The sequence below is a fragment of the Pararge aegeria genome, chromosome 6 (genome assembly GCF_905163445.1).
Source record: "Pararge aegeria chromosome 6, ilParAegt1.1, whole genome shotgun sequence".
Taxonomy (NCBI): domain Eukaryota; kingdom Metazoa; phylum Arthropoda; class Insecta; order Lepidoptera; family Nymphalidae; genus Pararge; species Pararge aegeria.
Window position 1 is genome coordinate 5,150,064 of NC_053185.1, and position 120,622 is coordinate 5,270,685.

Here is a 120,622-nt window from a genome sequence, read left to right on the forward strand (position 1 = left end):
GAAAATATTAAAAATGAATGTAATAAAAGTGCAAATTCTGTAACTTCATTTTGGATTTTGATTTAGGTTTTACATATCACAGCCATTGAGATAATACGGAGCTCAAATTATTTTATATTATAAATAGATTGATATTCTTTATTAACAACCACTTTTGATGTCAAAAGTAATCCAACTACCCAATTATTTAAATAAATATAGTATTGGACATGCTAGATCATTCATTCCTTATTTTATAGTGAAACTTTAATGTTTTTAATTATGAACTATATAAACGCAATCATATTATGTAAGAATTAATGTGCATTTTGCAATACATGTGGTGTACGGTCGCATACACTTTTTTTTTATTGTTGTTGTATATTTAGATTAAACATGAAGTCGAACAATTGGATATAGTTTATTCTTCGTTTAGTTATACATAAGTGTATAGTGATGTAAGTTTCTTTGCCCTGCTTTATTATGGACATTAAATTATACTGATTGATAAAATATTTTGACCCCCTCACTGGCGCAGCGTTGAGCGCCGCGGTTTTGAGCGCGAGGTCCAGGATTCATTCTCGGCAATTAGGTAATTTATAATTTCTGAATTTTGTCTGGTCTGGTCTGTTGGACTAGTTATCAGCCTACCGACAAAGACGTGACGCTAAGAGGTTTAGCGTTCTGGTACGATGTCGCGTAGAATCGCAATATAAACGAAATGAGAATACACAAAACATAGCAAATACAATAAATGAGTTGAATAGTAAGTGCTGACCTGGAACAGTCTCCGACCACCATGATGTTGGAGGAAAAAAACGAAGGATCACACAAATATATATATATATATGTATCTAAATTAACACATTACTGCGAGTCTTTTGACGAAATTGTCGTTATACTATTGCTTGGAACGGTGATAGCCCAGCGAGTTCGAATCCCAGGACGCACTTACAACTTCGCAAAGTTATGTGTGTTTTTTTAAGCAATTAAAATATCACTTGAATTAAAATATCATTAAAATATCACTACAACGTCTATATTAAATGTTTTTCAATATAAATAAATAAATATACTACGGCATACACACATACATATCGGCAGTGTAAGCGTAGCTCGAGTTATGGGAACTACAATGACTGATGAATAATTTTTCTGAATAATATACATAAACACTTATAATATACAGATAAACACCCAGACAATAAAAAAACATTCATGTCCATCGCATAAACATTTTCAAGTTGTGAGAATCGAACACACGGCCATGGACTCAGAAAGCAGTGTCGCTGTACGCTGCGCCAATCAGCCCTCAAATCATCCGATCATCAATCCATTCAGAAGCTTTCAGTGCGACATACTCAGTGGAGTAACTATAGAAAAATTACGTCAAACTAAATTGAACGTATGTCATTTATATGCTTCAGTATCTGTGAAAATGTGCTTCAATATCTTTCTTGATCGCTCCATAATAGTCCATAATAAAGTAGTTTTGTAGTTATTACAATCGTATTGTAGATAGGAAAATAGACTATACTAAAAAAAAACGACAGCCCACTGACTGATATACATATTTATATTTTAGGTTTAACTTTCCCCGGGGTAATTACTCTGTGCTTACTTCGGTTTCATCGATGTTTATCATCCTTTTTTATCTGTATAAATTAGCTTTCAATTACACTCTATTAAGAAGCGCGCATACTACAACTTTTTCTTCGCAACAGTCTCGTAAGGTCTACGTTTGCGTGCACGTACGTCTTTTGGTGCCTTTGCGAAACTTGATGTGGGATACGATACTGTTTCGAAGACGTAAGTTGTTTATGTGCATTCAACATCACCAACTATGAGCATATGAGCCATCACCGCTGATGATGACCTTGAAAAGGGATGCATAGCCGTATCCGAACTATTATAATCGCTAAAATGTCCTTTTTGTATGACATTGCACTCGCAAGGGTATATAGTTTTCGAGTACTGATGATATCTGTGTAAAATGGACCTCATTTTCTTTGTTATAAAACTTGAATTCACCGAAATGCCTTAAGGGTTTATTTACTTTTATAGCTGTTATGTTTGGATTCTCGAAAACCTTCGCTGCTTACGAGTTGTGCGAACTTTTACTAAAAGTACTCAGCTTGCTTTGTACAGCTTTCACTTTGCTCTTTAATAAGGTACCTTTTATATACGAGGTGGCAGAGTTAGTTTCGAATTTAATTTATGTATTAGCTGTATTGTATTTACTAATACCTAATAAATAATATCGACAATTGCATATACATTTTTAGGCAGTATTTTATCCTTTTGATTTAGATTGTAATAGTTGAATTTGGGACCTGCCCTTGTCACAATGGATATAAAAAGTTTTGTATTCAATAGAGACTTTGCACACGATGTGTTTACGCGCGCGATAACCATACCTAGATTACGGAAACGTGTGTTACATTTTTAGCATCCTAAATATGCTTTCTTCTACAAAAAAATGTGTAAAAACTCAGAGCGGTGACAGAGCGGTAATTTTTTTTTATAAACTGTCACAAATTTTCAGCATTCGTGCGCGTAGTAAAAACATCGTCTGCTTAGGCTCTTTCTGTGCATCAGGACTCTGATTTCTTCTTTAAGATCATAATGATGTCGCCGGAAGCCGAATCTTTCGTTCATCTAATATTATAATTATGAGCCTAATTTTAGAAACCCACTGCTGGGATCAGGTCTCTTAGTAAATATGTGGGACACAAATAAATATGATTCGATTCGTCGATTGCAATGCCAAGTGTGATCTTTTTATCTAGCAAGCTAACGTGGCCCACTTGTTTGGTGATGACTTCTATTAGTTAAATGTGTAGAGAATTGAATTATTAAGATCAGTATTCTCTTGTAATACGTTTGAGTTTGCATTTATTGTATTAATGTCTCGAGTGTCACTTTTTGCGTAAACTTAAGCCGTTCACAAGGTTTAACGTTTTGTTACTCAGTTCATCAATCCATAGCATGGTTAGTTCACCATCATGATTTTAACTTAAGTTCATTTTGTGTCGTACATTTTGGTACAACATGACATTGTATATAAGACCGTTGCCTTTGTAGTACATTTATGTATGACGGACAATTTAGTCAGAGCACGCGGATGAAGCAGTTCGGTACCGATTTTTTATGGTTTGGTTAATTTGGGAATACTATATATTCTAGGGATGCTTTCGCGTGGTGAAATAATTATTGAAACCGGTTTAGCAGTTTCAGAGTTTATTGATTGCATGCAATAAACAAATCTTTACTCTCTACAATCTAATTTATACTTATAATAAAACTGATACGGGTCTAATTCTGTACATTGAAGATGTTTTAATTTTTTTTTTGAGCTTTGTTATCTATTCTGAAGCAAATCTGTATTTTTTTTATTTTCCATACCGACATTGAAGTCATAAGGACTGACAAAGTTTCCGTCACAATGTGTTACAAAGTGCGTTACGATATGACTGTGCGTTACAAATGTGGTCCCTGATCAATACTCTCTGCAAGCGGGAACTGTAGTGAACCATTTTGTTTTCTCAAAGATTGACACTGGATGCTCTGAGGATGATCAGCTAGCACTGAACCTTGTTATGCTGCCCCATTGGCTTAAACTTGTTCTTTATACCTTGTACTGGCTAAAATATACAGATTCATCAAGAGAACCGTAGATTCAGTTACCTTTTGATTTATTAGAAATAAAAATTGCTCTATTAATTCTCATATCGTCTTCTGGGCGCTAGAAGGCTTTTGCCGCTGCTAATTACCATAGGGTTAATAAGATTGCTGTCGCAATTTTGAAACATCGAAATTAAAAAAATGTAAATAATATTATAAAAGCAAACGAACATTGCACTGTCAATAACAAAATCTTCAGAATTTTATTACGAACTGTAAGTTACAATGAAAACCTAAAAATTGGCACGACTCAATTCTTTCAATCAGCTGATCTGACCGCATTATATATTTCGCGAAAAAAATTAAGCCTATGATAACAGTTGCAACAATTCAGTGCTAGGCTCTCTGCATGAGATGTTTCTATAAAAGTGAAATAATTATAGTAGTTCCTTTCAAATTTTTGGCATATACGTGTAATATTTTTATGTAAATTGTGCAAAATATTAAAATTAAAGGACAAAATGTATGTATGTGGTTCAATTGAATATTCCTAATGTATTATCTCCCAAGCGCTTCACAGACGATCAATCGTTCTGTAGTACCGACAAAGATCAGCTCGACGTCGTATCGGTACACCCCAAGAATATCGTCTGTATCGCGCTTAACTTGCCCTGCTGAGGCAATGTTTAGACTCAACTGTGTATATCTTTATGTAATATGTATTAATTTAAATGGAGTATCGAATAAATGTTTTAAAAACATAATTGTTTTCTTACATGAGCAAACAAGACCATTTCAGATTTTATCTTTTTCTTATTCCACCACAACTTAGCCCTTAACTGCAATCTCACCTGCTGGTAGTCTAAGATGGTAACGGGCTATCCTCTTAGGGGTATGCAGTTTCACCCCATACTCCTAATCGGTTTCTAAGCAAAATCGTGGCACGTACACGTTGTCGGCAGGGTGGTACCTAGCCACGGCCGAAGTCTCCTACCCGACAAAATCTAATTTTGCAAGGCTTGCTTTGACGGTGAACGAAAACATCGTGAGGAAACCTGTATAATTTTAATACCTTGGCTACGTTGTTCGCAATTATACAATTGAACTGCAGTACAAACAAATTATAATCTTGAACGGGAAGTTTGGAAGAAAAAAATACAAGAGCATTATTTTACCGTATATTTTCTATTTACACATTATATACAACACAATGTGACCATAATAATTCTTAAACGTGTATAGTAATTAATAATGTAACACGAACATTTCCAAATACAACTTCTTACAATACATAAGTGATCTAGCACCTAAAGCAAGCAACATGGATGGACCAAGCGTGATTTATTGTACTGTTTTAAATTACAATATTGTTAATGTATTTAAGAAATCTAAAATATTTGCTTAGGTAAAATTCTAAGAGCCCAATCAATTTATTGGTTGAAAGAGATTTTATAAACATTTTTTTATTTTAATTAACTTGTATTAATCGAATGTAAGTAATATATTTTATTTTTTTATTGGTACTTTTTTGTATGGCGTCTGGCATCCCAGAATTTTAACTTATTTAGATTATGTTTCATAAATAATGTTAATACGTTACTTAGCGATCAATTTTATAAATACGTCTTCTAATTCACTTTTTGGGATCCTATCATTTTAATAACGTAAAAAATACAGTTGTTGCGTGAAGGCGATGTCAAAATTTAGGTCACTGCATTACGTGAGCGGTTAACATGACTATGCTGTAGGAATAGCGACTAAGATATCATAACGTATAATAATATACTTGCGCATTCTCAACATAAATACAACATCAGTCTCATTCTTTTAATCGTCTGAAACATTTTTAATTCCAATCTTACAATTCTTGTTCAATCGTTTTTAATAGAACAGCAATTAAGTTAAAATATAACGGTGTAACATAAAATACACATGGCGGTTGTGACGGTGTTGTTATAATTTAATATGAATTAAAAGAGGCAACACACATAGGAATTCGATTATTTATCATCAATAAAACAAATTGTATCAATATTTTAAACACCATTTTGATGATATTTTCAGAGGCGGTCGTAATTTTCTTTGCGAGTCGAATACATACGAAAGTAATGTTATGTAATAAGTTGTTTTATCTTTTATATGTATTTGTAGGTTTTGACCCGTATGTATTCGATCCATTGCAAATGTATCTGCCGTCTCTTACACTATGATATACATGATTATTTAAATATGAAGACAAAATATGATTTTATTGGACATCTTTTATGACTAGACTATAATAACAAAGATGTTCATTAAGAAACAGTTAGATAATCAGTATTTTTTATTATTTACATGCTTTATCGTTTTATTATAGTTTTTCTTGTCGCAAACAATACGTTCTATCAACATATTAGTATGAACTTGATTTTACGTATTAATGGCACACAAAACTCGAAATTGTGATTTCATTTATTAATTCTATTTACATTTACAGTGTAGTATTTATTTATTAATTATAGTAGTAATATGCGATCAGTCATAAAAATAAGAAAACCGAATTAATGGTAGAAGCGATTGTTACAATAATACAAATCTATTAATAATTAAAGCGCACACTAAATAACTTTTCTTAATTTTATGACGTTTGAATCATAACTTTAAATTAATAAATTTAAAGATATACACAATGTGCATAAGTAGGTCGGTAAGTAGTATGAACAAATACATTTTCATTATTTAATAATCATACTGCACGCTATTAAGCATAAAAATACATAAGGTGTTGCGCACACGTAGTAACCTTGTAACCACCACTGCTGGGCAGGGGCGTGCATAGAGGGTATGCACAGGGTATGCAGATGGTATAAAATGAAGTAAATCTAAAGAACACGTTATAAATACTTAAGGTAGGCTTTTTAATATTCTTATAAAGTCTATCCTTAAATTTTTTACAACTCGTACTGATGATTTTCTTCATTTTGTATCATCTGCATACCCTGTACATACCCTCTATGCACGCCACTGTTGCTGGGCTGTATTTGGAGTTTAACTGCTAATGGTGTCCTCGAACAAGTGTCTACGTTTGAGCAGTGCCTTATGTTATTTATTGTCATTTATCTGCTATTGTCATGACGGAATATCGGTAAAACAAACATAATCAGTAATCACACATAGGAACAAAAATATCAAGTTAAAAGTGTACAAATAAACAATAAATGCCTTTCGGAATGAAGATTAAACATGCAAAAATGCGTAATTTCCCATAAAAGTAAAAGATAACAAGTTTATTGTTGAAAAAATTACAAGAACATTCTGTTATTATTAAAAATAATCGCAATTGAGATCAAATAATATTAAACAATAGTGCTAATTCTGACTGTACAAAACATCTGTAAACCAATCACTGACAGGTCTGGTAGGTACCCGATACTATCTCTTGCACAATTGGATGTAGTTAAACCAAAACAATCTAAAATAGTAGTAGTTTTGAGTCATTTCTTTGCAAATAGATTCGACATAACGTCGCACTAGGTAAGCATTGATACTTCAAGCTCGGACATTAATCAAACTTCAAAACAGGGGAAGTGCGACATAACGGAGAACGTTAGTCATATAGCTCGAGTGTGCCTTTTTGCCATTAAAGTATCCTCATTTCCTGTCTAAATAAGTGTCTTTAACGGTAAAAGTGTTTTGTTGAAATGTGCATTTCATTGTTAAACAGAAATTTAAGTGTTATTTTGTTTATGTTTATAAAAACAATTTGCAACAATACAATTCAAGAAATGAAATGAAATTAATTTATTTTTATGAATATGTGATAAAAGATATCCAACCAGACAACCCCAACATAAAAAATTTGGTCAGTTAAAGTAACGTAAGTTTGTTAACTAGTTCTGAGGCTGAACACACTTTCAAAGTATTCTTAAATTTTTCATACGGTAGCACAGTTATTTATTTTGGTATTGAATTAATTGTCTTTACACGCATGGTACTAAAGATTGTATATACATGGCTGTCCCAGGGCACTTTGAATATTAATAGATTCGGGAAATAAATCATACTTCAGGTGGGCACCTTTTTTAAGTAGGTATAACTGCTTCTTTACTTTCCGTAGTCATTGTAACACTGCATTACTATACCGGCATTATACCACATTTACTTGTAAAGTTTATGTCTCCTAAGTGTCTTAATGAGGCTGTTTATAATGAATATATAAATATGAATAATGAATCGTTTAACTACGTCCATTTTAGATCTGTCAGAGTTAGTTCAAGAGTGTTGTATACAACTGAATTAGATGCACTTTTGTTATACACAAAATCATCCGTATTTATAATAACAACTTTATTACGAGTTTAATTTAATTCCTTTACTTAAACTATCTCATTCAAACCTTATTTCACTACGTACCTTCGCATGCATGCGAAATTACCCATTCACTTTTACTTACTTTTTCCAACTATTCCGCAGACGCTTTTATACCCGACTGCGTCTTAATTATTTGTTTGTCAGTCCGTTTAGAGGATTCTACAAGCCTTGTTTTGTTATTTTGGGTATTGTCGTGTAGCAGACAAAAAGGTGCTTGAACTATCTAAAGATCACGGAAAATTTGGTGGTAGTCCTTAGTTTGAGAATTGTCAAACTGAACTGGTGATAACTTAATAACAAGAATAGTCCAACCCTGGGTGCCACGGATTAACAGTCCTGTCATAACATGTCCCCTATATGGGGCAAATATATTGTCTCGTCCCCATATCTTATTTAGTCTCCGTTTTTATGTGTTTGTCCTTATTTGTTTTTACATGGGCCTATTTGTTGCCTGAAATAATAAAATAATAAATAATTTATAGAGGGGATAAGTTACAGTGAATGGACTGTTTACGCGGTGAGAAAGACAGAGTGGGTATATCTCAGAACTGCCAAGAACATGTTCATAAATTGATAGAAACGTTTCGTGTCTGGTATATTAATATCCTATTTTAGACTTAATTCAGTGATGCTATCCTTATGAACCTGGTAGAGATGGGAGAGCAGATAAGGCAATACTGAAATCAGTCTGAAATCAGATTTAGACAAAGAAAAAAGTTCTAAAGAGCGTGACTAATTACAACACTTGAACTATACTTCCAATTCTTGAATGGCGCATAAAATTAGAAGTAAATTTGATTTATGCAGCTCTCCAGAAGTAGACTAATATTTGAAGCACTGCTTTTCTTTTTAATTACGAAGCAGTCTTCGTATCGATAGACGTTTCGTGAATGGGTAATAGTTATTCCATACAATATTTCCATATTCTATTTAAAAACCTACACACAGACAAGGAATTGGCTATTCCTTTACTAAACCATTAACGTCTATCTACTCGTAAGAATGTGTTATAATATAATACGTAAAATACAATACTTGTTGGTTACAATAATAGAATAACTTTTTTTTAATGAAAATTATTTGTCTTCACATGACAAGCGCTGAGTGTCAGGGACGGAAGATTTCTTAGCGTACGTACACATTGGCGAAGTCACTGCGAATTAAATAATTTACGAGTATATCTTAAATAGGCCTTGTATTAATTCGTTATAGCCTCGCTAGATGTAAGTGCATCAATAGTAATGTAAATGCGAAAGTGGGTTTGTTTGTTTGTCCTTACTTTACGCCCTGACTTAGGAACCGATCAACTTGATTTTTGGTATAGAGTCAATTGAATCAATCAATCACAGAAAAACAAACGGTTCGTGAAAACCGTTATAAACGCGGGCAACAGCAATTGTATTATTATTTAGAGACGTGGATGAACTAATGTAGAGTGTTCTTGTAGAGATCATTAAAACGGGCGCCATTTCTGTTGACCACAAATTACAAAACTTAATTGGCAGGTCAACAAATTTCCTTGTATTAGATATCTCGTTTTTCTACCCACTATTTCGTAAATTTGGCGAGTGCAAATGATCTGTTTCCATTATCAATTTTGCACATCATATCTACTGGTCGAAAATTCGACTAAAATACAAGCACTGTAATGTGAGCTCTATGATATGTTACATAAAGTGTATTATGGACAACGTGGGGTCTTATGTACTGGCGCAAAAATATTGAAAAATTCCCTTTATGTCACATAACATAACGCTCAAATTACGAATGCCACTATCGCGCATATTCGCCAATGTGCACGCATTTATCTAATGGCATGGATTGCGTTATTTTAACGGCAGATTTTTGATATTTACTATAGACATATTAATTATTATACATAATATTTGAAAATTTCTAATAAGAAGCCAGACTCCACTAAATTGTATTAATAGTAATACAATTTAGTGGATGCTGGCTTCTTAAAGCACGTTAAACCGTAGCATTCGGTCGATCATGTTTGCATCCCGCGGGCAACCAATCAAAAGGCGCGTCTGTTTGAACAGGAGTCGTGTGATTGGTCACACGCAGAACGCAAATTAACGCCCTAAGGATGTACGACGCGACGCGGCACGAAATTTTAGTTTTTCACTTACAGAACATTTTAAGAAACATTTACTAAGGAACGTCGCACTCCATCTACACAACAATTGTATTAGCTATGACAAATATAAGACTTTTTTTAAAACATAAATTCATTAGAGAATTCGTATAGATTTACGCGAGGTTTTTTATAAGATGTAACGATAAGTTGCTATATTAATAAAGTTAAATATAACAATTGTTTCAAGACAGTATTGAAGGGGTTATAATTATGTGATTCATGGTGGCATGAAGGGTAATGTATATAGAGAAAAGTTCTAGAAGAAACACTAGTTGTAAATAATTGAATGGAATTTTATATTGTATTTCTAAGATTATTTGTTGAGATTTGCTGACTTTATTATTAGACTATTTTGGCAAATGTTAGACTGAAAATAGGTGAAAATTGGCACAAATGACCTGGTGATTTCAGGTATATTATTACAATTCGTGGGAAAGTAAATAAAATATTTTGATAATAGGTTCACTCTTATTATATACATACGACAGGAATCTGTCTATCATGCCATATCAAGATCAGTGCTCTATCAAGGTTCCGTAAGATTGGCTTGCATAAACCTCTGTATAATATAGTTTACACTTCTCGTACCACTACTATGAGCTACTAGGACATATATATTAGTATATATGAAAACTTGTGGATTTTCTGAACACACCAATTTATACATTAAAATATTAAAAACACAATGATATTTTTATTGTGTATATAATAATACGGTATAAAGTGACGACGTCACTTCAGCTTAAGCGGCACAAGACTCTGGGGTATTTTTTTATTAATCCATTTCCCACACTAATACATTTTCATCTAAGTATTAACAAAGTACAAATACACAAAAGAATAAGAAGTTTTTGTTTAAAACCATTTTAATTTAGTAATTGTACTTTTGACATTTATCATTCCTCATATCCTAATCTTAAATATTAATAACCATTTTAATAACTATAATTTCATGACATTAGAAGCTCGAATTGTCGTTACTATAACTAATATTACAGCATCAAGAAACGCGCGTACCGCTTAAAGTGCATTGTGGAATAATAACAATATAATTATTGTTAATAATAATAACACCAAGGATTATGAGATATTATTGATCTTTCATATTAATCGATTATTCTCAATGCAAAATCAGCTTGTATTAATCTCACAATATGGTTTTGTATATGTTGCTTTTAACTACAAAACCAAAATCGCGGGGTCTTCGTGGTTTTTTACTGACGTAGAACTCCGCCTTCGTATTACAAATAGAAAGGTATTAATTTATCTATTAATAATACGAATTTAAGATGAACTTTAGTCTAAATTGATCGATAAATTTTTCGTTTATCTATTTCTCTCAAATGTTGAAAGAAATATTCTGTCTTTAAAACATATCATAACACTGAACAATATACCCTGATTCACAATTTGATTCAAATAAATTGACAATGGTACTGTCACAAATTTCTATACTAAACTAAATCGACAGGTCTAAAGTCTGTACCTATGTTCGCTATTTTTCTCGAATGATAGCATTATTTTTAGAGGTGTCATTTTTTTTCGGTTAGGACATTAGTGTCGAACAGAATTGTTAATAATTAATTATTATTAAGAATTGTTAATAATTAATTATTATTAACAATTATATAATTAATAATTAATTATTATTAACAATTATATAATTAATAATTAATTATTATTAACAATTCTGTCTGTAATAATTAATTATTGCTTTAATTGTTTTGAAGGACAACATTTAAGGTCACGTCACTGACATGCGACATGGTTATGAATTGCGACTGGCGACGCGCATCGGCTTACGAGGCAAATATGCACATTGTATGTAGTTTTCACTTTCCAATCCCAGTTACTGCCTATTTAACAGACAGTTTTTAAAGTTAAGTACAAAAATCGATATAGCTTGATTTTATTTTAGGATAAAAACTTATGGTTTTTAGCTGTTAGACCAGTGAATTAATATTATCGATTTATGAAACAGACTAAAATAGTCAATGTTAGTTAGTTTTTTGTTATAAACTCGCTTTACGGCTATGGGTTGTAGCCATTTTGATATCAGACGTTTCTAAGTGCATGCGGCGGGCTGCGCAGGCGCCGTCGCGGTGGGCGCTCGCGGGGAGTGAGCGGGCGGGGGGGCGGCGAGGGCTAAGGCGAGGCGTTCGAGGCGGCGACGAAGAGGCAAGAGGCGCGGCGCGTGGGACAGAGCTCCAAGCGCGGCCTCGACTGCCTCGCAGCGACGGCGACGCTCACCTTCATCACAGCACTCTATCTCCTGCAGTGAGTATTGGAAATGAGCAGTGGCAATAATTCTTAAGCATAAAAGTTATTTCATCATCATCATCATCATTAATGGCCCACTACAGGGCACGGGTCTCCGCTTAGAATAAGAAGGGTTTAGGATTGGTAGACTTCACACGTCCTTCAGAACATGGAGATCTTTACAGCATGCCGGTTTCCTCACGATGTTTTCTATCACCGTTTTGCTTAAATTAAATTTAAACAAGTTATTTGACTGATGCTAAATTTCTTTCCCAAAATTTACAACTTACTTTAAGTACACATAAAGTACAAAGATAAAAAATTTACACATTAAGTACAAAGATAAAAAATTTTGACATTCCCAAAATGCATAATAGATAACCAAATAGTGTAAACTTATTTATTATTTACTTTATTAAAAGAAAGAAAATAAGTTTGACTAGAAGTTTAAAAACCGTTCAGAAATACATTTAAAAAGAATTAAAAGAGTAATAAAATTTATTTCAATAAATGGAAAAGACAAACGTTACATTAAAGAGATAATAATTAAAAAAATTGCTACTAACTTGTTCAATTAAATCTATTTCGTCCTCTTCACCGCGTTGTGCCAGTTGACTTTTTAGAACCTGTCAAATACAAGACACTGTTATGACACGTAGTATAGGCTGTTTGTCCATTGCAACCGATAGCGACAACCGATATGTATATAAAAAAAAATGTAAAACATTTTTGAGTCGAATATTTTGTTAGAATTTGTTACATGCTTTCGATGCTCTCACTCTGACTGATGATCATGGCTAACTATGTTCAAATATAGTTTTCCCAACATGAGAACATTTGGTAATTTATTTTTACAATTTGTTACAAATATTAACTCTTAACATTTTATAACTGTAGCCTTAGTACAAGATTAGTTTTCAAGAGGAACAGTTTTCTGATTTTTGTTTTGCAAACGTTTTGTCAAATGCCCGAGCTTTAGTGCAGTGCAAAATCCATTTTACTCCAATCTTCAAGTATTTCCATACTAGAAAACGACTGGCTTTTACTTTGTACTAAGGCTACAGAACTTCAGCAGCACCATTAATCGCGTTTACGCATGCGAGCAAATCGGTCCGACAAAAACAGTCCCACGGAGTTTTTTCAATCGTCTCGATCTAGCAGTACCACGGATCGAATATATAGCCAAAACACGGTGACCAGTTTGTTGGCTTGGATAAACAATCATGCATTTGGATGGTCGGCAATGCAAATTCCTATAAACATGTGTCGGTTGTTGTATCGGTTGCATTACACAGACAGCCTTTAATTAAAAAATGTTAGGGCTATATATTAATGCCCAAAGCGCAAATTCTATGTTCGACTATTCCTTACTTATTGATATTGCATAATATAAAATATGCTGCACTGAGTCCAAAAAAAAACATTAAATAATGATTGCAGATTTTATTATATGATGTATTTATGATACATTCTGTAAAAGCTAAAATTATGTAACTATTGATTTATAACAACAGAACTATTTTACTTAAATTAATTTAACTAATTCTAATTTTCAATTGTCTAAACAGCAAGCATTGAATACATTTTGGCATAGTGATAGTTTTCAGCTTTTACATCTATCAAAAACAAAACTACCTACAACAAAGATGTAGTGTATATTGAATAATATATTTATAATTTTTGTATCATTATTAAATTAATACATTATTTTAATTTTTTTTGTTGCATTATATATCCAGCTTCAGCAGCCATCACGCAGCATTGGAGCGGTGAGGTGGGCTTTTGCTCTTTAACCTTCTCTCCCATGTGTAAGAAGGCCTATGCCCGCCTATGTCTAATGATGAATATTATCCAGCGCGAAGGACCACATTTTGAATGTATAACACAAATTGGATGGTAATTTTATCAATATCAATATTTATGTAGTGTAATTTTGGACTCAGATTCTACTTTTTTAAAACAACACGTGTTATTAACATAATATAACTTAATCACAACAGAGCTCAGCCAATTAATGCAATATTTACATCTTCCCAGTTATATACAATATACATAGTGCTGGAGGTCGCGAGTCAACGCGCCGGGATGAAGCTATGTATGTGGCAGTCACGTCTGTGTTCTCTCTCATAATATATTACAAACATTAAATAATTTTATACGTTTTAAAAAATACAGATACTCTGTACTAATCTGTATAATTTGAATAGGTTAATAATAATATATATACAAATTATTTAAAAAACGTTCCATGTGTGGGAGCCTTCTTAATTATAGTATTTATTCTGATTTTTAGTTTAGTTAGTATTATTTATAAATTTAAATTTTTATTTCCTAAAGTTTTTGGCCACACCCTCAGTCGTTTTTCTCGCACATTCCAGTCCGACTTTTGTAAACCGTTTGCGTGAGAGACGGAGTCTTAGTAATAGGCCTACTTGAAATAAAACATATTCGATAAATGCTGGTCCCGAATTCCATAAGCAAAAACACGGCGCAGATCAAGCAAAAACTTCGCAATCACTTCCAAATTCACAGCACAACGCATCATATAATGTTTGTTCCAGCCATCATGTTTTTTGCTCGCTTCTGAATTCCGCCTACTGCATATCTTCCACTATGTACTGCCCTCGGTTGTTCTTTGCTACACACACACACACACACATACACACACACACACACACACACACACACACAAACACACACTCACACACGCACACACGTACGCACGCACGCACACACGCGTGCACGCACACAATTATTACTATTATACTACAGGTATGTGTTTAGGTTTATCTTCCCCTCAATATTTATGTATACAATTTTTTTCCACGCATTTCGCCTTCTTAATTTATTTTTTTCTATTTATACAAGAGAGAGATAGCACAGAACGCAACGTAGATGTGCATATAAAAGCTGATATTGTATTAAGAGTGGGTATTAACCTTTGCATTTTATTCTTGACTCGAGATCGCCAAACAGGCCCTGAATGGTGTAAATACCTGTTTCACATCAAATCAGTTAACGGCACTAACGCTACTCACTACGTTGACAGTATTGGATGTAAACAAAATTATTTTTGGTATAAGTATTTTCATACATAAATTGAAAATATTTAACTATTCTTAAACATAAAGTTTACTATTTTTGTAAGAAAGTATAATAAAATCTGTCATGAATATTTAGTTCGTAGTTTAAATTTCAGTATGATTGGGCCCTACTTATAATATATATTGTCCATTGCAATATACCTAAAAAATATAAATATTGTGAAGTTTTATTACTTAATCTTATTAAAGCTGCCAGTAAACACATTGCAAATTAGGAGAATAATATAGAATGTATTAGTATATTCTTAATAATGGCCAAGTTTTTTTTTAAATATGTCTTTGAGGTTTTTATGTAGAAAATTTAATTGAGAATCTTCGTTACTGTCCGGTTCATTCAACTTAATAAATATTAACTGTCTTTTTAAAAACCAATAAAATGCAACTTACTTCTATAGAGTGCTGGTATTGCTCCATGAGGTTCTTGCACGCGTCTAATTCAGCAAGTTTTTTCACCACCACGTCCGCTACATTTTTCTCTGTCACTTCGATTTTATCCCTGGCGGAAAAATAAAACTTTTTTCAATTTAACTGTTAATTTATCGTGTTAATTATAATATAGTACGATGAGATATGTAGTACACAAGATTTTTCGAGTACTAAAACACTAACGCCATAGTATGATTAACTTTTTTCTTAAACTTTTTTTAAAAGCTCAAGATTTTACAATAATTTGCTGCTACGTTTGACGGAGGCAATGTTATTTCGTACTAACTGTGCCCGAGCACATTAATGCGGCTTTGCGGCAGAGAGATGAGCATAGCTGGAAGTACTCCTCATATGTACTTAAATAACACTCGAATAAAGAATCTTCTACTGGTTAACTGATGATAAGATTACACTTGAGACGACAATCGTAACTGATAGAACGGAATGACGGGTTCTAGGTTGGTCGCGCTTGAATATAACTTACACTCGTAAGCTTTATTGATGTACTAATACAGATATCCTTATCGCTAGCGATCTCCTCCAGACAACCTTTAGTTGAAGAAACATATTAGAGAAAGAAGAAAAGACTACAAAACAAAAAGTTACTACTAAGCTATTTTTGATGTAAAATTAATGAATAACATAAAAACGGTTCTTTCCGTACCTGAGTGCGTGCGCCAACGCAGCTGTGGGTGTGTCGGGGGCTCTTGAGCCGGGACTGTTGGCGGCTTGTGCTGCGGCTGCCAACGCACGTAGTAAATCCGCAAGTCGTAGGTCCAACGCCAACACACGTTCTAATAGTGCGCCGCGCGCCGCCTCCTCCGCCTCGGCCTCCCAACGTTGGCGCGCTGCGATGGCGGCGGAGAGGTTGCGGAGGGAGTCCCGCTCTGACATCGACTGCGACTCCGCTGAGCCTTCGCCTTCCGCTTCTATAAATTAACGCAGAACTATAGATATAACTTTGTACAGTAGATACGATCTATCTCAGTTGGCTAGACTGAAGTAAATCACGAACGACTGCGCTGATAGTTTTTAACCGACTTATGAATTCGGTTGTTTTTCTTTATGCATCGGGCATAACTCCGTCATTCATAGACCGTTTCGCTTAATTCTATTTTTCCGAAATGATCCCATTTATATTTTATATAGATCTGATGAAGAGTTCCGGAGACAGACAATAGAACTCTTCAGAAAATTACAGCATATTCACCACAACTACTTTCGCACAAATATGCATTTTTTACACAACATAACATCATCACGTCTGTACCCTCGAAAATATTACGTAATTAGTATGTCGGGATATACTCAGTACTACAGTTACAGTGGAGTTACTGTAGGACATATTATTAAATTTATTTTATTTAGTAGCTTGATTTATGATTTAGAAAATGTATCAACTTTTTAGTTAGTTAAATTATTATCGAAGTTTACCCCCGTTAAAAATTTATTTCTATCATTTATTTATTTATTTTTTTTTTTTTTAATTATTAACAATGCTTATTATTATTATTATTATTACCTCCGTTTATTATTACACATATATTATTTGGATATTATTTCCACCTGTGCTCTGAGAGTTGATAAAGCTGTGGGAGAAGATAATTTTTTATCCTTTACCCAGGAATATAGTTTTCTCCTGCCCATGCTAGTCGTGTACAACCGGTATACGGCATTGCAACAATGCTGCATTGCGGCAGAAATATACATGGTTGTAGTACTTCTCCGGACGAGCTCTGCCACAAAAAGCTCTTATTCAATGCAAAGAAAGAATAGCTTAATTAATATTTTGCCACACATAATTGACGGTGAGGTTACTTTTTAACATGTTATTTTTGCGAACGTCGCGGATACTTCTGCCCCGCCTAGGTTGTGCGGCGTGATGAACCAGACACTACATGATAAAAGTGGTCCTTCGAGCCAGATTTAAGTAGCAATGTAGTTAAGGAAATCTGACCTTTATCGCCTTCTCCGCAAGACTCCCTTTCCGGTGATAGCTCTTCACCGCTCCAGGCGCCTGCGCCTTCAGCACCTGACCACCATTCCTCCGCACATTCTAGCAAAAGTATTTTTTTAAATTACATGTGCTAATTTCTATTAGCGCGTTAAAGAGTAAAAAAGATTGTAAGATTCAAAAAAGTCGTTTTTACTTCAAGCACACGGGTATTTGGAGGGGAAATAGGAAGAAAGTTTGGCAAATTTTGAAAATATTCATATCCGAACTGAACATTTGTAACATAAAGCGAGGATCATTAAGTCTACTAAGTACTACGATGTTTCGCGTGTTTCGATCCTCGTTATGGCTAACTTAAAACGATGTTTCTCGTGTTTCGATCCTCGTTATGGCTAACTTAAAACGATGTTAATAGTGTTTCGATCCTCGTTGTGTCTTATTTACAACGATATTTGTGTTTCGATCCTCGTTAAGTCTAATTTACAACGATGTTTGTGTTTCGATCCTCGTTAAGTCTAATTTACAACGATGTTTATAGTGTTTCGATCCTCGTTGTGTCTTATTTACAACGATGTTTATAGTGTTTCGGACCTCGTTGTGTCTTATTTACAACGATATTTGTGTTTCGATCCTCGTTAAGTCTAATTTACAACGATGTTTATAGTGTTTCGATCCTCGTTGTGTCTTATTTACAACGATATTTGTGTTTCGATCCTCGTTAAGTCTAATTTACAACGATGTTTATAGTGTTTCGATCCTCGTTGTGTCTTATTTACAACGATATTTGTGTTTCGATCCTCGTTAAGTCTAATTTACAACGATGTTTATAGTGTTTCGATCCTCGTTGTGTCTTATTTACAACGATATTTATGTTTCGATCCTCGTTAAGTCTAATTTACAACGATGTTTATAGTGTTTCGATCCTCGTTGTGTCTTATTTACAACGATATTTGTGTTTCTATCCTCGTTAAGTCTAATTTACAACGATGTTTATATTGTTTCGATCGCCGTTGTGTATTATTTACAACGATATTTAAAGTGTTTCTAATCTCGTTAATTCTAATTTAAAAATGATGTTTAAAGTGTTTCATCCTCTTTGTGGTGATACCCGGTTGTGTAAAGATAACTTGCTAGCAATATTAGTTATTTGTACCTGGATCTGTAACTAGACACGGTTCCGTCTCCGAGTCGAGCAAGTCAGCTGAGTTGTCGTTGTCGTCGGACACACGGGAGCGCTCGTCGTCATGGGCGTAGTGTGTGTTATGGGCATTGTGGGTTAGAGGGGCGGCGGAGGCTGCGGATCGCAGGGCACGGGCCACTGCGCCGAGTAGTCCTCCGCGGGTGTCTTCCTCTGGGGACAGAGTCTCGCCGCTGTCGCTGCGACTGTGTCAAATACAAATAAGACAACATTAATTTCATGCATATCCTTTATTTAACACTCAGAATTACGTACTGAAAGAAAATCAGTAAAGAAAAATCTTATTACAATATTAAGGATTACATGTATGATAAAAAAGCTTGGGTATGAATTGCTCTTACTTCATAGCTCAAGAGATGGTGATATAAAAAAAAACCTGGCTAAGTTTGTTGTGGGCTCTTCTTAGACCAGGGCGCGTATGGAACCCTCCTAGCTTTAGTTTTAAGTTAACGAATGCAGTTATCACCATCACTAACATTCGTGTAACATGTTAAATGAATGCTTTATAAGTGCCTGTAATAAGGTCTACATGAATAAAGCATTTTTGAATTTGAATTTGAATTTGAATTTTGAATTTACTAACGCCAATGAGTGTTAACACACAAAAGAGGCCAAATTAAAACCCAACCCACGATAAATAACCATACTAGTACAACTTTAAACCGGGTCAAACTAAGGGCAGTTGTGGATCACAATTACAAAGAAGCACTAACACTGCAATGAGTGTGTGTGAGTGTGTGGGGGCGTGTGTGTGTTTGTGTGCATGTGTGGGCGTGCGTGCGTATGTGTGCGTGCGTATGCGTGCGTGCGGATGGATTTGCAACTCACCTGCAATATGCCTCATTGTGATAGACGGTGGGGTGCATGGCGTGGGGTGGCAGGGCGTATGCAGCGCGCACGGCCTCTGTCAGAGCCCGCAGGCGTCGTGAGAGCGTGTCTAGTGCCGCCGCCGCACCCGCGCCCCCTTTCGCCCTCGCGCCCGCAGCCAACGCCTCCTGGCGCCGCTGCTCGCACATGCGCACCAGCTGACGGCACTCGCTGCGTCTGCGCCAAACACGTTCCAGTTACGTCATCATCATCAAAAGTAATCAACATATACTTAGTTTATGCCTCCACAAAACTATTGTATGACTTTTTTCGTTCTTTTATTGTTTTAATTAGAAAGAAAGAAAGAAAGATAGAAAATCTTTTATTTGTGTATGCACGTGCTAAAATTAAAATACAACTTATCCTAAAAACACCAATAAAAATTATTTATTTATTTATTGTTTATACTCTTTATTTGTACACCACTCAGAAAAAAGAGACAAAAAAAAGAACCAATACATGAAGAATGAAGCAGGATACAAAAGGCCTTAGGCCTTACTTAGCCTTATCGCTAAGTAGCGATCTCTGCCAGGCAACTTAAGGATTTTTTTTTCCTTATAATTTTTTTTTATATTTTTCTTCAAGGTCCGTATAGCAATGAGACAAGTTTTTAAACGTGTCTCATTGTAATATGGACCTTTAAAAAAGTAAATCGATACTGCAATGTTTCCTACTAGATGGCGCCAATGTCGCTATAAGACTTTTGTAAAAGGCATATATACAGATTTCTGCATCGACGGTAGGAGACCCGTAGCTTGATTGGTAAAGCGCTCAGGCCGCGATTGCCAGAGAGTCGCAGATTTTATTTTAAATTGATAAAATACAACTCATACCTGCGCTCTAGCTCGATATTCAGACGTGCTATTTCGGCCTCTGCATCACGTAAGGAGTCACTTAACGCGCCGGTCTCCGCGGCGAGGAAGTCTTGCATTTCGGCTGCTTCACGTTCCGCCTCACTTAATCGCGCTTGTAGCACCCTCGAGGTCTCCCGAGCATTGCATGCCTCCTGTAACAACGTATACTTTGAGTATACCTCTCTACCGACCGAAATTAATATTCAATCTAATCCAAAATCGATCGATGATTATTTGTTTATGCAGATTTCATTAGTACGTACGTAAGTCGTACTAAGGGTACTGATATGCCTGGGCAAAAGAAGATGGAGTAATAGGACAAGGCGATGTGAACGCACCGCATGTAATTTGTCGCAGTGCTCCCGCAACGCGTCGATGTCGCCGCGTTGTCGCGTCGCCAGCTGGCCGGCCGAACGTAGTTGCTCCTCCAATACTCGCAAGCAGCCGTCTGCGTTGGCACCGGCGCCTAAAACCATTAAGTCATAAAGATTTTAAACTAAAATTTCTTGGTTAATCAATATTCCTAATAATATCTAGATATAAACTTAAAATTTAAAAAGAACTCCGATTCTCAACATAGTGCACATTATTTCGATATTGTCGGAGTTGTGAAATACTTATACGTAAACCGCCATTATGTGGCGGCGGCCATTTTGGACCGATTTTCATAAAACATAGCTAAGAACAGTCTCGAATATGTTACCCTTCAAACAAAAAAAAATAAAATCATAATTGGTTCATCCGGACGGGAAATACGTTGCCACAGACAGACACTCAAACACACAACAAATACACACAGATTCGTCAAACTTATAACATGGTGGTTAAATAGGTGTATACCGCAGTCACGTCTTGATGCAAGCATGAGGACATAAGAATGGCGGTAGGTACTAACCCCAGACGAGCTCTGTCACAAAACTCTACTACTAATAATTTATAAAATTCATACCAGCACCGGCGAGCTCCAAAAGTCGTTGCGAGTTTCTCTCTAGCTCCGATATTGCAGCCAATCTAGCAGCGCGTTCTGCAGCTAGTTGCGCTTCCACGTGCAACCTTCTCTCGCGCTCCTCTGTCGCCGCCGCCTCGGCCACTGCCGCCGCTGCGACAAGTCGCGCGATATCCGTGTCACGAGCACTAGCTTGCACTCCACGGTGACATCGCGTTACGTCGATGCGGCTGAAAATAGTACATTATTGCAGCGACTAGCATAAGATGCATCGATGGAAGAACTTGTTTTTTTTTTGTCAATTCTCAAGCCAGTTCGAAGTTTAAATAAATTTTTTGTTAAGTTCCTTGGTTGCCATGTTAGGGAGTAAACGATTGTTCCATTTTTAAGTGATTACGACAGGTATGAATTTATTTATCCGCTAAACCACGACCACAATCATTTTCATACAACTTTTGCCAGCCGCTGCTCGCATCTATTTGGATAGTACAGTCATTTAGATTTAGTTCGGAGCAGGTTGTGAAAATAATGCCCAAATTTCCAAGCATGTTCGAAAAATAATATTTAACCATATCAGAAGCCTGTTAAGAGTATGTTTTATCACCTACTGACAAGTGTCTTCGGTACTTTATTTCAAGTAACACAGACAAAATGTTATGTGAATAAGCTGTCCGACACACCGACACACTTCAGCACGACTAGCATGGGCAGAAGACATTTTTATCCGGGGCGAGGACAAAATATTATCTTCTCCATTAGCTTTATTAAATCAACGAGGACGTTATTTCCACAAATAATGTCCAAATAATGTTCAACTTCTCTCATTCCATATTGCCGTGTTTTAGAAGGTGGACAAAAGTTTTATCTCCTGCTTAGTCGTCTTGGAGGTGTAAAAGGCTCTAAAAATTTAACTAGCAATTAATAAATACCTTTCTATATTTGGCACGATTCCCGCTAGAGCGGATTCTATATCGGTCCCGACCATAACAGTCTGGGAAACTTTCTCAGCGTATATTCTTACGCGAGTTTTAGTTGCGGATCTTGATGAGGCAGATCGCGATACTGTGGGTCTCCTGGATGACGGTGGTGTAGTTTCATGTTTGGGGGAAGACTCTGGTTCAACATCTCGCCTCCTTCGTGGCAACGTTCCATATTTATCGGCAGCCACTCTTGTGGCAGACACGTCTGGAGCGGTCGACAATCGCTGCCCGTTGGTGGGCCACTTTTTCTCGTCGACTGGAGAGTTTGGCGTTCTACATCTAGCTGTAGAAGTTTTTGTAGGTTTGGCACGTAAAGCTGGACTTTCACGGACTAGATTAGGAAGATCGGTTGTTGGCCTTATTCGGGGTTTGGGTGTCAGGGGTCGGGGTTTTTCTGGGGGTGTAGGTTTTTCTCTACTTCTCGCGCGCTCACGTGTTGCTAGATTAGGTCCACGCGGTGCCGTGACTGGTCGTGGCGTTGATGAACCTACTGGGGAACTTCTTTTTGGCTCCGCTACGGTGACGTTAACTCGTCGTCGGGGTCGAGGCGGAGCACCTGCGAGCGAAGAGCTTTCTGACCCGCAACCCGAACCACAGGAAACCACACTTGAAGCGCAGGACCGAGATCCACCTCCACTACTGAGCGCTCGTCCACACCCTTCTACTCCACTGTCGCTGCCCGCAGCTCCGAGCACTAATTCATCACCAGCCGGTAAGCTATCTAGATCGCATATTGAGCGCACTTCATCGATCGCTTCACACAAACCGTTCTCTACGAATGACTCCTTAAAATCTACACTTTCACTTTTACAGTTTTGAAATGACTCTACGATTATATCACTTTCTTCTTTAATTGTTGCGATAGTATTATCACCATTTTCATTAACTTTATTACACACGGGTTTTTGTTCTTCATGATTATTCAGTTCAGCGACTTCAGAACTAGACGGTGCGGCACTAACTTCGACGGTATTGTTCGTATTTTCTTCTTCCATGACGTGTTTTCAAGTCACATGATCTGGAACGAAAATAAACGTTAAAATGAAAAATTGCAGTGTATTTTATATGGGTAGACGGGTGGTTTCAGTGCCAAGTAATCAGTTCGATGCAGTGGTATTGTGCGAGTAAAGCGTCCATTGTGCAGAAGCCCTCCGGCCACGGGTCGCAGTCTCTGGGGAGCTTAGATATTTCTATTGTTCTTATTCGCCTATTCTCAAACTGTTCGCCGTTTTATTGCAAGTATTTTGTAAAAGAAGTAACTTTAACCTCCGCAATTTGAATGACTATAGAAGCGGACGGTATACGTAACAATTCCATTAAAAATGTCTTTCTTCGGTTACGCCGGACAGTTTGAAAGGTTAAAGTGTACTGTATTAATTTCAGGGATGGATTTCGCGTCTGCCCTTCCTTAGGCTAATAATATAAATAAAAATAATCCCTTAATACCAGCCAGATCATGTGGTAGGTTATCAGCATTTTTATACTTGCATCAGTAATCAGCAATAAATACACATATATATTATTCATATATATGTATTATACCACCATTATCATTAACTACAAATACATATATATATGTATAATATATTTGTGTTATCCTAACTATTAAAATTAAATTGAAAAACCTAGATACAGTGACAAAGTGGCTTAGGTAAAGTAAACGGTACCTATTTTTGGTTACTAATGTATGGTACATTAAAAATCAAAAATATCTTAAAGTATATTGCAACAATGTCAAATTATAACAACTTAATCGCTATACAACTATTAAACCAAAGCAAATATATCGTTTAATGAGACGCATACCAGAGAACATTAATTCAATGCCGATAAAATAGTTGCATTATGGATGTCAGTTAATATAAACTGCACCCAGTTAAAACTGCGACTGTAGAGAGTACATGAACAAGCCTTAACTATTATAAATAGCTTTTATAGCTGCCGCGGGACTATGTGTGCAGTATGAAGGTAATAACAAAGCTCATTGTCGATACAGCCGTATGTATGACCCCTATACAAAACGGAGAGAGGAACAAAACGTTTCAACTAGCCGAAATACTCAGTCTCGCGAGTTGCGACATTCATTCAAATCAGTAGATCGGCTGAGATATATATTACAAGGAAAAATTAATTCCTTCATCAACGCATTACGGCTTACTTTACGGCTTTTAGGCAGTCCACTACGCTGCCCAAGTGCGATATTAGCAGTTTTCAGGCTCTTGAGAATTTGGCATTACAGTTATATTTAGCTCTTCGGTTTCGGAATATTGTACCGGAACGCTAAATCGCGTACCGGCACATATTTGTGGGTAGGGTGGTATCTAGCCATGGCCAAAGCCTACCATCGGACTAGGCCAGGAAAAAAATCAGAATAAAAATTCAAATTTCCCACACCGTGAATCGAACCCAGGAATTCCCATTCCTAAGACCACAACGCTCATCACTACGCCAGGGATGTCGTAAAAATTACTGTCGATACAGCATTATGACCCCTATTTAGGCATCATACAAAACAGCAAGGCACAGAACGTTCCCACGAGGCGTAGCACTCAGAGTTGCGACACTCATTCACATGCCGCCACTCAACATTTCTGCCACGTCGTTCGGCACATTAAGCGAGTGCTTTATTGCCATTTTGCTTGCGACAATTGCATGTTATAATTATTTCTGTGAATTGAGGAATTTCGCATAATATAAGCATCATGCAAACAATACGTATTTTTCGAATCTATATCCATAATAATATTATAATTGCGAAAGTGTGTTTGTTTGTTTGTCACCCTACATAAGCAATCAATCATTTTGTTTATTGGCATAGCTGAAAAGACTGAGAGTAACAGAGTAACGTAGGCTATTTTATATCCCAGTAAAACAAATGGTTCTCACGGGATTTGAAAAAAAAACAGTAATAAAAGCGGAAGAAGATCTAGAACAACAACTGGTAATTAAATAATTGAATATGTATCGCTCACGACCGATGGTCACGATAGACTAAAACTACTTTTTTAACATCACAGATGAACGTGACACTAATTAATTCACCAATAAAAGAACTATATAAATATATATATACTACTAATCTCTTTATGTATCGCGATGATTGTATAAAGTAGAATCATATTAATTTCACATTGTTGTATGTGTCCGAACGAAGGTCGCGTCACTCGTAAGACAAGCACTCACTCGTAATAAGGTATAATGCGAATTTTAAGGACTCCTTTGTGCAACTATGGCACCAAATCAATAGGATCTCTGTGTCTAGTCCATAAGGATTCCAGTTGTATACATTTTTCGATATGAATAAAATAAAAATTAAAAAATTAAAAAAATTGGAAAATGTTTTACCTACCTACTTATTATGGGATTTAAAATTTTCAATTCATCAATGTTTCTCTAGAAACAATATTATATATGAAGTCTATTATTTGTATAAGAATAATGGAAAAGCGATGCAAGTTTCCCTGGAAGTAGAAGTAGTGGAAGCCTCTAATGTAATGTCTGAAGTCTATAATGCAGTGTAACGTGATACTCAAGTTTGTCTACGACTTTGTGAAGCTCATGTCTTACATGTATAAACTTTATGTACATCGTAACTTTATCATGCTTGAACAAAATGAAATATTGGTGTTAACACACGGCTCCTAAAACCACATCTTAAATATCTTTAGACACCGTCTGGACCCTAGGTTTTATCGCAGGACTTTCCATTATACCCCTATGTGAATCAATGATGCATTACAAGTTTTTATCAACATCAATCAATTACTACTGATAATGTTAAAGCTTTCGATAATGAAATTAGAAAACCACTGCATTAAAGTGCTTTTAATAAGAAGGCATAATTTATTACTATGCCGCCATCACCTGTTTTTGTATCATAGAAAACAGAATTATAGAGAAAGGCGAATCATCTGCTATTCGTAGGAGAACCTATATCGCCGGCTCTAGCTTCGCGAGCAGCTCCTCTAGTATGCGATAATTTGACGTCGACCGTTTATCATTTCTTGTAACCTCTATGGTTTTTACTTTTGCTCTAACCTTAGATCAATAAATTATGGTCTATAGCACGGAAAAGCATGTTGTAAGCTATAACAAGCTTAAGCGTAAGGTAAATTATTCAGCTAAAAAAAAAAAAATTCCAGCATTCACAGTAAACTTTGAAATAATGTTAGTTTTATAGAACCGCAACGCCATTAATTTAAGATGAACTCACTCAAGGACAATCAGTAACGGTAAACTTCCAAAGTAGGCCTGCTGAGCATAAAATGTTCGCCTGGTTGGCGGCGGCATGCCCCTCTCATGCATCTCTGACATTCTCTACTCTTGAAGTTATTATGATTGAGTAACTACCATATTTTTTATTGGATTCTTATTAATATCCAAAGGTTGTTTTTTATAGTAAATTATTATTTACGAGAGTCTTCATAAAAGCTGACGTTTATGATTTATGTGCGCTTCGTGATGAAAATTAACTCTTCAGTGTTTTGTGAGATTTTCAAATTAATATGATCTCACCTGCGATCACAAGAAGGCGGTTTTCAATAGGGCCCTGTAATAATGCAGTGTTTAGTTTTTACGAGACGTGAAAAAGTCTTTGTATAGCTTCGTGATTCGTGACGAAGACACTACTTTTTTTTTTTTTTTTAGTAACAACCACACCCTATTTGCCTTACTTCGTCGAAATAATTTCATCTGGCCTTGTTTATACCTAATCGTAATCGTGACGACCGATTAGGGCAGCTATCAACATTATCGATAACGCACGATGATAATAATATATCTGCCCTAGACTTTAACAAAACTTAAATGTTTTAACCTCTGTGGTACAATTCTATTCAAAGGTCTTGCTAACACGTGCTTTTTAGGATGGCGAGGAACTTTACAAGATGTAATTCAGGATTGTACTGACGACTTATTGAAGACGACAATTTTCGAATAATTTTTGCCAATGATGGCTTTAAAACATGGTCGCTAACTATTGGCCCCATAAGAAAGCTCAGAGTCTAGAGATCTAGCGGGCAACGGAGAGATGCTTGAAATGAACAAATTATTGTGCCGTATTGTCATGGCAGATCCGAATATATTTGTCACCTTCTCCATTTGCCGCGGGTGTCGTACGAGACGACTAAGGGAATATAACTGAGTGGGCAGCAGTATTCTCTACTACTACCATCTACTGCGATCACCAAAACGTCTGCCCAACGTGGTGTTTATCGGCGTACTTTCATGTTGGGAGAGTCTTGATTGAAAATGAGGAAATCTGCAGAAGAGCCAGAGATACCGACACAGTTCAACGAATTCTAAAGGTAAAGTGCAATGCGCATGAAAGCAAAGTAGGCTTTCATGTAAGACTGTATCATCACGCAATAGAGTTAGTTAACTCAATAAGTCATTAATATTATCATTTCTTTTTAGTAAAAAAATTACTAAAAAAATTATTAAAAGAAAAAAGGGAAGGAAAGCTATCTTTATATAATTCATTTATTTAAACATACTATACACTATTAAGTAACGAAATGTTGTTAACATAATAAGATAAGTTAGAATAAATAGAGCATACTTAATATATCGTCCGTAGAGTCGATGTGTTATAGCTTTTACTGTATCATTAGTCGTGGTGTCATGATACCATGGCGGGGCGCGACACGCTGTCTGCGCACCCACTAGATGGGCGCATAAATCAGTGTTTATTTTTATCATAGGAGCGAGTACGAAGTGGCCAGCTAATTAAACTCGTTAGAGAGGCCACGGCGAAGGCCCTGTCGATGACTCTCGTCAAGTCGTCACTTGTTAAATTGAAGGTCACTTAAGCTAGCTACACACGTAACGATATCTCTTAGCGATTTTTTTGTGCAATCTGAAGATGACGGTATAAGAAAACCCAGATTACCCGTCACTTTATTCCCCAAAAAATAATTATATCAATCCAACCCTTAGATTTCAAATCACAGATTTAATTTAGTAGAGCCATTCATTCCAGCAGGGAAGACAATAATAATCAATTTAGCCAATGATCAGAAAATTTCGGAGGAGTTTAAATTTTATTTATTTTGGGTGTAAGGTTGAGGTTCGGCCCCAACTAAGCCTCTAAGTTGGGGCACCCAAGAGGTTGGCGTTGTTCCGACAGCAACGGAAAATACGAAACGGTAAGAAAGAGTTGGATAACACAATTATTTAAATGAATTTAATTACAAGTTGTACGTACATTGGGATTTAATGACTATCAAAATCGCAAATACGTCTTTTTTTAAAACGACGACTTGTGCAGATTGTGGCGTTGGTAGCCTTTCGTGGAGTCGGAGTACGGTCCCTGGCACGCACCACTTTTCGAAGTTGTGAGCGTTTTAAATTTAAATAATTTTAAACATCCCCCTCGCTTTCATTGTAAAGGAACACATTGTGAAGAAACTTGCATGTTCATCATAATTTTCTCAAATATCTGCATTAAAAAAACCACACCAAATCGCAAATTTAGTATTTTCTGTGAGCGAGCTATAACATGTTACTCTTTACGAATTGACAATGTAAGTAGATATCGAATGTTGACTGTGAATGTAGTATTATGCGAATGCGATTTTTGAATCGCTACGATATATCGTTCCGTGTGTAGCCTCCTTTACTGGCTGTGTCGGTTATGTCACAAGTAAGTCAACTTGAGATGCAAAAATACTTCCCCGTTGACAAAAAAGACCTAAACATATTTTACTAGCGACCCGCCGCGACTTCGCACGATTGCAATGTATATAATATGGTGAGGTTTCATGGGATTATAATTAGCCTATATTACTGGATACCTTTGTTATACAACATAAACAGCTTGTTTTTCATGGAAAAAAATCAGCATGTATCATCTTCGATAAATCATCATTTATCAAAATCACTTTATTTGGACCAAGATATAATAGTCTTGCAACTAATGTTATCAATGTCGGTATAAGCACTGTTGACCAATGTTTCATATTATTTATAAAAACACAAAGGTTTTTATTGTGTCGGTTTATCCCCATTTTTTTGTTTTTTTTTTTAAATAATTTTTATTAGTGTTTTACCTACACTTGAGGAAATATCAATTGTATAAATTCAAAAATGTATATAAAATTTTCGGAACCGACAGGATTTGAATTTGCGAGTCACAGGCAATTGCGGCCTGAGCGCTTTACCAACCAAGCTACGGCTTTCCTACCGTCGATGCCGAAAATAGTATATGCCTTTTACATCAGTCCTATAGCGACTGTAGCGCCATCTAGTAGGAAACATTGCATTTTGGTGTTTCAATTGAATAATTGAAACACCAAAATCTTGTTGACAATGAAATGATGAAAGTTGACAATGGAGATGAATATCTCCATTGTCAACTTTTAGCATGATATAGGCACGCGCCGCGCCCACAGACCTCTACCAACCGGGACGCATGTACAAAGGCCCCGCCAGCCAGCCATTTTAAAATCTTCGATATCCTCTAAGATATTTATTTTAATCATATAAAAAAATAATACCAAGCTGATTTCTGAACTAATCAACATACAAAGCACATAGTTTGACAGTGCAACGGTGGTTTGCACTCATCGTAAATTTTGTACGGACATCACAATTTCGAGCAATAATGTACCTATACTTAAGTTGTACATGTGTCGGTCAGTCGTCAAACCGTGTCCGTGAAAATTAAGAGTTCTAGACCAGGTAGATATTGTATGGCACTGTCTATCTAGTATCTAGTATCCGAGGCACTGGATAGTAGTTAGATTTAATCTTGTTGATTTATTTTCAATGTTTCATCATTCCACAATGCATTTTCTATTTCGCAAGCTTTCTAAATCGACAATACTACAAACAAGCTGTTTAATATTCTATAAAGAGTTAAGCCGTTTGCGTAAGAATCCACTCACGTAGCCGACGAATAAGGATACATGGTGTTCAGGGATTTGAGGAATTTATTCATATACCTTTATTATCTATGGACATGCTGTGAAAGTTCAGAGTCACTAATCGGCAATCACGAAAATATCTATTTTATCAAATCAGAAATCGTTAAAATCCGTAAAAGAAACAAAGTTAGCGAAATAATTGAAGGTTCAAAGTATTGGGCGAGGCATAGGTCTGAGGACGAATTGGGGTACCAAGGTGCTGGAATGGTGGGAAACCACATACGGGAACACGCAATGTGGTGAGAAACCATTGATTCTTTCCGTAGTATGTACAATAAATTCGATTTTGTTATTTTTACGTTCAGATCTTTTAAACTTCGGAACGGATGTTAATGCAGTTTTCAGCAATAGATATATACAGTGATTCAAGAGGAAGTTTTGTAAGTGAACATGCATATCATAGTAGAGAAAAGCAAATAACATATTATAGGTGATCACAACCAAAAAAAAAATCGGCATACAAAACGCGGACTTAATGCTAAAGCATGCTTTAATATGTCATTACATAAGTAAGTGTAAAATAAATTAATTGTATTATTATGCATTACTGGTGCTGCTTATATTAGAGGCAACGTCACCGTTTGCCTGCAGCCCGCCAAATCTGCTAACGGCTTCGCAGCTTGAGGCTTGAAACTAGGTTAATGTCTTATTGCATATTATTTAGCATTTATGATTCTAGACATCAAAACAGTCTAGTACAATTCGAGAAAATAACTTATAATGTAATCATCATCAAAACACATTACAGAGCTAGAGTCTCCTCCCTCAATGAGAAGGGCCGTAAGGTTAAGGCCGTAGTCCACCACGCTGGCCCGGTGCAGATCGGTGGACTCCACACACTTTTAGAGAACATTATGGAGAACTCTCAGACATGCAAGTTCCCCACGATGTTTTCCTTCACAGTTGGAGAAAATTATATTTTAATTGGTTAGAACGCACATAACTTAAAACAGTTAGAGGTGCGCGCTGGGATTCGAACTATTGTAATGTAATATAAATAATGAGTTGTTTTTTATATCAATACTGATATATAAATGCGAAAGTGTGTTAGTGTGTTTGTTTATCGTTCCTTCACGCCCTAGCCAGGCAACCACTCAACTTGATTTTTGGCATGAGGTTAGTTGAATGGATGTAAAGACGTAGGATCCCGCCGGATTTATTAAAAACCGTAATAAACGCGGAAAAAGAACGCGGACAACAACTAGTATAGTATAAAATGCCGCTGCAACGGAACTCTAGAAACACTGGGAAGCCATAATATGAACTACAAAGGTTTATTCATTAATTAATCACTTTAAATGCATTCACTGAAATAACTTGACTTATATCGTAACTACAGAATACATTGTTCTGTGTTCTAAAATAGTAACGTTAAAAACGATGCCTAACCTAAGTGGGTTGTACTTCGACTTCACTTTCGGGCGGCAGAGTTCGAATCCCAGCACGCACCTCTAACTTTTCTAAGTTATGTATGTTTTAACCAAATAAAATATCACTTGTTTCAACGATGAAGTGCAACATTGTGAGGAAACCTGAATGCCTGAGAGTTCTCCATAATGTTCTCAAATGTGTGTGGAGTTCACAAATCCGCCAGTCAGCGTGGTGGACTGCTGCCTTAACCCCTACTCATTGTGGAAGGAGACCCGTGCCCTATAGTAGGCCGGTAATGGTTGATATGAAGAAGAAGACGAAGAAGAAGAAAAATTCTTTATTGCATATACAAATATAAAGCCAGGTTAACAAAAAAAAAGAAACGACAATATACATATGCACAAAGGCGGCCTTATCGCTTGAAGCGATCTTCTCCACACAACCTTTGGTTGAAGAAACATATTACAGAAACGATGATGGTGATAATGCCCCGCGTGAGGCAGGAAAACAATTCAAACAACGAAAATGGGGTTTCTTAAAACCACATCATCAATATGATAGAACTCCACTGCTGATTTAAAGGCCACTCCCAACGAGAAGGTTTGCCGTAATCACCACGCTGCGCGGACGGGTTTTTGATTGCAGTAGATGGCAATAGTAGGACAGCGGATCTGCTGCTCTTTCTCTCTTAAATTCCTTTAGGCGCCTCGCACGGCACCCGGAAAAAGGAGGGGTGATGACAACTGTATTTATTCCGATCTGCCGTCACCATTTTATTAAGCTACTAAAAGTAGAAGATATTCTGCTAATGATAATGCAAACATGCTATTTGCATCCAACCTGCAACCAATCATCAGACTTTCGAACCGGCGCGGCATGTGTTGTGGTTGGTCATAAATTAGCACGCCAGCGAGGGGTTTGAAACCTTGGCCTTAACTTATTAAACTACTGTATAAAAACTTAATGGCGAGGGACTAACTGTAGTAACTAACTAACTATAGTGCGTTGAAATAATATGTTTGAAAACGCTATTGTAAAATGACTGATATTTTAACGATAAATTTCATTTCATTTCATTTCATTTCATAACAATAAAAATAATGCATAAAAATCGGTGAATCATACCTATTATGAATGCGTTGCGAGTCGAGAAACTTCTTCATTTTAGAAAGTCGGTTAAAGAGAAGATGTAGCCTGAAGCATTTTAGCAACTAAATACCGGTAGCTAAGTTTAACTTAATAGATTAATTGGAATTAGTGAATCTACAATGATTCATAATTTGTAGAATGCTCAATTATTGACTACTACAATATACATGTGAATATAATAAACAGAGCAAACTCGATGACGGCTGACTGGCGCAGTAGGCAGCGACCCTGCTTTCTGAGTCCATGGCCGTGGGTTTGATTCCCACAACTGGAACAGGTTTTTGTGATGAGCATGGATGTTTTTTCAGTGTCTGGGTGTTTATCTGTATATTATAAGTTTTTATGTATATTATTCATAAAAATATTCATCAGTCATCTTAGTACCCATAACACAAGCTACGCTAACTTTGGGGCTAGATGGCGATGTGTGCACTGTCGTAGTATATTTATTTATTATTTATTTATCAATAACAATAACCGAGATAAATTCCGACTACGAACACCACGAACATCAGCCTTATCTTCTTTTTTGATTTTTCCTGGTAATTTAGCATTAGCATTATTGAGCTGGCCTTTTACAGTCGCGTTGAAATTTCCGTATCACTAGATTTTTTAACTGATCACTAATACTATCACTAGTAGTGATCGGGACCGATCCGGAATTGAGCTCTGAAGCGGACCCACGCTCGCAAACGTAGACTCCCTTACAAGTTACACGCATCTCTATTTTTATACAAAAGGATTTTATTTAACAAAAATTCTGTCAAGCACTAGTTGTAGAATCGTGGAAAAATTTTAATTTATGTTATTTTAAACTTCTTACTAGTACACCACTAAGAAGTAAGGGAAATAAAAGAAGAAACGAAATACAAAGTGGAAGTAGAATACAAAAGGCGACCTTATCGCCTAGTAGCAATTTCTGCAAGGCATCCATTAGGATTAAGACAATATGAGCGAGAGCAAAAAGATGGTGTAAAATTATTACAAACCTACGAGTACATTTTAAATTTGAGCTTTAAAACAATGAGATTAAGTTTAATTTTACTCTGGCGTTCCATTGTTTCACTGCTCGGAAACGACTCAAGCGTACTATCTCGTACTAAAGGCACGAGTAATTAATATCCTGGGATCATTATAAATTAGGTTAAAAAATACCATGAACTATTTATTGCTCAAAGCGTTCAAATTTTTTGTATAGTCGGTTGACGTCATGATACATAATGTTAAGGTGAGCCGCAAATTGCCAGTTGCGTTGTTTATGGCTATCTTTATGGCACTATAACAAAAAAAGGCCGAAAAATCAAGATGTTTTAATATGAAACTTAAGTCTAATAACAAACATGATTCTTTTTACTATAAAGTATTTCGTTCGGAGTTTTAAGAGTTCATGTTTCCATATTAGATCTTTATGAAACTAGACAAAATTTAAATAAATACAAACTATTGTAAAAATGTTATGGCCAAAGCCGAATCCCTGCTAATCCCTATCCCTACTTAATATTATAAATGTCAATGTAAGATTGTTTGTTACGCTTTCACGCAAAAACTACTGAACCGATCATCATGAAACTTTGTACACATATTCTTGGAAGAGATAGAAGTAATATAGGATACTTTTTATCTCAACATTAAGCTCTGTTCCTTTGGGAGAGGGGATGAATGTGTTTGACATGTGGTTGAAATTATAACCGATTTAAATAATATTTTTTGTACTATAGAGGTTATAATATGTGTTTAATTTTACCCAAACTTTGTGTAGATCTGACGAATGTGGTTGGAGATAGAGGAAAGAACTCCTCAGCGGACAACAGCAAACCCCTGATCTAAGGCTGAGCGATACAGAATACTTTAATTTTTTTTGGAACTACAACTAAATCGAATGCCACATCAAAAAACAAAATCAAACGCAGACAAAGTCGCGGGTAACAGCTAGTATTATATATTATAGGTGTATACAGCGTTATCGTTATTATTAAATTACGTAAATACATTTCTATACATTTCAGATTTTCCAATAGTAACAGTAATAATAGACCTGTTATAGTTTCAGTCACAGTAGACCTTATTCTTGATCTTATATTCGACACATCGGATCCAGAATTTATGAATTATGAGCTTAATACCTTTTTCCTCCTGTTGTCGCAGTAAAATGAGATTTCTTAATAAAAATAGAGCAATTACAAACACACGGTTCCTTTTCACGAATAGAGTAACAACTCACAGACGGATGTTTAAGCTATTTTGATTAGTAAAAAACTAACGTTCGATTGCAAAAAAGCCTGCGTGTAATTTATTGCGGATGCCGTCATCACTCGATTTAGAATGTTGATAGATAGTACGTACATGTGAATGCAGTCGAAGCTTGGGCAAACACAAATATACGTTTGTGTCATTTTAAACTGTAAGTAGAGAAATTTGTGCCTGTAGGCAGAAAAAAATTATGTCGGTACTCGGTATAAATTTATTCTGTAATTGCTAGATTTTGAAAACAAGGATCTGGGATCATCCCAGTACGCACGTCTAAATTTTCTAAATAATGTGCGTTTTAAGTCATTAAAATATCATTTGCTTCAACGGTGAAGGAAAACATCGCGAGGAAATCTGCGTGCCTGAGAGTTCTACATAATGTTCTTAAAGGTGTGTGGAGTCCACCAATTCACACTGGGCCAGCGTTGTGGGACTACAGCCCCCTCCCTCTGCCCCTTCTCGTTGTGGGAAAACACTCGTGCCCTGTAGATACCCGTTCAAAGAAAGTCAGCCGTTGGCAAAATTCAAATATTATCGTCAGCTTGTATGTTGATTATGTCATAAATTAGCTTTATCAATCGATTATTTATTGGTTACTAGAAATAAAACATTTTGTCTAGTTTATGATGTTCAGATTCACAAGTATCAGTTACTAAAAGTTTTACAGTTGTTGGTCAGGAAATGATTAGTTTTGTTGTTGTTAATATTGGATAGATGTTCAAAATTGCATTCATTGTTTAGAATAGGTACTAAGCACATTAATAATTACAATATTGCAGTGGTCAGTAGTGTCAAATGCTTTACTAAATTCGTCGGGCTTCCATATATTGAATATGGAGTAGTTTAACCAATGTAACACACAAAACTAGAACGTTTCAAAAGCTTTTAAACATTTAATTGACTTTGTTGAATTAAGGCGGGTACTGCAAAGTGCAGCTACGACTAGAAACAATATCAAATATGCAACTTAATCTATTTCATCCTATTATTTATATTAAATCAAATTAAATTATAGGTAACATTTATTACTGAAATGGAGGACACTTCGTTTTATTTTATCGTTTTTGTAAATATATTTTAAATAATAGCATTTAAATTTGTTTACCCATTCATCGATAATAATATGAGTACACTATAAAAGGACATAATACATGAAAATGATGAACTACTTAAAACTGCTAGGCATTCGGTCCAAAAAGCAGACAGCGTCGACCCTTCGGATAGCATGATAATATTTTATTGATCAAGGTGCAATCCCGTTCTTTGATCCTTCGTTGATTCGAGAATCCCTAACTATCCTATTTTGAATTCAATTTGATTAGGAATGGAATATTCGAAAGAGACGTATAATGTAAAATTCCGTTTGTTTTGAATGATACATAACCAAATTATGTAAGTATTTGTTATTTATTTTATAACTAGTTATTAACCTGTTGCACTATCCCGTTTTCCCTTGCCTACTTCATTCTTCCATAAAGGGGTTGTCTGTAGGAGATCGCTTAAAGCGATAAGACCACCTTTGCGCATTTTATAATTATTTTTTTGTTGTTGTTATTTCGTGTTTTCTTTTTTAATTTGTGCAATAAAGACTTTATCTATCTATCTTATTATTAAAGCATTTGAAATCTTTCTCTTTGTATTCCTATTCTTATAGTTAATTATTTTTACATTTTTAGGTAGAGGAGTTATGTGCAACACCGAATCAGAAATATCAGACCGTTATCAATTATAAGAAGGGAGAGTAGTTCAGTTTTGACGAAAATTTATAGGGTTCATCATCTAAATGAACGTAAGAATGGCGAATCGATTAACTTTTCGCTGTGGTTGAAACTTTTGTAAAATTCAATATCTCCGTCAAATGCACACGTCCTTTTATGTGATGGTAAACATGGCAAGGTCGTTGCACCGCGCTGATTGGACCGGGTTCGATGCCTGCCGGATGTGTGCGCTGGCGAATATTTTGTACGCCCGCCCTTAATCTGTGGGTTTATCACATTTTTATTAGCAGTTATAAACGATTTATGGAACTACTATTTTCCGTTGAACTGAAATGGATATTTTTAGTTAACTCTGCGCATGGTGTTTCTTAACATAGTAGTAGTTTATACCCATTATTACAATACAGATTATGGTTAAGGTTTGACAACATTCCTGGCCGTGGCGTGCACTTCATACATGCACAAAGGCACTGCCTACCCTTAAATTGATATATAAATAAATAAAATAAAAAAATAAATATACTACGACAATACACACATCGCCATCTAGTCCCAAAGTAACCGTAGCTTGTGTTATGGGTACTAAGCTAAGTGATGAATAATTTTTATGAATAATATACATAAATACTTAAATAAATGTCTTTAAGCTGAAATACTTATAATATATAGATAAACACCCAGACACTGAAAAACATTCATGTTCATCACACAAATATTGTCCAGTTGTGGGAATCGAACCCATGTCCTTGAACTCAGAAAGCAGGGTCACTGCCCACTGCGCCAATCAGCCGTCAATATATAACTCGTACAGGATAAGAACTTTGCCATTTTATGCAATTTTCCTGCTGTATGCATACCCTGGTAAGAAACCCAGTGCACGCCACTGATTCCTGGCTTTAAGTGGGAAGTTCCGGGTACAACCCCCTTAACAGGCAACCCTCATAATTCAGAAATTGTGAATTTACAAATAATAAGGCTACTTGAGATGGGCAAAGGAAACTTGATATTTCGGTAAATCACCCGTGTAATGTTCCTGCAGGGTTTAAACAAAATAGCCTTTTATATGGCATCTTGAAGTTACATAGCCATACTCTGTATCACGAGAAAACAAAAGGTTCCGCGGGATTTCAAGGTCGCTGTCAACAGACAGGTGAATGATAAAGTAAATTTTTTTGGCTCTATAAAATAGCTGTAAATACAAAATATATGTATATTATATATTCTTGCCGAGGCTTTGGCCTACTGCATGAGTCTATACTGTGGATATTACTATCAGAAACAATGTATGTCCAACTTAACTTTTCAAAGTAGGCACCCACCCGCCTTCACTAACAATTACATTGTTCTTCATTAGTACACGTCATATTTTGAAATAAGTTTGAAGTTCATTGCCATCTCATAATCTTTCATCTCGTCTCGTAAAACGCTTCTGTCTGGAGCTGTCTCAATTCTCATATCATAAAACGAAACTTTATTGTGTTTGTTAGAAAGATTTAAGCTTTCTTGAGCTTTAGTCACTTCAAATGTTTTATATTGGATAAAATTCAAACTTAGCTTTCAAGAAAAGAGGATGAAATGAAAACATCTTTGATAGCTTCTACTTTAACGTTATGATTATTTTTGATGTGATCCAACAGGCAAACAAAACAATCCCTCAATAAATATTCTAAGTAACTCGAAAAACAATTTAATAAACTGTTACCAAAAGTTTTAATCAACTGGAAGATTTATAACCTAACTAATGTATTATATTTAAGCTATTCTTCATATTTAAAAAAATAATCTACAGGTTTAGCCCGTTGGTCAAGAAATGCAGTTCCAAAGTCAAAAGTCAAAGTCAAAGTATACTAAAATAACGTAGCGAGCAGAACACCGGTTACATCTCTAAATATGTCTCTCTATGTCGGAACAAACGGAAAACTAAAATTTAATTATAACTTGCCAAGTTAAATAAAATGATGCAGTTTCCAAAATGACTGTAGAAGTTAATGAGGAAAATGCTTTATCGCCGCTTCTAACGTGAGGCCTAAATGAATTGTATAAAATTACGAGGTCGGCGGTCGCACGTAACGGGGCTTGGTAGGGCAGTCCCTGAGGGCTCGGCCCGGCAGTCGGCACCATTGAATAACAGACGATGTCCGCTTCGCACTCCATCGGCACATTGGGCCAATAAACTCTTATTGCAGTAGCATTTATGATATGACACGTTTGAATTTATAATTTTATTATTCTAACATGTTTTATTATTTTTGATTGTGTCGTTCCTTATTTAAACTCAAAATACGATGACTAAACAGAATTACGCTTACTGACTCGTAAAAATCCTTTTTTACTGAGTTTCACTAAAGAAGTCTCGCGGTAATTATTGGAACTAAGTGGACGTTGTTTAACAGAAATGACTACATTTATTGACATTTGGGTCATGTTACTAAGTAAATTTTGGCTAATAAAAAAAAATACCTTTGTAGTTTGGCTCCTAGCCGTATAGGATAGAGAATATAATTTGGTTTGGATTTTATGCAATTATTCGTGAATCTTTTTGGTGAATAAGAGTCGTTGCATATTGAACTATTTTAGAACTTAACACAAATTTATAAATTTCTATTTTTGAATCTTTTATGTTAAAAAGAGTCCTTGAACTGACCAACTGATGTTCACTTTACATAATTGTAGGTATAAAATTTTACAATAAATTACCAGTTGATATATAAAATTTATTTTTCTATCTTGTGAGAGATGAAAGCGGAGCCGTATTCTTCAAAGCGACCTTTTCATTACATAATTCATCAATTGATCACCAACCCGTCTGCCCAGCGTGGTGATTATGGGCATAATTGCCTCCTGTTGGGAGAAGCCTTTAGTCCAGCCGTGGACTGTTATAGGCTATTGAATGAAATACAAGTGTATTGACGGCCGATTGGCGCAGTTTACAGCGACCCTGATTTCTGAATCCAAGGCCGTGGGTTCGATTCCCACAACTGGAAGATGTTTGTGTGATGAGCATGAATGTTTTTCAGTGTCTGGGTGTTCATTTGTATATTATAAGTATTTGTGTGTTATATTCATAAAAATTTTCAACAGCTATCTTAGTACCCATAACACAAGCTACGCTTACTTTGGGGCTAGATTGGTATGTGTATATTGTCGTAGTATATTTATTTATTTATTATTCGATCATATGCAATTCAGGGGTTACAGGACCACCGCGCCGGGCATGAAAAAATAAAGGAAATGTACATCCATGCCATTTAGTAAACGTGACTTCTGAGATTTTATTTTCTACGGACACACGGACAGCTGACAGCCTGTCTAGTATATTATTGATCGAAGCTGTACACCGTACAACCCTTTTTCGCTTGGCAATTAGGCAGACGGGGCGCGACCGGATGTCGAGGCGCATAACAACGGCCACCGCGACGAGCGTGCAAAAATAAACGACACGTATTTATTTCCATGCAATTTAGAAAACCAGACTACTCACTGGAATTATACATGTATATTATTTGTGTTTAATGTAATTGCTCTTATTCTACAAAAATCGCTAAGTGAGTCTGACTTGCGTTGGTACCCTCTGTAGGTACTTAATTTATGTGTACATAAATAAAAATTCCCGTATAGGAACGGAAAGACTTTTATGTTCGGTTGCGACATGAATAGGACTGGCACTTATATGATTATGAATTAGGCAAATGAAGGCTAAAAAATTAGCTTGTATCTGAAAAAAGGGCAGTATAATACATACATACATTACATTTGCCCCGACTTGAAAATACTAAAGAGTATATGTTTTCTTATACTCTTTAGTATTTACATCAATAGACATACAGAGAGCTTTTTGAGAGTTTTTTCAGTCAAGCTCGATTATAATTATAGAGGGTAAAAATAAATACTTAATTTAAAAGAACCTTTGTAAGTTCAGAAATAAAAATGGCATTGCAATTTTAATTATAACAAAAAGCATAACAGCGCAAAGAGCAAATATGAATGGAGAGAAAAAGTAGAATTGATTATTTTATAAAAAGCTCAGCATCAAATCAGCAATTACGGGTATAATTTGCCTCTACTTTTAAAGTACTTTTGAGCGAAACGATTTTCCAGTTTGCGTTTTTTTATTACAAAAGTACTACTTCGACTTCTTGCTGCTGCTGATATAAAATTTATTTTATGCAAAATATGATTATGAGAACTGTTATTTATTTCTTGATCTGGTATATTTTATTACATGCTCACTTTATAGGTATTATTGACATACATACTTTATAGATAATTTATGTTTTACGATAAATATGACACGTGTCCAATACAACATTTTACAGTATATATTTACAACAATACAACATTTTACTGTATTTTTACCTTTTAAAAAAATGTTGAACCTAAATCTTATTTTAAAGAAAATTGTGCTACATGTAAAACATGGAGGACATACATGCCTATAGCATGAAATTAATAATTTTTATATATATTTTTCTATTTTACTAATGTAATGTAGAAAAATATATATAAAAATTATTAATTTCATGCTATAGGCATGTATGTAATTAGATTTAATTAACAAAAAACATCCAAATTTTCCTGCGTTTAATTTTAGTTTGTGAACCAATCCCAAGCCATTCCCTAACTTAACAATCCCCCATGTAAGCCGACCCTCATGGTTAGGGGTAGGATGAAATTGCCTTACTAATTGAGAACGGTTCTTAGAATCTTAACGTACGCAATGTGTTGTTTAAAAACATTATTCTACGAATATTTGGTATTGTTCTGTATTGTGTAAGAATACAAATACTAATTAAGTAAAAGCTACTGTATTTTAGTACACGAAGGTTCAGCTCTTTCATAGGAGAAAGGCTCTCTCAAACTCTCAACAAATTCCAGTTAGTAAGTAAGAAAAATCGTATTAATCTTTACATAGTATAAAACAACGTCGTTCCTCCCATTTAGACGCTTGGATCTTTTAAAATACTGAACAGATTTTAATACAGTTTTCAGCAATAGATAGTGTGGTGGAAGGTTTAAGTGGCGTAATTAGTAGAGAAACGCCAAGAGAAATCAAAAGAAAAAAATGAAGTATCACGTAATATTATTAATTACTCCAAACTGCCCCACATTAGTATTGCACCCACGCGAAGCCGGGGCGGGTCGCTAGCATATTCTAAGCTTATACACAGTAGTCACCAATAAAGAACGTAATACATGACTCGAATCACTGATCAAAATAAAAAAAAAAAAATAACTAGACTTCTGTACCGCCAAAACCGATTTATTGTTAAGGCAAACGTTATTTAAATCATGTCATCAGACAACAATGTGCATTTACATAGAGGCCTTTACGAAATTGTAATCCCACAATTGGAATCATTAAACTTGATAAGTGATATTTTTATCAATCTATTCATTTTATAATAACGTTACAACAAGTTTATATATTATATTTTATAGGAGAGGGATTTCGGAAATAGGTTGTTGTGGTGGCTTGCGGTAGGAGTGAATTGATGTTAATCATCACGTAAGCAAAATGCGTTATGCCCCCTCCTTGCGAGTCTTTCGGTACTGTCCAATGCAATTCGAATATTATCTTCAAGAGCCACCATTTACGTTAACATCATATTTCAACAAGAATGGTGGAATATATTTTCGATGGCCAGAGTAGAGCACCTACAGAACTGTGTTTTGAGGAAGCCGCTCCCTTAACGCAAGCGTTTTTTAAAATATATTTGGGACAAAATAAAATATTTTTTTAAATTTCACAATCAGTGTGAAAACCACAGTCGGCTTTGGTACTACTTTCCAAATTGTAGCTACCTAAGCTCTCCATAAAAGTGAATTCATTAAATTATACTTAATTGAACAACTGTGTTTTTTTAATATTTTAATTCTAAACCCTCTATTATTATTATTTTTAGCATTTTTATTCCTTTAGAAACGTCGTCAATAAATCTATTAACAGTATCAATTTAACAATGGCGTTTACTGATTTCGATCTCCAAACCGTAATTTCTTCAATGTTGTCCCAGACAACAGTTTTATTATTCCTATAAACATTTTCTCCCCCTCAAATGCCACCCTCATGTACCGTCGACGAAAGACAAGAATGTTGGGTTCAATCCTATCGATTTTTGAATAAATGCACGTGCATTTACTCAAACTTTACCGGTTAATTAATATAGTTTCTTTAAAAATATTTGATATAAACATCTTTTATACCATACTGTTACTTGTACTACAAAACGAATTAATGTTTGTTTGTTAAGTTCGGGTCAACCAATGATCTGGTTGAATTTTGACGTCTATAACATAGTTTGCATCCTAAAAACGGAAACATAAGAATACTATCACGGGGAACTAAATGTTTCCGTGAGACAGAAGCAGTCTCAGGCCATCCCCAATATTTTAAAAACATCAATTTACTGAATCATCAACAGCTATTAATTTAATTTTGAAATTAAATGAATAGTGTAACTGAGAGACTAACGATATATTATGGAATGTTATTACGATTAAAGAACACCTTCTTTTAATTATTTGTTTTGACAAATAAACGAATAAATAGTTGACAGTCACATAGTTATAAAGTAGAGCAAAGAAGTTAGAAATCTTTCTTTTCATAAATATAACAATACAAAACATAACACCTGTAGCTATACAGAGTAGTTGTTAAGACAATCAATTATATCTGTAATCAAAATTTCATATCAATCACTCAGTCAATAACGAATCAAGACTTGTTTAATCTTATGTTTTAAATTAACATTGAGTTATTTTATAAGAAAATAGTACGATGTAACATTATAAATACTCAATTGATAAGTATAGTCAGATAACAATTTCACTTTGTCGTGTAAGTAAAATTATTACTTTTACGGAATGTTTTCAGAAAACAGAAAAATAACGCGAGGAATATATAGCGTGAATACTCTGCTCCGTTGCTACGTGAAAGGAGGACAAACAAACGAACACAATTCCGCGTTTTTTTTTTATTTTAACTATCGGAAATAGACGTTATTGCTTACCCAGAAAATTTAAGACACGATTAATACTCAGTATTAAAAAAATCCATTCAACACAATCTTGAATTAAAGTTCACTTTGCAAACCAAAGTAGTTATTACGGAGGACACGTTCACACCAGACACATGCACGGATATAACTAAATGAGACTTCACGTCCGAGACTTGAGGGGTGAGAGCCGTGATAACCCAACTGCATACATACACACGCCTTCAATGGCAATTACGTACAAGTACGTTACAACCTCACACGACAAGGTTATATGCCCCACGCTGATTAGTTTTGCAGCTGTGGGCCAATAGAAATAAAATGCGGTACGTATATATTTTATGACTTAAAGCAAAGCATGAAGTGAGTAAGGATAAGTAAATTGGTTTCAACGTAAGCATTGCAAGAGTTTTTTATAAGGCATCACTTGTGTGTCAAGTTTATTTTATGTCGGTTACTATTATTATAGTAAGTATTATTAAGTGGGTTAATAATAATTAAACTATAACATGATATGTGGCATTTATATTTTATTAAATTTATAAGAAGAAATATGCTAATAATTCTCAGTTAGTAAATGAATACTTTAAAGATATAAGTATAGGAACAAATAGTATCAAATTCGAACTGCGTGTTATTCTTTAGTTACTTATTTTTCAATCAATTGTTATAATTAATCAATAATGTAATTTTCTTATTTCTATTTATATGTCTGCAATTAGAAGTGGCGAATCGTGAGACGAGTAACTGCCACAGTGTCCCAAAGTGATGCCCACTACAACTCCTCTTATTTCTATTTATATGTCTGCAATTAGAAGTAGCGAATCGTGAGACGAGTAACTGCCACAGTGTCCCAAAGTGATGCCCACTACAACTCCAGCGAAAGTGTTACGACAAACAAGTATCTCATTACTCCAATAAACCAACGATAAGTTTGTAAATTATGAAGGAGTTATATGACCAGCCTTTGTCAAATAAAAGTAATTGCACTGTCAATCAACTGCCGCCTAAAGAGGTCTGAGAATTGAAAATTTCTAAAGGTCTCAGGACTGATTGATCTTAGATAGTAATATCGGAGGTAAAATCGATACGATGGCAATGTAAATTTGTTTTTAATGCCTACATAAATGCTGCATTGCTGGCAAAGACCGCGACCTATAATATTACAAACACGAATTGCACGGCATCTTTTATAAATTTCAAGATTTTTTAAAAAGAATCGTTCTACAGCCTTGGAATCGGAGGGACATTTTAAAAATCTCATGCTATTTTTTAGTTACCGTAAAGTTAAATTTTTGAGTGCTATGAATAATTTTATATTACGCTATAATACTGAAACTCCAATAACCCCGTCGTGTCTCCAATGCGGGTGGAAAAGCTGGTCGAAATATATACGCCATTAAGATTTGCAAAATTTCCGCTTTGTGGTTGTTTTGAAACTTCGCCCATATATCTGTAATATTAAATTATCAACACAATTTGTATTCTAGCAATACAGAGATATTTATTAATATTCTAAACACAACTCCCGAAAATATTTACAACAATTATAATATATGATAATAAAATTATGAAATTATTTTTAAGTTAAAAAAGGTAATTCAAATGAGCAGCTGCGACTGAAACCGGCAATCGGACGCGCTTGCGTGATAAACGAACGATAAAATCGGATTCGTGGAATCATACTGCACTTATCAACTGATTTGCCGCTAGATCTTATTTGCTTACAATGATATTATTATCTGCTTCGTCAGACCAATGTCAAGATTGCAACGAAGTTTAACGCAAACACGATCTACAATATTGTCAGACTTGTTTTTTTTTTTAACTAAATTAGCACTCCAGTAGTGCAGAAACTGCCTCGTTTGTCGAGGACCTGGTTTGAAAGGTGTTGTGTATTGTCTATTAAAGTGTTTCGGTAACAACTCGTATTTACAAAGTTGGCGGTCTCAGCCCTCGTGCCTCGGAGAGCACGTCAAGCCGTCGGTCCTTGTCATTATAAGTTAATTGTGGTAATAGTCGTTAAAGCCCACCAACCCACATTGGAGCTGCGTGGTAGGTCTTTGCTCTAAACCGTCTGTCGAGGAGAAAAAAGAGGCATGTGCCCCGCAGTTGGGTGTAAGTAGGTCGCGGATGATGATGATGATAAAAATATCTGGCACATATCAAGTTATAGTTATCAAAAGTTGAATTATTTAACCATATTACAAAATGACTGTAACAATTGTAAACTATTGATTAGGTCTAGGAAATTAAATACAATCTTCGAAAAATATTCCTCGGATCAAGTGTGCAAGCACATTTTTCGAACAATATACCTACATAAATAGCCAACTGCTTTTCTTCGTATCTTAGTGTACAAGCGCGCCGGGTGTTATACAATGAAAAACAACAAAAAAATTAAGAATCTATTGCTAACTGCGCCACAATTTTTCCATTAAACTTCTTTTAAAAGGATAGTTTTTATAAAAACCTGTTAATATTCAGTAAAGGCAGCATCGAGACAAAAAGTTAAGGAACGAATGTTGTTGAATGCGGGGAAAAACTCGCTATATCACATCGTGACAGTCCTTTTACTGTAACAATGTAGCAACGCGCTCGTAACAATGTTTTTATACCTATAATTTTAAGCACTATAAACGGAAATGCCATAATGTTATTCTGAAATCTTATTCATATCACCAACCCATTACCGGCCCAATGCAGAGCAAGGTTCTCCTCTCAGAATGAGAAGGGTTTAGGCCGTAGTACACCACGCTGGCCAAGTACGGATTGGTAGACTTCACACGCTGTTGAGTGAATGAATAAATGAATGAATGAATGAATGAATGAATAAATAAATGAATGAATGTATGAACGAATTACACTTTTATTGTACGTATCCATCTTCGAAAGCACGGCAACAGGGAATATGAGAAGTTTTCCCCCCTTTATTTTATATATTTATTTTATTTTATTTTACAGGAAAAATAATAACAGAAAATAAAAAATGAAACTAAAGTAATCAAGTATAGACAATTACAAGTTTTCACAGATAGAATTTACATAGTAAGAAAATGCACACATGGGAAGTATAGTATAGTATAGGCTAAACAAAAGAATAAGCACACTATCATCATTATCATAATATCAACCATTTCCGGCCCACTACAGTTCACAGGTCTCCCCCCACAAAGTGCAGGGATAAAGGCCGTAGTCCACCCACGCTGGCCCAGTACGGACTGGTGAACTCAACACACCTTTGAGAACATTATGGAGAACTCTCAGGCATGCAGGTTCCCTCACGATGTTTTCCTTCACCGTTGAAACAAGATATATTTTAATTGCTTAAGGCACATAACTTACTCGTAGAAAAGTTAGAGTTGCGTGCTGGGATTCGAACTCGGCCCCCGATAGTGAAATCTGTTTATTAAAACACGTATATTTTTGGACATTATTTTGACTTGTGCGTCTAGCCGTGCAGACACAAACAATCTGCACTAAGTAATAAATGGGATAAAACTCGATGCATTCGAACTACTTTTCTTGCTTAGCTACTAACTCTCTCACTCACTTTTTAGGGTATTAACAGGCTCTAGTTTAAGCAATCGTTGTTTCTATATTTCGAGAGATGGAAAGACCAATAGCCAACTTAAATGATTAAGTCATTATGTAGTTACCTATATGAAGTATTAGTAAGCAAGATGTACAAACTAGTCCGGCTGCAATTAAAACACCGGACATTTATATCATCTAATATGGTGTAGGTGTAATTATAAAGAGACGTAAGGAACGAGTTACTTAAAGTTCAAGACTCTATACTTATAATAAATCTGTAAATGGAAGATTTCTGTACATTTAATATATATTGAAAATTTTGACCGGGGGATGCTTTATAATCGATACTGAGTCCAAAATAGAGTTTTATTTAATTTTTGTCTATCTGTCTGTCCGGGCATCACGTGAAAAGTACTGAACAGATTCAAATAAAATTTGGTATAGTTGTAGCTGATATTCGGGGTCAACATATAGGATACTTTTTACCCCGATAAACAATAAGTTTCCTCCGGGAAACGGGATGAAAATTTTTATCGAATGCATGCGTACCATCCTGGAATAGCTCAGAGGCTTCTTTTTATCCCGGAAAAGCAAACAGCTCCTACAGGATAGCATCGCTATTTTTTCCACATTTGTCTTTCAAAATCCGCGCAACGGAGTTTTGAAAAACAAAACTTTCAGTTTGGAGTTTCGACGTGGTTTTTTTAGATAAGCATAGTTGAAATATTATCAAGCTTTTGAGTTTGTTTGGTTGAACGGGCTAATCTCAAAAAATGCTGTTTCGATTTTTTTTTTGGATTGGTAGTATCACGCTACGAATCCTTTTTGAGAGATTCCGATGCGTACGGTGCGTGAACGGTAAACGTTACGCCAAACAACGGAAATATGTAGTAAGTATATCGGTATTGTTTCTTTAAAGTTCTATGAGACAGTCCACGACATCATACGACTTATTAACACTTATAATATAATAAAACATATAGCACATTAATTAATCATATTTATTTAAGAATATTATATATTTATTTAATTATATTTTTAGAATCTATGGAACGGGACCTTTAATTGGAGACTCGATTAATTACATTTTTTCTTTGTGTATTTTTGTCATGTCGGCCGTTTTGGCCGTCACGTATTTATAGGCGTCACAACGACCACTCATTTATCAATCCTACATAAGTAGAAAAAAAAATGTAAGGGAAAAACTCAACGTCTCAGCTACCCTAGGGCTAACCATGGCAGTGCCCCACAACGAACCCCATGGACTCTATGAAAAAGTTATACACTAGTGAAATAAATTAATTTCGACTTTTAACTTTTTAACCCCTGACCATCAAACAGCGAACGGCTCGGCCAGAAATCACAAAAATTGGAAATAGTTTTGCACTCTTAAAGAAATTCACCATCATCAGCATATTAGTTATCAGTCCCACACAGACACAGGTGACACAGACAGGGGTGGGTAATGTGCCTGGAAAAGGCTTGCCGGTAATTCTATTACCTTTCAATCATAACTGCGTTACGGCAAGCCCTCTTTCGATTACACGGTCATTCTGATTGGATTATAATCGTGCCGCCGGCAAATACAGTAAAAGCGTTCCGATCGGTTGGTAATCTTGTGCGTCTGTTATTATTGTTTTATTGTTAGTTTGCTATTAGCGTTATCTTTTCTTTTTTAGAGGGCTTAGCTTATACCTGTTATAAACACTTCCGTATACACTCTGGGCACATGGTTTGAGAATTAAGTCAAGTAGCTTTGAAAATTCCATGAAAAGTTTTCACATACCTGCTAATATTCACCTAATTAAAAGTAAAAAGTCTGCAACTAATTGGTTAAGTTCGGAGGTTTTCGGCCTCACCGTCACTCGTTTTTCTCGCGCGTCCGAAGGGTGGCTGTTAGAAAATGCTTTAGCATTAAGTGCGCCTTTCATAAACCGTTTTTTTTTTGTTAAAAGGTGCATAAAATAATTAAATAGATGTTATTCCTACTCGGAAAGCGTTTTACCTAGAGATCTCTAATTCTTTTTTATAGTAATTACTAGCTGTTGCCCGCAACTTCGACTGCGTTTAATTTAGTTTTTTGATGTGGCATTAAATTTAGTTGTAGATAAAAAAAAAAAAAATTAAGTATAGCTAAGCCTTAAATGAGGGGTTTGCTGCTGTCAGCTGAGAAGTTCTGTCCTCTATTTCCAACCACAGTTTGGGCAAACTTAAACACATATAATAACCTATATAGTACAAAAATAATTATTTAAATCGGTTATAATATGTCGGAGTTATGGTGTAAAATCGTCAAACACTCATCACCTCTCACAAAGGAACCGAGCTTAATGTCGGGATAAAAAGTATCCTATATTACTTCTAACACTTCCAAGAATATGATTCCTAAGCCTGCCAAGGCGTGTAGCGATTACGCTTTTTATGAGAAGAGGCCTCAGGCATTATACTAATGCTAACACGTAATACGACAATACTAATTTAATTTCAAGATGTTAAGTTAGCGAATGCTTAGTAGAGTAAAGTTCTACTAAGCATTCGCAAGTTACAAACTCCTGCCAAGTATCTGCTTGCCTCTATGTTAATACGTCTTTAGAATTCAACTACAACGGACCTCCGACCTTCACACAACTTAAAGGATATAATCACTTTAAATAACTTAAGCGTCTTGGCCTAGTTCTCTTAGGTATTTAAAAAATATAAGTATCGATAAAGTAATGTTATCCGTTTTTTATACAGTTCGATACGGTTCTTATTTTATTGAAGTCTAACCAACGGAAAATCTGATTTCCAACGAGATAAGATATATTATTAGCTTGCCGTTTGAAATCAATCACTTTCCAATCGCTATCGTTCGTGCTTGTCAATAGAGCAGTGACTCTTGACTTGGCCTAAAAAATATTTAAAAAAAAAAAGATACTTCTAGATACTATGTTAGGTCATGGTCTACTTTACTAAGAAACCAATTCACACGAAACCCGAAAATATTAAAAAAAAATAATTATTATATGGATACTCGTAAATAAAGAGGCAATAGAAAAGATAAAAAAAACTCTATATAATCTTTACAGAGCGATATCTTTCAGCCGGCTAGAAAACATTGAAAATGAAGCACATTGAAAAATACTGTATTTATATACAGTATAACTCAGAACTGTATGTACTAATGGTTGCACAGAATAAAACTACTTTTGCCGTTATAACCGAATTAAGATAATGATGCATTTTGCATGAATGTATTTTAATAATGATGATAATGATACACGGATATGTTTAAGTACGTTAAACTATTATTTTTGCATAGGATATGCTTCGATCAGGCTTTATTATCTGGGCCACTTTTTCCGGTATTTCTTTATTATATTAGTCTTTTAAGTCTTACTCTTTTGGCGGTAGGAAGTCAGTCTATATGATATAGCGTGCATTAAAATAAGCCTATGTACGCAGCGCGACAGCATATAGCACAGAACCACAAATCGGCAGCCACAATGATAGCGGCCAGGGGTGTTGGTGCCAATTTCGGAATAAGTGGAACCCAGCGTTAGCAGCGTAAATAGTGTGCCAAAAGTGGTACATCTAGTTAAATTTGATTCAAAAATCACATAAATACCTAATTTCAAATCCTTTTCAACATATTTTTGCTGAAAAGGATGGCAGTGGAAGTGTTTGGCAATATATAAGTTCAGAGCCCGTCAATAAGTTCAATAGGAACGCCTTATTTGAATTGACTCGTTTATGCTTTATATGTATGTACCTACTGTAAAAAACTATCGAATGGTCAAGTTTACGCGTTAGTAATTAAATAACCGGTATAGAATGTAAAAAGCCGGCAAAAATCGCAATATTTACCGATCATCGCCCTTAAGAATTTTTCTATTCCGTGAGAACTGTCTTGTTATAACCTTGATTATACCATATCACATATTTCTCAGCATTGATAAAAATTCATTTGCTTCGCTTTGAACTTCTCACATATGAATTATGGAACGCTCAGCCTTGACCGGATGCCATATGGTGGCTGCACTTTTGTTTCGCTCACTAGCTTGCTAGTTTAAAACCGTACAAGGCATACCACAACGTTAAAGTTGATTGCATCTTACGAGACGAACCGCAAGACCAACGCAACCGCACGCGTTTTTCAACCCATTTTGATTTAATTAGGTCCACCTAAAAGTTAGTCCAACATTGGACTAAAAGCGGGCCTAAAAGCCTCTCCCGTCGGGCGGATTTCCCCATAATCACCTCGCTAGGTAGACGGCTTAATGATCGCAGTAGTCATTACTAGTAGCACAGAGGACGCTGAGGCCCGATCTCCGTTACATTACCTTAGTCACCTCGTACGACAAATGCGGGCAGAGGAGAGGTGGTCTGTATGGTAGGTCTGGTACACGGATTAATGAGGCACTTTTTTTTAAATTCTATAATAAGTGGGAGAACCCGGTTCGGTCCCCGGAAATGGCAATTTGGGCAATCATAATTTCTAAATTTTGTCTGGTCTGGTCAGATGGGAGCCTTCGGCCTGGCTAGCTAATACCTATAAAGAGGTACTTTCCAGCGACTGGGTTAAATATAACTACCATCTTGCAGGACTTACTCCAGCACACTTGACACAAGTTGAAATTCCAGTAAAGTTACAAAAAAAAACATTTACTGGTGACAGACTAACTCAAAAAAAGGTAAGAAACTCAACTCATACAAATATTGTATTATATATTGTATGATTTTCTTGTCAATATAGTAAGTTTTGCGGCTCGTCCCGAAATCTGCGATCAACTTCAATCCGTAAAGGCGTACGACAACATTATTAAAACTCCCGAGGTGTCAAACATGTAGTATTGAGGTCAGTTATGAGGTTATGAGTTATGACAACTTGCTAGCATACGAGAATAAAATCCGTGTCAAGTGTAACACTCGACCAGTCGACGATTCGTTGGGGACGACCTATGATTCATGACATAAAATAACACTTCAAGTGTTAATTATATTATTAGGTATTTTATAAATTTAGGATTTATTTTATATATTAAGACCGGAAGCAGCGAGATGTTTATTTTTATTCTACTACAAGTTAGTCCTTGACTGTAATATCGCCTGGTAAGTGATGATGCATTCGAAAATAGTAGCGCGATAACTTGATAGGGGTGTGTTTTTGGTTGTAACTTCATTTACTGTATTAGAGTATTTCTCTGTTATCATAGCCAGGGAAGCGGCGGATGTTTTTTGGTCGATATAACATTGGAGAGAGACTTGACGTTTAGTAATAGGACTTTTTGAGTTTAGACTTTTGTGTACAAATACATAATTGATAACATAATATCCTTTAAAACAAATAACTTCTCAACCATTCGTGACTTACTTTATTTCCGAAAAGATTTATCGCCCAAAATATAATATTCATAAAATTATAGTAGGCATCCGTATATTTAATAACAATAAACAGTTTGACCGCATTTATTTTAGGTTGCCTTTCCACGAGAGATGTATGCTTTGATGAATAGCAAAGCGTAGTGAAATTAATAATTGAATAATAAAAATAATAATATTTATGAGCAAGCATGAAAAAAACTTGCGTTAATCCCGTGGTTGCATATATCTATGAATCTTCACAAAGGTTTTACTGTATAATGCAAAAAGCGTCATTAAAATCCACCATTTATATTTGACTAGCTGTCCCGGCGAACTTCGTACCGCGGATCATTTTTTATTTTTTTAAGAATATTATATTTTAATACTTATTATCCTATTCCGGTCTAAGAGAAATCCAAAATAGCAAGTATCATAAAAACTGGTCCAGCCGTTCTTGAGTTATAAATGGTGTAACTAACACAGCTATCTTTTATATATATAAATTTGTGCACAGGTAAGAAACATTTCTAAGTAGGTACTTTTATGTATTAAGGATATAAGGCTCAAGGGAAGCTCGCTCAGCATTTTTGTATTGCTGAATGTTTTGCTTTTTAATCTCCTGATAGCGAGACACCATACTTCTTGGGGGAGAAATTAGGTTGTGTGGGATTTCTACCCTCTCGGTTCTACAACTCTAGGCATGTTGTGGGAAGATTCGGGATCTCCTAAGAACGCACCTCAGGCCCCACCTCCTTTCATGACACCTTTTTAGCACATCACGGCGAAAACGCTTTCGAACTCATTTTTCTCGCTGTGCCAGGGGGTAATATGAAAAATGGGAGAGTAAACTGTCAGAGCACCCACGGTGGTGGCTACCGACGGCAAAGCGCGCTCCAACCTTGACCTAAACTCTGCTTTCTATCAGGCACGATAGTCGTAAATCGCAAGCCTACATGTTATACAAAAAGACCAGAAAAGAAAACACTCTGGTGGGAAGGCAACGTTAATAAGAGACGTTTAAGATCTTGGTCACTGCATACGGGCCGAGGTAAGAGCGTGACGTAAGCGCGATGCGAATTGGAAATGTACATTACAAAACCTAATTAACATCAACACCTCTTACATAATAACGAACATCTATGTCAATGATATGTTTACAGTTTTTTTACAGTATCGAACTGAAATTACAATGTAGGTACGAAACATAGTTTGTTTGTGGTGACGGCAGATCAGAATACAGTTTTCACCGCCCCTCCCTTTCCCGCATTAAACTACATTAAAAATATAATCTATCTAATCTAGCTATGTTCCGTATGGGCTCCGAAACTTTCAGCCTGGCGAGTAATCCTGTAAAGTTTAGTGACGTGACGGAGTGCTCCGATCACTCCTATTTTTGAACTGTCAAATACAGCTTTTATTTACTATGATGATATTCTATTGTTGGGTGTACATGGGTGTAGATAATGATGTTCACCCGCTCGAGAAGAGAATAGAAGAGAATGAATACGGAGAGAAATAAATGATATAATATATTATGAGACTTAAATTAAAAATTTAATGTTGTAAGTTTATTGTTTAAATAAAGTAAAGCAAAATCTAGCCCGGCGAAGCGGGCTGAGTACGCTAGTTAAACGTAAATTCGAACTAAAGGAATATCCACCACCATCCACTACCATCTACTGCGATCAGACCCGTCTTCCCAGCGTGGTGATTATGGACAGACCCTAACGTTAGGGAGGCTTTATAGTCCAGCAGTGTTATGCTTTTTTGGGTTTAGTGATGTTTTAACGCCAGAAGTTATTATTTATATAATCCAAAGTCTTTCACATGGTACACTGAATTCTGTAGTGCTATCCTCGTCTACAGAAAAGAATAGGAACATGATAGCACTACAAAATTTATATTGCCATCTGAAGATTTTGGATTAGATTGATTATTTATCAATTACGGACTTTAAGTAACATCACTACTTTAATCAAAATTGTCTTTAAGCAGCGATGCATTAAAACCTCCAACATCATGGTAAACATCTATGTCAATGATGTTTACTTGAAAATGAAAAAACCTACTATGTATTTAAACTCCACATTTTACCTAACTATCCTTAGCTGGTTGTGCATTAAAACCTCTTTTATAATGTCACAAATCTATGTCAATGCTGTTAGGTTTCAGATTACAGTTTGAAAACTTTATTTAGGCTTAGAACCCAGAGCCGTAAAGAAAGTTTAAAAATACAGTTCGAAACTGAAACGGCAATATAGGTACAATAAAGAACATTAAAGTGGAAACCATGCTGAGTTTTTTGGTATTGAAGTAACTGAGGGGTTCGCGTCACTAATAACCTCGACATGCTCGTGGCCTATTGCGTCAGTCTTGCGACGCGTAGTAACGCGGCGTGTGTATATATATGTATACGCATAAATACGTCAAAAATTGTATATACTCTTCTGAAGCATATTCATGTATGATTTTGTTAATAAAATTCTGTTTTAGCAGAAGTAACTAAGTTAAATTATGCAGACCACTAGAAAATTTAATTTTGTGTTAAACTAAAACCCTTAACTTTTTTTAGATTTAGTGCGCGGCCGCCATATTTGGAAATAAAATACTAATGGCAAACATTGGGTAAGCCAGACTTATACTGAAATATTAAAACTTCTTTCCTCAAAATTAGTCAAAATAAAAAGCCCACGAATCCCAGCCGTGTTCGCGAACACCGCATAAAATACCTCTTTATTATATAGGCTCTATTTGTTTTCGCCTGAGCTTCTGCATAAACGAGCTAAATGGCCGGTTTGTTCTCAATTCCGCAATTTTCAAGTCTATTCATTCAAGCTTTACGTAATTCAAGCGTATATACTCTATAGCCGTTTTGGAATAATAATGATAGGTACTTTCAGTATGCAAGACTTTTCTGTATAATTTAACTAAAGTAGTTAGTAAGCTGCGTTTAAGTTTTCTATCCAAAACGTTTTGATAATGAACACGACACTTAATTTGCTCAAATACACCACGACCAAAAAAATCTTCAATATCTAATTGTTTTATTATTTACTAGCTGTTGCCCGCGACTTCGTCTGCGTTTGATTTTGTTTTTTTAATGTGGCATTCAATTTAGATGTAGTTTAAAAAAAAATAAGTATTCAGTATAGCTAAGCTTTAAATGAGGGGTTTGCTGCTGTCCGCTGAGGAGTTCTGTCCTCTATATCCAACCACATTCATCAGATTTACGCAAAGTTTGGGCAAAGTTAAATACGTATTATAACCTCTATGGTACAAAAATGATTTGTCGGAGTTATGGTGTAAAATCGTCAAACACTTTCCTCTCCAAGAATATGTGTACAAAGTTACATGAGGTTCGGTTGAGTAGTTTTTGCGTGAAAGCGTAACAAACAAACTTACATTGACATTTATATTAGTAGGGAAGTAGGGATAGGGATAAGCAACAGCACATCTACCATAATATAATTGATAGATCTTTTGAGATTTTAATTTTTTGTTTTAAATTGTTTCTGAGATTTATTTTTAGTTTTCTAATTGTAGTACCTAGTTATATTTCCTTGTCGCCTCGTAGGACCCGCGGGAAAAGGAGTGGTGGTGAGCTATATTCTGATCTATTTGAAATATATCTGAAGCGATAAGTCCGATTGTTTTGTTATACTTTTCTTTTTTTTTGCATTTTTTGTGGTCTTCCATAAAATTATATTCATTCACTTTCATTCATCACTTCAACCAATCCACTGCTGCACATAGCTCTTTTGTAGGTTTTTAATCCATAATTTACGGTCCTCGGCCACTGTATTATACACATAGCCTGATCTCATTAACTACTGGTCCGAATTGAAAAATTCTTTCAGTATTGGATAGCCCATTTATCGAGAAAGGCTATAGGTTATATCGCGCTAAAACCAATAGGAGCCTAGCACCAATGTAGATTTTTTTCAAAATCGGGTTTATTTCTTTTGACAGCGATGCGTAAACGTTTAAAGTTTTGATAAAATCCTTTATCAAATCATGTATGACAGTTGGAACAAAGTTGAAACAACTTTGTCCATTAATAATTTTTAAAAGTTCTAAAAAAGAGTCCACGACAGCGTTTGTCTATCTTTTAAGGTTGACTTATACGCGGACGAAGTCGCAAGAGAGATAGTTTCTGATACAAAACTATCGGTCCCACGCGACTGCAGTAAGGATTTTCTATATAAAACAGCATGCTACGACCGATGCTCGCAATAAATTATACTGAGGATAACTGATGGATGATAATAAAAAATATTCAACATTTCCGAAGTATTCTGGTGTGGCTCGAGACAGGAATGCTAGGCACGCGTCGGGGACAGCCGAAGATCTAAAATTAGACCATACTCGTTCTTGTTCGCCCTGTCCTCCCAGTTATTCGCCATAACAAAAACCATGCAATGTATTTCATTGATTTGGCAAAAAAAAAATCTCTCACCAAGACATACAATAATGTATTTATGTCGTACTATAATAACGAAGGATACGGCTTATATTTTTTGTAAATAATACAGTTAGTTTGTAATTATTATTATTATGTATATTCTAATTTGAATTATATTTATACTACTACTTAAGTTAGGAAGGATCGAATATTTGTGAAACCTAAAGTGGCGATCGGCGATTGGCTATCGATACGAAGCGGATTGGAAGGTAACTCTTGCAATGGCAGATTGATCCCATTGAGTGCTATCCTTTTCCTACTCTTATTTACAGATAAGGATGGCACTACTAAGTCCAATTTATTTTCTGTAGATTTTATTTACTACGGTAAGATTGTTTTCCGCAATACGAAATCATCTGAGCTTGATTACACGAGGTTCTTATACTAATTCAGTCGTGGTACTGATCGGTAATATCCTTTCTCAGCCTTTTTAAATCCCACTGCTGGGCATTGGCTTTCCTTCTGGTAGAAAACATCTGTTTTTGGGGCGGCTTTACTTTAAAAATTACGTCTTACTGTATATATTATCCTATAAAAATATCGTAGGCAGATATGTTTAACTTTTTTCATGCAAGGTTAATCTTGAAGTTTTTAAACGGCTTTTTGAACCTTTAAAATGTGACCTATTTTAAAGTCGGTTGAATCCCGTAAAGGGCCTTTCGCGTGTAACACTTTCTGCCGATACTTGCGTATAATCGTGATTTATATCATCGTGTTTTCTTTAAGCGTGACGCATGTTCACGACTTTATGGAAGTCGTTGATCGAATATTATGATTGCATCGATCGCAACAAAAAAATATACACGAAGATTGCCTGCAATACCCGTAATTTTACTTATTTCATAAATTGCTACTTCTATGCAAAGTGGACTATTTCCATACGAACTAGAGTCTGCATTTTTGCGTAAAACCTTGTTGTCGAGACAAGCACACTTGACGTACACAAAAGGGTTTGTTAGGTAACTAGATTACTTTGTGTCTTCCAGAACTGTTCACTAAAGCAAGTGTGACTTGAAATGAATGAATGAATGAAATACAATTTATTGTACACCAAATTAAAAAAAAAAAGGAGAAAAGGTACAATAGGCGGCCTTTTCGCTTAAAAACGATCTCTACCAGAATCTACGAAATAAAATTGAGTACATGAAGTTAAGAAGAAGGGTTAGGGTGTACACAAAGTAATACTTAATAATAAACATAAATTACAAAAATATACATACTTCATAAAAAAAAAATATATAATAGAATATTTATATACAATAAATATAATATAATACATACAATATATACCTATACGTCATAAAGAAGCCAGAAACTTGCTTATATGTAACCAAGAATTAGAAAGACTCATAGTACTTATAAATTATACTTATTTGAAAATCAAAATTCATTTATTTCATTCAACATTGTGACGTTCCTAGTTTCTGAGCACTTTTAAAACTAAACTTTTGAAGAAACTAGTCTAATCCAAAATTACTTGTAGTGGCTCTACCACCGGTTCGGAAGGCAGATTCTATTATTAGATTTTATAATATTGCGAATAATAAATATGATAAAGCAGTGATAGCCCAATGGGTAGGACTTTGTCTAAACTTTCAGAGGGCCAAGTTCGAATCCCAAACCTCTAACTTTTCTAAGTTATGTGCATTTTAAGCAATTAAAATATCGTTTGTTGAATTCAACGGTGAAGAAAAACATCATGAGGAAACCTGCATGCCTGAGTGTTCTCGATAATTATCTCAAAGGTGTGTGGAGTCCACCAATCCGCACTGGGCCAGTGGTGGACTACGGCACTGGTATTTGGGATTTTGGTTAAAATAACAAATAAGTAAATCTTTCACAGTTTTTAAAAAATAACCTCCAAACTGGTCAAATGGGATATGGAAGGATGTATCTCCAACCAATTCTGCAATAATAAGAAAAAAACTGTCAAAAATTGATTAAAACAGCAGAGAAATCAGTGTGCATGTATTTACATAACAAAACCACAATTTTTTTATGTACGTCGATTACGATTGTATGTGAGATGTCTCCCACTCAGAAGCGGCTAATTTATTTATGAGTATACCCACGTGTCAAATGCATTTAACAAAGTGTTTATTGAACTCGACCCGACTTGTGATTGCATCATTAGAACCTCATTATTGGCCCACTACAGAGGGTCTCCTCCTGGAATGAGAAGGGTTTATAGGCCGTAGACCACCACTCTGGCCAAATGCGGATTGGTGGACCACAAACGCCTTTGACATCATTATTAAGAACTCTGGGGAATGCCGGTTTTCTCACAATGTTTCCCTTCAGCACTAAAGTATGTGTATGTGTATTTTATTGCTTAAAATGCACATAACTTGGAAAGTTAGAGGTGATCAAACACGTTCCTCCGAAAAGTGAACTCCTAATCACGAGGCTATAACCACTATCTGTTATTTATATTACGCATATTAATCTATGTTTATTTCAAGACTCGCTCTAGATAGACTTGTTATGACATCGAGAGTATAGTTTTACTTCACACCGTAGCACCCGTATGCAATCACACTTGATACTCGTGGATCAACGGCCATGGTTCCACACTGTGCACTGCTGTATCCAATTGCAGCAAATAGACCGTTCTATAACAGAGTAAGGACAGTCGTACAGAGGTCTGAGGAAGGCGTCTGGACAGAGTCATCTTACTGTAAGTACAGTGCGATAAAAATACCCTTACGGGCTCCAGTAGTAAGGGATCTTATATTTATATCCAATTGCATCAAATATACCTTTCTATAACAGAGTAAGGACGTACAACTGTCAAACCACCTGTCTCAGCGTCTGGGCAGAGCAAAAGCTCGGTAAATGCACGGCGAGGAAAGGTCCCTTACTGGCCTCAGTAGTAAGGGGCCTATAGCCTCTATATCTGAATCTTTGCAGTACATAAACCGTTGTATCACAAAGTTACGATAGTCATACAGAGGTCCGACGAAGCCGGCTGGGAATAGCAGTTATGCGGTAAATACGGGGCGAGGAAAGGACTCTTACTGACCTCAGTGGTTAGGTACCTATATAACCATTTTACACTGTCCCGACGCTGTTTAGATAACCTCGGCATTTACTACGAGATCAGAAGTGTCGAACAACTGTATCTATTCTTTATACTGTGGTTCTATATAGGTATTATTGATATTAGAATATGGATCTGAATTCGTTTTTTTTTATAACCTTATAACGTAATACGAATCGCAAGATCAATGTCACTACTCCGAAGTTGGATCATTTCTGCTTTTATTTCATTAGTTTTATAACTTTTTTTAACAAAGTTCAAGCTATTTATTTTTATATGCGTATTTGTATATACTTTTTATTACAATCAATTAATAACAGACTCAGTCTAAAGCCTGTACTAATTGTTGCCCGAGACTTTGTCCGTGCAACACGCGTCTACTTAATAGCCTCCTTTTTGAGAACTCTACTGAAAAATAGGAGGTTTTATGTTTTGCAATAGGCTATAAATCGTGTTTATGTACTTATGCATGTAAGTATATGGGAAACCTTACAAATCCATGCTAAATCAAGAGATTAAGTTTTCACAGTTTTACGTTAACAAGGTGCATTATTTTATTCGATGGTGCTATGTTCCTACTGGTCTTAGCGTTATGACATAGTCTATAGTATTTCTCGGTAAAATGATTGTAAATGTTGATGTTGGAAAAGAGCAACTACTGAGTTTCTTGCCGGCTCTTCTCGGTAGAATCTGCTTTCCGAACCGGTGGTAGAGTCACTCCAAACCAATACTTGACGTTTCAAAAGTGCTTATAAAGTAGGCTTACTTGAAATAAATGAATTTGAATTTTTTTTGAATTTTGATAAATGAGCTATCCAACACTGAAAAAATTTTCGAATCGGACCAGTAGCGCCTGAAATCATCGCGTTCGAGTAAACAAACAAAAAAACAAACTCTTCAGCTTTATATATTAGTATAAGATCAGACATAAAAAAAAATCATATGCCAGCAATTGTATGACGCGTGGACGACGAGTCAACCCGTATGTCACACACTTTAAAGAACACTGTTTGTGTCATAAACATTTTAGTCCAACAGAACAATCGAATCCAAAGAAATTGGGAACATAATTAATGCATTTCTCATGTTCATTAACGCTGATTATATGAATTAATTATGTCACAAAAACTTGTATGCTTATGACACCACCGAACATAAATTAAACCTGTTTACTCTAGCTTTTATATTTGGTAACAAGATCATTTTGCTCGCAATATATTTTGTAATATGTTATCAGTGTGCTACTATAGATTTACTTTTAGTCGTAAGTTTAATTAAATTAAGGAAACTAATAAACGGCATGATCGGATTGAATGTAAGAGCTTTGCAAACTTTTACGCAAGCAATTTTTCAAAATGTGGGACAATTCGTGCACAAAATCTACCAAAAATTTTTATTTTGGGAATCCCTGGTATTTTATGTTGTTTGTAGTTGATTTTGGACTCCTTGGATTATATATAGTTACAGTGTATGTGCCATTCTTAAAACAATCCTAAAGATCTTAAAAAAAAGTTTCACTTATACCACAGACATCCATAACTTTAAGTACCAGAGAACGCAGACGAAAAAGGTAAAATATAAGACTTAGTAGGTATGGGAAGTACCTTACTCATATATATTTTTCTCTTCTATGGGAGGGGAGGCTGACGTTTTATTTTTAATAACAATAAATGACGGTCCAAGCAGATGGCCTTCCAGCTAATCGCAAGGCATGCAAGGAGCACGTCCTGCGACATGCCGCCCTGTGTCCATCAATTTGAGGCGTAGGTGTTGAGCCTAATGTGCCCTTATGAAAATTAAGCTTAATTTGCTATAATCCGCGAACATTAGGAAGGAAGAGGTAAGGGGGGTAGGGGTACGAAAGATATAAAATCCGACACATTTGGCAAATTTTTCACTTAACAATTATTCATTGTAAAGTCAACGTCTCCTGAGGATGTTCCGGTTTCGGAGCGAAACGTGCGTAGAGCGAAACGTACATTGCCGAGGATCTGTTTGGTGTGGAGCATACGGATTGAACTAATTATAAATTACACCATCTAGATTCTCCTGCTGTTCGCGGAGTATAGCAAATTAAGCTTAATTTTCATAATATATTATGGATTTCCGCAAAGTAACGCCTGCTTCTATCCAATATCCTCCCGTTATAACACCGGCAACCGCACCCATTGCAACAATGCATAACGGCAGAAATAAGCATGTCTATAACACTTCCCCTGACGAAAAGCTCTACTACTACTCATCATCATCATCATCATCTCAACCAATTGACGTCCACTGCTGGACTTTTGCAGGGAGTTCCACAATGCACGGTCCTCGGCCGCTTGCCTCCATCGGCTCCCTGACTACTACTCAACAATGATGCAATATAGTCACTTCGGGAGTAGGTATCGTATCGCACTAGACTGGCGATTTAATAATGCTCCACTTCCAATTTGATGTGCTGATTGCCTCAAACGAGCTGTAAACTTTAAACAAGCGTCATTGCTAGACCGTGTAAAACGCAAGGAGAGATTGCTATCAATTAGTTTAATCATACTTAGATAGCAGACATCTGTTTTGCAAAAGTCAGTCAGTTTTATGAGGATACTAGCCTTTTTCTGCGTTTATTACGGTTTTACTGCGTCCCAGGAAAAGGAATAATCCCAGGAAAAGGAAAGGTTAGAACCTTTCCTTCTCAAAAGGAAAAAATCAAATCAAAAGTAGCCTTTGATACTCTCCGTCCTTTTGAACTCTATGTTAATTATCAAGTTGATCGGTGACTTAGGGCGTGAAGGAAGGACAAACAAACAAGCACAATTTCGCATTATTTTTTTTAGCAAGTTAGCCCATGACTGCAATCCCACCTCTCTCACCCAGGTGGTAAGTGATGATGCATTCTAAGATGGTAGCGGGCTAACCTGCCAGGGAGTATGGTAGTCACACCCCCAATCGATTTCTACGCGACATTGCGCCGGAACACTAAATCGCTTAGCTGCACGTCTTTGTCGGCTGGGTGGTAACTAGCCAGGCCGAAAACCTCCCACCAGACAAGACCAGAGAGAAATTCAGAAATCATAAATTCCCAAATTGTTACTGCCGGGAATCGAACCCTCCTGTTTACATTTCACAGCGCTCACCGTTGCGCCAGGGAGGTCGTCTATTAATTTATATATTCGAGTAGGATTCCCCACTTTGCCCGTCAACCCGCATTGGAGTAACTTTATGCTCTATAGCCATAATATAATATTATACTGCATACAGATTTTGGTGAAAACATTCGAAGAAATTAGTACCTATAGGAGTTTTACTGCAGTTTTACAACAATATTTTACGGTTCACCTTGCGTGTTCGTCTCAAGCCACCTCTGTGTTTATGAAGCCCTAGTCACAAGAGGCAGCGGACTTATACGGACGGCAGGTTAATCTTAATAAACAACGAATAAAGCAGGCAACAGTGATTTCTAATATATTAGTATTAATCCGGTGAGCAGTGGAACGTATATAGGCAAATAACATACGTGTAATAATAAACGGGGATAAGTTGTTTCAGTCAAAGAACTTCTCGCGAAAAGCCTCGACCAACACTTTAAGAAGCTTTCGCTTGGTTGTTGGATTATGGGTCGTATACGGAAGGCGAAACCCGGTAAGGTATTGTGACGTTCCTAACTCTGGAGCCCTGACCGCTAGTTGCATGACGGAAGATGAGGATGAGGAGAGGAGTGGCCTCAAGCGGAAGAGTGGATATTTTTGTGTTTTTGTTGTGATGTTTTTTTAAAATATAATTTAACATGGTTGACATTTATTTTTAATAATGTAGGTATATGAAAAAATTATAGAATAAACGGGGGTAAATTTCTACTATTCCCTGTTGCCGTGCTTTGCCAGATGGACACGTTAACTGTATTCCCTTTTTTTTTTACAGAGAAAATGTCTGACCATTGGAGAAAATGGAGTAGTTATGTGGGACTTGCACCCTCTAAAACGCTGTGTGTCCATCGATAGAGATGTAAGTGAGAGCACGGGGTTCACTAACGTATTCAGCGCACACTCGCCAAGGTTTTGACCTCCTAATGCATGGCGGGTCCCATTGTCAATGGCCTGATCGCTGCCTAATCCTCCAGGGAGGCGTACGCTACACGGCACGCTGCTTTCTCAGGCCTGGCATTAGTTGGGTGACCAAACTTCCCTTTCAATTCGCCACCCGCTAATTGTATCCTCCTGGCAGAGGACTTAATTTTTGTCTCTGCTCTATGCTAGCCGTGCTGGCAGGAATATGCACGGTAATGTTATGATATATAAGTGTCTGTGTCGTACAATGTGTCTAACCATCGACACGGCACTAACAGGATAATGATCGCCAACCGCGCTAGGTGAAGGCCACAACCCGAACATAATAGCCGTTTAATTCATTGTAATACACGTCAAAGCTATTCTTAGCGAATCCTTTAACTGCAATAACTATTTGAGACGAATTGTTTTGTTTCACAAATCATCAGGAAGTCTTTAGATATTGGTGCCAATTCTGTTGTACACAAATCTCTGAACTAAACTAAATTATTTGTCATGTTCCGAATTGTGAAAAGTATAGCGTTATTTACGTCCGGTAATATATTCAATCTATCTGTAATCTGTTGATAAAAATGGTATGTATATTTTTGACAATAACAACGTTGCTAATTGATAAATCTATAGATTAAGGACAGATCGAATTTAGAAAATTGACATAAGTTGAGTTTTAATTTGTTTTAAATACCTTTAGCTTAGTTAGGAAACCCGTATGCCTAAGAGTTCTCTATAATGTTCTTAAAGGTTTGCATACCTTTGAGAACGTTATGGGCAACTCCGAGAGTGAGACCACCACTCCGCACTTGGCCAGCGTTGTGGACTACGGCCTAAACCCTTATCAATCTGAGAGGAGACCCGTGCACTCTAGTAGGCCGGTAATGTTTTCATAAGAATGTTACGCTACAAAGAAAATAAATTATGCCTGAAGTTGGGCGAACACATGACCTAATACATGAACTACCAATAAGGTATTTTTGTGGTGGAAGTAATCCATGCATGTATCTGGATTACCCATAAAGTGGGTCGGTTATCATCTCATCAAGCAGCGTTCGTTTCACTTTTTGTTAATCAGATCCCAAACATAGGTTGCTTAATACTTCTCATCAATAGAGAAACTCACGTATCAACCGATGTTATAAGACCACTGGCGATGTTGGAAACTTACAAAATCATATATTGAAAGCGATAAGCCACCGTTTATATAAAATGTAATAATAGCGACAGCGTTCAGCAATAATAACAGGAAAGCCGCGATATGAAATATGCTATTTATGTATTTTTTTAAGCTTCGATAAGGATATCAGAATTTGGCGATGTAGCGAGTAGCGATGTTATAAGTAGGTAAACATAAGGTCAATTACCTAAATAAGGTATTTTAATTGTAAAATTTCATTTATTTTTGAACGGGCAAAGAAAACTTAGTTATTACCTTTTTTGTGTTGCGTTTGTGAACCGAATATCTTTATATTTAAAACTTAAGAAACACTTTTTTTCTCTAAATTCCGACTTATGGAACGGGAATAATAAGTTGTTGTAACGCAGATTACGTACTTTATTTTTCTAAGTGAAAAGTTTCTAATTTACAACTAAAGTGATGAAGTCTTCTGCTTTTTATATTGCCCAAATTAGAATTATGAAAAAATATAAAATCTCACACTTACTACTCTTGCACGTACCTACTTGATTTTTTTTACAGAAATTAAAATGATTATATTGAAATCTTAGAGAAATTGAATCAGGATATGGATTCTTCCTACAGTCAAGGGTAACAAAAATGCAAACAATTTTATTAAGTGCACAATGCGAGAAGATATTGACTTATTTTTACGTGTACAGAATAAATTCAGCGAGAAGGAAGCACCGAAGAACAAATTAACGGTTAAACTTTAAAACGGGCACGCGGCGCGTCAGCTGCGCACATGTTTTTATTCTGTAGCCTTAGTACAAGATTTGCTCGCTCGCAACCGAGAAGTCATTTTCGAGTATAGAAATACTTGAACATTGGAGTAAAATGGATCGTATTTAACTGAGTTAAAGCTCAAATTTGCCTAAAATTGTGTACATCAGGTTTATGACAGAACGTTTGTAAAACCAAAATCAGAAGTACAGGGTTTGTGACTATAAAACAATCAATATTAGACCTATTTTACTTTGACGATACAGTGTTTGATATGCGAAAGCGATTCCTCGATTGCGCGTAAGCAATTCTTGTACTAAGGCTATACTGCACACGTGTGTATCTTGATATAGCGCAAGATATGCCAACAAACAGAGGTGCTGAATTAAAAAAAAAACCGTTTTCATCAGACATCTGCTGAGATGTATGTATTTGTCAAGCAGCTAATTTAAATTGCTCAGGTTTTAATACATGCTTTATCGTTTGGTTAACGACGGCGATGAGTGAAAATATTTTATTTGCGTTTGATCATCTCCGTTATAATTCAATGTTTTAAATTATATAAAGTTTTACTAGTGAAGTTATTGAGTTAGCTCAATAAGTTTATATTGTTTCTTTTAAATCACCGGTGACTTTTAGATTTTCATTGACGGGAATATTAAGCAAATAATCATTTTCCCTATAAAGGTATAAATTACCTTATAATCGCACCACTGTAGGCTTGAGCTACAAAAATAATATTGTTAAAAAAAATTAGCATTATATGAAATATCTTTAAAATGAGAATTGTATTTACGAAGTCAATAATATTACATTATATTATTAATACACCTTTGTGCCCGAAATTAATAAATAATCAATCTAATTCAAAATTTCAGATCACAGAAAAGAGTTAATAGAGCCTTAGAGATTCTTATGAACAGGGAAGATTAAGAAAGGAAAGATTTGTGATTAACTTTGATTTTTAATTAACTTGCAAGGGATCATTGTTTCAAGGAAATAACATAAAGTAGTAAATATACAAATCATTCGCAGTAAAGAAGAGTATAACAGATAAAAATCTATATAAAATCCATGGGCCATGTAGATGATATCGCAACGAAATTTTAATGAAACAATCGGTGCACCTCGCTATTTCGTCGAGTAAAAACTGCCGCAGTGAATTAATTTAAATGCCCGATGAATTTCGGTTTAATTATAGGTAAAATTCACTCGAAAATTGCATTTACCGCATTTATGGAAATACAGTTTTGCTTTAATGTTAATTACGAGGGATTTTAATTTGTAATTTTGTTTAAACCCTATTTGATAAGATCGAGTCATTCCAGTTTACATAAACCAGTTCAAAAAGGTTCGTTTCCGAAGCAGCTGCTAAGTCTCCAATTTTCTCTAAACTTCCTAAACACTCAAAAAATAAGAAAACTCGATGTTGCTAGTTTTATCCTTAAATGTAAAACAATAAGATCACAAGACCGAAGAATAATAAATGTAATATAAAAGCTATGGTATAAGTATAATATACCATAAACCCTATTATATTTAAAGGCCATCAACGAGATATTATCTGATAGTTCTTTTTGATGACTAATTGAATGAAGATATGCAATACGACACTGCCAAGTAACACAATGGATAGAAGTGTTACAGTAGCAGTAATGTTATCGATGTATAGTAATCGTATAGATTAAGAAACACGTATTACCAAATACCCTTTTGATCGTATAATACAGCGATGGCAAAACCATTACTTCCAAATGTAGCGTGTTCACGCTACGTTTTCGTACCACGATCTGTGTCCTTTGTCTAATACCTTTCAAAATTGATTTCGTTCGCTGTTTTTTTATTGGTGCATCGTTGGTTGGTTGGTAGTGATTCTATCACTATGAGATTGCGATGATTCCTTAAATAGAAACCCTTGTGAATCATTAGACTGTTCGACATAGTTGAATCAATTATTATGGAGGGAGTTCCCGAGTTCGTTGCACCTCGATTGTTTTGCACAGACGCCGTCTGAATACCTTATTCTTTTTTTTGTACTCTATTCTTACTCTTTCTCCGATTTAATGGCGTTGAGAAATTTAAATGCGTGATATTGTTATTCCCATTGGTTTTTACAGTTACTGCATTTCTTGCCGGTCAACCTTAGTAAGCTATTTTTCCTATACCATAATGATTTTTCAATACCGACCGTACAAAATACTTCTGATGCCTACATTCAACAAAAATATCTGTCTGAATCATATATGAAGGCATAGATTTCAGATTGGTTCATAATTCTGTGTATGAAAAAATAAAACATGCAATCGCATCTCATCATCTAAAAAACTCGATTTATAACTTTACGAATTGGAATGCAATGTTCGTGATGATACATTGCCATGTCGAACAAAAATCATTGACCCAAATTGTATCAAACACAATACGTTGAAAATAGGCGTAGAGTTATTGCTCTGGTCATTCGTAAATCAGACTATTCACAATATTCACAAAGAACGGTGGCTTGACAAATGACTGTAACTTATCAAGGAGCGTCCGAAATGAATCCAGACAGAATAGCGTAAAGGTCGCGTAACAATAACCCAAATCGGACGACTTTTCGCAACACCATTGACGCGACCAACCGGCGCCATACGATAACTAAAAGGTTATGGATGATTACAGGCACATTTTTTAACAATATGCAGAATCAGGTACCAACCTCCTTCAATAAAATTGACTTGTGTATGACCTATGCATTTTCTGGTTGTGCAAAAATAATTGAAAATGTCGTAATTAAAAAATTCATCAAAAGTTTAGACCACGGCTACTTCTTAAAGATCAATATAATTTTTTTGAACTGCTGACCGTTCCAATCTCTGATCTATGATTTTGGATTTTATAGTACCTATTTAAGAAACTTCCGTTACACTTTTAAGTTCTTTTTATCAACATTTTGAAATCTTATTCCGTCTTTTCGCATTCTCGAACGCATTCTAATCAAGCCCTTTCATTCATCTTATTGTCTTAAACACTTGATAGTTTGTGCTATCCGATTATGCGGTTCGCATTGTGACAACGGCGCCGAACCGTCGCGCCTTTGGTGTTGCTTAAACTAGTCCTGCGAGATTTGGATTATTTCTACTCGAATATTTATAAGCAAATTGCTGCAAGTCTGCATAGGAAGTATTTATTTATTCTATTCTTTTTCTTAAGCGTAAATTATATTTTGGTAAGGCTTTTAACTTTCAGACAGTGACGACCACGGTATACACAAAGATTCATGCAAAGCAGTCAGAAAAAAATAAACATCACTAAACGAACCTGAAAGCCGTAAAGAAATAGAACTTAATATTAAAAAGCACGCATTAATATTATTAGATTCCTTTATATTAATTATGCTACAGCAAAATTAAGACGCAATGTAAAAAAATATCGAAATGAAACTAAACGTAACAACGTAGGCAAGAAGCAGTCGTGATCGGTTTACGAGTTACCCCTATCTATTGCTAGACGATAAACATGTCTTGTATGTAAAACAAGATGCAAGCTCGAAATACCCAAACACAAATAAACAGTAACCGAAAACAGCCTCGATGTAAACAGTTACTTTAAACTTTAACAAAATCACTGACTACTCGTATCTTCAAAAGAAATACTATTTAGGCAGTGAGAACTGCAAAATGTTAGCGATATTCCCACTGTAAGTGGAAGCTCTGTTTTTATTAAGTTATAGAGGAAATATATAAGTTATAACTGAAGAACATGATATTAAATAAATAAATAATTATTTAGATTTGTTAACTAAAAATTTAGAACTAACAAAGATTTATTTTCAAAATTAGTAAAAACTACATGAACCTAAATATAGAGAGAATTAGGACTTATGAACATTATCACATACAGACGGATGAATATATCATGTCTTATCGCTTTTTGGCACGGAACTGTAAGAAGCAAAGTGAAAATATTTTTCGTACCAATTCCAATATGGTAAAACTTTCATAAACTTAAAATGTCGATTCGACTCCATCATCCACTATATTGGCGCTTGTGTCAACATACCCAACCCAATCAAATTAAAATTTAAAATCTTTTTCAATAAAACAAATGACAGCAAGAGTTTGTTTAATACGAGTACGATTATTTATTACTTTAATTTCTGAAATAGTAAATGTATTTGTCTAAATTTAATAGATTGGCTTAAGTCCAGTAAATCAAGAATCTGCAACGCTACTTATTAATCTCAAATGATAATCCAAGTTTTATCAACATTGCCTTGATCCATATAGTATAGGTATATATACTACATGCAGACCACTGAGACAAATACTGAAGTAAATAGCTACACATAAAGTTTTTAGTCCTGTCAGTGTTGTGTTCAACATTTTGTAAATAAATTTCTTAATCGCTTAGATTGATCTTTTTTTATTTTAGCAATGTAACCAGAATTTGAGTTTTAGAATTATTTTTTTCTTCTTTTTTCTTTTTTTCTTGTGACAGAATCATTGTTTGAATTTGAATTGTAAAGTAATACTATTGTAGACGGCCGACTGGCGCAGTGAGCAGCGACCCTGCTTTGCGAGTCAAAGGCCGTGGGTTCGATTCACACAACTGGAGAATGTTGGTGAGATGAACATGAATTTTTTTTTCAGTTTCTGGGTGTTTATCTGTATATTATAAGTATTTATGTATCTATTATTCATAAAAATATTCATCAGGCGTCTTAGTACCCATAAGACAAGCTATGCTTACTTTGGGGCTAGATGGCGATGTTTGTATTGTCGTATTATATTTATTTATTGTGACTATGAAACAAAATTTACTCTTAGCGCAGTCCTAAGAGTGTGTCACTAAGTACAAATAGTAACACATCTCAGACTCCACGGCGACGTCCGTGATCGCGTCGCATGAAAGTAAAATAGGTCAGCGACCGACAAAACAATCCCTACAGGAAATTGACTGGAAGTGAAGATGAACACGCCTGTAAGGTCGGATAAAAAATAACACATAATGGACGATGTTTTTTCATCATAATCATCATATCAACCCATTACCGGCCCACTACAGGGCACGTGTGTCCTCCCACATTGAGAAGGGTTTAGGCCGTAGTCCACTACGATGGCCCGGTGCGGATTGGTGGACTCCACATAACTTTAAGAACATTATGGCTCAGGCATATGCCTGAGAGAGGCGTGCAGGTTTACTCACCATGTTTTTCTTTACCGTTGACGCAACTGATATTTTAATTAAAAACTTAAAACGCACATACTGACTTAGAAAAGTTAGAGGTGCGCTGAAAGGGAAGTCAAAATCCTAACCACTTGACTGTCTCTTAGTATTTAATAGATTACATATTACAAGTTAAACAACATTTATATAGTCTATAACGATTAGGTTGTTTTTCTAATTCATGTTTAGAAGTTTCAAGAAAAACCTCGCAGAATAAATCGAATGTCAACCACAAGGCTCCCAGCTCTAAATACAAATCGCGTGATTACATTGTCTACATAAATAAAAGAAGGATGCTACAAGCTGAAAAACGAAGGATTTATGAAGAACTCTGTGGGTTGGTAAAGCTGATAATGTAAACAATTTTGAGATAGGTTTTCATTAAAAATGCATTTAATAAAACCTAGAAACTTTCTAGTGAATGTAAATTATATTTAACAGCTCAGAAAACAATACAAACGTTGTAATTTTTCTTAGATTTTAAATTTTTTTCACTCGCATTTTAAAAAGGCAATGTTAAGATTGTTTATCTTTAGTAAATGACGTAAACTGAGTGAGTATATAATAGATCAATTATTGAAATGTTGAATAGCTCTTAATTGATAAAGACATTTAAGTACTATGCATCAGACAAATTTTTAATAAAATCATTCTCGAAAGAAATAAGATTAAATGAAGACTTCCTTCATTTTTATTAGAGTACAGATACTATCGTCATTTATTTCAAACCCATACTAAATCGCTTACACACCACAACACACACGTTTGTCTGTAGGGTGGTAATTTGCCACGGCGGAAGGCGGACCACCAGCCCAGAGCAAATTCTAATAATTTCCAAATTCATCATTCATTCACTGCCGCGTGCGGCAACAGCGACTGGTTCTGTTTTTTTTTTATTTTTTTATATTTTTTTTAGATTAGATTTCCAAATTAACCCTGCCGGGTTCGATACCCGGGACATTCAACTTAAAACCACAGCGCTCACCGCTGCGCCAGGGAGGTCTTCGAAGTATAAGTACCATGAGCAGTTAGTTGAAAGGAATTCTAAAAGCTGTTCAATTTGTGCATTATGCGCTTAATTGTCTGGTTTATTATTGGTTATTACACAACTTCTGTTAATTACCTAACAAATCCAAATGGGATTGCACGCATCACTAGCGATTTGACCTGAATATTAACAAGCGTTCTAAATCATCTCAATGACAAGTAAGTACAGTGTACAGTGTAAAACACGTTGTTTAAGCGTCGATAGCCCAGTGGGTGGGACTTCAACTTCACTTTCGGTGGGCCGAGTTCGAAACCCAGCACGCACCTCTAACTTTTCTGAGTTATTTTATTTATTTATTTATTAAAGGAACACCAACAGCTAGTTCGCAATACATAGTAAAGGAAAACTACAAATATTTTGTTTCTAATCAGTGTGACTAGCCGCCTAAAGGTGTGCACAGCATTTACTACAAAATGACCGATATTATATTAAAAACACAAAAACTTAAACAAAAGTAATATTACAATAAGTTATGTGCGTTTCAGCAATTAAAAAATCACTCGCTTCACCGATGAAAGAAAACATCGTGCGGAAACCTGCATGCCTGAGAGTGCTGCATAATGTTCTCAACACTCAACAGCTTGTAAAGTCCACCAATACGCACTGCGCTAGCGTGGTGGACTACGGCCTCCAACCTCTTCTCATTGTTGGAGGAGACCGTGTGCTGTACTGGGCCGGTACTGGGCTGATATGACGATGATGATGATAATGATGATTTGTAGACGATAATATGTGTAAAATATCAAATACACTTATTATTAGTATGTATGTAAATAGAAAAAAAACCAACTATACTATCGAGTTCCATCATGTCAGAAGAAAAAAGGCAGGAACACAATAAAAAATAAGTACCTACAGTCAGTGGCGTGCACTTCATACATGCGCGAAAGCAAGGATTTTTGCCATTTTATGCAATTTTCCTGCCTTATGCATACCCTGGTAAGAAACCCAGTACACGCCACTGCCTACAGTGCATTTTGTATAAAAAAATAATAATAATTTACTTATTAATTTATGTGTGTTGTATATATGTGTGTTTTCAGCGTGATACAAAAAATACAAAACTAAAGTCGTCTATTAATCGACTATAACTGGTCGTTCTTCAGTGTATACAGTGACATTCTTTGATATAAGTGTAAAAGGTCGAACCCAAACGATATTAAGATCAAAAACGTAATATCAAATTTCACCTTTCTATGCCCCCGAAAAATGACAGTGGCAGATGAACAACGCTGCCGTTGTGTAACAAAAGCAAATTATGGCCTTTTATTTTTTATTGAAGCCATTACGCTCGAAATAGCGGTGATTCTAAACTGCGATAAGGTGACATCATCGATCAATTTCCTACAGAGAAGACAATTCCAAATAAAATGTTATTGCTTCCTTGTTGCTAGAGAATGATGGACATGTTACGTATGTTAGAAACTCAGAAGATCTGCATCGGATAATTTAAAATAAAGCCAAAATATTGGCCGATTGGCGCAGTGGGCAGTGATTCTGCTTCCTGAGGCTAAGGCCGCAAATTCGATAACTAGAACTGGAAGACGTTTGCGTGATGAACACGAAAGATTTTTAGTGTCGGGGTGTTAATCTGCATATTATAAGTAAATCTTTATCAGTTATCTTAGTAACCATAATCCTAAGGTTGCCTGTCAGAGATCGCTTTTAAGCGATAAGGCCGCCTTTTGTATTCTACTCCAGTTTTCGTGTTTCTCTCTATTCGTCCTTTATTTTCCTAACTTTGTAGTGGTGTAGAAATAAAGAGTTTAAATAAATAAAATAACTAAACCATAACACAAGCTACGCTTACCTTGCGGCTAGATGGCGATGTGTTATAAATTTATTTATTAGTTATAGAGCACAGGCTCTTCGCTCAGTAATAGCAGTACAGAATAAGCTCGAAAATTTGACTTCACAGAGAAATTTACCAATACATGAAGTGCCGCGCGCTTCATACATGCATAAAGGCAGTGCATACCCCACCCCAAGAGCCTCAAGTAGGCATAGGCCTAAGCCATTGAGGTTTAAAATAAATAAAAAAATACATTAAAGACAGTGTTTAAAGGCACTGTCTGTCTACGCTAAAGACCCGAAATATAAAAAAAAAATACTTTGTGCATTATCTGCCTGCCATAATCAAAAACCTTGTGCACGCCACTGAAAACATGCTCATCCCATGGGTGTACTTGAAAATAGGTTCATGAGAATTTAGTATAACAAAGTAATGCTTCGCCAACATGCCCTTAGTACAATTTCTTACAAAATAATATAGTTTGAGTAACTTAGTTTATTTATTCACAATTAAAACATCATTACGTCATGCACATTGCGCTATGTGTATTGAAATTTGTTTAGATATCACAATAATTAATTATGGTTAAGAAAAATACATGCATTTTAATTTATATTTTTTATATAGTATGAATAGCTATATAAAAAATATAAATTAAAAATTTAAGAAACGCTTAGACTTTTAATAGTTTGGACATTGTTCTACTTGTCTTTTATTTGATGCCAATATTGAGAGTTATAAAAAGTCTGTCTGTCTGTCAAAGACTAAAAACACACGCACACGCACACACACACAGACGCACGCACGCACGCATACACAGATACGTCAAAAATAATAACACACCGTAATTTTGCGTCGGGGGTTAAAAGCTAGCATAAGTAAGTAATCAAACAGTGTTTTGTAAGTAGCTAACTAAGCCCTAGTAGAAAACTACAGATTTATAATTGATAAGGTCGATGCTCTAAAACAACGTAGCGGGTTCACTGACCGGCAGTTAATACGTTAACCATCAGGTGTTTATTTACCGACAATACATTACTATGAAAATAAATAACGCGCGGGAGATCTGGCAGATCTTAAAGCTAATTTGGAGTAAGTTAGGCTATCGTTTAAATTCTGACAGTTATTATCTGCGTTGTTTATGTCAGTTTAGAATATACGAACGACAGTTATACACAACGTGTAAATGAAAACCGAAAAATTACTTCACATGCTTAAGAGTTACATTATTTACTTTCTCTGAGACTTATCTGTGAAACCGAAACGCGAATAGTTTTTAAGTAAACCATTGCCATAGTTTTGACACAGCTCTAACATCACAGTAAAATCAAGTGACTACTGTCACTTTAGCGTAGGTACTATGCACGTGTCGGTCTTTTATCTTCAATAGGGTTGTCATAAGTAAGCAATCAGAATGTTTTGAATTAGTTTGTATGGAAAAATAAATGAGCATCTTTTGATTTAATATTTTTGCAGGATAATTCCTTATGAAATATACTCATGCACCCTTTAACAACGTTTCGTAATTCCGTTACACGATGTAGATATAGAGATAAAGTACCTAATGACAGAAAGACAGATCGATCAATATAAATGAAAGGAGAGTTTTGAATAAATAAGGGGAAGGGCGAACATGATACAATTCTAAATAGCACCTGCTCTATTTATTTTGTTGACAATCTTACACAAATGTCTGACAAATCTACAGCTGGGTTTTCAATAGAATTAATCAAGTTAAAGCAAACCCGCTTATATTGGTATTTTTTTTGTTTTTAAACGTAATTTTACGTTATATAAGAATCTAGAGCCTTTATTTTTATCAGGGTCATAGTCAAGGTCTGTGTATGAGCTTAATATAGACCTGTTTATAGTGGGAAAGTTAGTTATGCCTATGGGTACATCAATTGTTGCAATATTTACGATTTTTATTAATTCCTTTCTTCCTAAGTTTTTAATAACCTGTATAAACTATGGTTGGAGAGCAAACAAAATGACTAATATTAATAATACACAACGTGTCCATGTATCAAGCATCTGCATCTCTGGACAGCTGTTACTATCTCTCAATTAGTTAATTGGTAACTGCACGAAGTACATTAAAGTTCCAACAAGAAAGCTTCTATTTAGTGGCCCATTCGACTGCATATAATTCGTATGTATACATTTCGGACGGTATTTCAGCTGCTTTTAATGAGAATAATTGACTGTATAATAGTTTAGCTACAAAAGCCAGGTGTAAACAAAAGTATATAAAGTAAAATACTGGTGTGGGCGCGTGCTTAAAATAACCGAATGCGAACAAGTATAACCCATGTCGTTTAACTAAATACCAGATATCCTTTTGGTCAAGCCGAAAGCGGAAAGTCATAAATCTGAGAATATACTATGTTTGTACCCTAACTAACTCGTATATTAACAATTACATTTATTAGACAGGGATGAAAAATGTTGATGTAATGAAGTTGGTCTTTTTTTCAGTACTATTTATATTTAACTGACAATGCCATTCCTTTTTCGACAATGGTTGTAGAAGTAAAGAGGGTTTGTGAACAAGTGGGAGCAGATTCGGTTTAGTACGTAATTGATTCGGTTAGACCAAAATTTATGAAGAATCGAAGAATAAAAGGAAAATCGGATTATATAGAGATTCTTTATTATAGGTACATTAAGTTCATGTGTGTAAGTAAGTGGGTGTATAACAATAAAAAGGTTTTTTTTTGGTTTTTGATTAATTTACAATATTGGATATATTGTGTTGACTACCAAGAAGTGCTCTGGGTCAATTCGTACGTATAATGAAATTCCCACCAAAATAATAAAGTAGACCAAAGATATAATAACGTTTGTGAAATATGAATCAAAACTAGAACACAGAGTTTTGTTGAATACTTTTTTTAAAGAATCTCCTTAAAACTTCTGCAACCTTTCAAAACTAACTAACTAAGCTAAACTAAGTTTAAAGGTCACTTAATAATTTAATCTATAATATGAACATCTGACAGATCTATAAAAGAAAGTTGTCAAAAACTTCAAGCTCTACTATTTGTGAATTAACTTAATACTACACTATACAGAATCCGGTTCCGTTAACAAAACGTCACTTTCCAACCGGTCTACAGATACGCGGATATGACTAGAACCTAGTTTTATTACAGATGCATTGAACACAATGATTGCAATAAAATCTATCAGGGAAATTGCACTCAAAAGCAACTAACTATAATAATAAAGTTATACTAAATACTTACACATAAAAATAAAACCGGCGGCGAACAGGATATAGCGAATCAGTCCGTTAGAAATGTAACAAAAGTTCACTTAAAACGACACAGCGTAACAAAATTAAAAGAACCAATGATAAGTGCACATATAAATATAAAGCAGAACGTTAGTCTGTGACAGGGCGCGCGCGGTGCGTCCAACACAGCGAGAGTGAGCGTAACTACTGAATTGACGAGAATTCTGACTGCATAGCAATTTGTTAAGCCGGCTCTGCTGGGTGAAGCGAAAACACAATTTTGGTTCTATATAGTCTGTTTATTGTTTTTAGTATATTTATGTACATGTTTTATGGGTTTACAAAATTATATTCGGTAACGTGTACAGTTTTGTTCATGGAGACGGCAACTGGAAGCTGCGTTTTGGTACACATAGAGATTGGTGTTGCGGTTTGATGTGCGATCAGTGTAAAAGATGATTTTGTTTTGTAATTTTTTGTTATTTCACTTACGTACTTTTGAATGTTTAGTGAGATGAAAGATTTTCTTAATGTCACACTGAGAATATACTTATAAAATTGTAATCCAAAATAATAATTCGATTTGATGATGTTGATTCTAAATTGATTTATAACAAGGTTGTAGACAAGTTTTCATGGTTAAAGGTTTTAATGTGATTTAAATTAACTAACAAGGTATCTTACTACTTCCGATTGAAAAAAAAACTTATTTAATAACAGAATATATGTATAAGCATATATACATATTTAATTCAAATAAAATATTAATCTCGTTTTGTTTTGAAGCTTATAAACGCAAATACATGAGAATAAATCAGTTTGACCTAAAAGCGTGTCATGTTTATTGTTCTTAGATTTATCGCGTACAGTCAGGCAGATGTGCTGTAATCTGTAATTCGAATTAACATTACTATAGACTCGGACACAACAACAACAATTTAGATTTTCTTCTCCTTTGAAGCAAATCTTTATCTGCTTCAAATGCATCATTGTACAAAGCGGGGCTACAAAGTCAACATGAAGATGATCGTTTATTCATAAACGACTAGCCTCTCATGAGGAATGAAGTTTCAGTAATCAACTGCTATTTCACATTGTCATTCATCTTCAAATATCACAGATGCATATTTAGTAATATTCTAACATATAAAAATGATTTATTGATAAAATCTTCAAAGTTTGTCATCTTTATGGAAATGATATATCATCGCATTAAGACGCGACAAATCGTCCCGAATATATTGTTGGGGGAAGAGAGAAACGTTGCTGGAATCGAAATGAATTTAGAGCGAGCTATGCTAATTATAACAAGACATTTGACGACATCTATAAAGCTAAGGTACCTATGACAGTTACTGCAGATACAAAAATATTTTATATACAACAGGCTTTTAAGAAGCAAAGTTTCTTTGTTTGTATATGAATGTTCATTGTAGAATAGAAAATTCTCCGAAGAAGAAGCAGGTAAGACATAGACCGTCGCTCTTTTATAAAGATCATTTTTTTACATTTTAACAAGATCCATTAAAGATGTTTTTTTTTTATTTTATTAACGGTAGACCAGCGCTTGACGACAATCATGCTCGTTAGAAAGCAATGATGAGGTCGAGGTTGGAGCTCGCTTTTCCTTGAAGGTACTCAAATTATACGTGGCAGAAAACACAGTTGCCGGGAGGGCGTTCCACATCCTAGCGGTACGTATAAAAAAATTGGTTGTCTGTAAAGTCGGCTTACTGACGATAGTTGAACGTGACAACGTCGTAAGAAAATACTGATTGAATGGTTGCATTTTTCAAAAGAAAATTTTAATTTAATTGTTTGATAGATATTATCGTTGCTATAAACAATTGACACGTTCACTTTTTACTGCACTTCATCCTTGCCGAAAACATGTAAATGTATTATTGTATAGAAGCTGTCCACGCGGACGCATCGCTCACTCAAGTAGGAGAGAGACAGATGTCGAACGCGGAGGCCGACTGTGCCTCTTTGTCGCTCGTTCCGCGCTCTCGCTTGCACTTCAAGCCTTGAATGGAACGCCTCAGAGCGAGGTAACGCCGCATACGTCATGTTTTTTCGTGAGTGCAGCCGGCTCCATCGAATTATAAGACGTTGTCACGTCAAAAACGTTTCGTGCGTGTTGATGGAATATCACTGTGTCTCGCTGTCTATGGTAGAACGATGTAATAAATGTGGTTTCATGCTATTTAAACTTATGCAATGACATGTCTCAAATTGATTTTCGAGTCATGTTATAAAACTTATCGTAGGATTTCTGTACTTTAGCAGGCGACAGATACACATAGATAAACGTCAGATATATGTAGTTAAAAAGAAATAGTCAAAAGCTGGAAACGAAAAGCTCTCTGAAATATGTAGATCCCTATCCCTATCCCTACTAATCCCTTCTAATACTTATTATAATGTTTGTTACGCTTTCACGCAAAAACTACGTAACCAATCCTCATGACACTTTAAACACATATTCTTGGAAGTGTTAGAAGTAATAAAGGATACTTTTTATCCCGACATTAAGCTCGGTTCCTTTGGGAGAGGGGATGAAAGTGTTTGACGATTTTACTCCATAACTCCAACAAATTATAACCGATTTAAAAAAATATTTTTGTACTATAGAGGTTATAATATATGTTTAATTTTGCCTAAATAAGTGGTAAGAGATAGAGGACAGAACTCCTTAGCGGACAGCAGCAAAACCCCTCAGTTAAGGCTATACTGAATACTTTATTTTTTTTTAGATCTACAACTAAATTTAATGCCACATCAAAAAACAAAATCAAACGCAGACGAAGTCGCGGGCAACAGCTAGTATATTAAAAAATAACGGAGGTGGAATAGTACTATTGCTTTATAGAAAAACCAGTATGGAAGAAAGTTCTTGAATAAGTACCGTGGCCGTAGGATTTATTACCTTTATCTAGTAGTTATAGCGTATAAAATATTAATAAATATTTTTACAGTTCAGACTACTATTTCTTAACATTACCGCGTTTATCTTTAATTACTATATGAATTATAATAACTAAACGAATTTTTCAGCATTAATATTTTAAAAAGTAAAGAATCAATATAATTTTTATCCCATAAGATGCGGGGTCGGTAAACATCGAACCACCTAGAGAAAGCTGTACCTATTATGGCAATTGAAATACATATATATATTGATATTTAGTCTTTTCCTATGGGGGTTTTCCGATATTTTTTTTTCTTGCTACCTCACCTCGTATTTAGGCAAACAAAAAAAACGAAACGGTTCAATCATTTTCCATTGTTAGCGGGACTAACGAACAGCAATTCATTCATTCAGTATTTATTAATTAAGGCTCTTATTAATAAACCGACCGCTATATATACTTTATAATTAGTGCAAGTTCGGTGCTACGCATGGATTAGCCGATACTTGAGAGCACGACTTAAGAACCTATACTTAAAACTTTGCAAAACTTATATTTAACACCGCCAGCACTTGCAAAGACCTAACAATTTAATATACACAATTAACTCCCCCTTGAGCTCGCGTTGAAGTGGCTCTCGAAACAGGGTATCAAGCGTCTCTTATACGATTTGATTATTCCGTTGATGCCAAAAAGGTAATAAAAATAATAAAAATAAAGAAACACTTCGTATTGTAAATCTTCGTCTCGTATATAGCGGCAACAAAATTTAAATTATATTTTTAATTGATAAGGCCACATGATAAAATGATACCTATCATTTTAAATAAGAAATGAAAAAAAAATTTCGACATTAGAAAAGACACTGTTTATTTACAGACATCGTTTAGTAAAGGTAGTATTACGAATGCTCATTAAAAAGCTGTTACTCGTAAGTTTAAGTAACAAATGCAAGGACCTGTAGCGGTGATTAATGGTTGCATCAGACTGTGGAATTAGGGTCGATTACTGGCCATCTTACGCCGGTATTACGTAAAAGAAAACGACGTCCAAACATTTGTGTCTACTGACCAAGTAGTCGTAGGTACAATTTAAGTAATTGAGGTTCAAAGTTGATTGCTTGATTGGAACTGCGCCGATCTTTATTTTAAAAGACTATTTACTGTAAACCATGTTAATAAAGTAATCTATTAGCTTTGATGGATATCGTTTAAAAGCGAGTAGCATGGGAGAATGCACAAATAGAAGTACACTTTTGCATTTATCAAATAAGTACGGATATGGATCTTATCTTCTAAACATTTTATCTTTTGAAGTTAATATTCAATCAAATCCTAAATCTTTAGATGGCAAATTAAATTTAACAATGCTAGATGGAATAAAAGGAATAACACTATTTCATTCAATCTGCCATTTGAAAAAAAAAATATTAAGATTATTTATTAATCCCGTGCGTTTAAACGTCTTTGATCTGTCCAGGCATTCATTGAAGAGTATTTCTTTAAAAATTTTAACTAGATATCCATGGTATGGTTGTTTTATCATTAGCGTCTAAAAATCTCCTCAAACTTCCAGAGATTTTCAATTCGTTCTAAATTTTATATTTTTTATAAGTAATAATGATCACATGTCATGAGAATTTGAGCAAAACGAAAATAATGAAATGAGTAACAGAATGAACGTCGCGTCGTTTGCTGCACGACAGGAAATTGCAAACACGTTAGTGACTATTGAACTAGTCAGCACACTGCATATAGGGGGGACCTGAATCAGTCTTATAATAGTAAAATTGACGTTAGGTTATTCATCTAATTTATATAACGTAGGTCATAGTACAGTTAAGTGGGACGTCAACAGTGGCGTGCCAAAGGTTTTTGATAAGCACAGCTAACAAATGATACAAAACGAATAGTCAGGTCTACTGGAAAATCCGACCGAAGCGTATTATCAAAGTCTTACTCGTTTTGAAAATGCTTTAGTATTAAATCCGCCCGTAAACCTTTTTTTTTGGTTGTGCAATAAAGAATTTAAAAAAAAAGTTTACGTTTATAGAAAGGAATTTAACTTCAGACTTGTCATTCCTTTCCAACTCTACAATTTGACACCAGTACGTACATATTATTATCTCAAAGATTTCTTTACTGGCTCGCTCGATTTTGATACGAGTATCAGTTTTAGATCCTAAATAGAAATAAGTCGTTTAAAAAAACCCTTCCCTAGTAGGTACTGAAGTAGATAATACGTTTATGGATGTATGAAATTTACGCTATAGGTCGTCCATGCATACCTACGTTTGAAGCTAGAAAATCTGTGGAAATAGCAATATTCGCTCGTCTTTTAAGCATTAATCGACGAAGACGAAGTATTTTAAAGGACGAGTTAAACTATTTAAATTGTTTATTGACGTAGCAAAGCGAGTAAACTTCGTCTGCTGGTATTGCCTCAAGCAAGTTGGAACTTAAAGTTTACAAGTTGTACCTAAATTCAAATAAGGAATTATAAAAGAAATAATTGAAAACATTGGTTTGGACAACATCTTTGCTAAGCACTTTTAACAAGGCACAAAAAAATTGTACTTAATAATATGATATGAAAGTACTTACTTTGACATAATTGTAGAATTAGTGAGCTATCAAAGTAGCTAGAGGATTAATATTTGTATATTAGCGGCGTTATCTCAAAAGGCTTTCAAGTAGGTATATTTTGAAAACAGCAATCTTAAATGATTATAAATGAAAAGCGATCCCTCGCAACTTCGTCCACTTATAAGTCAACCTTAAAAGATAGACATATTATATTTTCGCGGACTTTTTTTAGAACTTTTATTAGCACAACAATAACTTCGTCATTCATAATTTATCGAAAGTTTAACCGTTTAAGCAGCACACGCGGCAGAAGATTCTTCATTTGGCTATCCAACACTGAAATAATTTTTCAAATCGGACCAGAAGTTCCTGTGATCATCGCGTTCAAGTAATAAACAAACAAACTCTTCAGCTTCATATATTAATATAAGATAAGGTATTTAATTTAATTTATAATAAACTACGTACCATCTTAAATAGATTTGATTGAAAATAATCTGCATGTGGTAATTCCTATAGAAAAAAAACAATTTAGATTTTTCTGATTTAATGTTGCTTAGAGTTCTTTTTATAGATACTTAGAGAATTGTGTGTTAGGATACGACAGGGTGTGATATGGCACGCATTTCATACAAAAGAAAGATAATTAAATGAAAAAAAAACAACAGTGTTAACACTACACGGTCGACAGAAATCAGAAGCAGGGGGTATTCGGTTTATAATTAACTCTATCACCTCTTTCTGAAAATTACCAAAAAATATCTAATAACTAAAGGTATTTAGATTATTATTTAATTTAATCACCTACTCTAAAAGTGACAGTGAAAGAATTCATATTTACGTATAATTTGTTGTGTATTTAATTATGCATAATTCAAAATTCAAATCATTTTAACATCCTTTAACTAAACTAAATGTAACTCGCTCAATTAAATGTGATCTATTGGAGCAAGCAGCTATTCGCAACCCAAATTCAAGATGGCTAGAATCCGCACAACAACTAACATTAATTATGTAAGGCTGATGTTTTTTTGATTGGGCGTAATTATCATCGCGCCAGTCATCAAATTTACACCCTGAATTCTAGAGGTTATTCATTGACAGGTTGCTGAGTCTCTAAGGGAAAGTCCTTAGAGACTCAGCAACTTTGTTTCGATTTCCGGATGGACCCTTGCCGATAACCATCTGACGGGTGGCTACGGCGTCGCCGGAGGAGTGGGGCGCGCGCGAGATCTCGCAATGAGATGAGCCCCAGGGCTCGACGACATCAGGGGAATTGGGGGAATTGGGGGACGTCGACCCTAGGGTGCCTCCTCCGAGGATTCGGACTTCGGCTTCGGCGGACTTTTGGACAAATATTTGTTTAGTTCGAACGCTCCCGTTTGTCCGTGGTAAATTTAAATCGCATCGATTTATATAAAAATACCCACAGATATCAAATGTATGCCATTTGACACTCGCGGTAGGTCAAATAAAAATATACTTATTTGTCCAAACCATTTAATGAAACAAATAACGAACCATTACCAAATTTGGCAAAAATGCAAATTAATTTTACAAAGATGCCAATAATTGATAGGTACTAAATAAAAGAATCAAGAAACTAAATCCATTTATAGAATCTCTTTTCATGTTGACGAAGAATAAGCTAACTAACAACAATGCTATTACAGCTTATACAAAAAACTACGTGCAAAACTTTTTTATGGTAGCTATTCGTTGAGGTTTTTGTCAGTGAACTATAGAATTTCATAAAAGGTCGCACAACCTTTCACGGTTCAGCTAACGAAGTCTCTCATGCGCTCACAAATATCTCATAATGGAAATATGAAAAGTTGAAAACTATAGAAACCGCGGAAGCCACGGGCCGCCTCAGCTTTGAAAAGGAGACTGAAATATGAATTCCCTAGTTACTATTGAAAGCCTCGGTTAGAAGGTCAAGGTCTTTTGGAACGAAACCAATTAAATTACGGTGTTCATATTTTAATATTTATAAGGTAAACGTTTACCCGCAAAATGGAATACCAATGAAGCTGACAACGTGATCCAATTCCGTCGCAATCAATTATCATCAATGACTAGAACCTTTGACATGTCTATTCGTATTGTGATATATTGTTCACGTATTGAAATATTCAACAAACAAACTACTACTACTAAATGCTGTTAAGCTCTTTATCTCGCTCAATATAGACGACTATTATTATTTATTTATCTATTCTAAATCATACTTAAGTATTTATAGTATGTTAAAATGTGTATTAGTATATTTAATTTTTAATATTTATCAATAGTATTGTGGTATTTGTGTAGTCTGGTTTGGTCTAAATTGTGTACCCCACCCATATGTTTTTCTTTTTAGTATTCCTAATCCTGAGGTTGCTTGGCAGGGATCGCTACCTAGCGATAAGGCCGCCTTTTGTATACTGCTTCATTCTTCAAGTGTTTGTTCCTTTTTTTTCCGTTTTTCTGAGTGGTGTACAAATAAAGAGTATAAATAAAAATGATGCTATTATAATATATTATGTTTATTGATAGTAATCCCAGGAAGTTATCAATAGATCAACCAGTGGCATGCACCGGATTTTCCACCAGAGAAGGCACAAAGCAGGAAGATTTGGCTATCCTAAAGTCTCTACCTATCTTATGATTTTGGCAGTTCTAGTCGCTAAGGAAGTAGTAACAAAATGATTAATAAGGTTCTCATAAAGTGAAATAGGAACACGGAAGCAATATGTTTTTTCGCAAAACGACGACATAATCTTTCTGCAATAACCATGTTGAATCACGCAACAATAATCGTTTCTTTACCATGTTTAATAGCAATATGCGACATAAATCATTGGATAAATTCCCACGCAGTTCTATTATTTTTTAGCTTTACATAAGCGGTTTCCACTATAAATAGGAACTATAGACAGTGAGCTTTTTACAATGTTTATAAGCTTTTTTTTTACTTTTTAGTCCAAATAAAAAGTTACCCTTACCTCCACTCGCTGTCTATCAATCAGACCTTTTTTATCAGAGACTGCTTTAGTAAGCTGAAACCTATACCAAATCTTATTTGTGTAAAAATTTTAGGGTACTAGTTTAACGCAAAAAGATATAAAGATAGGCTTTCAAGGCGTGTTTTCTATGATTATCAAAATCTACAGGAAACTTCTTAATGACCTACAAGTAAGCAATTTGGCACGAAGAAGAAGAAACACTTTATTGCACGTATAACATACAGGAAAAGATACAGTAAGGAGTATGCAGTACACAATGTAGACTTGCAAAGGCGGCCTTATGGCTGCAAGAAATCTCTTACAGGCAACCTTTGTAGATAGGACTAACAGCAAGAGAACGGGATAGTGGGAAGAGACGGAATAGTGCGAAGCACAAATAGTGAGACTCTTTTATGTAACTAGATATTTTTCATTGTTAGTAGTAGTAGTAGAGGTTCTGTAACAGACGGAGGGAATACCGCCATGCTTTTTTGTTACGCCTCATGTGCTGGTAATTAAACCGGCAACCACGGCCTTCAGACCGGTACACAGCATTGCAACAAAGATGCTGAGCGGCAGAAATAAATGTGGTAGTAGTACTTCCCCGGACGAGCTCTGTCACAAAAAGCTCTACTTTCACTTATCCTTTGATAAAGAAGAACGGCTATTATTATCTTTTTACCGAAAAAAATTACCCCTCTGTGCCAAGAGATTTTTGGGTCTACGATATAAATACGAGAAGGGCAGAAAATAAGACTGCCGAAGGTTAGTCTTATGAAGATTGTTATTATTGGAATTTACACTTGTCGAGATATTCTTTTGTAGACTAATAATACATAATTGCCCTGCTAAAATCTTGCTCATTTTAAGAAACTCTTACCCTGATTAGGTGGTGACATCAATACATAATTTGTTAAAACATCAAATTCTTAAACAGGATATTAACTAAGGAAGGCAAACGGAAGGCGAGAAAGACTTTTGGTTATTATTGGAATTTACACTTGTCGAGATATTCTTTTGTAGACTAATAATACATAATTGCCCTGCTAAAATCCAGCTCAATCTAAGAAACTCTTACCCTGATTAGCTGGTGACATCAATACATAATTTGTTAAAACATCAAATTCTTAAACAGGATATTAACTAAGGAAGGCAAACGAGAAAGACTTTTGGTAAAGGTAATATATGTTTATTAAGCTTAGGAAATATTTATAACGCTACTTTAACTTAATAATACAAAATAACTGAGCTTTTTTTATAACGAAAACTGTAGAAAGTAAAAATAGGCCAGGTTGAGGCCTCATTCAACTTTCTCTACTTATAGTGATAGATAGGTAGGGAAAGTTAAATGCATGAGATCTGATATGGGTCTTACTTAAAACCTATATATTATATTATATTATGATTTATATTCTGTATGCTTTATTTTGAGTTTATATATTGTGCGGCCGAATTTCCTAGTGTATCCCGATCCATAGCATCAATCAATAACAATATGTGGAAATATATAGTTAATTTTTTGCTCCTTTAAAAGATCTATGTCTATGATGATAATTAAATTATTGGCGAACCTTATTCATCTAATAAGTCAAGTATCATTCTCCAGCTCTGCATCAGCGAAGAGCTTTGCTAAAATTACTTTTAATTCAGTTTGTTTTCTTAAAGGGAAGCTTTTGAAAGTTTTTGCATAACTCATGAACAAATGGTCGGTTGCATCATAATTTATTCTTTTTTTACTTTTGAGATAGTCAAGTACTGTGTTGATCCTCTCTTCCGCGCAATCATTATTTTTGCCTCTCTTTCTTTTGTTAACAGAAGAGCTAGATAAAGATATTGAAGATTCTGTTGTCACTGGAGGCGGTGACTCTGTCCACGAACCCCTTCCGGTTTGTAAAGGTGACTGTGGAGATGCTACCAACTGTATTGCTTGCTTATATACTTGCTCTTGCGATTCTTGCTTCTTATCTATTGACTGTTGCGAATCTTCAATGCATGAGTTAGCTCTACTTCGCGGCGTATTAGTTTGTTTGAATTCTAACGAATCATCTAAAAATGCCAAATGTGTGCTCCACATATAATTATTATATTTTCTGCTTGAACCAGTATCCCCGTTTAATTGTTTCTTGTGTCGTATGTATCCGTCTCTCAAGCTTCGCCAGATTTCTTTTGCTCTGCTACCTTAAATTATATTAAAATGTTTATTGACTAAAGAGTGCTTCTTTTTAAGAAGATTTAACGGCCTATATTATTAAACAAAAATGAACTAATGAATAAGAAAAAACGGAAAATCAGAATGGAAATTACGGAATTTTAATAATTGTGTTGTTCCAGTATATATGGGAAGCACATGAGAAAAGAGTGTCCTTCTATGGGATATCACTATTTTCTGTTGCTATCGAAGACCCATTTTGCAAATTCATAAAGATTTATAATGCAAGTTAAGACAGACATAACGACAGCAACATTTTCGAAAATATCGGTGTTCTGCCATCAATATCTTGATGATGATTTATTTAAGTAATGAAATATTTATTTTATGGGCATATGTATATATGCACCACCTAAGTATTTTCTGTATATTTTATCTTCGCCATTGGTTGCCTGGAAGAAATCGTTATAAGGGATAAGGCCGCCAAATTTTATACGTTGGTTTGTTATACTTTTCTTTTTTTATGTACTTTTTGTGGTGTGCAATAAAAGTATATTCATTCATTCATTCATTCATGCACCCTAAGCTACTTCTGGGGTCTTAAGGTGGTTAAAATCTCCACACGTCTACGCTATTTTTGGTGGAGAACGGTCCACCAAATCGGAAATATATGGAGATGTACGAAGCGGAAACGAGAAAAGCGATGTTTCCGCTAGGCCCTAGGATTCATGCACCGAAGCTGTTCAGAGATGCGTATTGGCTAAACTGGAGCGGATACATGTGCTTGCTGGCTAGACTACAGCGGAACTGAGCTCCGTTAAGCATTGCATGTAAAGGTAGTTTCACCCCATCTTAGATTGCATCATCACTTAAAAGTCGGAGAGACTGCTGTCAAGGGCTAACATGTAGTGAAATAAAAAAAGATAGGCGATATACACCATACAAATATGATTTCTGATGTATCCATTTAAGCTGAGCGGAGCCGAAATGTGGGAATAAGGAAAATCTACCGTTTGTTTTAAACACATCTTCGCTCTTCTCGTCTCGTCTCCGCATTGGAGACCGTACTTCGATAAAGGACCCAGTGACGTCAGCGGCGAGATTTACAGGTAAGTCGCACGGGTTATAGCTATAGACTTACCTTCTATATCTAGTAATGACCCGATCCTTTCCCACAGTAACGCCTTATAATGTATATTTCTATATTCATTGTTACTCTGATCAAATATACAATCATATTTTCTCACTATTTCTATTAACTTTTCCTTTAGTTCGACACTCATTTAAAAAAAATATAAATAAACACAAACTTGCTTGCGTACACACGCACAGGACACGCGCAGCGCAGCACTGTTGCGTGCATATCGGTCTGACGCCCTAAATGGAAAGCCGTAGAATAGTGTTGTTGCCCTAGTATCGAATGGGCCGTGATAACATCGCGGCCTCAAAAATCCATTATAACATCATCTGCATATAGGTATCGATGTTATACTATTTGCACGTAACAATACTCATAGATTAGGTTCGATTTATTATCGATAGATTAAGTGTTTATTTAAATTTTTAGAAATGCGGTGTTTCTCGGAAACTCGCAATTATATTCAGTATGACAGCGCAGAAGTCGAGCACCATTGTCTGCGAACATACCCGTCGCACTACAACACCTAGACATTTTTAATGAAATGCGCAGAGCATCTCTGGGTGTTATTGAATCTTTTTGTGTAGCGCGTTAATCGATAATTAATGCGAGATGTAAAAACATATGCGCAAAGCTTTAAACAGTTTTATTTTAAAATCTTCAGATTACCGAGGGAATCTACAAGCGAGCTTTAAAATCGATAATATTTTCATACGCAAATAATATCCATGGGACTATCCTATTGTACTGTATATTGTATAATCAAATTTGAATGTAAGCAATCGATAGGGCAACTATCGACAGTTCTGCAACACTGCAATAAAATAAAACATTATCGTAGCTCGCGCGCATGCGAGGTTGTCGCTCCGCTTTGCACGTGTAAGCAGGGTGCTAGAACGAGAGGTTTGCGTTGCGTTCCGCGTACTACTCCTGCCACGCGCTCTGCACGGACCGCCTGATGTCTTTGGAGCAATTATAAGGATGACTCACGCTAGACCGTGTCAGGTGCGTGTCAAGCGTCGCGTCGCGTCGCGTAGCATGCCCAATGTCTGCCCGCACACACGATAATATTATTGACAATATTCTGTATATTGTCAATAATATTGCCTGCATGCGGGGCGTATTGAAGAATTGAAATATTTATAAAAAATGTGTGCGAGCATCCATTCGGTATAGCGTGATTATTCCAAACAAAATACATGAAATATTAGTTGGCTGTGCTACGACTGACGCTCGGCTGGGACTCGACACGGTCTACCGTGAGTAATCCTTTAATTATACTATTCTATCGGGCAAATTTCGCCCAGAAAAAGAACAAAGTTCTGGAATCTGATCGCAGTGCTACCTAACAGATACAATTATTCTAAAAGTTCTGAAACCGAATCATCGATAATTTTTGACACAAAAAATATTCGTATTTCGTCGATACTCTATTTATCATCATCATCATCACTTCAACCGATTGATGTCCACTGCTGGACATATGTCTTTCGTAGAGAGTTCTAAAATCCACGGTCCTGGGCCGCTTGTTTCCAGCGGCTCCCAGCGACTCGTTTGATGTCGTCTGTCCACCTCGTTGGGGCCGACCAACACTGCGTTTACCTGCACGGGGTCGCCATTCCAACACCTTGGAACCCCAACGTCCATCGGCTATGTGCCCTCTATTAATATTCTTAGATATTTATACTTATAAGGAATTTAACTATAGATATATTAATAGTTATATAACCAAGATTTGATTCATAATATCATAATATGAATGTCGTAAAATTTCGATTGAGCAAACTATTATTATTTAGTAGTAGTAGAGCTTTTTGTGACAGAGCTCGTCCGGGGAAGTACTACCACCATGCCCATATCTGCCGCTAACTGCTATCTGCTTGGTCCAACAATTATTAAAGATAAAAAAAAATCGCGACTCACGCCAGTAAACCCGGACGGCATGATTTTATCGCGTTCAGAAGTACAGACATACGCGGCGAGGGACTTTGTTTTGAAATAATATGAGGTTAAAACTGGTGCTGCCACCCACACACATTTTATGTGCATGTTATAGTAGGCTTCAAAACCCAGAGCCTAGACATCTAGACCCAGGATCTAGTTATCCGCAGTCAAACAGGATAACCACTAGACAAGAAAGGTAATATTAAAGTGTAGAACCATTGCTAGGGTAGATTCGTTGGATAACAGTGCATTTATTGGTATAAGCATCAATTAAAAATATAATATAAATAATTGGTGAACCACGGCCTTAAGCCCTTCTCTTTGTGGGAGGAGACCCGTGCCCTGTAGTGGGCCGGTAATGGGTTGATATGATGTTGATGATGACATGATGATGATATCTCTACAGACAATCAGACAAACTTGACGAGCTTATGCAGGGCCTACTTGAAATAAAAGGATATTGAAGTTTACTCAAACAATAATGATGTTCTACGAGCAAAGTTCGTTTGTCGCACTTACCTATAGAAAATACTGCTCTAGTTTTAAACATTTTTCCTTTTTAAAAACACATAGGTACCACATAACATGTGTAAAGAGATGACACAGTTGATTAGTCTCACATACGTAATGGCGGTTTAAAAAAAATTAAGTGGGCACATTGTTAGTTCGACAGGTGAAAGTTCGCCTGAGAACAAAATGCGTTCTTTTTGTAACGAATCGGTTCACAATCGAGCAGGTACCAATAATATAACGTGAACGCAACTGGTGTTTTGTTAGACACGTAACATTTTTAGATAGATGGGTGTGCAAAATAACTTTGATACTATCGAAATCGAATGGAATAATTTTCTGTGGTAAAAGCAATGGCTAAAGGCCATACTGCCTGACTTTCTAGTTAAATCTGGCAATTTTTGGCAAGAATAAACAGTTGATTAAGCGGGACCGAATTACCCTGGCACACAACTCTAACTTTTCGGAGTTATGTGCGTTTTTAATTTAAGAAATTCAAATATCACAAGCTGTCACGGTGAAGGAAAAAATCGTGAGGAAGCCTGAGAGATCTTCACATCGTTCTCAGAGGCGTGTGTAGTCTACCATCCGCACTTGGCCAGCGTGGGTGCACTCAGGCATTAACCTTTCTCATTCTGAAGGGAGAGCCCGGTTATTAAGTAATTAGAAAATATTAAGTTAATCAGGTAACTGATTAATTAATTATGTGTGTCTAGAAGTCGATTGCCAGATAACAGCAACAATATTAAAGGTGAGGTGAAGCAGATCTTGGATGCCAATTTCTGCCCTAAACAGCATTTTTGCAATGCTATGTTCCGGTCTTAAGGGCGCGGTTGCCGGTGTAATTACAAGCGCATTTATTTAACCCGTTCATATATTATAGCGGTAATTCAAACATGAACATTAAAAAATACAATTATTTTGATAATTAAATTTGTTCTTCGGCGTCTTCAGTCTTGACCAAGCAATGTATAAAAATAAGGTCAGTCACAAATTGTACGACTGGCTAACATTTTAAAAGCTCAAAGCTGTTTAAACATAAACGTTGTGAGTTTTTCTTTAAAGTAAAAAAAACCACAATTTCAAATCATTCGCAAACAGATTTTTGATATTAATAAAGATTACTTTAAAAACGATCTATTAAGTATTGTTTGATTCGTTTGCTTTAATGCCTATTAACTTGAATTATTGCCATCTGCAACAAACAATACTTAATAGATTTGAGAAAGTAAATATTTTTTTATTTACTTCTTCAAATCCAATTTTTCTTCAGAAACTGAGTAGATATCGAGAATCTTCTCGTTCCCTCTTAAGGATTTGTTTAATAATATGTATATCTTAAACAGTAAATACCTAAGCAGTTAACAATTAGCCGATATAATTTAACAGTACGCTGTGCGCGCGCATTCTCTCCTACCACAGGAAATGCGTTTTTGACGTTATGCAGTAGTGATGAACGTCGCGATAATGCTTATAAAATATTGCTTTGTTACTTTATGGTTATGAGAGTAAAAACTTCTGGTGTTTTGCTTTAATGAGATTTCCTTATATTCGGACTGCAGTCAAATTTAATGTTACGGACAGGTGAGGTTGGGTGGTTATGCGGTTGATGGATAATGGCACCAATTCAGTGGTATACAATTGCAATAACTTATGCAAGTATGATAAAGACATGAATCCTACCCCAACTGACACAAAAAAAAACTGCCATCCTTGTCCCACTGGACACTAGACTAGAACTTTTTATATGCTAGTAAGCTTTCAATAAGTTACAATCCTGTCAGATCAGATTAGCATTTAAGCATGTGCCAATTATGTTCACAGAATAATTGTAAAGTTGTTCTTATTTTACGTGTTTCCACTATATATCATTATTAATATATTGTGTGCAAAAGAAAGCGGAGCCAATTCGACACTAGACTAGAACTTTTTATATGCTAGTAAGCTTTCAATAAGTTACAATCCTGTCAGATCAGATTAGCATTTAAGCATGTGCCAATTATGTTCACAGAATAATTGTAAAGTTGTTCTTATTTAACGTGTTTCCACTATATATCATTATTAATATATTGTGTGCAAAAGAAAGCGGAGCCAATTCCTTCCGTGCATCTTTGTCATTGGCAAAATATAAATGTGGCTTAAGAATGTTCACAACTTATGCAACTTCCGATCAAGAATTGCCATTGGAATCATGATATACGAACATCAACCCAAACTTACAGACTTTAACTAAACTTATCACCAATACGTTAAATGCCAAACCAGCCTGGTATTAGGATATAGGCATGGATGGAAAAGAACTTTGTTCAGCATTGGATGGATATGGAGTGGTCAGGTGGTTTCAAGCACTCCTCCAAGCTTGTTGAAAAAGCTGCGGTGAATGTCTGTACGTAGTGATTGTGCCGTCAACGCAATTACCACGACTAGAAATGTTACAGGAAGGATGGTACGGAAATTTTCTCGGACACCACAATATTACAGCGCTCACAGATGCCTCAACATTGCAGTCTCTTGAACTAAAAGCAGCCTTTCAAAGAGGCGCTCAAAGACATCGTTAGAGCCGATTTCAGATCTGAAAGAGTCAAAAAAATGTAATACTCAAGCAAAGTGAAATAAAAAATGCCGGAAAGTTGATCACTTTATGGAATGAAACTAATGGTGCGGCTACAAAACGTGAGTAAACATAATTTAGTTAACATTTTGTTACAAATATTAACAGCGCGAAAATTGAAAACACAACAAATCCTAGCACAATGTTTCATAAAATTTTGTAAAACGCGATGTAGCATTTAAGGCATCTCTGAATGCATGAATTTGACTGTCATATTGCGTATACGGGCACAGTTGGATGCAATCGCTCGAATCTGTGATGAAGTTGAAATGGTCTTGATTGAACCTACTCATAATAAAATAGCTCAGATTTATGATAGCCAATTTGGTGTGATTGTCGTGTGAACTGGCGATCACAAAGCATCGTAAGATCCAGTTGATTCGATAAACGCATCCCAATCGTCCCACCGCTTAGTAGAATTAAGGTAGGTAACAAACTAACAATGTCACATAAACGATGGACATAAAATTCTGCGCAGTTGTGAAGGAAATGTAATTCTAACGTACAATACTTTGTAAAATAGGTATCGTTATTTTAGACTTTTTGTTGTTATTTTGTAAGAGTTTGCATGGGTGATAGGTCTATGCTTTGCTTTATGTCACATAAGCGCTGTGCCCAACAGTGGGGCGTTAAGATGACAAGGGTCTGTTACACTAACTTTTAATAAGTGTGATCCACGAACTTTGTCTTTGTCACTTGACATAAAGTAAGAAATGACAAAACTTACGTTAACGCTATTCGTTAAATGTCAGAGAAACAGGTTCAAAGTATTCTTAAATTATGTTCAAACAACATATAGGTACTATTATTAAAACTATAAAGTTTTTTGCATCACGATTAATGTGGCGTGTTCAAAATAAACTTAGGTTATTTTAAAACTCTTAGTTTAGTAAGTCATTTGAAAAACACAGTTACCCAACTGTGTACGTTAAATGACCGACACAGATGACCTTGATGAGATTAAGGTGTTCACTTCGTATATGCACTGGCTATCATCATCATAACAAGCCATTAGCGGCCCACTACTGGGCACGGGTGTCCTGCCACAAAAAGAAGGGGTTAAGGCCGTAGTCTAGAACGCTGGCACAGTGCGGATTAGCGGACTTCATTCACCTTTGAGAACATTATGCATACCTGCATATCTGTGAGTGTTCCTCACGATGTTTTCCTTCACTGTTAAAGCATGAGATATTAAGCTAGCGATGCGTGTTGGGGTTCGAACTGTCCTACCCACTGGGCTATCGCTGATCTTATAAATTGCAATCACTTAAGTTTGTCGGCAAGCCGTATTGGAGAAGCCTGGATGGTCTAAGCTTTATCCCTCAATACTATTAGATAGATCTGTGCCCAGCAGTGCGCCATTAAGACGCTGAGTAATCTTAAATGATGATCAAACATGTACTATTATTAAATATATGAAGCTCTCTGCAGTCCACTATAAGTAAAATTTCTGGAAGCAAAAGTTTTGAGGGTAAAACAAAAAAAAATAATATAACTTATAGTAAAATATGTCCGTTATATACTTTTTGGGGTAAAAAAAAAAAAAATTGTATGTAGATCACCGGTTGTTTGTGTAAATTAGCAAAAAAATTTGGAAATTTAGTTTGCAACATTCTAGCATCAAATCCGCTCATGTCTCTTAATAAATCGCGCTGTGGATGATGAATGATTTGAGTATCAAAAGTATAACATATCGTAGATATGCAACTAATTTAAAATAAATAAATATTTAGTTTTTTCCCGTGTTCTTTTGCAGGTTTTAGTACACGTAAAGGTAAGTAGGTGCCTGACTAAGCTGACTAGACATACTTGCCACTTGTGTCGTGACATATAGAACGTCGGGAATGTTCTACAAGTATGGACGCTTGAGACACGACGGCGTGCTGAATGATGCGACTTGTCAGACGTTCCGGGAATTATCCACATTGGTGCATAGGAGAGTATGCCTAATTATAGAGACTCCACGTTCCATACAAACTAGAGTTTAACTAAGCTTAATCAATATTTTCGCATTCGAAACCCCATGCATAAAAGAATGGACGTATATCTCTGAACTGTAAAATTAAAATGCATATAAACTTTGAATCCTTTTCCTTTAAGTTACGGCTCTCCCACCGCCGATGCCGAAATTGATATTTGCCTTTTATATCAGCCTTACAGCGATCATGTAGTAGAAAACATAGCAGTTTCGATCTACTTTTGCAAGTTCAATAATATGTACAGTGAGAAACTTTTGATACAATAGATGACGCATTGCTTTTTCATAATCTTATAAAGTTTATGAGTGTTTGAGGAAATATAAATTGTTAGTATTTAAAATGCTTACTAAAAATTTCTTAACCGACAGGTTTTCAACCCGCGTTTCTCTGTCAATCGTAGCCTGAGCGCTTTTCCACAAAGCTAATAACTACTTCATGATAATTGAGAGAGTCCCCCTCAATTATTATCTTTATTATGATTATTCAATAATCGCTTTACAAAAATACCAGTTTCCATAGTGTTATAAGTTAATGTAGAAAAGAACATGACTATATACCTTCATACCTCAGGACAGGAGAAAAAAAACATATCCATGAGCGCTTGGACAGCTCTGTGTAGCAAATGTGAAATGACACCAAATCGTAATTAGTGAAAGTAAGATTTTCGTGGTTAATCAACATTTCTTAAATATAGTTCAACGGGTAAATACGACCTAGTTGCATGGATCGTGGTCACGACGGGACTGCGTCGGTACGAGATGTCAAGTTGGATGTCACGGGCAGAATTTGAATAGTAACATGAAAGCGGGTACTCCAAAAATATTATCGTGGTACGTACCCGTTGAACTATATTTAAGAAATAGTGAAAACCGGTCCAGGAAAATCGTAGACCATAATATATTGCATGGGACAGTTTTCTTAATTGCACCGTATTCCTCTTATTCTATTTTCTGCTTTGCAGAATTTTGCATTCGAAACATCGCCCAATTTGCTCGACTGGAGAATTTCGGCGATATTGGCAATTTTCTGTGTGCCTTGTGGCGTACAAAGTACAATCTGAGGTAAGAGATGAAAGCATGTTGTGCGGCGTTAAATTAAATTCCAATTTTATTATCTCCCTCCTTCAAATATTCAGCGTACGTCGATGTAATAAGCGAAAAGTTGTCATAAATCGACAGGAATATGGAGCTGTTCATTCGTCTTTAAATGTGGTTGACAAAATGTAAATGAATGCAATATGAAATGTTAATTTAAGGCTATATGAAAAAATATAATTATCAAACTGAGATTGCGAAAAAGTATATTGTTATTAAGTAATTTATTTTTGCAGTTTACATGACTGTAATTGGTATTTATAGTCGGATTACTTTAAGGATTCGAAGGACAAAAAAAAGTGAAATTGTTATAAAACATCACATGAATCGATATGCGTATTAAACTTAGATCTGAAAATGCCAATCTTCTCTCATGTCTTAATAAAAGCAATTTAGTTTTTATCAACGAGAAATAAAGTAACTACTTGATTGTCTCCTTTATCCCTAATCCTTAACTGATTCCGGCTACGTGTAAATTCTGATTACCTTCATTTCAACCTGACAACTGCATGCGCTTTCCCGAGACGTGTTAATTATTATTTAATGCTTATTCGGTCCTTGACGTGTTACTGATATACGTTAAGACATCTAAATAGTCTTAAATCAATTGAATCGCCTGGTAGCTAACCAGGCGATCGTTTTGTACCTACAGATGTGCCATCTGCTTGGTAAGTAAAAGTTACAAATAATATTAGCATATAAACCTGAATAAAAGTATGTATTAAGACATCCATTAATAACTCGTATCGACTAACCGAAGTAACTTGAGGATTTAGGTAATAGGGTACTCAAAAGCTACGACCAACAATGGCTAATGGGTTCTGCCAAGAAGCATATAGTGTCCTATACCCTTAATGTAACAACTTACATTAAGGGTATAGGACAAGATGTAGAGCAGATTCTACAAGGATTAGTTAAGTTTTTTTCTATAAACTAGCAAAATTCATATTAACTAGTTCCACAACAATATTTTAATACTAGCTGTTGCCCGCGACTTCGTCTGCGTTTGATTTTGTTTTTGATGTGGCAATAAATTTAGTTGTAGTTCTAAAAAAATTTAAAGTATTCAGTATGGCTAAACCTTAAATGAGTGGTTTGCTGCTGTCCGCTGAGGAGTTCTGTCCTCTATCTCCAACCACAGTTTGGGCAAAATTAAACACATATTATAACCTCTATAGTAAAAAAATATTATTTAAATAGGTTATAATTTGTCGGAGTTATGGCGTAAAATCATCAAAACTTTAAGCCCCTCTTCCAAAGAAACCGAGCTTGATGTCGGGATAAAAGTATCCTATATTACTTCTAACACTTCCAAGAATATGTGTACAAAGTTTCATGAGAATCGCTTAAGTAGTTTTTGCGTGAAAGCGTAACAAACAAACTTACATTGACATTTATAATATTAGTAGGGATAGGGAAGTAGGGATAGGGATAGGGATTTTCAAACATAATCATCATTAAGTCAACTTACGACGCCCACTACTGTACATTGGTGTTTTGTAGGGAGTTTAAAGGTCGCTTGGGTCGAGTGAACTCAGTCCATCTCTTCGGGGTGCTACCAACGCTACGTTTACATTTGCGAGGTCGCCATTCCAGCACCTTGGAACCCAACGTACATCGATTGTCCGAACTATGTGCACCGTCCATTGCCACTTCAGCTTTGCGACTCGTTTAGCTTTGTTGGTATCTCTGGTTCTTTTACTGAGTTCTTCATTATTCATTTGATCACGAGAGATAGCTCTCTTCATCGCCAGCTGAGTGACGCTGAGCCTTCTTATGGCACGTACAGTTAGCGGCCACGTTTTAGAGTCATAATGAATAACTGGAAACTACTATTAAGGTAACCATACTATCGTATACTGTTTTCTAAAAAAAATAAACCAAAGTAATTGGTTAAATTGTCTAAAGATAGTGCCTACATCATTGACTCAACACAACAATAAAGTTTAAGGAAATTCTTTTGCACACAGTCCGCTTACAACTTCTGATGTGCAAATGTATCCCTTACAAACTTGTTTATTCCATATTCGAAGCAGAGATCAAGCGTGTTGCATCGCCCAGTCTATTATTTCGTTTGCTCGGTTTCTAAAATTCGTAGTTTTTATGCTAAATATAATAATGTCCTTCCTTTAGATATACAATATCAATTAAAAATTTCAAATGAGAAATAGACTTAGAATTAGTGTTTTCAAGCAAACAAATAACACTGTAGCTTTATTATTAGACACTATTAGAGATATTAAGAGTTTATTTTCGACCTACATGCAAAGAGAACGTTAAAGAGAATAATAGCTATATATATGTAAAGCAATACTTTGTTTCGGTATTTTAGAAAGTAAGTACTTATGTTTTTAACATGACATCGTTCGCCTTAACAGGAGTCGGTAGAGAGTTGCAAATTTAAATGCCCCCACGCAATCTTGGACAATCAAAGCCACAAATATTCGTTTGGCAGGGTACTGCATAAGTTTAAACAATGCGTTAAATGTTAATAGTTATTTAAGCAAATGTTTTATAACAATATTGAAACACTAATTTGGGTTTATATTGGTGGTGGTTCGAATTCCATAGAAAAAAAATTAGCGAAGTGGTAAATATAAATATTCCACCGTGAACATCAGGACCTTTCAACAAAAAATAAATTAAAATATATAAATATAATACGACAATACACACATCGGCATCTAGCCCCAAAGTAAGCGTAGCTTGTGTTATGGGTACTAAGATGACTGATGAATATTTTTTTATGAATAATACACATAAATATTTATAATATATAGATTAAACACCCAGACACTGAAAAACATTCGTGTTCATCACACAAACATTTTCCAGTTGTGGGAATCGTACCCACGGCTTGGACACAGAAAGCAGGGTCGCTGCCCACTGCGCCAACCGGCTGTCAAATAATAACAGAACATATTCAAGTGAATTTAAATAGTTGCACTAATGTTAGTTACTACTCCAATAAATAATTGTTTCATTTTAATACTTAGTTTCTTTGTATATACTCAATAATAGATGATATAAGTTAGGACTGGCTGTTTTAATGTTAGCAGTAAGCTGTTTCAGAATTTTTTAAAGCGGATTCATATCATGGGAGTTGATAAAATCTTGTATGCAACTGGTAATGAGTTGTTAAACACTCGTGTGATACTATTATCCTACATTCGTGTTTTAATACACTTTATACAACAGTTGCATAAATAACTATTATCTCATAGTCTGTCTGTCACCTTACTTGCGTTCCGGTTCGATGTCGCTTAAAAACCGATTAGAAATATGGCGCTAACACATAACCTCTATTTGCTTAGCCTGTGATTATCTTAGACTGCCTCCTCAACGCTAAAGATTACAATCAAGGGCATGTGTAGAGCAATAAAAAACGGTTACTGTACGATTGATGAATTTCGTTGCTAGGATGCTTCCCTGTTGCTTGAATCTCGCACAAGTTAGAAAAATGATTATATTTTGTCTGTATTTGTAACCAGGGATGTTACAAACAAAAAGTCTAGACATTATATAAGTGTTTTAAAATAGGCCCGTGGTACTGGTAATAAAACACGAATTTTTACAAAAAAAGAAACAAAGGAAAAGAACACGTTAGCTAGAAAAACATGATCTAAGTTAATTTTAAATATTTCATTTGATACCAGATACCTAAGCCGGTTTTCCAAGTTATCGTTTATATGTCAGTTATATGTCACTTCATAAAGTAGATTCTTGGCTTATGTGATCCCTACTGTGCATAATACCTATCTACCTATAAAAAAGAATAATGAAGATTCTTATTTTAACTTTAAAGTTCACAATTACCTATATTTATCTAGTAGTTTTGGAAATTCTTCTGGGTCCGGATTTAAGGTGCCGTTTTCTAGAGACTGTCTGACTGGATATTATTCAGAGAAGTTAAGAAAATTTACGCGAGATCTATTTAACTGAAATTTCATTATCATCCCCTGGTCCTTTTTTTTTAAATTATTTGAATGTTTACATCCATTACCTTCAAAATTGGGTGGGGGAAAGGAAAGTTCATGTTACGAGTTTAATATCCTACGCATTATAAGCATCTCGTCATCTCAACAGTCATCGTATCGTGCCTAATACAGCGTGGAATCACCTTCACGGTTCACTAAACTTTTATGAGATCTTAAAAATATGATCGCCTTTTGCGAACGGCATAGTAATATTTTTAAATCGTCGTGTCTTGATCCAATACCGATTACCGCGTAACTAACATTGTTTCATATCTCATAAGTCCATTTAGCAAATTTCCCGGGGCAGCCATAGAACTAATTTTCAGAAAAAAAAAATCTATTTATAATATAACTGGGATCATCCATGTGACAGTGGCAATTTGAAAAATTTTTTTTGCAGGTAATTTTTCTAGATAGCATAGAAAAGTTTATGTGTATATATATCCGTATAGCAAAAAAAAAACTATCAGTACAAATTTTTGTCTATGTCTGCTGTTCGTTCTGGCTCATCTCCGAAACGACTGGACCTATTTAGAAGGGAGTTTCCAAGTCTATCAATTACACGTTCTATTTATGTAAGATAGGACGACAAAATGGGTAGACATATGTATTTAAATCGAGGCGTATATCTTTACCCTTCTGGTTGGTGCAATAGCCTGAGAAGAAAAGAAAGTAAGAACTAGCCCGTTTTGATCACTCGTTAGATTAGGTTAGGATAATGTTTTTTAAATTGACTTGACACTATGACTTTGCAAGTTTACTGGATAGGAAATATCTATATTGTTTGAGGTTTATCTGTAAAATTAAATGAATTACAGTTATTTTTGTTAGAAGCGGTGATAGCCTAGGGGGTAAGGCATCAGCTTTCTTTCATAGATACCGTGTTCGAGTCCCGGTATGCAACACTAACTTTTCGGAGTTATGTGCTTTTATTATTTAAACAATTTAAATATCACTTGCTTTAAACGGGGAAACCTGAAAGCCTGAGAGTTCTCAATAATGTTCTCAACGGCGCTGGCGGCGTGTGATGTCTATTAATCGGAACGTGGTAGACTACGACCTACGGCAATGGGTTGATGATGGTGACCTTTTTTTTTTTAATGTATGTCTAATATAGATTTTAGAACTGGTTAAGAATCGTTCTAAAAATCCGTTTTAAAATTTACGATGGACAAAATATAACATATCTTTACTGCCTTAATACTCACTTAAATGATTATTACCCAGTTATAACATACTTTTCCAATAAAAAAACATTATATTTGGGTATTTCGCGGTTGTAACGATGGAATGATAAAATTTTATTGACCAATACAAATTCGTAAGACGCCGACATAAATCGAACCTAACAGCTTAGCGTCATTTCAGCGCGTTTCAGTAAGAGCCGGGTGTTATGAGCAACTTGCGCTCGTGCCACCGAAAATACGTGTGTTACATCATCACGACAACACGGCTGCTCCAAAACACGCACGTTACACAATTATAATAATATGTAAAACATTTCTAAACTTAACGACTTGCACAAACCCATTCCCTGTGGACCTCACTGGTGGAGTGGTAAACTGTGGTAAACTGTGGAGTGGCAGGGAAGTCCCGGATTTGATCGCTACCACGTGCAATTTGGGTTTAATTCCCAAATTGCACGTGGTATTCCCAAATTTCTTAATTTTTTCCAATAATTCAGTAAAACAGTCTTCTTAATTTGTGGCCACTAACAACCAGTAAAACACCTACATGTAAAACAGTAGATAAAGCTTTATTTTTATTTGATTATAAGTAAGCTATTGAGCTATGATGCAATCTAATATCAAAGATGGTAGTGGGCTAATCTGATAGGGATTATGGCAGTTATTGTTTGAACTGAACCAACAATTTTTTGCGTTGTTTTTTCATGTTTATTAATCTGCAGTCAGTTATGAAATTAATCAGAATCAATAGTCTATTATATACAAATATTTGTATATACCTACTTTATTATATACATGTACACAGGTAGTTTTCTACACATTGTTAGTCTGGTGCAATAAGAACATGTCAAGGTCATAAGTTTAATTTTGGCCAGCCTTTACGATTCATGTTTGTTCAGTGTTGTAGGTCTACATTTTGACCATCACAAAACTGCAACATTGAGTAAAATTAAACTTTCAACATGGTTTGAATCTCAAGCTCTCATATTAACAGCATCACAGTCAAAACTCTTTGTGAAATGTTGATAAACAGAAGAGTAGTAAAGGGTTCGCAATGCATTTGGTTTGTAATAATGAGGTTTATTTTACTTAAGACATAAAAGTGTCCAATACTAGAACCCCACAATTACAAGCATACAGCCAACAGCCCAGCCGGTATGCGCCCGGGTACATAGATATTCTAAATGCTATGAATCTCCACTGGAGGGGGTAAAGGGGAAATCATTTTCTATATATATATATAGTGATATCATATCTTTACACATTAGAAATCAGCTTCTGTGTGTATATGAATGTTTTTAAGCGTCTGGGTGTTTATGTATATTATTCATAAAAAAAATATTCAACAGTCATCTTAGTACCCATAACACAAGCTATGCTTACATATTATTAATTTATTATAATTAATTTACTATAAGGGCTAGGTGGCAATGTGTGAATTGTCTTAGTATATTTATTTATTATTATTTATTTATATCTAAAAATCTCAAAGTTAATCGATTAACTTGAACATTTAACACAAAATTGTTTATGTGTTTTATGTACTATTGAATTACCCCTAAGTTCAAAAGGGAATAAAAACAGAGTCATGCATGTTACTTGGGTATAGCTGGCCAATAATTTATACCAATATGCTGTAGGTAGGATCCACACAACATATTTGGATTGATGCACTGGCCACTCAATGTTTATTAAACTACATTGTAAACTACAATATTAACATATACCAACATAAAAGTAGTTTAAACCAGACAGATAAAAAATTACAAACAATTTTTATGAACTCATAAAAATTATTTGTAATAACGGATACCTATCTCCTAAACTTTATTTTCTGATCTTATCGCCAAAAGCATCAGATAAAACTGGAATGTGGAATTGTTTATGAGTCCCTCATATGTGTAGACACTAACAACGAAACAATCGAGAGCTCCTTTGGGTTATTTAGATTCACTGACTTGGAAAACCACCTTGTAAACTCTCACAGCATTTATTTATTCTCCCACGACGCGCGGAGCCTCGATTCATTCGACACATATCTCCGAGTAAGATTTGAATGACCGCACTTAACGTGTGAAGCCTGAGATTTCAAATTTTTATCCAATAAAAACAAAATTAATAACATACCATAGCGATGTTTTCTGGTGATGCACCAATTAAATTATTACACTTTAACACGGTTACAGTCCTCCGATAAGTTAGTAAACAAGTAGATGTTATTATTATTTAACACAACACAACGTATTAATTAGAGTTTCATTCAGAAAAAAATAATCTAAATCGGTTTTTGATGAAACTAATTGTACCTCCAACACAAACCAGAAAATAAGCACCACAGATAATATACCAACTTGCTACACAGAACAAAATACTGCAAGACAAGCATTTTCATATACCTATTTAAATTCACGAGGTCAAATCACGGCAACATGGAAAAGGACAAGTTTTTCCGTTGTTTATTATTACACGTATGCACCAATGCTCGGAGAGTTGACAAAGCTGTGCGATCAAATAAAATTATAGTCCTTTACCAGAGGAGAAAAAAAATCTACCCATGCTAGCCGTGCTAGTGGTCGGTTATAACTTGTAAGTGATGATGCGATGTAAGATCAATGATGGTAGGGGTGAGTCAATTATATGAAACCCATACGTTCGGTTTCATCATACTGGTACAATAGGCGACGTCTTTCCCGGCGAGATGGCAACTAATTAACTATAAACCAAGGACAGGACCTTCCTTCAGATCAGAGTGCCGAGTGCGAGATTTTTTGCGAACGACGCGACGTTTACTTTTCGATCGCATGAAAGTTAACTACGGTTTATAGGGTATCCAATTAATTTTCACTCATTTCCTGAGTCCAGATAGAGGTCTGTCGTGCCACGTTCCACTTCTAGGATTTAAAAAATCACTAGTTGAACAAATTACTTATAAAAAAAATATTTTAATCAAATCATTTTCCATCAAAGATCTGAAATTTTTCTGATCTGATCGTTGTTAGTTAAGGACTCGCCAAGATAAAATAAGTCGCACTCAGATAGTTTTAAATAGTTGTTGTGTTAAAGCTGTTGTGTTTGTTGCACATTGGGCTCAATTTTGTTTGTATTGATTTGCAGTATTTCTTCTTGTTTTGTACATTCTAATTATTTCTATCATTTACTATTTTTCTTTTTTTTTAAATTATGCTTAAGAATAAATTAAAAAACACTATTAAAAATTTATAAAAAAAAAACTTCCACTCTCCGCTTGCGGGGCTTTTGAATGCCCAAGCAACCGGTGGTCAGGGCTCCAGAGTGAGAAACCTCCTCACAATACGCGCCGTTTCAAGGACTACTGCCTTCTGTATCCGACCCTTGATCCAACAACCAAGCAAAAGCTTCTTGAGATGTTGGTCGAAGCTTTTCGCGAGAAGACCATTGACTGAACCGACTATCGGAACAACAACGGTCGACTCAACATTCCACATGGCGGTAATCTCGTGAGCAAGGTCCAAGTAGTATATTAGATACTTTTTCCTTTTCAGCTTTCACCAGATTATCGTCATGTGGAATAGTTATGTCAACAATTATTGCACGGCGCACTGATCGATCGACTAGCACTATATCAGGTCTATTAGCTGAAATATACCTGTCAGTGATAATCGTTCGATCCCAGTAGAGCAATGCACTGCTATTTTCAAGAACTGACGCTGGGTCGTACCTATAGTAAGGCATTTCAAAATCGATAAGGCCAAACCGAAAAGCAAGTTGTTGATGAACTATCCTGGCTACTTGATTATGTCTGTGCAAGTATTCGCCGTTAGCAAGATGAGAACACCCGGAAACTATATGCCTGAGGGACTCCCCAGGACGATGACACGCTCGACATATGTCTAGAGTGCCATCTTTCATAATGTGTTTCCGGTAGTTTCTCGTCTTGATGACTTCGTCCATAATTGCACAGACAAAACCCTCGGTTTCCCCAAATAGGTCACCGAACTGTAACCAGGATACAGATGCGATTTGATCTACATCTGGTCCCGACAGGGCCTTGTAGAATCTGCCATGCAACTCCTTACTCTTCCATACCGCCACACGATCTGAGTTGCTAAGTACTTTTGGCTTGCGCCAGTTCTCTTTGCCAAGGAATAGTGGAGTAAGACCCTTATCTACTGCAACGACATCCTAATAATTGTACATTCTAATAATTGTTATTTTCAATATTTTCTATGGTTGAGATTTGTTCACATCCACTGACCTCTGCATTTGTGCTATGGAGGGTAAAGGTAAGGAGAGTCATCTGTGTATATGAAAAAGTGTCGTCAAAATGTATTAAATTAGGATGGCGCCACATTTGCATCAGGGTAACTCTTAAAAGAAGCGCCAAATATAAATATTGTTAGAGTAGGCTTGAAAAATAAACAAGGAGGTATGGAGATACAAGGAAGTAAGGTAATATTTACCACAATATTTTGTACAACGTAAGTTGTTGAAATTCTCAATAATTAACTACTTTAGTCGGTAATGACATTAAATTTTTTAACTCGGCATACTTCAATTCATCTACGATTGCTACATTCATACCATACACTGTGCATCCACCAGCGCCATTGTGGAGGATTTTTGAACTGTTATTTAGCGCAACAACTGGACACTTTTTCAACTTTTCTCCCATATAAGATGACTCTCCTTACCTCTACCCTTCATAATTTGTGCCTCTACTCTCTAGTGCAGTGATCACATTCACAAACATTGACATTTAACGTGACATTGCATAGTTTAGGACATAGGTATATAACTATAACTAACTAATTTTTACTGAATATCGAAATTAAATATTGTGTAGTAATCTTTACTGCAAAGAATGAGCTTGGTTCTCAAAATGGGTTCTAAATAATGAGTCTGGGTTGATGTATCTGACCAAACGGCACATGACTGAAGCGTCCCCGCGCGCACTGCGCAGTTTTTCGTTCCTCATCTTGTAAAGTTGACTGTGCGCTCGTTTAAGTTTGATATATATTGTTTACTATTACGTTAACTATGGCTCTTCTATTTTGGACATTAATTTAAACATAGTGATTTGACTCGATTTTTGTGTTTGTTGTTATATAGTACTAACTCTGTTTCAAAATGTTGAAAAGTGGACGTATAATCAACAGCCAGTCACGCGTATTGGTTGTGAAGTTAAAGGAATACTTTGAACGAACGAACACTTTACAATACATAATAATATCAATCAAGTACTGATAAAAACTTGAATTGATTTATCGTGAGTATCGAGTCCCGAGTCTTATGGTCCATAACTAGTTACGTCGCGATGACAAATGTCAAAACGGGCCTATTACATTTTTACGACTATAATGACATTTTGTCTAACCACAAGTTTGACATTTCACAATTTACATTTTCGTGTTTTGAATAGAATTCAGTTTTGAATTTAAAATATTTTGCATGGACATTGAAAAGTTGGATGTTGTTGGGAGTTTCGTATAGTTAATTCCATGCCGTTTGAGTTTCGGCTGCCTAGAATAATGTTTATAACCTACACTGGCCACAGGGGAAACTGAGCAGTATTATCGATGATACTTTTTAGTCATTGCCAAAAACATGGAAGCGGATTCCACTACCTACGAAAGTAATCCAAAATCTCAGAACAATGAAATTTATTTACCATTCAGCACGAGTCCAGGGTAAATATTGTTAATAAATTCACATTATTTTGTTGTTGTATTGTTTTTTTTAACTAAATTAACTGATATTGCAGCAACCTAAATCTGTTAAAAGAGTTTATATCTAATGAAGGCGGTCGAAATTTGGAAAGTCAATTAGTTGGAAGACTACAGTCATTTGGATTATTGCCTACAAATATTACATGTCCTACGAATGGATCAGACTGTAAGGTCATATGTAAATCAGCTCGAGTTATAGATAGGTAAGTCTATTCTGTTAAGCCAACAAACTTGCATGTGAGCATTGAAATGGTTAAGATTATAAATGAATTGCTGGCTATGAATGATATTTCTGCAGGCTGCGAAGTTGTTCTTGGTAGAAATGTCTACTATAAGCTTTAATCAATAATATGCTACTGCTGCTGTATTCTGCAACTGTGAAAATAGGTCTGGAATAATAAGATTTCACTCACCAAATTTGGAGTCTATTTTTGTTAGTTGCTACTAAAAATAGCCAATGTGTTTAGCCAATGTGATTAATATTTAAAAAAGCAATAAAATAGGTATGTTACTTTAAGTAACATACCTATTCACACAGATATGTTGAAAAAATATTAAATATAAAAGTTAAGTTAATCAATATATTTTAAACACTGTACAAGTTTTTTTTGTCAAACTACATAACAATAATTGATTATGGTTAAAAAGCAGTGATAGCCCAGTAGTTAAGACTTCGACTTATCTTTATATAAGACGAAGAGAAGAGAAGAGAAGTTTGCAGCAACCCTGCTATCGGAATCAAAGGCAGTGGGTTCGATTCCCACAACTGGAAAATGTTTGTGTGATGAACATGAATGTTTTTCAGTGTCTGGGTGTTTATCTGTATATTATAAGTATTTTATGTTTATTATTCATAAAAATATTCATCAGTCATCGTAGTACCCATACCACAAGCTACGCTTACTTTGGGGCTTGATGGCGATGTGTGTATTGTCGTAGTATATTTATTTATTTATTACCTTTCAAGGGGCTCGCTTGTGCGTTTTTAGCAATTAAAATATCTTGTGTTTTAACAGTGACAGAAAACATTGTGATGAAACCTGCATACATTACCGGTAATGGGTTCATGTGAAGTAAATGTTTAAATATGCTTGTGAATGTAAAGGGGACTTGCTATTATTATAACACATAAATTTTTCAGTTTACAAATTATATATATCTTTGACATGTATTTCAGGGTCCAATGGGTATGCGAAGGGTGCAGTAAAAGGCTACCAATCAGAACAGGATCATTCTTCTTCAAGTTACAATGTTCAATACTTCAAACTCTGCAGTTGATACTGGCATGGTGTGAAGATACTGATACTATGGCTGCTGCTCAGTATTTTGGTAATTTGTACAAAATAAATACTTATTAAAACTTTGCTGTTACCTGCAACTAAGTCTGCGATTTTCTTGATATAACTGGCCTGACTTGCATTGCCACAGCACCATCTTAGATTATCACTTAAAACCTTAGAAAAGAGAAATAATAAAAATCAAGAAAAAGATCCGGGCCTGCCCCGCAATATTCTTCACTAACAGCATATTTGCTCTGTCTAGAAGGTGTTGTCCATACCTATATATGACTGCTCACAATGGATCCAAGTTTGGTTTTGGTTTGGTTTGAAATAATCACCAACAAACTGCTTCTTCTTTCTTTTTCTGTCAAATAAAAACTCACAGTTTTAATTGACAGAAAAAGAGGGGCTTTTATCAATGTTGAACAAATATCATCATTACAGTTAAAGCAAGTTATATTTGTTTCAATTGAAAACGCACATAGCTCTAAACATTAGAAGTGCTTGAAAGGGAACAAAGTAATTTGTCGCGAAAGAGAGACTTAAGTTAACAACAAGGCTATAAACACTATCACTTATTTGTTTTAATAGTATTCTTGTTTAACAAATTGCACTAAGAATCTTCTTTTTTTTTTTGTTTCTTGAGTTGTATATGAGACTAATGTTAAAACTAATTCTGTTCCATGCTATCCATTATTAATAGTCTGGTAAGTAGACCTTTTTCAGGCATTTGAATTTTTAGTCTAATAGTCTATATCACACAGATATCACTTTTAGTGTATTCACAGAGATTACTTCTCGTGACAATGAACATCTCAGAAAAATAATCATGGTTTGGAGAAAAAAAATAAAAAATTAGTTTGTCTTGGTGTATAGGAGTTATAATAATTATGATTCAACTTCCAGATGTGAAGCCCAGAGTTGCCATTTCAATATATGACAAGCTGGATTCACTAGCTATAAATGAACTGAAGAAAAGTAAGCTTGGTGGCGAGAATGCTGTTGTCCTCAGTGAGATATACCCTGACTGCTTGAACAGGCTTTCACCAGATACCACAGATCAGCCACATGTTCATAGGATATTGATGATTGCTGACACTAAGGTAAGTTGTATGAGTTGTGGTCTTCACACAACATTAAATAAAAATGAAATAAAAAATAATTATTGTATAACAATACACACATCGCCATCTAGCCCCAAAGTAAGCGTAGTCAGGTTATGGGTACTAAGATAGCTGATGAATATTTTTTGTGAATATAATACACATAATTGTCTGACCGGTCACATGATTTGTGACGAAGAAAACAAATGGAGTACAACCCAAATGGAGTACAACCGTCTCGAACTGGTACCCTAAAGATGGTAAACTTAGTAGGATGTCAACAAGTGAGATGGGACGATCTGAAACTTGGTGGAGAAGTGTAATGCAATACAGAACTCAATGAAGAATTCTGGAGGAGGCCTATGCTGGGTGTTGTATCTTTACCTGTACTATAAGTATTGATGTATATTATTCATAAAAATATTTACCGGTCACCTTAGTACCCATAACACAAGCTACGCTTACTTTGGGACTAGATGGAGATGTCTGTATTGCCGTATTATATCAATTTATTATTTATTTATGCTATGAGTCACACTGAATTACGAGACATTCTTTAAAAATTCTGAACATTGTTATATTTACCATCATCTCAACCCATTACAGGACACGGTTCTCGCCGACAATGAGATAAATTTAGGCTGTAGTACACCAAGCTGGCCTAGTGTAGAATTTTGGACTCTACATGCCCTTGAAAATATTATGGAGAACTCTCAGGCATGCAGATTTCTTTACCATGTTTTCCTGCACCGTCGAAGCAAGTGATATTTTTAATTTAAAACGCACATAACTTAGAAAAGTTAGAGGCGTGTGTTGGGATTCGAACTCAGCCTCTGGAATGTGAAGCTGAAGTCCGAACCACTAGGCTATCATTGCTTCTTCGATTCAATTATTATATTATGCTCTTGTAATTCAGAATTGTGAAGGGCTTGTCATTATTATTAACTATTAAATATATTTCTGATTAGACACATATATTGTTATTATAATGTATTATTTTGCAGCACATCCCTACACATTACAGACTTCATGTAATTCAAGATGATCTTAAGAAGCCTCAAAGCAACTATGATCAGGTTAGAATTTCATGATTTTTTTATCTATGTAATAAACCCTGGAGAACGATGCAGTAGCATATAAATACTTTCAAAACTACTAATATTATTAATGCAAAAGTGTCTTTTTTCTTTTCTTACACTCTAACTTAGCAATACTAACAACAGTTTCCCACAGATATTGTAGAAAATCTTAAAAAACGCGGACGAACGTCAACAACAGCTGGTATAACATAGTTTGATTTGAGTGGCCAAAAAATACTAGCATGCTTGCATGTCTATTATACATGTCTATAGACTATCGTACCTCTTCCTATTTGGAAGTTAGTTACTGTTCAGTAGTGGGTCAAAGAAGTAATGTTATCGTAAGATCATTTGGAAAACAGTGTATATGAAATGAAAAGAAAATTTATTTGTTCACATATAACAATAGCAGATAAGGCGGAGAACTTCTGTTAAGCTTAAAACCTGTGCCAGAAGATCTCGCTCTTCCATTACAAAACACATTTTTGTTTCAATTTCATATTATAATACATTTATTTATTTATTTTTGACATGCAATGTGTGTGCGAGTATGTTATTTGAACGTGCGTATGTAAGTTGTTGGTGTAAATAAATAAATTAATTAATTAAAGTGTAGTGACACCACATTTTTTGTAATGTTTTGCGAGCACAAAATAAGTTATCTTAAGTATTTAAACATATATATCTATGTTCATTTACAGTCTCTCAGCAAGGAAATAGAGCAAGTTTTAAGTACTGAGACAGAAGCCCAGTCGATGTTGGTAATGGGCAACAATGTGCCCATAGACGGAACAGTTCCACTTCAGCAGCTGACGCAACACTGTGACACTGATATGCAGCATTTCTGTGAGTTTTAACATTGTTTCAATTACACTATAGGGTAGCATGTGTGAATGCAGATCGTGATGTCCTGGGTTCTATCCCCAGGTCGGGCCATTGGAGATTGGGTTTTTATATCCAGAAATACTAATTACCACCTTAATGTTTGTTATTCCACTACAAGTTAGCCCTTGAATGAAATCTCAACTGGAAGTAAGTGATGATGCAGTCTAAGATGGTGGCGGCTAACCTGTTAGGAAGTATGGTCGTCATACCCCTAATTGGTTTCTACCCGAAATCCCACCGGCACACTAAATCGCTTAGCGGCACCTTTGTCGGTAGGCTGGCTAGCACAGACAGGAGACAAAAATTATATCCCCCGATTATATCCCCCTCACAGGGGATATAATTAACGTGTCCACCTGCTAAAGCATGAGAACATGGAATAGGAGAAGTTTACTCCCGTTTATTATTACACATATATTATTTGGATATTATTTCCACTTGTGCGCCAATGCTCTGAGAGTTGATAAAGCTGTTGGAAAATATAAATTTTCCTTATCCTTTCCCCGGGGAGATAATTATCCCATGCCCATAGTAGTCGTGCAGATCAGAAAAAATCAGGGAGTTCGTCAAAAAACTCATACATATGTTTTATGATTTTAATGAAAATCTAAGAAAAGTGCAAATTCTATATTCAGCCTGTAGGCTTGATAATCCTAAACTCTGTCTACCAAAATATAATAATTTGTACGGGACAAGAAGGTTAAACTACATTGTACCTTACCTATTTAATCAGCTACTTATGTCTATCTATAAATATTGAGGGAATTTTTAGTAATATGGAATATCTGCATTGATGTAGTGAGTAAACAGACTGACTCGACGTTTCAAAAGTGCTTATAAATTAGGCCGACTTGAAATAAATGAATTTTGAAATTTATTGTCGACGGCACAGTGTACGGTATAATTCGTAAGAATTTATAATTATACAATAATAGTATTAAGGGTCGCAGCAGGGTGCAGAATAAAAAGATGTTAAGGCTAATAACTAAACTTATTAACTTTGCTCGGCTGATTTTTGGCACGAGCTCCCTAGCCGAGGTCAAAAAGGTATCGTAAAAAAATCTCCCGTAAGATTTATAAATACTTTAGTGTAGGCGTTTTATAACTCTTACAATGCCTATCCTTAAGATTTTTGTAAATCGTACTGGAGATTTCCTTAATTTTATATCATCTGCATACCCTGTTTTTAACCTCTATGCAAGCAACTGCGCATCACGATTCAAAGCTGGATAGCTTCGGGAATTTGATGCGCCGACGTAACTTGAACATGATGCGATACGGTCGCTTCTTCGTTAGCAGGCTTACTATGGCTTTCCCATGGGTATGCCTACGTAACAAACTTGTATATATTGGTTCACAAAACTCATCATCATCATCATAAACAGCCCACAAGCGTCCACTGCTGAACATACCCCTTTCCAAGAGCGCGCCACCACACGCGGTCCTCCGCCTTTCTCATCCAACCGCTTCCAGCTACCTTTATAAGGTCATCTGTCCAGCGGGCTGGAGGTCGTCCCACACTGCAATTACCGAATCGCGGTCTCCACTCCAGAACATGTCTGTCACAAAATTAATAAAATAAAAATAAAATTTACAGTGACGTCACGAATTTGGAGCCAAGCTCTGACCCTATGCTCGGCGTCGCGCGACTTCTGCGCAGGAACACCGACGCACGTGTGTGCGAACACTGTGCAGAAATACCTCGACACCTCGCTGTACAGGCTGCGGTATGGAGACGGATTCTACGACCATATACTCAGGATCATCTCTAATGAATTCACACAGAATGGGTTGACATCGTAATGGCCGACCTCCCTGACTAGGGTCGCCAGGTCGCCAAACCTAATAGCAGGACAGGCCAGCCGGTTTAGCCGGACATATCATATTTTAAATAAGATTTAAACTAAAAAGTAACAGAAAAAAAGTGTGTGCGTGTAACCTTTACGCGCGATTGAAGTAAAAATTTTATTATTATTCATTGATGAAAGGGTAAAATGTTCCTGGGACTCTACCATTTCATTTAATATTCACTATTTCATTTTACATTCTATATAAATTCATTAATATAACTTTCACATTTTATAAATATTTTCATTTGATAAATAGAATAATCGAGAGTGGAATTGAATCAGCACAATATAACCTTGTCATTGAATATTATAGAATTACGCAATCGTCAGAAAATTTATTAGTAATTTATTTATTTACAAGTATATTCAGAGATTTCCAAAAAACTTTGCAATTGTTTTTTTTTTATTTAACTTGAATTTTTATTCACTTTGCTATTCACAATTGATCCGTTTGAAAATATTGGAAATAAGCAATCCTAATTGATTATGATTGACATTCGCCACTAGCTAGCGTATAAGTCAAGAAGCGTGGAGTATACATTTACTTACGACCAATCCAAATTATTATTTTTAAATAGCGGAAACTACACAGACATCTGATGTAAGCGTTACTTCCGTCAAAAAAATTTAAGTTACTCCCTAGTCTAAAGAAGTTTTACCTCAAAATGTTTACATTTTAAAACACGAAGAAAAAGGCTTAAGCTAAGAACTCTTTGATTGGTTTCAAGATCCAAATGTTATGAAAAAGAGGTTGTTCAATTAATTGGATATTTCATGTCAATTACTTCTAAGTTGTGAAAATAAGATAGTCTTAAGTTTAGTATATAAACCAATTATTATTATTACAACCAAGTATTATTATAATGTTAATATAAAAAGTGCCTTTATTGTTAAGTCTTCCAAAGTGGCCTTAATTATTCCTTTACGATTGGAAAAATTGATATTAGTTTTTTGATATTATTTTAAATTGTCTCCTACCAAAAAATGTTTTTGTTATTTGCTTGAGATTGTACAACTGTTACTTAGAATAATACATTTGATAATTATTGTGATGACGTTAATAATCTGGTGAAAGCTGAAAAGGAAGGAAGCAGCGCCATCTACTTACAATACTGGGAAACTCTACTGTCACTAGATGGCACTGTCAATACCATATAAATCGTAAATCGTAGTTAACTTTTACGCGAACCAATAAGTAAACGTAGGTAGAAAATCTCACAAATGGCGTGACGTCACGTTTTCGAGTATCGAAACGCTATGACGTCAAATCAAAGCTTTAGTAGTAGTGAACTCTTCCGAGGAAGTAAAGTTAAATTTATACTAAGGCTACAACCGGTCGATGTATACGCATTTTGAACACACACATATGATGTACTATCTGTTGCCTGGGTTCTTCGCCCGCGTTTATTACGGTTTTTGACAATCAGTTATGGTACGTTACGGTACAAACAAAATAAACAAAATCGACTAGGACAATTTTGCGATTCGACCCAATAATTACTTAGTTAAAGATTTAAGAGTATTTTCAAAACATTAAATATTCTCATTATTTTTGTGAAGAGTTAATTAAAATTTGTTTATATACAACATGTAAACGGATTACGAAATACTGTTGAAGTGTGCATAAGTATATTTCATAAGGAATCACCCTGTAAAACATTAAATCAAGCATATTTATTTTATCACACAAACTAATTCTAAACATTCTAAGTGTTTAGTTATGACACCCCTATTGATGATAAAAAACCGACACGCGCATAGTACCTTCGCGACGCGTACCTAATAAAGTTACAGGAGACACTTTATTTTAATTTTGCATGTGATTTCGGGCTTTATCTGATTTCTTTCAGTAAAAGCTATGGCAGTGGTTAACTCAAAAACTATTAGCGTTTAGGTTTCACAGATAAGTCTCAGAGACAGTAAATAATGTAACTCTTAAGCATGTAAAGTAATATTTCGGTTTTCATTTACACGTTGTATAATAAGTAAGTTTTGTATCTGTCTTTATACGTTTATATATAAGTGCCTTAAAATTAGTACGTTTTTATCTATGTTTTTATACCTATGTAATTTTTAATACTTACGCACTGGTTGGTTTAAGGGTCTCACTCACTCTCCTCTAATATGCACTGCAGGGAGCGTAGAAATAAAGTGATTACATTTATTGTGATTGATGATAAACGCACATACTGTCTTCCTACTAAAAACATCTTATTGTTATTTTTGTTTTTTTGTGGCTTTATATACATTTTTGTAATGTACCTACGCTAAGCGATCATATCCGATTATTATTAAAATTTTCGTTTGTTTTTTTCTTAAATAATACATTGTGAAAATATTTACGGTATTAAACGAAAATTATAAAAATTCCACGATACAGTTTGGTGGTGTCAAATTGGTTAAGATTAATAACGTTATTTAATTTAGTTGACGCCCTGAAATATTGTCATACTTTATGTTAACAATATTTGTAGTTGTAAGTGCCTTAATAAATATGACTTTTTGCAAAAAACTTTTTTTTATTTAGCCAGATAAATTTTATATCTATTTTTAGAGTCACAGGGTCTGTCACCTTAGAGTTAGGAAAAAAAGTGCCGTGGGGTCGATTCCCACAACTGGAAAATGTTTGTGTGACGAACATGAATGTCTGTCTGAATGTTTATCTGGATATTATTATTTTATATTTATTGATTAATAATGAGTAACTCTTTATTTGAAAAGAAGAATTGAAAAAAAAAGTCAAAAGCCGAATACAGAAGGTGGCCTTATCGCTGGCAGTGATTTTTGCCAGGCAACCTCTTATAATAATGATGATTAGGCAGGCAGTTTTTTTACTTTGACACATAGGCCCTACTCTTCTATTGTAGGAACCTAGGTTCCTACAATCATAGGCATGATGACAGTAACAAAAAATCGCTAAAATATTATTTTTGTCTAATGATATATGATTTATGTCAGTATAATACATGTATGCATACACAAACAAATATTTTTATTTATATTCGAAGTGAGATTTTGTATGTATTTTCTTTAAATAAAGCTGTTAAATCTGGAAATCCGCGAATGACAGGTGAAACGCCAAATTCAAATTTATGACGTCATCTCTATATAAACAATTTTGTACCGCTTGAATTAAAAAAAATCTCTGCGTATATGAAATATTTAATGACTCTTTGCTATCAATACCAAAATCAATAATCTTTAGCTATGGAAAAAGGACTTAATAAAGCTCTTAATTTGCCTATGACGTCACGAGTGCGGCCATGGCACCCGGCGAGCGTTTTCGCGGTAAATATATTTTTTAAGTAAGTATAAATTTGCAATTTATATCAACAAAACCTTTTATTTCTGCAAAAATAATATATGTATTGGATATAGTAGATACTTCCGAACATAATAGGGCAGTTTTCAAAATCATGGCTATTGCGGTAAGTTTTAATAAAAGCGGACGGGCCACAGGCAATTAATAGCTAGTCGATAAGAGCTTTCATTTTAAAGTAGGTCTGGCGGTCCCGTTTCGCACCTACATGAAAGTTCTTACATATAATTGATCGCTTTACTTTGTGATTAAAAGAAGGTTAATTTCTCGTTGACCGAAAAAAAACCTGCTATGCAAATACGAACGACCGATTAACATTTCACTTGGTGTATTAACAATGCTCAAAATATTCCACAGTAGATTATTATCTACGTACATTAGAAACTTAATAATTTATTAGCATCCTCATCGGAACTAGACTCACCATGAGGCTCCAATGTACGTTTGTGGGCTCTATAATTATCCTACTAGCTTTCGCCCGTGACTTTATCCGTATTCACGCTGCGCTGTCTTCAGTAGCACTCAAGGCTACTCACGCATAAGTATAAGGTGAAGGTAAAAGGCACTAACAAAAAAAAATAGCATATCCATATCACGACAATCTTGAGCTGGCACTTATGCAGAGCAAAAGTCGCATAAAGAAGGTCTCTAACACCATGTCAGAGGATAACTGAAAATTTGTCCCGTTCTGAAGGGCCTGGTTGCCGCTAAGATGATAATAATATAATATTATTACTGTTAGTTAATTATTTCAATAATAAAATAAATAATAATAAATAAATAAATATACTACGACAATACACACATCGCCATCTAGTCCCAAAGTAAGCGTAGCTTGTGTTATGGGTACTAAGAAAATCTTGTTTTGAATCACTTGTTTTCGTCTATTTTTAAATCGAACCTACGAAACTAATAACGAAATAATGTTAACATAATATTAAATATAATTATTATTTATTTTTAATAATTAATAATACTTTACAGCCACATAAGATTTATATCACCTCAAGTTGATGGATACAGGGCGGCTTGTGGCAGGACGACTGCCGCAGTGGGCAGCGACTCTGCTTTCTGAGAGCTGTGGGTTCGATTCCCACAACTGGAAAATGTTTGTGTGATGAACGTTAATGTTATTCGGTGTTTATCTGTATATTATAAGTATTTTTTTATGTATATTTATTATTCAGTACCAATAACATGAGCAAAGGTTACTTTGGGTCTAGATGGCGATGTGTGTAATGTCTTAGTCTGGTTTTTTCGGGGTTTCTAAGGTATATGCAATGTATATGCGTGTACCCAGTGGCATGTGCTTCATAAATGCACAAAAGCACTGCATACCCTCAAAAATTTGTATTACTCATAAAGGCGAAGGATTTTTCCATTTTATGCCATTTTCCTTCTTTATGCATACCCTGGTCAAAAGCCCTGTGCACGCCACTGCGTGTACCTACAACAAAATTCTAACCAGTGTGATATTGTCAGTTACTAAGTAATGTCAGGGTACCTATATCTAAGACTAAAATCTTTGAGGTCTGCTAAGTTATTTGAGACATGCAATCTCTTAATCGGCGAGTGGACAAACAAACCGTAGCATTTAAACCGTTTAGGTATACCGTTTACCGTTGGTACAGTACAGTTACCGGCTCGGACGGAAAGCGCATGCGCATCGTAACAGGTTGTTTTACTTCATTTCGCGATCTGTGCCACAGACTGTTTATTTATTTAGGTAGGTACCTACTATTACAGATTTCCAGCCTCAGCCTTGTAGGCCTAGTGGTTATCATTCAACTACGGATCACGAGGTCCGAATCCGGGGTCAGGCCAAATTATTTTAGGTGTTGTTTATTTACTATCAAAGAATTTTCGGTACCAGCCCGGAGTTAGGAAGTTGGTAGTTGCAGCCCGCGTGCCTCATAGAGCTCGTAAAGCCGTCGGTCAAGGTTATTATTACTTTATTGCGGTAAGAGTAGTTAAAGCTCACCACCCCGCAATGGAGCAGCGTGGTGGGTTTATACTCTTAAACCCTATTTCGTATCAGAGACGAGGCCTTTGCCCAGCACTGGGTCGTTTTTAGGCTGCGGATGATGATTATAATAACAGATCCCCCACAAGTTTATGAGGTAGTAGGTAGGTATTTGTAATGGTAATTACAAATATCATCAGGCTATTTATATCCTATTGCTGGGTACAGGCTCTCAAAGCACAGAAGTTTTTACTGACCAACAACGCTTTAACGGTTTTTATCACTCATATATTGATAAGAATCTTGTGCACTTCGAAGCTGGTAGGAACTGTCATATATTTTTAAGATAATAATACGAGTATGTTTGGTGGGTTAAAATTTACCCCTTCATATAATTTGGATTATAGAAATTTCCGTAATATTTTCACTCAGCATTTTTGAAATGGTTATTGTAAGTTCAAGAAAGCAATTATAGGTGTCTACCGGTAATAACTGGGTTACCAAGTTTCTTTGAATTCTCCAAAGTCAACCGAACTATTTGACACCTTCTGGGAGAGTACTAGGTGGATATTACGTTTTTTTTTCATTTTCCCGTGTTTGGGTGTTGAAGACTATTGGAAAAGTCAATATTGATGTTGTCAATAATACTTACTGTGTGCGGGTAG

General features: G+C 35.4%; 3 protein-coding genes across 5 annotated transcripts; 1 reads left to right on the forward strand and 2 right to left on the reverse strand.

Annotated features, from left to right (window-relative positions):
* Window positions 1-11,816: 11,816 nt before the first annotated feature.
* LOC120624687 (rootletin) lies at window positions 11,817-105,059 on the reverse strand. Of its 3 annotated transcripts, none has more exons than XM_039891362.1 (12): window positions 104,901-105,059; window positions 22,634-23,702; window positions 21,708-21,934; window positions 21,097-21,224; window positions 20,738-20,910; window positions 19,866-20,081; window positions 18,993-19,222; window positions 17,843-17,941; window positions 16,550-16,814; window positions 15,847-15,955; window positions 12,922-12,981; window positions 11,817-12,368 (listed from the first exon to the last, which is right to left on the reverse strand). In XM_039891362.1, exons 2-12 carry the CDS (start codon window positions 23,677-23,679, stop codon window positions 12,162-12,164), a joined length of 2,760 nt encoding a protein of 919 aa, XP_039747296.1. In that variant the 5' UTR covers window positions 23,680-23,702; window positions 104,901-105,059; the 3' UTR covers window positions 11,817-12,161. The 3 variants fall into 3 exon arrangements, with proteins under 3 accessions (XP_039747296.1, XP_039747295.1, XP_039747297.1); XM_039891361.1 differs by lacking the exon at window positions 104,901-105,059 and adding an exon at window positions 77,711-77,873; XM_039891363.1 differs by lacking the exon at window positions 104,901-105,059 and adding an exon at window positions 44,105-44,211.
* Window positions 87,617-89,617, reverse strand: LOC120624688. The gene is made up of 2 exons (XM_039891364.1): window positions 89,475-89,617; window positions 87,617-88,362 (listed from the first exon to the last, which is right to left on the reverse strand). Exons 1-2 carry the CDS (start codon window positions 89,614-89,616, stop codon window positions 87,773-87,775), a joined length of 732 nt encoding a protein of 243 aa, XP_039747298.1. The 5' UTR covers window position 89,617; the 3' UTR covers window positions 87,617-87,772.
* A 3,073-nt stretch (window positions 105,060-108,132) lies between the features above and the next one.
* Window positions 108,133-114,752, forward strand: LOC120624473. Its single transcript, XM_039891041.1, has 7 exons — window positions 108,133-108,439; window positions 108,514-108,681; window positions 109,656-109,807; window positions 110,665-110,861; window positions 111,866-111,937; window positions 112,642-112,786; window positions 114,423-114,752. Exons 1-7 carry the CDS (start codon window positions 108,357-108,359, stop codon window positions 114,626-114,628), a joined length of 1,023 nt encoding a protein of 340 aa, XP_039746975.1. The 5' UTR covers window positions 108,133-108,356; the 3' UTR covers window positions 114,629-114,752.
* The last annotated feature ends 5,870 nt before the right edge of the window (window positions 114,753-120,622 follow it).

Coding starts and splice junctions, on each gene's coding strand:
- LOC120624687 (XM_039891362.1), bottom strand. CDS start 23,679: ATGGAAGAAGAAAATACGAACAATACCGTCGAAGTTAGTGCCGCACCG. Junction 15,956..16,549: donor GCGTTGGCGCACGCACTCAG/GTACGGAAAGAA, acceptor TTTTTCCGCCAG/GGATAAAATCGAAGTGACAG. Junction 12,982..15,846: donor AATACCAGCACTCTATAGAA/GTAAGTTGCATT, acceptor TGTATTTGACAG/GTTCTAAAAAGTCAACTGGC.
- LOC120624688 (XM_039891364.1), bottom strand. CDS start 89,616: ATGAGTGTCGAACTAAAGGAAAAGTTAATAGAAATAGTGAGAAAATAT. Junction 88,363..89,474: donor GTCATTACTAGATATAGAAG/GTAAGTCTATAG, acceptor ATATAATTTAAG/GTAGCAGAGCAAAAGAAATC.
- LOC120624473 (XM_039891041.1), top strand. CDS start 108,357: ATGGAAGCGGATTCCACTACCTACGAAAGTAATCCAAAATCTCAGAAC. Junction 108,440..108,513: donor CCATTCAGCACGAGTCCAGG/GTAAATATTGTT, acceptor CTGATATTGCAG/CAACCTAAATCTGTTAAAAG. Junction 108,682..109,655: donor TCAGCTCGAGTTATAGATAG/GTAAGTCTATTC, acceptor CATGTATTTCAG/GGTCCAATGGGTATGCGAAG.